Below are 117006 nucleotides of genomic sequence, written 5' to 3'. Positions count from 1 at the left end.
GCACCTTATGCATGCAAGATGCAAGGCAAGCACTCTACCAGCTGAGCTATATTCCCAGCCCCACAATAGATGGTTAATTAATATTTTCTTATTTATTGGACCATTCCACTCTTCTTGCTTTTTTGCTACTCTTGCGTGGAGACAGGAGAGGTCAGAATTCCCTATACTGAAGGTTCCTGGATATATTTTTTTCCTTATATGTTTTCAAGAAGTGGACCATTTAGGAAATACACAGCATCTTAAAACCTGATGGACCTACCTACCAGCCACACTTCTCTTCTTCACTCAGTTGAGATGGAAAAATGTATCATTTCAGAACACAAGCTACAGCTATTGACCAAGCTCAGTTGGGTGGGAGGCAGAAAGGCAACAGGAATCTTAAGTATACTCACATAATCAGACTTTTCAGATTGGAAGAGATGTTGGCTCATCCAGAGATAAACAGTTTGCCCAAAGTCACACAGTAAATTGTGGCTGAGTCAAACCTATATCCCAGCCCAGTGTCCCTTGCCATATCTCTGCACTACCTTCTCTGGCCATAAGAGGGCACTTGTGATGGGTCTTGGGACACCACAGCCCCAAGGATGGACATTCAAGCCAGATGGACAGGTGGAGGAGGAAGGCTGGCATCAGGTCATAAAAACAAAATAATTTTTCTTGATAAGGTTTTCTTGCTGGAGCCTGGTTGAGCCTGAATCAGCAAACATGGTCCTAAGCCCAAGCAGCCCCTGCCAAGCTGGGAGAAAGGAAAAGGGAGGGAGGAAACTACTCCAGACCTGTTTTCTGCCCTTATTAGTTCAGAGTTTATGACCCACTGCAGGGAACATTTTTGTGTATAATTCAAACAAACTCTGTTTTCCTATTCCCTGGGGTACCCTGCTGGGACAAGCCTAGGCTGATGACAGCCAGTCCTAGGTGATGACTTCAGAGAAGGGCAACAACAAAGTGGGGAAGCCCTGGCCTCCAGGCTGCAGGGCCAGGCCATCAGGGAGTGGGGATGGACTAGCAGCTGGCCCAGGCTACTACTTGCCCCAGAAGTGACACTTCTAAGCACCAGGGAGAAAAGGGTTCTCTGGAGTCAGGGAAGGTTACATGAAGTCTTCTGTTGCAAGCAGCCCTATTTCTCACAGTGGTGCACTGCCTGGTGAGATTTCGCCTCCCTGGGTCAGCCAGATGTCCTGCTTTCCCCTGACCCAGCATCACTTTTCCCACCAAGGCTATAGGGTGGGCCAAAGGAGGAGGAAAGCCCTGGAGTAACCTACTGGGATGACAAGGCACCCCTCAGGCTTTCCCAATTCTGGGGCCCAAGCCAGCGATTCCCCTCCTCTCTACAGGATTTTAATCTGGCTCCATCCTACATCTAGGCCCACTCCTCAGCCCTGTCTTCCACTACTGCCTGTCTCAGGGCTCCAGTCAGCCAAGCCCAGCCAGTTGTGTGGGGGCAACCACATCCACAGTCTTGGCTGCCCTGAGGGTGAAGATGGACAGGAGGGTGAGCTCTTCAGAACTGTCTGGAAGCCATGGAAAGATAAGCAGAGCTGATGTTGGAGGTATAAAGGTTTGGCGTGAAGGTCCAGTGTGCTGGGTTGTAGGAACGTCATTCATGGCCCAAGGCCCACTGAGCTTAACTGGCCCTGATACATGGAGCAGGGATCAGACCCACCTTCTGGGCCCAAGGAGGAAAGCCTATTCCTAGTTTCTGCTGACTGGAAGGAACTTTGTGTCTTCAGAGACTGGCCTCCAAGTTTCCAGGTCCTGGCTGAGTCCCAACTTGCAGAGCCTGTACAACCTTCAATCCAGGCCTCCCAGGCTACCTTCTATACCAGCACCCTTCAAAGCAGCTGGAAGCCCTGTTCCTGGGTTGAGAAAAGGTTCACTGAAGGCTCAGATGCTGGTCACACATGTGACCCTTGAAGCTCAGACACTGGTCACATACATGACCTCAGAACACAGATGCTTCTTGGGATCGTCCTTGTCTTCCAGGGTTGGATCCTTTACTGGGGTGGCCTCTGAAATGGCTCCTTTGGCCTTGGCTTCCCTGCCCCGCCACTCCTTCTTCTGCAGGGTATAGAAGCTGCCACCCATAAAGAGGGCAGCTGAGATGAGGAAGAAGCTTGACATGAAGAAAACATAGCTGAAGTTGTTGCTGGTGTCCAGGAGGAACCCTGGGGAGCAGAGAGCAAGTTAGGCCACTGTCTGGGGCTACCACAACCCACCCCTACACTGTAACTGTTCCTTAGTGATAGGAGGGATTTTATTTCTGAGTCTTCTAGATAAGAAATTATTGCTGGCCCCCACCAGGGACTCATTAGATTACTGAATGGAAGGAAGGGAGGAAGCAGTAGGCCTACCCTGGCCTGGTCAGGAGTCCTCAGACCGGAAGAGAGATTTCAGGCATGATTCCCTTACCCTTGGTGTCAGGGAGCAAGGAGTCAAGGCTAGCAGAGTCTGAGATGTCTTCTGAGCCTCCTCCTAGTCCCATCCTTATCCCCTCCTGGAGAGCTTCCTTCTCTTACTTGCTTGGGGAACCCCCTTGGAAATCGGGACATCTAATACACACTGTCAGAGGACTGGACAAATCTTCCCCCGTTTACTATCAAAGTCACTCTCAGCTGCCCAGCAAGCTGTCCCCCGTGGGTCTCTCCTTCCAAATCATGTTTTCCTTCCCACATAAGTCACCACTGTGGTCATAACTGTCTCTTTGCTTCTACTCTCGACTCCTCCATCGGGAGGTAAGCCCCATGAGGATGGTTTTGGCCATGTGCACTCAGTGACTGGCCTGGGTGAATGAATGGTCAGAGCAGGTGCTCTCTTCTGCATTTTTGCAGTCTTCATTGTGGCTCAGAGAAGGAAAGTGACTTGCTTGGGTCCCACAGGTAGGGAGTAGGGGAACCAGGATGCTAATAATAGTAAGTGTGGGCCCAGCCCTTATGCACTTGGCTCTCTACTAAGTTCTTTACTGGGCGCCTCACAGCAAGCCCATGAGGCAGATCCTATTATCATTCCCACATCTCTGAAAAGAAAACAGAGAGGAAGGTGGAGTCAGGTCTAAGTCTGGTGTGCAAATCCATATTTTCAACTCTTTGTACCCTGTGTGCTAGGTGGGGAACAGGCTATAGCACAGTTCCTGGGTACCTGGGATAACCACGAATCCCAAATCCCTGCCCTTGGAAATGAGAGTGGACTAGGCCCACATCTGTCTGGACTGTTCCCCTTTGCCCCGACTCCGTACCCTGCCCACCCAGCCCCCATCTGGGCACACCTGGCTGCTCTCCCTCCCAGGGCTTACCAGCCAGCGGCGGGGAGATGAGGGAAGCGATGCCACTTAGGATGGTGAAGAGGCCCAGGGCACTGGGGAACCGATCCATGGGGACAATGTCCATGAGGACCTGGAAGATGAGGATGCCAATGCCACACATGGACACGCTGTACACCAGGCAGTAGCCCACCAGCACGCGGAAGTCAGCGGACACTGTGCACACCAGGTTGGTGAGCCCGTTGAGCAGCACTGCCAGGCTGAACAGGTACTTTCGGTAGCTGGCAAATCTCTTCCGGCCTACCACCAGCCCCGCTGTGGGCCGCAGGAAGATGTTGCAAAAACCGAAGATTGAAACAAGCAGGGCCGCCCTGTCCTCTTCTACCCCATGCCACCTGGCATATGGGACCAGGAAGACATGTGGCAGCAAGAAACCTAAGCTCATCCACGTCACGCCCAGGGTATACACGCAGTAGCCCGTGTTGTGCCACAGGATGTCAAAGGCCAGGTGGTGCCGGATGATCAAACCACACGTTGCCAGGCAGCCACGGGCAGTTGTCTTAAAAGGTGGAGCGGGAGTTGCTGTGGTCTCAGGGGCTGTGTTGGTGGCCACGGGCCTCATGATGGCTCCACAGACACAGCAATGGAGAAGGACCCCGCCGATGACAAGGAAGGTGCCCCTCCAGCCCAGGTCTTCCAGGAGGTAGTTGGCAAATGGTGGCCAGAGGGTGACACCCACAGAGACACCCATGGAGGCCAGTGCATTGGCCAGCACCCGCCGGCGGACGAAATAAAAGCCCAGCATAGTGATGCTTGACTGGAAGCTGAAGCACATGCCCAGGCCTGCAGGGTGAGAGAGGCGACAACTCAGGGGTGTTCCGGGGCCTTCCACCTGCATCCAGAGTGGCCACGTCCCACATCTGCCTCCTCACTTTTAGCCCAGACTGACTTCCAAGTTCCCATGCACTGAAGATGGGGTCTGCCTGTCTCTCCACCTCCCTGTAAGCACCCCACCCCTCAGGTCTGCCCTCCCTGGGCTTCAGTGGCACCCCACTTAACACCTTCCAAACACTTCCCGTCACACTTGGAAAACATCCAAAGTATTTACTACGCCCTGGCAAGCTCTGTGCAGTTTGGCTCTGGCTCACCTCTGGGATGCCATCTCAGGCCACTCCCTGTCGCTCACCAGGATCAAGCCACATCAGCTTCTTTCTCTTCCTCTGGATACCAAGCTGCTCCTACCTTAGAGAATTTGCAGTTGCCATCTCCTCTGCCTGGAATGTTCTCTACTCAGACATTCCACTTGCATCCCAGCTCATAAACTACTCCCCAAAGGCCCTCCTGCCTCCTCACCTGCTCTGTTCCTGTTTAGCTGTGCTGCTAGAGACAAAGTTCAAGATGATGCATGACTACTGGCACCTAATGGGCCCTTGGGCAGCTCCTAACAACTCTATGGGCTTCCTTGGTCATTCACTCATCTGCGCCCCCTAGGTGACCATTTGGGCCTCTTCTTCCTCTGTGTGTTCCAACACCTCTTCCTCAGCCTCACACTCAGTCGCTCATCTGGGATTATGACCCACCAAAGCAGTTAGAGGCCAATCCTCTACTTCTCCCTGCAGCTTGTCCACTCAGACACATGTCCAGCAATTCCCCTCTCTTCTGCAATAGCCTTTCCTCCCATCTTTACTAGATCATTCTCCTTTTTTGTATTTTTCCCTATTATTAAAAAACCAAACCCTTTTGATGCCACAACTCCTTTTGGGTTCTAGCCCATTTCTTTGGTCCCTTAACATAGAAATGCTGGAGAAGGAGTTGGGGATGTAGCTCAGTGTTAAAGTGTGTGCTTAGCATGTGCAAAACCCTGGGTTTGATTCCCAGTACCACACACACAAAAAGGAGTTGTGTTCATTCAGTGTTGCATGCCTATAATCCCAGCTAATTAGGAGGCTGAGGCAGAAGGATCATAATATTGAGGCCAGCCTAAGCAGTTTAGCAAGACACCATCTGAAAACAAGAATTAAAAAGGTTAGGCCAGGGGGGCTGAGGATATAGCTCAGTTGAGCTTGCCTCATATGTGCAAGGTTCAATCCCCAGCACCACACACACACACACACACAAAAGGTTGGGCAGGGTGCCATGGCACATGTCTGTAATCCCAGCAGCTCAGGAGGCTGAGACAGAGGATCACAGGTTCAAAACCAGCCTCAGCAAAAGCGAGGTGCTAAGCAACTCGGTGAGACTCTGTCTCTAATTAAAATACAAAATAGGGCTGGGGATGTGGACTCAGTTGTGGAGTGCCCCTGGGTTCAATTCCCAGGACCAAAAAAAAAAAAAAAAAGATGGACTGTAGCTCAGTGGTAGAGTGCTTGCCTAGCATGAGTGAGGCCCTCAATACCACACACACACCAAAAAAAAAAAAAGAAAGAAAGAAAGAAAAGAAAAGAAAGAAAGAAGGAAAGAAAGAAAGAAAGAAAAGAAAAAAAGAAATGCTGTAGAAAGTTTTTTGGTTTTTTGGTGGTGCTGTGGATGACCCCAGGGACTCACACGTGCTCGGTGTATATCTGTTATCTTTACTCCCCTCCTGTATGCTCTGGTTTTTTTTTTTTTTTTCTTTCTGTTTTTGGCGATGCTGAGGTCCAGGTATGCTAGGCCAGCACTCTCCCACTAAGCTTCACCACTACCGCCATCACTCCCGGCCACTGGCTGTTTTCTTTTGGACCTGATTGGTCAGACTTGACCCTCACCTCGGCCCCAGACTAGCTCTTGTCAAGGTGTCCAAGGCCTCATTGCAGCAGGGCTCCTCTGGCTCTCATCTCATCTGACCCATCAGCAGCCTGGCACACCTCAGCACTCATTTTTTATTTTTTATTTATTTTTTTGGTGCTGGGGATTGAGCCCAGGGCTATTTGACCACTGAGCCACATCCCTAGCCATTTTTTTTTTTTTAATTTTAAATTTTGAGACAGGGTCTCACTCCGTTGTGGTGGCTGGCCTTAAACTTGCAAACCTCCTGCCTCTGCCTGTCGAGTTGCGGGGATTCCAGGTGTGCAGCACTGTGCCAGGAATTTTGTCACCCTGGAGAAATTCTCCTGACTCTTCTGCCTCCCAGGTCACTTCTTCCTGTCCAGACCTTTGAGCTGGGGATAGCCTGGGCTCAAGCCTTTTCAGCCACCAACTTCACTCCCTCTCTGACAGGAGGGCGATGTCTCAACTCAAGACTTTGCGCCCACTGTGTGGGGACTCCTGAACTGCCTGCCCCAGCTCAGGTCTCTCTCTGGAGCTCCAAACTGGACCTGTCCAAACCTGAGCGACCCATCGCGTTTCCCCGCTATAGCTAATGACTGCTCCCTGGTGTCACCTTTTTGACTCTTGGAACGTGGGGTCACCTTTGGCTCTTCTCTCTGCCCGTCACAAGCATCCAGAGACTGACTTCTCCCCATCACTTCCATCTGCTTGGAATGCTCTTACTCAGAGAGCCTCAAACTAGATTCCCTCACGCCTCTTCAATCTCTGCTCTTTCTGTTTTGGTTTAGTGTCCCCCAGAGGCCAATGTTGAAGGTTCAGTCCCCAGCATGGTGCTATTGGGAGGCGGTAGAAACATAAGGGAGTGGGGCCTAGTGGGAAGTCTTTGGGTCATTGGAGGTATGACCTAAAAGGGGACAGTGGGACCCCAGCCCCTTCCTTTCTTTCTCTTGCTTCCTGACCATTAGGTGAGTGGTTTTGCTCTGCCATGCTGCCTCACCACATGCCCCAAAGTAACAGGGTCAACTTGATCATGACCCTGAAACTGTGAGCCAAAAGAAACCTTTCTTCTTTATAAGTTGATTATCTCAGGTATTTGTTATAGTAACAGAAAGCTGACTCAAATGTCACCTTCTTTTTGAGGCCCTCCCTGACTATGACTAGCAAACTCCCCCTGCCTGGTTGTATTTCCTGCACTGGCTGTGCTAGATATTATTCTCTTGTTTCACATTTGCCCATGCCCACCCAGGGCCATGATGCCTTCACATCCTCCATCCTATCTTCTCATGCACCATTAAGATTAGGAACATCTAAGCCTTCTTATATATCTGTCCATTGTCCATCTTCCAGTGGACTGAAAGCAGTTTCAGAGAATTAAGAGGCTTGTCCACCCTATCCACACCTGCCTGCCCCTTCAGAGAAGGCCAGTTACCTGTGATTATTCCTGCTGTAAGGTACAGCTGGCTGAGGGAACGGGAGAAGGAGCTGGCCACCATGCCCAGGCTGGCCAGCAGCCCACCCAGCATCATGGTCACTCTGCAGCCAAAGCGTCCCACCAGGATGCCACACAGAGGTCCTGTGGGGAGGAGACAGTCAATAAGCGGCAGTGGATGAGAAGGCCTGCAGTCCGGGGGAGAGGGTTTCAGTAGGAACTACCCAGGTGGTTTAAAGTGCACCCTCCTGGCATCTCCTACCCTGCTACAGCCTGGCAGTGTGGCCCAGGCAGATCTTGGTCCTGCCCTGTGCTTCAGTTTCCTTCCCCAACAGAGGGAGGGGTTGGGCTGGATGATGCTGACCTCGATAAACATCCCCAGAGGGGCAGACCCAGGCCCTGCACTGTGCCCCTGAGACCAGTCCTGTCCAGATGAAACTGGACTGGTTCATGGCCATATCCAGGGACGTCTAAACCATGGTGGGCACTTCCAGTCCCACTTCTATGCTGCCCCCAATCCTCTGGAAGTCTGGCCATCCTCCCTTGACTTTCGATTATGTAGTTGGGTGGGGCCCTGGACCACCCAGTACCTCCTTGCTCTGGTCTCTGGAGTGTTCTGGAGAAAATCAGGCTAGGTACCTTCTCCTCTCTCCCATAATCTCCAGCCACCATCAAAATCCACTGCTAGGGCTGGGGTGAAGATCAGGAGCAGAGTGTGCTTAGCATACACAATGCCCTTGGTTCAATCAAAAACAAAAAATGCCCCTAACCCCCACCTAGGCTCTACGTAGCTCTGTGTGGAGAGGGCCTGCCAGTCTATCCCAGTGGGCTTTTTTTTTTTTTGGCAGTATTGGAGATTGAACCAGAGGGCTCTACCACACTCTTAGCCCTTTTTATTTTTAAAAATTTTGAAACAGGTTCTCATGGAGTTGCTGAGGCTGGCCTTGAAGTTGCAATCCTCCTGTCTCAGTCTCCCAAATTGCTAGGATTACAGGTGTAAATCACCACACTAGGGCCCCAGTGACTTTTTTTTTTAAACCAGCCACACCCTGCCAGGTAGAAAGCAGCTAGTCCAGCCTGCCGATCCTGGGGAAGGATTTGGTTGCCTACGGGTCCTCCCGCCCACCTACACTTTCCCCAGGACCTGGCTCCTCTGCTAAGGCCCTATAAAAGCCAAACCCTCTTGGGGGCCAGATGCCATTTGCCCTCATGACCTGGCTCTGCCAAGGCCCTATGAAAGCCAAACCGTTGTGGGGGCCAGATGCCATCTCCCTCAAAAAATGTTCCCCTCCGGTGCTGAATAGAGCATCACTGGTCCATGAGGTGTTCCTCCTTTCCTTTTCTTTTCTTTTCTTTTCTTTTCTTTTCTTTTCTTTTCTTTTCTTTTCTTTTCTTTTCTTTTCTCTCTCTCTCTCTCTCTCTCTCTCTCTCTCTCTCTCTCTCTCTCTCTCTCTCTTCTTTTCTTTCTGTATTCTCTTTCGTGCGCTTTCACTGGGCACGTTGCAGGGGCCACATTCACACAGTGCCCTGCCCCCAAGCACACATAATGGATCTTTTCCAAGTTACTCTCCCAGAGTACAGCCAGAGGGACAGAGAGAGCGTGTGTGTGCATGGAGTGGTGGCGAGGGGGCATGTGGTGTGAAACAGTGAGGCATAAGAGCAACGGTGAGCCAGCAGCCCGACCTCCAGGGGGTCAGGAGGAAGCTGTGACCCGCCATCCACCCGCTGCGCTGTGCAGGGAAAGGGCCGGTGGGTGTGACCGCTGGTCCTTGCTTCCTTCCTGCCAAGAAGACTTTGGCCTGACAGGGAAAGGTGACTTTGGGAAAAGCCCTGAGTCACTGACTAGGGGGTGGGGCTGGGGTGGGGACCTGGAGGCAGGTGTGTCCCTGCAGGGGCCACTGCTGTTTCCCCACTCCCGCTGCACTCCACCGCAGGGAAAGCCTTGCACTTGGTACTTACTGCTTTCCTCACGTGTGGGGCAGGTGAGCGAAAGGATGATGATGCTTTCGTTCAAGTTTAAGGTTTCTACACGACTCGGACTGAGTATGGGCTAAAGATGTGTGTGTGTGTGTGTGTGTGTGTGTGTGTGTGTGAGAGAGAGAGAGACAGAGAGACAGAGAGAGGGACAGAGAGAGGGACAGACAAACAGAAATCTCACACTGATGGAGATATTGGTGCTCTGGGCTGCAAGGCCTAAAGCTGGCTGGGAAGTGGCAGTCCTCACAGGATGCCTGATCCCCAGCCTCTGGCCCAGGCCCTTCTCTACCTGCATGAAAAAGAAAGATTCCCACTACCCACCCCAAACTTGGGTCATGCTGAGTGGGCCAAGCATGGCCTGTCCCCTTGCCCTGAGTCCAAGCTTGGGGCAGCAGATTCAGGGGTCATTTTGGAGGGTGCTGATTCCTCCTGGTCTCCTCACTCCCAGTGCCAGGAAGGGAAGGACCTGGAATAGCAAGCAGGCTGCTGGTGCCAGGTAGAGGGAGTGGCAGAGAGGGACGCAGGAGCCAGGGCTGCTAAGGTAAGCAAACAGGCACCCAGGAGAGCTCTGTGGGTGGTCAGGTCTGGATCCTGTTGACCAGTCACCCTCCCACTGGGGTCGCCATCTGTGGAGTATCCCTGGAGAGCTCCCAGGAGTCCAGGGCAGGACCTGCACCCAGGGCTCCCGCTGCTGGGACTTCCTGCCCTGCCTCCATCACTGGGGTCAGAGTGAGGCGGGCACATTTCTGGAGCTGCCAACTGGGCTCCGGGGCCTCTGAGCAAGGAGCAGGGAAAGTGGGGACGGCCTTCCCTCCAGGCTCCAGCCCTTGCAGCCTCCTCTCTGCAAGGGTCCCTGGGGAGAGGGGCCCTTGGCCTGCCCAGTCTTGCTCCTGGCATTGTCCTTAGGTCCCTCTTCCCATCCTGAAGCCCTGAAGAAGGTCTATAAAATACTAATGATCCGCAGCTCCGTATGTTTCCCCGGAGCCCCCGTGGTCTTCCCTATCATCCCATGCAGCAGTGGGAAGGATGCGGGGTGTTACCTCCTTGTAGCAGAGGGAGAAAAGATGTTCCGAGAGATAGTCCAGCCGCAACATGGTGGAGCCATGTCTGCTGGCCCCAGTCTGGTGCTGAGCGCCCCTGCATACCTACAGTCTGGCTCAATCCTCCAAGGGCCACCAAGAGGACTCTCTAGGCTCTTGGCTGGCTTTGCACCTCAGGTGCCTTCCCATTCTCCCCATCCCCAGTCCAATCTCCTGGGGACACTACTCAGTCCCACCGAATTCCAGTCAGCAGGGGCCAGCCTGCTGAAATTAGATGAAATTTTAAGAAGGTACCCAGGAGAGAAAGCTTCTGTGACTTCCCCCCCATCCCAGGCCCCTTTTGTCTCTACCTCACCCCATCCCCAGGCTGCTCACCCCCAGCGTGGAGCATAGCCATCATGATGGAGGGGAACCAGGAGGTCTCACTGTTGCTGGCCTGGAAGTCTCGCTGCAGGTCGTTGAAGAACACGCCTATGCAGGTAGGGAAGGCCAAGGTGAGAGCCTGGGTCACCAGGGAGGCCAGCAGTACCACCCAGGCCCAGCTGCCGTCCGCGTGCTCCAGAGCCTGGGGCATCCTCTTCTACCAATACGGCCACAGTCCTGTTCCGCCTAGTGACCACTGCCTGGAGAGGGGACAGATGGAGCCTGGTGGTGGGCAGGCTGCCAGCCCTCCCTCAACCCACTGCCGTCTTCCCCGGGTGGCTGAATCTATCTCTTCCTCATGCTGCAGCACCAGGTATCACAGAGGGGCACCACCCCCTGGGAGGTGGCTAGAGGCCATACCTTGGCCTTGGCATCTCCTTTCACCCACTTCCCAGAGACAGCCTGGCAGGAGGAGGCAGGAAGTGCTGCAGGGGTGGGGCAGGCAGTGACCAATGGCACCAGGCTGCTAGGTGGAATTCTTTCCAGTAGTTATGTCACCTGGCGGTCAGCAGGTAGAACCTCCTGAGACCACTCAATAAATACTTATGAGCAGGATTGAGCAGGATGCAGGTGGTGCCTTGGTAATCCCAGTGACTTGGGAGGTTGAGGCAGGAGGATCACAATGCTAGGCCAATCTGGGCAACTTAGGGAGACCCCATCTCAAAACAAAACAAAACAAAAAAAAAATATATATATATATATATATTGTACCAGGGTTACTTAACCACTGACCCACATCCCCAGCCCTTTTCATTTTTATTTTATTTTTTAAATTTTGAGACAGGGCCTCACTGAGACTGGCCTCAAATGTGTGATCCTCCTGCCTTGGCCTCCCAAATTGCTGAGATTATAGGTATGCACCACCATGTCCAGCCAAAATTTTAAATGTGGCCTAATGGTACAGCACCTCTGGGTTCAATCCCCAGAAACAGAAAAAAGACAAAAAAGCACTGATAAAGTACACTTCTAGGGCCAGTGAAATCCTAAGGTCCCCATAGGTGCACACAGATACATTTTCAAGCATTCTTCACCAGGCTTCCTAAATATTGACATAGATTTTCACAGTGCTGCACGAATTGCCTAATTTCATTGTCAACGCTGCTGGGAAGGCCAGGGTGAATGGGCAGGCACTGAGTGTATGCATGGAGTACACAGTTTGGCTTGACAAGGGCATGTGACCCGGTGCTGACCTGCAGCTTTTAAAGATAAGGCAGGAGGTTCACTCCAAGGCTACAAAGAGCTCAAGGTCAAGAGTCAAGTTCTATGATCTGTTCAGTAATGATCTGCCACCTGCAAAGGCTCCTCTGTCACCCCTACCACCCCTACACACAGAGCCACACAGGCATGGATACACACAGTCACACACAGACACACACAGGTACACAAACTCATATGAAGACACACACTCACATAGACACACACAGAGAATTCCAGACACACAGGCACATACGTCACTGACTTGTAGACACACACTGTCACACACACTATGCGCCATATGTACTCATCCAGAGGCACACAAGTAGGTACACAAACACATTGGCAGTCACACACACAGTTACACACAGAGATAAACACACACGTGTGCACACACACTCACATCTTTGCTCTGAAAGCGCGAAGCCGGGCATACCTCGTTCAGCACCACTGCCCAGCTCACTGCTCCCCATCAGAGGAGCCTCTGCAGTTCCAAGGCCAAGCTCAGAGAGCTTTCCCGTCCGCTCCAGTCCTGACTCACTTCCTGCTCCCTGCCTCGGCCTCCGGATCTCACCTACGCTCAGGCCTCTGGGCTGCGACAGGTAGTGAGGGAGCAGCCCCTGCCTCAGGTAGGACCTCAACCTGCTGGTCCTACGCCCTCCTCCCTTTGGCTCCAGGCCTTAGGAGGATCCTGGAAACTCCAGAAACTTCCAGGGAAGTTCTTCTGCCTAGCCCGGCACACTATACCATCCCTCCAAGCCCCAGAGAGATATTTTTCTTTCTTTCTTTCTTTTTTTTTTTTTAAGAGAGAGTGAGAGGAGGGAGGGAGGGAGAGAGAGAGAGAGAGAATTTTTAATATTTATTTTTTTAGTTCTCGGCAGACACAACATCTTTGTTTGTATGTGGTGCTGAGGATCGAACCTGGGCCGCACGCATGCCAGGCGAGCGCGCTACCACTTGAGCCACATCCCCAGCCCCGAGATATTTTTCTTTTCTTTTCTTTTCTTTTTGAGGTGGTGTCTTAAACTCCTCAAGTCATCCACCCACTCAGCACCCCCAGGTTTAAATTTAAAAATAAATGTATATTTATTTTTAAAAATATTGTTTTAGTTACAGTTGGACACAATACTTTTATTTTATTTATTAATTTTTATGTGGTGAGCATCAAACCCAGTACCTCTCACGTGCCAGGCGAGTGCTCTACCGCTGAGCCCCAGCCCCAGCCCTGGCCCCTGGGTTTTAAAACAGCATCAAAGCTGCTCACACCAAGCTGTCTTCTTCAAGGTTCCAAACCTCTTCCCTCTCAGAGGGCCCCAGAATACCTGCCCAGGTAGGAAGCACCTTACCACAGTCTCAGGGTGTGAGCTGAGCGTGTGTGAGCCTCAGGGGGGCAGGGCGTCTCCTGCTCCCCTGGGCCTGCGTGGCGCACTCAGCTCTAGAGACATCCCAGCCCTGTCTTCCTCTGGTGGTCCAGGTCGGCAGCGGACGAGGTGCCTCACGTGGGGCTCCTCCAGGAAACTGGTTCTTACCTCTCCCAAGAGCTCAGTTCCGCCAGCAAATGGTAAGACCCCAGGTGCTGCTGGATTCCCTGGTGCAGCCCCAGTGCCACGTTCCACAGCCTCTCCTCAGGTAGGACCTCGACCTGCCTCCCCTACCGCCTACCTACTGCCTACCTACCGCCTACCTACCGCCCCTCTGCCCTGCCTTCACACCCAGCACCCACCAGCCTCGGGCTCCTCCTGCCCCTCCCAGCTTTCTCTCCTCACCGACCTGCTCTGGTCCTTCTTGTTCTTTCTTGTCTTGTTCCCTTGGGGGAGAAGGCTTATGAAACTGTCACTTTCCTAAGCAGCCTTTTTGGGGACTTTGCCCATGCCGCTGGGATCTTTTCTCTGTTACCTTCCCCCATACCTGTCTGTGGGTGGGGCTGGCTCCTTCCTGGTGTCTCCTCTCCCTAGGTCTCTGGAGGCCCGATCCTGGGGTGCATCCTACGCAGCTAGGACACCAGAGTCAGGGGACCCTTTGCACTTGACTCAGTTTGTACCCACAGGGAGCTGTGTCCCAGCTCTGAGGCCCCAGTCTCCCTCTGGGACCCCCTGCACACTCCACCTTCCACTGGGAATGTCCCTTCCCGCATTGCCAGAATTCCCTGGTCACAAGCATAGCATTTACGTCCAGTTGGCCCTCCAGTCCCCTCCCTCGGCCAGATGGTTCCTCCTTGGCTGCCAGAGAGAATCTGGTTGTCCTTCAGGATTCAGCCCTTGCAGCACCCCTAGGAGCCTTCCCTGACCCCACCGCAGGGCCAGCCCCTTCCTGTTTGCCATTCTGAATAGTGGCCTTCACGTCACGCTGGGGGGAGTCATCCCTTGTTCCTTTCCCTAACATCCCTCCTACCCTCTTCTCACTGGGAGCAGGGCCTCCTGCTGAGCACAGGAGATCATGCCCACGTGACCCACTGTGTTTCTGGGGGCAGACAAGCCCAGGACCAGGGGTGACCTGGCTTCCTGGAGGTGCATTCCAGAAGACTTAAGTGGGACAGAGAAGAGCGGAGCCTGGGGGCTGCTCTCGCCTCTGCCCTGGCAGGAAAGTGGTCTTTCCTTCGCACTGGGAACCATGAGTCATGGGCATTGATGGGGCAGGATTGGAACAAGGAGGGAGACAGAGCCAACACAAGGTCCGCGCTTGGCTTCTAGACGGCCATCTTCAGTGACAGCCGCCATTTTAAGGAAAAAGTTTGGCTTTCCTGCCCACGGGCCTTGCTGAGAACGGCTCACCACTCCCTCATCACAACCCCACCCTTAGCCACCCACATTAGGACCTGCCTGGCCCTGACTCCTGAGCCTGCCCCATAGAAGTCCCAGAACCCAAGTCTGTCCTGCCTCTCTCTCCCATTGAGAGACGGCCTTAGTTTGTCAGCTCTGACAAATAAACTCTCTAGTGTACCTCTGCCTGGTCTCCGTTTTTCGTTTCTCACTCGCTGGTGTCTCTGGGCCACAGGAGCTGCCGGCCTCAGCTCTCAGGGACACCCCACCCAGTGAGTCCAGCTCCATAGACAAGTGCCTTGAAGCTGGGTTTGTGGGCAAGACAAAAGCTCAGATGTTTCTGGTCCCTCATGTCATGTCACAGTCTAGTCTGTGTCTTCATCAGATGGCGGAGCCCTAAAGACATAGATGAGCAGGGTCATCAGAGAACCTGATCTCCAAGGCCTTCATAATCTTTTCCCTGCCTCCTTGAAGCTTGGAAGCTTCGTCACCAGGGTGAGCTGATGCTCTCAGACAGGGCCTTGGGGCCACCTATTGTCCAGAGGGGAGGGCAGCCTCTTTCCAGCCACGGTGGACAGCCCCAAGGGCAGGCAATGTGGAACCACCCTCCTGGGAAGCACAAAAGGCTGGGCGGCCTGGCGAGCCCCGGGACCCTTCCCTCCCGAGATCTCATATTGAGCAGGCTCTGATGCCTGGAGTCCAGGACACAGTGAGGAACAGAAGGGTTCCCACCCAGCAAGAGAGCTTGGGACTGTCAACTCCCTGAGCCTGGTCTGGGAATGGAAGGGAGAGAAGTGGTCAGAGGACGGGGAGCTGGGCAAGTCACCGCTCTCCTCCTCCTGCCCCCAAAGCATACCTCCTGCTGTTCCCTGGCAATGGGAACTCCAGGACCTCCTCTGACTCTGATCCCAGCCTCGCTGTCCCACTGGGGATCTCCTTCCTTCCTTCCTTCCTTCCTGCCTTCCTTCCTGTGCTGGGGATGGAACCTAAGACTTCATGCATGCTAGGCAAACTGCCACTGAACTACACCCCAGCCTAGGGATCTGGTTCCTGCCCTCTCTAGAACAGATCTTCTCTGGGCTGGGGCTCTGGGATACCCTGGGAAAAGCCTGCCTGAACCCACCTTGAACCCAAGGTCTTGGAGGTCAGGGATGGTTCCGAAGAGCGCCCTCCTCAGGTGAGAGAGTTTCTAGTCACCCCAGGTGTGAGGCTGTGCAGAACCTGAAGAAGAGGAAGACCAAGTCATAGAGCCAGGAACCCTAGAGGCACTCACCTGTCAGCAGGCCTAGACTGGGATGTTTGCATGTCATTCGCATGTGGTTTGCATAACCCAGAAGCACACTTTCTGGTTTCCCCACTCTAGGCTTTAGGGCGCCAGGAGTTCCCACTGAGAAGTCTTATTCTCCTTCTCCTCTTCCTCTTTCTCCTTCTTCTCCTCCTCCTCCTCTTTCTCCTCCTTCTCCTCCTCCTCTTTCTTCTTTTGTTTTGTACTGAGGATTGAACCCAAGAGTTGGCACACACTAAGTGAGTGGTCTGCCACGAAGCTACATCCCCAGCACTTTTTATTTTTTATTTTGAGACAGGATCTTACTAGCTGCCAAGACTGGCCTTGATCTTGTGATCCTCCTGCCTTAGCCTCCTGAGTCAGTCTCTGAGATTCCAGATGTGCACCTTTTCCTGCCCCTGTTTGGCTTGAGAAGGACCTTCAAGAAACTACATGGCTGGGTAGAGCACTTGCTTACTGGGCGTAAGGCCCTAGTGCGTACCAACACCACACACACACACACACACACACACACACACACACACACACACACCAGACTTCACTTCTCAGCGTCTTGGGTTACACACTAATCAGTTCCTAGATGAAGACTGTTCATAAAGTGTGATCCTGAATGAAACTGAAAGGGGAAACTAGCTACCTCCCTTATCTCCTGCCTTTAGGTGCAAAGGAGCATGCTCATAACATCTGCGGAACTCCACCTGTCAGGCGGCAGTGACCTAGCCCATGCATCCCCCTGCTGGTAGGCATGGGGCAGCCCTCCATTTTGTCCTAGCTCTGCTGCCACGAGAAGCACTTGAGTAATAAAGCTTCCACTACCTCTCAGTTGAGTCCTCCAAATTCTCTGGGATCGATAAACAGTCCGCTGGAGCATTTGCAATCTTGGGGCAGAACACAGCTGGGGTGGGGTGTGGTGGGGACAGAGGCCAAGGTGGCGGATTCCCTTCTTGCTGACTTCAGCTGCCCAGGAGTCCTTCCAATGAAAACCTAGAGCTTGGAGGCCCGTACCCACTGGCATGCAGGCAGACAGCAGTGGGGAGCAGGGCAGGCTTGTCAGGACACTGTCACTTCCACTTGGGCCCCTCTGAACTCCAGGACCTCCTGGAGCTTCTCTCCCACCCAGCCAACCCTTGATGTGCATTATTTAAAACGTCTCCGATCACTGCAAAGTTAAAATAATCAAGACAGCGTGGTGCTGGGGATACCGTGACTGGAACTTCTGCCCTAGTGACAACAGGTTTACCTCTAGGAGAGGGGGGACAGCCCAGAGGGAGACCAGTCTGCTCCCTGAAAAGGGACAACCCTTTCCCTGGTGGCTGGGGTGGGCAGGGTCTGGCGGATGCTACCTCTGTCCTGTTCCACCAGGTGGCTCTGGAGGGGTCCTTATCACTCCAGTGGGCAGCATCCATTTGTTTTGTGGGGTGTTATCTATTAGACCTGTGCTCCTGGAGGGGGATTCCACTCCCATGCAGTGACCGATCCCGCTTCGGGGGGCCAGTCTTGTGGAGGGCTGTAGGCCTGCGAGGCTGCGCTGTTCCCGGAACGTACAGGGCAGTGAGTGGACACCTCTGGGTGCCCCTCAAGGGGTCTGGAACAGGACGTTGTAGAAACTGGAAGTGGAGTGTCCCTGCAAGTGTTGAAAATACCTTGGTGACTCTTTCCTTGCTGTCTCCAGCCTCGAAACGGGAGGAGAGACGAGGGTAAATTTAGGGCCAACAAACCTTGTTTCACCAGTTTTTAGATGAACGTTCCTTAAGTGATGAATGTGTGCAGAGCTGAGCAGGAGCCTGATCCACAGGTTAAGTAATAAAGGAGACAGGTGCAAAAAGAAGACAAGGTGCCAAGCTTTATCCTGGCTTTAGTCACCGGTGGGGCATCGGCAGGCCCGAGTGAAGAGCAGGTGCTTTTTAGTAAAGGCAGCCCCTCTAAGGCTCTGTTATAATCGGGGGTTGGGGCTCAGTTTTCTTTTTGTGATGCTGAGGATTGAACCCAGGGATGCTCTACCACACAGCCCACATCCCCAGCCTTTTTTATTTTGAGACAGCGTCTCCCTAACTTGCCAAGACTGGCCTCCTGTTTGTGATTCTCCTGCCTGAGCTTCCTGGGTTGCTGGGATTACAGGGGTGAGTGTGTGCCACAGCTCTGGGCGTGGATTCTTGGATACCACACCAAAAGTACAAATGAAAAAGGGAAAACACATCAACTAGACTCCTTCAAAATCATCACGCTTCACCAGGTGCAGTGGTACACGCCTATCATCCAATGACTCAGCAAGCTGAGGCAGGAGAATGGCAAGTTCAAGGACAGCTTCAACAGCTGAGTGAGGCCCTAAGAAACTTAGGGAGACTGTGTTTCAAAATTTAAAACAAAATAAAAATAAAAAGATCTGGGGATGTAGGTCAGTGGCAAAGTATACCTGGGTTTAATCACCCATACCAAAAAAAAAAAAAAAAAAAAATCAGGCTTATGGTCTTCAAAAGATATCATCCTGAAAGTAATGGCTACCTCACAGAATGGGGGCAAATATCTGCAAATCACATTTCTGATAAGAAACTTGTATCAAGAATATAATAGAGAACTCTAACAACAACAAAAAAATAGCCCCATTTAAAGATGGTCCAAGGACTCAAATAGACATTTCTCCCAAGAAGCTACACAAATGCTTCAGGTGCACGTGACAAGGCTCAACCTCGTGAGGCAACAAGGAAATGCAAATGAAAGCCACAAAAAGCTGGCACTTCACACCAGTGGGATGGCTTGAAGGAACATTTTATTTTTATTTTTTAAATATGGAATGCCTTGTGAATTTGTGCGTTGTCCTTGTGCAAGGACCATGATGATCTTCTCCGGATCCTTCCAATTTGTTCTATATGCTGCCAGAACAGCTTATTAGACAGAGGTCACTGTGTTCTTGGGGTTCATCTTCTAGCTGACAATCTAAGGGGTGGTGTTGGTTGTTGGCACCCTCCTCCTCCTCCTCCTCCTCCTCCTCCTCCTCCTCCTCCTCCTCCTCCTTCTCCTCCTCCTGGGATCAAACTCAGGGCCTCAAACATGCTAGACTATACCACTGAGCTACATCCTCAGTCCTTTTTAAAATTTTTATTTTGAGACAGGGTCTCAGTAAGTTACTGAGGCTGGCCTCAAACTTGTGATCCTTTTGCCTCAGCCTCCCAAGCTGCTGAATTACAGGTGTGTGTCACTGGGCCTGACTCACTCTGATCTTTAATTGCCAAAGAAGAGTTGCTTTTATATGAGGGATATTCAGCTTAGTTCTAAGTCCCCTGGAGGAGGTGGGACCCTGTAAGATTTGCCTCATCATCCTAAAGAGATGGTCCCTGGTTCCCATATGGGGAACAGTGGGTCACACAGTGGTACCACGGCACCACCCCTGTGCCAGCCTCGCCCAGTCCTGTGAGAAAACCTTCAGAACAGGCTGGATCCAGCCTCCTCCCTCCTGATCCCTGGCTGCTCTGGCACACTCAGGGACTTACCCTAAAGACTCCTTCCCCTCCATGAAAAACATCAGACACGGGGCGGGGGTGGGGTGGGGGGGTGGCTTAGAGGTAAAACACTGGCCAGGCATGTGCGAGGCACTGGGTTCCATTCTCAGCACCACAAGAAAATAAATAAATAAAGTCTATAATCTGATTTTTTTTGTTTAATATGAAACAGGGGAGTTTTCATGGGTCTGTGCTCTGCGAGCCCCACCCTGAACTTTGACCTCTGCTTCATCAAGATGAAGTTGATAGAGCTCTGGGGGCCCCTCCCTCACCATCCTGGACTCTGGTGCCTCTCTAGGGTGAAGTTCCCACGGGGCTGGGCATGGTCACTGTGGCTTCAGGGTTCAGGACAGGGTCCCTCCAGCCTTCCCTGGGCCTCCCTCCTCTGTGCCCTGACGCAGGGCTGAACACAGCCTATTTCATAAAGGAGTTATCCTAAGTCCAAGTCAAAAGCAGAGCCTGAATGGTTACATCATACAAGCTGTGAGGGTTTGAAACTTGTGAAATTCTACTCTTTGCAAGGAAATCCTCACTTCTGCTGCAGTGAGCCACAGGCACTTGGAGCCCATGAGCCTTCGGCTCATCTTCCCCGGCCAGTCCAGTCTATCAGGACCTGGCACCGTGTGTTCTCGTGCTGGTCACCCTGGGCTGAATTCCTTCTCCATGTTCTGCATGCTCAGGACCATTGCAGGGAATTTCTTCTTAAAGGCCTCCTGTTGGTTTCTTTTTAGTGTGATCTTCAGCGATCCCCTGGACAGTGGGAAGGGTCTTCCTGCCCCCTTTGTTGATTTCTTATATGCATATAATCCTCAGAGCCAGCAGGAAGCAGGTCATCACGCTTACCTGCATCAGCAAAGGGGTCAAAAGAGTGGAGGTTCTGGAGGGCGGACATGCCGTATGCCTGTGGAAGGCAGCTGCAGGAGGCGGCGGGCCAGGGGACATAGTGTCCACAAAGCAAAGGTCCTGCCTGTGGGCGAGGTGGCACACATCTGTAATCCCAGCAGCTTGGGAGGCTGAGGCAGGGGGATCGTGAGTTCAAAGCCAGCCTCAGTCATTTAGGCAGGCCCTCAGCAACTCAGTGAGACCCTGTCTCCAAATAAAATATAAAAAAGGGCTGGGGATGTGGCTCAGTGGTCAAGTGCCCCCCTGAGTTCAATCCCCGGCACATAAATAAATAAATAAATAAATAGGTGATCTGGTGGGTGGCTGCTGAGTCCTGGTGTCAGCTCAGTGACTGGGGTCCCCAAATAATAAATCCTTAGGATTAATAATAAGCAAATAACTAGTGATTAACAGCAGAAAATTCAGTAAGAGTAAGAGCAACACCACCCAATTGTTGCTCTGCCCTTGAGATTGGTTGTTCCCTTCTCCTGGGACAATCAGTCCTGATAATCCTTCAGGTTGGCCTTCAGGTGTCTGCTTTGAGGCCTCTTCCTCCAGGAAGGCCTCCCGGACCTCAGGTTGAGGCCCCACCCTGCTCACTGTGGCCTCACACACCCACCGAGCTCCCGAGACTCAGCAGCTTCCCTTTCCCGCACTAGGCACATCCAGTAACCAGGGTGATCCCAGCCATGGTAACGAGGCCAGCAGGATGGAGCTCGGATCTGAGTGCTGTCCAGGTACTGGTTCCTGGGCTGGGTGAAGGAGCCGAGTCCTGTCACCGAGTCACTCGCCTGTGACTGTATCTTAACACCCCAAGCCCAGGGCCTGGGGTCCTTGAGGGTTACTTTAACTACTTGAGTGTTCCAGTTGGGCTCCTCCTCCCTCTGGCCTCCTCCCCACCTCTTGGCGTCTGGTATGACATCCCTGGCATGACCAGAGTGCCCTCTGCTGGGGCGTTGGGGCCACATCTGCCTGGGTTTGGATGCTGCTGAGTGGCTGGAGCCCCCTCAGTGCCTTCTTGTCTCTAGGTCCCTCCTTCTGCCCCTGCTGCAGGGACACCTTCTCTGTCCTCTCTCCATGGAGTCCTGATGAGGCTGCTCCACTCGGCTTCTCTGCTGCACTTTCAGATTCATCTCCCACTTTCCAGGTCTTCCCCAGGAAGCTGCCCTGGCGTGGAGCCCCCAGACCGCTCTGCCCCCGCCCTGGCAGAGCTCCTGTTCTGTTGCCCTTTCCCAGCCCACCCAGGCCACCCACCCATCAGTTCCTCCTCACCTGCCGAACGCACCACACTGCCCCTACCCGGCTGCCCGTGCCCTCGCCTCACCTCCAGCGCCCTCCTCCCCCAGCCTGGCTGGCTCCCAGCTCACACACTGTGTCCCCACTCCAGTCACCTCTCTGATGTCCCCACAACTGTCCTAGGACAAACCGGACATGCTGCTCCCCGAGGGCCTCCTGTGAGCTCAGGATGCTCCAGAATCAAGTCCAGGTTTCTCCTGGCCCCTGCCTCCTGCCGGTCCTCTCCTTGGCTGCTGTCACCTGGTGCTACTCCAGGGCTCTGGGCAATACCCACTGTCTGCTGTGACCACCTCCCTGGGGACCCCTCCCTGGCGGCCGCTGCTGTCACAGTTTCCCAAGGGCTGGGACCCCTGGGGCTATCTGCTCTGGCACCTCCAGCCCTGGCGGAGCACACCGTGAGTGACACACAGGGCTCGCTGGTTTCTGGTGCCTCCCTACCACAGTACCTTGCCCTCGGTGACTTACAGCAGCAGAAGTGTATTATCTCGTGGTCCTGGAAGTCATGAGGTCACGATGGCAGAAGTCACCAGGCTAGAACCCAGGTGTTGGCAGGGTTGGTTGCTCCTTGAATCTCTGAGAATGACGCCATGCCAGGCCTTTCAGCTCCAGTGGTGACCAGTAGTCCTTGGTGCTCCCTGGACAGCGCACACGCCTTCCTAGTCTCGGCCGGCGTCTTCCCTCTGTGCCTATTTTATCTTATAAAGAATGATCCTAAATCCTGTTCTAAAGAAGGTCACATTCCAGGTGGACATGAGTTTTGGGAGGACACTGTACAATACCATACAGGTGTCCAGTGAGCGCTTGCGGCTCTATGGCTGCCCACCTTCCCTGAGGGCCTTCCCCGTGTCCCTGGCCTTGCTCTCTCCTTCTTCTTCCCTGTGGGGGGGGGGGTGCAGCATTTTCTTTCTTTTTTGGGGAGGGGCACCAGGGATTGAACTCAGGGGCACTCGACCACTGAGCCACACCCCAGCTCTATTTTGTATTTTATTTAGAGACAGAGTCTCACTGAGTTGCTTAGCACCTCACTTTTGCTGAGGCTGGCTTTGAACTCGTGATCCTCCTGCCTCAGCCTCCCGAGCTGCTGGGATTACAGGCATGAGCTACCGAGCCTGGCATTTTCTGACACCACAGACTCCTTCCCCTCCACTTCCTCCTCCTCCTCCTCCTCCTCCTCCTCCTCCTCCTCCTCCTCCCCTCCTCCCCCTCCTCCTCCCCCTCCACTTCCTCCTCCTCCTCCTCCTCCCCCTCCTCCTCCTCCCCCTCCTCCTCCCCCTCCACTTCCTCCTCCTCCTCCTCCTCCCCCTCCTCCTCCTCCCCCTCCTCCTCCTCCTCCTCCCCCTCCTCCCCCTCCTCCTCCTCCTCCTCCTCCCCCCTCCTCCTCCCCCTCCTCCTCCTCCTCCCCCTCCTCCCCCTCCTCCTCCTCCCCCTCCTCCTCCTTCTTTATACTAGGGACTGAAACCAGGGCACTTTACCCCCTGAGCCACATCCCCAGGCCTTGTTTTCTATTCTCCCTCCAGGGGAGTGCTGGGTCACCAGGGCCTTGCACATGCCAGGCAAGTGCTTTACCCCTGAGCCCCAGACACAGCCCTTCCTTTGTTTGACAAATTGTGGAGGCTGGCCTTGAACTTGCCACCCTCCTGCCTCAGTCTCTTGAGTCACTGGGATTACAGGCCTAGTTCCCCATGCTGCCCTCCTCCTCCTTCAAACGCACTCTCCTTGACCTGCGTGGGGTGACTCTCTTCCGGGTTTCCTCTCCGTCGTCTGGTCACTGGTCATTGCCCTGCTCTTGTTTACTCTTATTTTTTTTGGGAGGGGTGATACTGGAGATTGAATCCAGTGGGGCTTTTACCACTAGCCACATCCCAGCCCTTATTTATCGATTGATTGATACAAGGTCTCACTAAGTTGCTGAGGCAGGACTTGAATTTGTGATTGTCCTTCCTCAGCCCTTGATTTTTGAAAGGCGAACCTGCAGCTGACCTTCACCCTCCCTGTCTCAGCCCATCCACCACCCCTCTCCCACCACCCCCCTCCCACCTGCACACTGACAGTTCCACATCTAATAAGTCTGGTCCTGACAGCCAATCTGCACCTGTACTTGTATGCCTGGGAGGCTTTTATTTATTTTTTTTTAATTCTATTCCTTGAAGGACAGCAGACTGACTTTTTTTTACATAACTTTGTTTTATTTACTTATTTTTTATGTGGTGCTGAGGATTGAACCAGGGCCTTGCCCGTGCAAGGAGAGCGCTCTTCCGCTGAGCCACAACCCCAGCCCCGCCTCAGAGGCTCTTAAAACCCAACATTGACCAGAACTTGTGTGGACATTGCCCTTCTCTGCCATAGCTTCTCTGTCTCTCTTTGTCTCTGTCTCTCTCCCTCGATAGTTTTTTTGGTGTGTATGTGTGTGTGTGTGTGTGTGTGTGTGTGGTGCTGGGAAATGGTAACAGACCAGAAGCTCTGCCAGGGCGTGAGCAGAGCGGTCTGGGGGCTCCACGCCAGGGCAGCTTCCTGGGGAAGACCTGGAAAGTGGGAGATGAATCTGAAAGTGCAACAGCGAAGCCGAGAGGAGCAGCCTCATCAGGACTCCATGGAGAGAGGACAGAGAAGGTGTCCCTGCAGCAGGGGCAGAAGGAGGGACCTAGAGACAAGAAGGCACTGAGGGGGCTCCAGCCACTCAGCAGCATCCAGACCCAGGCAGATGTGGCCCCACCTGGGGCTGTGTGCACACAGGCAAGTGCTCTACCACTGAGCTTCATCCCAGTCCTTTTAATTTTTTGAGACAGGCTCTCAGGAAGTTGCTGAGGCTGACCTCTAGCCTGCAATCCTCCTACCTCAGTCTCCCTGTTACTGGCCCAGCTCCTGGCTCCCGGCTCCCTCTATTTCTCATGTTTCACAAAATATCCTGCTTTTGGTTTTTCATCCAACTGATAAAAAAAAAAATAGAAAAACCATTATTAACTCACAAGTCACACAAAAACAAGTGGTGGTCTATAATTTGCTGATCCCTGATTTAAAGAATTCCATGATTATTCTCTGCATCGCTTGATCACAAGCTCTGTGAGGGTAGGGAGTAGTCTCTTAGCTCACCAGTGGGTCCCTACGGCCTGACACATGGTATGAAAGAATTGTCCCCTCCTCAGTCTTATTTGTTGAATGAGGAAGTCCAGTCAGTACACAGGTCGACTTACTAAATCTGCTGTGAGGTGGATACTGTCATTATCCCTCCCCCCCAAGAGAGGCACAGAGAAGTTAAACTAGTCTGCTTAAGGTCACACAGTGGCAAGTGGCAGAGCCATGATTTGAACCAGGCTGCCTGGTTTTGGTCCACGTGCTTTCCAAATATCTCCCCTCCCATCCAGCAGGGACCTCCTCCCTACCCCAGGTCACCCTCAGCCCTGACACTTCCAGTTGGATGGCTCCATGGCCACCTCTTCATCCTCGGTGTGTAGCTCAGTGGGGTCACCACTGTGACTGGTGTCCAGTGTGCCCCCCACCCTTGAAGCTATCCCGGGGCAGGGATTGGGTCTATCTTGCTTCCTGCCATACCCTCTGTGCCAAGCTTCATGTCACCCAGGGGACACGGAGCCAGGAGCTACTCAGCGTACTTGTATGGAACACTGGAGCAGAAATCTAGCTGTCAGTGTCATCTCCAGGGGTTGCTGGGTGAGAAGCAAAAGCAACAAAGACACTTGTCGTCCAAGTAGGAAAAGCCTTTAGCCGCTTCATGAGGCAGATGCCGCCTCCAGAAGCACTTGGCAGGACACCAGAAGCTGTTAAAACTGTGCCCTTGGGCTTCTGGCGCTTGGATTGCTATTTATTTTGGCAAACGGGAACTGCAGACTATGTTATTTGAACTTCACTGCAGCAGTGCACGTGCGCGTTAGTAACACCAGGGTTGCCCTCAGCATTTAGGTTGTTGTTTTTGCTTTTGTTTTTCGATGCTGGGGAGGACACCCAGGGCTCCACGCGTGCTAGGCAAGTGCCGTGCCACTGAGCTGCATCCCTAGCCCTGGGGCGGGACCTCTTTCCCCCGCAGGACAGCTCCCCATCATCCAGCCACTCAATTCTGTGAGCATCTTCCAGAACTGTGTCACCTCCAGCTAGGGTGAACGGGCCAAGCCACTTGCCTGGGGCTCAATATGTAAGGGGGACACCAAAAAGCTCAGTGATCAAGGTGGAAAAATTAATGCAAACCATGGCCCAGGAAGTGGTGACCTGGTTTTGTGAATAAATTTTGTTGGTACCAGGGCTGAGATTAGCGTCAGTGGGTGAGGCATGGTGTCCCAGCGCCAGCTCAGGCCTGGTCTTTATTTACAATTTTAATATTTTGTCTGCTGTGGGGTTTTGCGTTGTTTAGAGAAATGTTACATTAAAATATTACTTAGGTTGAATGTTGAGTTCACACCTTCCCTGGCCTCACCCGTGGTCCCTGCCTTGCCCAAAGCGCCGCTTGTTTCCCAACTGCCAGGTCTGAGAAGCCCCGGGAGTCAACCGTCCTCAACAGGTATGAATGGGTCCCGATATGTACTTTTTTGTTGTTGTTCTAGGGATTGAACCCAGGGGTGCTTAACCACTGAGCCCCAGCCCATTTTTGTATTTTGAGACAGGTTCTCAGTTGCTTAGGGCCTCCCTAAATTGCTGAGGCTGGCCTGGAACTTGCCATCCTCCTACCTCAGCCTTCTGAGACGTGAGGATTACGGGCACTCGCCCTCATGCCCAGCCTCTACGCATGCCATTTTGCAGGTCAGGAAACAGGTTGGTAGAGATGGGTGTCTCTCCCCTCCCACACCTGTCCTGGAGAACCTTTAGGCTCTAGGGGAGGTGGAAATGGGGACAGACACAGGCAGGTCCTTTGCCCCCACCTAGCTCAGCCGGCACAGTGTCTTAGCTTCATGAGGAGGAAAGGGGTAGTGAAAGAGAAGGAAGTAGGGAGCTCTGTGTTTGGGCCACCTACACCTGGCCTCACCTGACCCAGGAAAGGATCCAAGTGGTCCCTCCCTCCCACTGGAGGGAGGGGGATTCCTTCAGTCCTGGTATCAACTCCTATTAAGCACCAGCTGTGTCCGGCAGCCATTAATGGGGAATTCTTATTCAAAACACCATGCAATGTGGGTGCCAGGAGGGGCACACGCAGAGTGCATTATGGGCACAGAAAGGAGGGAAACAATCTGCCTTCCTCCCAGGAAGAGTGCAGAGGTGAGTCTAAGCCGTCTTGGAGACCTCCCACTATGCCTGGCAGGGCCTCTGCGGGGCTCCCACGGACTCCTCCCCCCACGCTCAGCCCTAAGCATCCCACCCTTGGGTGGAGAGAAGACCAGAGCTTCCTGCCCAGGCTCTTGTCATCTGGTCCTGCTTCCCACCCTGTCCACCTGTGGGAACGGATGATGACATACTGCCACCATCCTTTGGCCCTGCTAGCACCCTCCGGTGTGGGGGTGGGTGGAACTTGGAGTAACATGGCTTTGGCTGGGTTGCCTCTTGCCACCACCTTTAGTGGGGACCAGGAAGAGAGATAAAACAAAGCCATAGGACTCATTTGTAGCTTGTAACATTATGCATTCTATAATGAACAAATTATTTTTGCATTTTGAAGGTAACTTAGGAAAACATGAGTTTCCTGGTCTTCTACATCTCCAGCTGACCCACAGCTCTGTCTTGACCCACAGCTCTGTTTGCTCAAGACTGTAGGAAACACTCCAGGAGAGTCTTGAGGGGGCAGAACATGGGTGGTTTTATTTTCATATCGTGTGAGAGTTCTCCACAATGAACACATTATACAAGAGGCTGTGTAGCATAGTGGTTAAAAACAGACTGTTCCCTGGTGTGATGGCACATGCCTGTCATCCCAGAGACTTGGGAGGCTGAAACAGAAGGATTGCAAGTTTGAGACCAGCCTAGGCAACCTAGCAAGACCCTCAGCAATTTAGTAAGACCCTGTTTTAGGGCTGGTGTTGTGGCTCAATGGTACAGTGCCTGAGTAACATCTAGCATGTGTGAGGCCTGGGTTCAATTCTCAGCACCACATATAAAAGTCCATCAAAAAAAAAAAAAAAGCCCTAGGGTTTGAGAAAGCCAGTAAACCACACACCCCTTTGGAGGTGCACTCCAGGGGCCCTGACTGCTTACATAGCACCCTGCTGAATCCTTGCAGCCCAGAGGAGAAGGGGCTCTCCTTTGCAGCCCCCTGTTGGGGGAGGACTGGGAGATCCATGTGGCCCTACTGTGTTCATTAGCCTGGGCATCCCTCCTCTGGTTTCCCCTTTGAGTCAGGAAGAAGGAAGGTGGGGTGTGTTATGGGGGCACACACAAAATCTCTTTAATAAGGGGAAAGGCTTTCATCTCACTACTTGCTATATGCAGGGACAGCAGCCTCTGGAGAATAAGTCACTAGAGGGGCTGGGGCTGTAGCTCAGAGGTAGAGCACTTGCCTAGCACATGTGAGGCACGGGGTTCGATCCTCAGCACCACATAAAAGTACATGAAATAAAGGTGTTGTGCCCATCTACAACTAAAAAACTGAAAAGGAAAAAAAAAAGTCACTAGAGCTGGAGCTTAGTGAAAACTCCAGGGAGAAAGGTCACCATGAGGTCACAGCTAGGGCTTGCTCAGAGGAGCCAAAGGGACTGCACCTCCAAGAGACCTTCAGAGCACACCCTATGTCCCCGTTCTCTTCCTGCTCTGCCTGCTCCAAAATAAGTTCCCCAAGGGGAAAACTGGGTCACTTATTCCTTAGAAACCAGCGAACCCGGGTGGAATTCCGGAACACCTTGTGGGGTGCCTTGTAGGGTTTCCTTTTAGGAGTCAAACATTAACTCAACTGAGAGAGCCCTCACTGTGGAACCTACAGGAACCGGGGCTGGTTGAAGCTGGAAATACCAAGGTGGTTTCCTGCTGGACAGAATCCTTAGCTTCCCCAGGGGGGCTGAGACCCCAGTCTTGGCCCTGCCAGGGTCTGGAGGCAGAGAACTGTCCTGGGTCCAGCCTGTCCTTAGACCTCCATCCATCCCATTGGGCAGGTCCCATGGCAGAGGCCCCCATGCTGTTGGAGCCCTGAGCCAAGTGGGCTCATGGCTTAGGGGGCAGGGAGCTTCTCTTAGGAGCCTTAGGGGCGGGTGGAGGATGGTCTAAGTTTACCCATCCAGCATGGCATCTCCAGGCTTGAAGACACCAGCGGTCAGAGAAGCCTGTGATGGGCAATGGGGTCAGCAGCCTGGGCCTCTGCTTGACCCTTGGTCTTCAGCCTATCAATCAGTTTTGAATCCGAGAAAGATAGTCCTGGGTTCCTCCATCTTAACCTCCTAGCTCCCAGCTAAGCCAGGGCTCAGACCACCCCCTCCCAACTCTGTCCCTTGACACTTCTACCTTTGGCCACCCAGGAAGGTGAAGCCAGAGAGAAGCCAGGTGGCCCAGTCTCAGGCAGCAAGGCATTCGGGGACAGGCCCCAGTGCTGAGTGACCAGGATCAGCCTGAGAACCAAGGCAGGAGCCTCGGCTGGGGTGGGAGATGAGTGTGGGGCCCAGCCTCGGGCGCAGAAGTGTCCTCTTCGAAGGCTCCAGGACTTGTCCCCATCCCCAGGGGAACTCCAGCCTGGTTCTTGTGGCCATTGCCCATTTGCAGTTCCTGGGACTGCCTGGCCGGTGCTGCAGCGGGAGGCAGGCGGGTCACCCACCCTCCACCCTGGACGCAGGGGACCTATGCGGGGCCGGCCACCCTCCCTTTGCGGCTCTGCCCAGCCAGCGCTCAGAGTCCAGCTTTATTGGCCGTCACCCTGAGCCGGCCGGGTGCCGCCTACGCGTCGGGGCGCTGCTTGAGCGTGACCGAGGCGCCGCTGCTGACCATGACCGCGGGGAAGAGCGGCTCGAGGAAGGTGGCGAGGAAGCGGTAGAGCAGGCTCACGCCGCCCGCCACGCCGTAGAAGGAGAGGCAGCCGGCGGCGCAGTCGAGCGCCACGCCCAGCGTGCGGTGGTAGGCGCCGTGCAGCACCGTCTGCGTGTTGTTGTGCCACACGGAGAACTTGAGCGAGTCCCACTCGAGGCACCACGAGTAGGGGTTGCGGCCCAGCAGGTAGACGATGTTGCGGCGCGGGACGCCGTTGAGCTGTGGGCTGCGGCGGTAGGTGACGCCCAGGCACATCCACGAGTTGGACACCTCCGCCTCCCAGTAGTAGCGGCCCTCGGACAGGCCCCGGGAGCACAGCACCTGCGGCCACTGCTTGAAGCCCGGGACCGGGCCGCCCGTGGCCGAGGGCTCCAGGAGGATGCCCAGGTTCAGCACCGAGTGGGTCTCCTTGAACAGGAACAGCTCCTCGCTGGCGGTGGAGGGGTCGAAGTTCAGGTTGCAGTAACCTGGCGGTGGGGGGAGTGGAGCCTGGGTCAGCGCCCTCAGGGAAGAGGGGTGCTAAATTCCATGGCTCCCAGGAGTGGCCCCTCCATCCAGCCCCGTTAACCCCCCAACTCTGGCCTGGCCACCGCAGACACTGTCCGGAGGAAGGATGACCTGGTCACTCTCCAGTGTTCCACTTTCTGGGAGGGGCCGGAGCCAGGAGTCCCCCTGCCTCTCCCACTAGATCCCCATGTAATCTCCCTCTTTATTTGTTTAGGAAACAAAGCTAAGTAAAGACTGAGGGGGAGTGACCCAGAGGGGGACAGCAAAGACAATACAACCTTTAAGCTCAGCATCTCAGAGAGGCCTTTGGGATTTGGCCCCAGGCCCACATGGGTGAGGGGCTACAGGAACAGCAAACGAATGGGGAGCTTGTGTCTGAGGAAGACGTGCACAGAGCCTATTCACTCTGGCTCAGCCTAAGCCCCAGCTGGAGGCAGATGTCCTGCCACACAGGGTCCAGGAAGCCACACCAGAGCTGGTTCTGAGGCAGGATGGGACAGAGTCTCCTCCCCTTCCTACCAGGACCTAGGGCCCAGGACAAGTCCTTTTGAGATCTCCAGTGTGGAGTGAGAGGTCAGGCCACACCCTGGAGGGCCTGGCCTGAATGCAAGTAGGACTGGGTAGTTGAGGCATCAGGGACCGTGCTCCCCTCTCCCTCAGGCTCGGCCGGTTCCAAGGACTCACATTGGAGGAGTGTTTTCCTGTCCATGGTTAGTGGCAGCACCTCGTAGGAGTTCATCCTAATGCCTGGGGAGATGGAGGAGCTTTGCTGAGGACCCTCTTATAGCCCATCCTCCTGGAAAGAGGCATGGGCTCCAGGAGACTGTGTCACCTGGGGAAGGTGCACTCGGGCAGGAAAGCTCCATAAGCACTGCCCTGCAGGGCGGTCCCACCCCCTGGAATGCAGGCCCCAGGTCACCAGAGACTGACCCTTCATCAGGAGCTGGTTGACAAAGTGGAGACCCATGTCCACCAGCTGGGTCCGGAGCTCAGCCAGGGTCTCTGGCAGCTGGAGGAAGCTCTGTGTCTCCTCACAGTTGGTGCCCATCAGGGGTTCCGCGGAGCCTGGGATATGCTTCAATTTGGGGAACTCCTGCCATGCAGGGAGGGGCAGGTGTTAACACTGTCAGCCTCTCAGGGACCACAGCAGGGGCCCAGTGACCCCCAGGACCACAGGCAGATGGAGGAGTTGTCTGTTTTCAAACCCGGACACCTCTTTCCCCTCTTCCTAGTTGTTTGGACATCTGAGGTTAGGATTCTGCCAAAGACCAGAACTCTGGTTTAGGGCACTGAGGGAACGATTGGAGGATTCCCTTTAAACCTTGACTTGCTTATTGAAAACCACTGCTAAATGTGTCCTGTTGTTTGGGGACGGGGGAGTGGGGGTCAAGGTGAACAGTATTCCTAGAAATCTGCCCAGGTATGTGGTAGCAGTTTAAGAAAGGGGGTCTAGGCTGGGGTTGTGGCTCAGGGGCGGAGTGCTTGCCTAGCATGTATGAGGCACTGGGTTTGATCCTCAGCACTGCATATAAATTAAAGAAAAAGATAAAGGTTATTGACAGCTAAAAAAATTTTAAAAAGAAAGAGAGAGAAAGAAAGAAGGAAAGAAAGAAGAAAGGAAGGTCTATGAGCAGGACTTGAGCCCCACCCACTGAGAAGACTGCTGCCACCTTCTGGCCAGCCGCATGCCTCGGTCCACCAACCCACTGCATTCTTGCAGCAGCACCACCAGGCCATGTGGCCAGGGCTGGGGAGGAAAAGGGATTTTGATCAATGGATTTTCCGAGTCTCAATCTGGCACTGGAAAATCTTAAGATACCCAGAATCCTAGGGCATACCCACCGTCCTGTGGAATTCAAGGCAGGAAAGGAAGGATAAGGCTGAGCTGTGTGGAGAAGCAAGAAGCCGAGAGTGTCGGTGTATGCTCAGGATGGTGACCTGGGGCTCCCCGGGGCAGGGGAATGGACAAAGCGATGCAGCCCCACACGCTGCTCACTTTTTCTGAGGTCTGGGCAGATCTGGTGTGTTTGAGGGTGGAGGGAGCATGGAGAGGCGGCAGGGCCGGAGCCAGGGTGGGGTCTTGCCTGCAGGAATTGCTCATCACTTCTGTTGGTGAGCAGGGTGTGGAGCCAGACACTGTCTCCCTCTAGCTTCAGAAGCCGGTTGTGGCTCTGCTGGATGGAGCTGCCCAGCTTCCCCAGGGCAGTTGCCTCCTCTTTCTCCACGAAATCCAAGACCTTTATCTGCAGCTGTTTGACCTCGTGGATGATCTCGGAGAAGCAGGTGTTCACCTCATCCCGCATCGTCTGGATGAGTTTCTGGGTGGGTGAGTTGACAGGCATCTTTGATCCCCACTCCTGTACCCTACTTTCACGGCCCTGTCTGTCCACCTGTTCTTCCTACCCCACCATCCTACACCTAGACCCCCCTTTTCAGGTCCCAAGAGGGCCCTCAGCCTGATGCAGGGTGCTGGGGCAGCCTGGGCCTGGGGTGGGGACAGCTCCACCTTACCGAGAGAAAGGTCACTCGCCCCTGGTGCTTCTGGCTGTCGGAGGCAATGATTAGCATCTCGTTCTCCACGTTGGCCTGGACTTTCCGAACCTCCATCTGGGGTAGGGGGAGAAGGAGGGGCCCTGATTCAGAGAAGGGGCCTTGGAGAAGCCCTGCTCCAAGCATCCCCTGTCCAAGCCCAGAAGAGACAGACGTATCTCTTGCATTCATCTGCTGGCCTCAAGGGGAATGAAAAAGACCAGAGCCAAAGGGTGGACGGCGCCTGGCCCACTACCCCTCTGCTCCTGGTCTCTCACCTACTGAGAGCCTGTGCCATTCATAGGAATGAGGTTCACTGCTCCTAACAGTGATGACCATGGTTTCAGGCCACAGGAAGGGGCTGTGAAGGTTTCACTGGGGCCTGGTGAGCGATAGCAGTCACACAGCCACCTGCATTCCCCAGAGCCATACTCCAGGCCCAAGTCCTTCTACATGAGCCTATCATTTCCACCTCTTCCAGCAAACTGGCATTTGCATCGTTAGATTACAGAACAGTGCTTTGGCAAGTGTCTGTCCACAGACGGTTGCTGGTCAGACTGTAAACTGATGTGGAGGCTGGGGCTGTAGCTGAGTGGCAGAGCCCCTGCCTGGTTTTGAGGCCCTGGGTTCAATCCTCAGCACCACATAAAAATAGACAAGTAAAATAAAGGCACTGTGTCCATCCATAACTACAATTTTTTTTTTAATTGACATAGTGCTTCCTTCTTTGAGACAGTCTGGCAATGGGAAAAAAGTGTTCCTCAAACTAAGTGGTGAATTCAGTGATGCATGGGTTTACATCCTGACACAGTGGCTCTGTGGGAATAGCACTGTTGTATAATATATAAGTCAGGGTATCTAAAATATGAGGATTTCTCTTAAAAACTCATCCAACTATATTCAATAAAATTCAAAAGTAGGGAAAAGGACAGATGTGTTTGTACTCTTGTATTTTTTTATTGTAATAGTAACGGAAGCTAGGGGCTCTCTACCTCTGAGCTACACCTTCAGTGCTTCGACTTTTTAAACTTGAGACAGGGTCTTGGTAAGTGGCTGAAACTTGTAATCCTCCTGTCTCAGCCTCCCAGATTGCTGGGATTATAGGCATGTGTTACCGCGCCTGGCTTTATTTGTACTTTGATAATGTTGAAATAGACTGAAAAGTTCTTGGGTCCCTCCCCAATACAATTCTGCATCCTATTAACTTAACAGTGCCCTTTTTTTTTTTTTTTAAGTTGTCAATGGACCTTTATTTTATTCATATGCAGTGCTGAGAATAGAACCCAGGCCCTGGCATGTGCTAGGCAAGCGCTCTGCCACTGACCCCAGCCCCCTCAACAGCCTTTTCCTGTCATGACACAATCCTGCTGACTATTGCTTCATCAACTGCGGGATTTTTTTGTTTGTTTTTCTTTTTGTTTTTGAGACAAGGTCTTGCTCTGTTGCCCAGGCTCTGGAACTTGTGATCCTCTGGCCTCAGCTCCCGAATAGCTGAGACTGCAGGCCCACGCCACCACCTTCAGCCTTAGCTGCATAATTTTCCTCTTAGGATGTGAGCTGAGAGCCCCCCACTCCCTGCTCCTGCCACCTCACCTCCTTGCGGGCTCGCTCCTCCTCCAGCGGGGCCGTTTCGTGGTTCTTGTGTTCCTCTAGTAGGCAGGCACCACACACGCAGCAGCCTTCCGTGCGACAGTACAGCTGCCGGAGCTTGCGGTGCTTGCGACACAAGCGGGTCTTGAGATCCTGCACAGGCTCCAGCAGCTGGTGGCTCTGGAACATCTGGTCCTCAAAGTGGCTGCGCAGGTGCTTCTCACACAGAGAGGCCACACAGTGCAGGCACGATTTGACAGACCGGAGCTTCTGGGGGGAGCAGAAGTCACAGGGCACGTCCCTGGGCCCAGCTGTGTTCCACAAGGGCCCCGTGGCCTGGTTCTTACCCTGGGTGAAGCAGGCCACCATCTCCCCTAGAATGACGTTCTTGCAGAGCCGGGGCCTGGAGGGGAAGCTCTCTCTGCACTGGGGGCAATAGTGGGTCTCCCCCGTGGCAGCCTGGTGGTCCCAGAAACTTTGGAGACAGGTCATGCAGAAGTTGTGGCCACAGGCGGTGGTGACCGGGTTATGGAACACCTCCAAGCAAATGGGACACAGGACTTGGTCCTCGAATGTGCGGAGGGTGTTATTCAGCAGGAGCTGGCCTTGGGAAGGTCTCGAGGGCAAGGCGGGGAGCTGTGGGGCTGGGACTTGGTCCTGGGCTGGCCCTGGGGAGACAGAGCAAAGCCTCACTGGAGTCACGCTTCAGGGGTACAACTGTGCTCCTCTTGGCAGCAGCTGTTTGCCGAGGGGCAACTGGACTGTGTCACTAAACCAATGGGAGGCATACACTGGGGACTGTGTTCTTGTCCCAGTCCCAACTGTGGGCAAGAGGGCAGAGGGGCGGTAGGAAGGTGTTTCACCCACTGCCTTGGTGCTCGGAGGAGGTGAGAGGCACAAGGACTCACGTGAAACTTGCTGCATGTCAGGGAGAGCCATATCCGTTGCTGCCCTGTGTTGAGAAGGGAAGTACCTTGGGCACTCGGCGTGGGCGCCTCGCCCCAGCCCCACTCACCAGGTCCCCCACCCTGAAGCAGAACAGGTACCCCCACCCAAAAGCCCCTCGCCGTAAGTAAGCCTCTCTTCTTGTCAGAAAGATTTTTATACAGGATACCAGCAAAAAAACTTCTGCAGAGGGCATTGTGATTTGTAGCTTCCTCTTTTTGTAAATGCCGGGTTTGCAGAAAAAAAAAAAAAAAACTTGTAAAACCTCTGTCTAGTCTAAAAAAGGGGAACAAAAAGCACTTTTCATGTCAACCTTCAAGCCACTCCTCTCACTGGGTATAAAGTTCAAAGAATTTCCAGACTCATTGTCCAGAGGGTTTGAGGGATGGATCCTCTGGGCCTCTGCCCCTGCTTGCTGCAAGTCCCTCGGGTGTGCAGCCTCTTCCGTCCTACAGCAACCCACGGGCCTCGCTGCTCTTGGGGCCTAGTGACCACGCTCTTACCTTTGCCTTTGGCTGCTGGTCTGTAGTCTCCCTGTCAAGGTGGCTTTCCTCCTTAAGGACTGCCCCAGCTTTGCTCCCCGATGTCACAATTAAAGTGCAGCCAGCCCCTGCATTCTGCTTGTGATGTCAGCAGAGCACGGTCCTGTGCTACCAGAGGTGCTGCAGTGCGGCCGCAGTCCGCCCCCTCACCAGCAGCAGGTTACTCCAGGACCCTCGTCCCTGGAGGCTCAGTAGCCAGTGGCACCTGGGGTCACTTACACTGGATCTAACAGCCCCTCATATTTCTCTCTACAGAAGGAAAAATGGCAAGTAAGTCACAGCAGGATGTTGGGCAGCAAGCGTGGTCTCCTTGGACCATGATCTTCTCTTGTGAGTCAGCGGGAGGATGGAGGGCATGAAGTTTCAAGGCTCCTTCTTGTCTAAAGTACGTTGGTCCAAGCATTATCTGATTAGAGATCTTAAAGACTGGGGCTTCTGATCCTGGGGGGCGGGGTAGATAGTCATTAGACAGGGGTTCAACGAGGTTCTTCCAAGGGGCAATGGAACCTCAATTTGGCCCAGGTTTCCATGGCTGCTGAAAAGAATTCCAGGATGGGTCAAAGGCAAGGCACAAGTAAAGATTAATTAAAGGCCACCAAAGGTGTACATGCCCCAAAGGCAGGTTGTGGGCGTCCCTCTCCTCTGGCATCTTGAAGAGGAGTGACACAGGATTGAGCTTTCTGACTTTGTACGTGATTGTGGGGGAGGGGTGCGGATGACTAAGGATGGAACCCAGGGCCTTGACATGCTGGGCAAGCGCTCTACCACTGATCTGCATCCGAGCCCTTTATATGATTTTCCTGCAGAGAAATGTGCAGGTTCTCAGGAAAGCTTCTCTGAAAGTCAGAAATCCCTTGTCAATCTTCTGGTATTTGTGGTTCAGAATGTTTCTTTGTGGTTCAACAGTCTATGTTAGGCAAATGCTCTACCACTGAGTAACACCCCCAGGAATGTAATTTTTAACATAACATAAAATATGCGCTTTTAACCATGTTTTGTGTATAATTCAGTGACATTAGATACATTCACAATGTTGTGCAACCATCACCACTATCTATAACTGCTGTCAACAGAATGTTTGTGCCTACTGAAAATTCCTATATTGAAATCCTGACCTTCGCTGGGTATGGTGGTGCATGCCTGTAATCGCAGGGGCCCCGAGAGGCTGAAGCGGGAGGATCGCAAGTTCAAAGCCAGCCTCGGCAACTTAGGCTCAAAGCAATCTAGTGAGACCCTGTCTCTAAATAAAATTTTAAAAGGCCTGGGGTACATAGTGGTAAAGTGCCCCTAGTGTCAAAAAAAAAAAAAAGACTCCAAAGAACGGGGAGCTTTTCCCCTTTCTACCATTAGAGGACACTGCGAGAGCCAAGAAGCGGGTCCTCACCCTGGAGTCTACTGGTGATTTGATCTTGGATTCGCCAACCTTCAGAAGCGTGAGGAAGAAGTACTTGTTTAAGCTCTCTGTCATGGGCTCTGCAGCCCCTGGGATTACAGGCCTGGGCCAACGCGCCCGGCTCCTGGCTGAATCTTAAACATGAAGCGTCCTGGTGATTCACCACGGTCCCGGTCCCTTCCGTTGGTCCTTGCTCTCTGGCCCTTTCCTCTGGACTGGGAAGTGCTATGCAGACTCGTGACTCTTCTTCAGAAAGTGGCGCTTCTTTTATGTATTTCTTTTCTTCTCAGCACTGGGGATTGAACTCAGGGGCACTCTACCACTGAGCTACATCCCCAGCCCCTCTTATTTTTATTTTTTTATTTTTGAGACAGGGTCTTGCTGAATTGCCCCCGGGGGGGGGGGCCTCCAACTTTCCATCCTCCTGCCTTAGCCTCCTGAGCTGCTGGGATTACAGGTATGCATCACCACGCCTGCCCACATGTTTCTTCTTATCCTTTTACTTCTTCATAGAGGTCTCCTCTTACCAGGAACATCTCTCCTCCTCCTCCTCCTCCTCCCACTTTGATTTTAATCTTGGCTCTTGACTTTCTTTTCCATAACACCCTCCTCTTTACCTCCCGGTTCTGGTGAGCAGATTGGCGGTGCGACTAGTGGCAAGGTAATGGTTCTTCACTCTTCTGTGTGGGTTTCTGGTTTCACTAACGCCTTTTCTGTTCCCCGTGTTCTTTTCTCTGTATCCTCCAAGGTCCTCAGTGTTGACCGTCCTCAGCTCCCACACAGGACAGGCGTCCCCACCAAAACCATCACGATGGAAGCCAAGACACTTAGGCCTCCAGCTTTTAGGGAAGCTCCCCTCGTGTCTGGGACTCGGGCGGGCCGCGAGTGAGGCCTGACACCGAAGGCCACCCTCCGGGAGTCTGTCCAGGTCTGAGGGCTCCGATGGCCGCCGCCTCTTGAGCTACGGTTTGGTGGAATTCCAGGGAGAACCTGTCTCTGTGCTCCGACCATTTGCCCAACCCTGACTGTGCCACTGGGTGCCGGGGCCCACATCCACTTTGGCAGAGAGTCATCAAGCTGCTTCTGTATTCTGTGATCATCGGAGAGCAACTGTATTTTTAGTTTTAGAAAAATTTCTGCTTCGTTTTGACAGTTTTTAGTTTTCTGTTAAATTCCCCATCTTGTGTTTTATTTTTTTATTTTTGGATATTGTGCATACTTATTTTTAAATCCATGCTTAATGATTCCATTATTTGTATCCTCTATGGATCTTTATTTTCCATTTTTTTCTTCCTAGTTTTCACCCAGATTGTCTTTTGTCCTCATATGCCTGTAGTTTCTCTTCATAATTAAAAAAAATTTTTTTTGTAGTTGTAGATGGACACAATGTGTTATTTATTTTTAAAAAATTTTCATGTGGTGCTGAGGATCAAACCCAGGGCCTCACACATGCTGGGCAAGTGCTCTACCACTGAGCCACAACCCCAGCCCTCTCTTCATGTATTTGTGGTTTTATTATAAAAATTATAAGTATACTTAAAAAGAGAGAGAGAGAGGAGTAAAACAAATCCCCATGTGTCCGTCACTCGTTTTTATCAGTTATTAACTTGAACATATTTGGTTTCACTTAGAGCCCCTCTCATTTCTCTCTCATCCACTAGATCATTATTATTATTATTATTATTATTATTATTATTAGTAGTAGTAGTAGTAGTAGTATAGTAGTAGTAGTACTAGTAGTAGTAGTAATAGTAGTACTGGAGATGGAACCCAGGGGTTGCTTAACTACTAAGCCACATCCCCAGCAATTGCTATTTTTTGAGACAGGGTTTCTCTAAGTTGCTTAGGGCCTCACTAAATTGCTGAGGCTGGCTTTGAACTTGTGAATCCTCCTGCCTCAGCCTCCTGAGCCACTGAGACTACAGGTGTGTACCACTACACCTGGCCTCCACTGGATTATTTAAAGCAAATGGAAACATGTATTAACTTCTACAAATAGTTACTTACTTTCTTTTAAGAGAGAAGAACATTCTCCTCACACACCTCAGTGCTGGGAATCCACCCCAGGGCCCATGCATGCTAGGTAAGTGCTCAACCTCTAAGCCACCCCCCAACCCCTTTCTCCTTGGCAAACCATGGCAGTCTCTTCCTCTGCAGATGGTCTGCTTTCTCCCTTGAATTGTGGTTCTTTGCTTTACCTCCCAAGTGTCTCATCTCAAGATAGCCCACATTCTCCCTTGAAGAGCCTCTGCTTCCCTAAATAAACTTCCACATCTCTGAAAAAAGGAAAAAAAAAAAAAACATGAAACCAAACCACAAGTCAGGCACAGTGGTGTGTGGCTGTGGTCCCAGCTGCTCAGGACACGGAGGCCGCAGGATCATTTGAGCGTAGGAGTTAAGACCAGCCTGGGCAACACAGTGAGATCTTGTCACAAAACAAATAAATAGTAAAATAAAACCAAACCATGGGGGCTGGGGTTGTGGCTCAGAGGTAGAGCGCTCGCCTAGCATGTGCCGAGGCACTGAGTTTGTTCCTCAGCAGCACGTACAAATAAAATAAAATAAAGGTATTGTGTCCAACTACAACCAAAAAACAAACAAACAGAAAAAACAACAACAACAACAACAAAAAACTTCTCTCTCACACACGTTCCTTTTTATCAGGCAAGATTTAAATGTCCCCAGTTGTCACATCCATGTCTTTTTACTGTTGTTGGTTAGAATCAGGATCCAAATAAGGTCCTCATGTTGTGTTTGGTTGATATTCTTCTAAAGGCTCTTTAAGTTCAAAACACTCCTTCTCCCACTCTCCTCTGCCACTTTCTTTTTAAATCTTTTTTTGTTGTTCTTCCTAGTTACACGTGACAGTAGGGTGTGTTTGACATACCTCACATACACGGAGTAGAGCTTCCCGTTCTTGTGGCCGTACGTGACGTGGAGTTTCTCTGGTCGTGTATTGATTCATACATGAACATGGGCAAGTGACGTCTGATTCCTTCTCCTGACTGTCCCCCTCCCTTCCCCCTCCCTTCCCTTCATTCCCCTTGGTCTAACCCACTGAACTTCTATCCCCCTCCCCACTTTCTTGTTGAAGAAGCCGAGGTGTCTGTCCTCTACAGTTTCCACGTCCAGGATCTCGCTGAGCATGCTCCTCTATTCCTTGTGTTTCTTGTAAGCTGTTAGGATTCAGGTTGAGTGGTAGGGTGCTTGCCTCGCCTGTACAGGCCTGGGCTTGTGTGGTGTGGTGCAGCTCCTGTTGCTTCCCGTGGGGTGTACCCAGTGTCCGGCGGCCTTTCCTGTGCGTCCATTGTGTTCTGAACATGGTGCGTGAGAACTTGGAGTGGTTTGAGGCTGGATGATGTTCCATTCCTTCAGAGTGGACTTCTGGCTGCTTCTGGCAGGCCAGGGCCTTAGCCCAGCCAGGGATGGAGATGCCCGCAGCCATGCTCCAGTGGCCTTAGAGGTCTGATCTGTTTCTGGCTCATCCCCTGCTAGGATGTGCTCCCTGGGGGGACCCGACCTGCAGCCCAGGGCTTTTATCTGGGGCCCTTGCTTGGCATGCCCTGATCTCCTGTATCCATCTCTGCATCCCTGTGAGCCAGGGAAGCGCGTCAGCTTGCTCTCAGGTGCCTCTCCCTAAATTAGTCACTACCACCAGGAAAAGCGGCTCAAGACACTAGGTTCACTTCTCTGGGTTTCCTTCTTCCTCTGGATCTTGGCCTTGTCATTCCCTGCTAGAATGCCTGGGTGTGTGTGTGCACATGTATGCGCGTGTGTGTTCATGTGCATGTGTGCATATGTGCATCTGTGTGCATGTGCGTGTGTGTTCCATTCCCTGCCAGAATGCCCGTGCAGGTGTGTGTGTATGCGAGTGTATGTGTTCTCTGTTTTTCATGTTATTTTCAAGAGAGAACGTTGGTCAGGATTATCCGGCTCATGATCGGAGTGTCTAATTCTGCGCTCCCTCTACCTCTGTTTATTCCAGGCACTTGCATCTTTCAAGAGCTGACTGAGCACCCCTCCTGCTGATGTGCTGTGACTCTGTATTGGAAGCAGGAGGCCCTTCTCCACTGGGAGCCAGGCTGACTCTCAAGGAGGATTTGCTTAACTTTTTTTTTTGGTGGTGGGGATTGAACCCAGGGGCACTTTACCACTGAGCTACATCTATAGTCCTTTCTGGTTTTTTTTATTTTTTATTTTTTAATTTTGACACATGGTTTCCTTAAGTTGCTGAGGTTGGCCTTGAACTTGTGATCCTCCTGTCTCAGGCTCCAAAGTAGCTGGGATTATAGATGTGTGCCACTGGGCTTGATTTTTCTTTCTTTTTTTTTTTTTTTGTATTGAGGATTAAACCCTCTAAGTCACACCCCAATCCTTTTTTTATTTTTGTTTTGATATAGGGTCTTGCTCAGTTCATATAATTTTTTTTAATTTATTTTTTTAGATGTGGTTGGACACAATACCTTTATTTTACGTATTTTTTTTTTTTTTTTTGTGGTGCTGAGGCTCGAATTCAGGGCCTTTTTTTGGTGGGGTTCTTTTTTTTGTCTTTTTTGGAACTGGGGGTCGAACCCAGGGCTTTGCGAATGCAAGGCAGACGCTTTGCCACTGAGCTACATCCCAGCCCGAATTCAGGGCCTTGTACGTGTTAGGCGAGCGCTCTACAGCTGAGCCACAACCTCAGCCTAGTTCATATAATTTTTGAATGTATCTTTTGGCTCTTATGTTTTTTTCTATCGCCTTGACACGTTTCTGCACTGAGTTCTGTCCTAGGAGAGTTTCTTTAAACTTGAATACTTTCCATTATAGCTTCTACCCCAACAATGTTAAGTCTTTGTTATGTTATTGGTATGATGTAGCAGCTGAAGATTTCAAACTTTACCCACAACCACAGTGAGTGAGAAGGAGTGTTACAGCCGACCCAGGACCCCTTACATGAACCCAGCCTAATTCCATTTTAAGATTGGGAGCCTCAGGGCTGGGGCTGGGGCTCAGCGGTACGCACTTGCCTGGCACGTGTGAGGCCCTGGGTTTGATTCTCAGCACCGCACATAAATAAATAGAAATAAAGATCTATCAACAACAGCAACAAAAAAGATTGGGAGCCTGGGTCTGAGATTGTGTCTCAGTGGTAGAGCACTTGCCTAATAAGCGTGAGGCACTGGGTTCGATCCTCAGCACCACATAAAAGTAAATAAACAAAGGTTTGTATACATCTACAACTAAAAAAAAAAAAAAAAAAAAAAAAAAAGATTGGGAGCTGTCTCATCATAAAGTCATGAAAAGTTAATTTCTATTTTACTATAAAATACTGCATTTTCTAAACTTGTTTGGAATTCCTGTCCGTGCCTTGAACTCACCCAAGCCTGGCTTTCCCTGACCAGATAACAACCCTCTCTAACACCTTAGTGGCGCCTCATAAATCCTGGCTCCCCCGACCAGATAACAACCTTCTCTGAAATCTCAGTGGTACCTCATAAACTCTGATGTTGGGATCTGAATTTATTATCTACCTGGAAATACCATATAGATCATTAACCTACTATCTGCCTTTGTATTATGCTTGTCAAAATCCTGTTAGCTGTAAGTTCTCTTTGCAACTTTTTGTGCTATAAAACCTTGTTCCTGGAGAGCTGGGGGTGCTGATCTCTAGCTCGTGTTGGGATGCTGATCAGCTCTTTGTGCACATTAAAGCTTGCTTTAATTTGATTTAAAATTGGAGTTGGTGGTCTTTTCTTTGTGTCAGGGTTCAACAACATGCTCACTTAAACTGTGTAGGCTGGTGACCCTCTAGTGCCCATTTTTCCATATCCCTTTAATAATAAGACACCAAAAATTCAGGAAGGCACATATGCTACCAAACTTAAGACTGTGTGACTTTTAATCAATGGGATCAGAGCAGAATTGTATGTGATGCCCTCCCTATTTCCTTCCCCCTTTCTTGATGCAATGAAGACCAGGAGGAAGGAAGGATCTGCCATCTTAGATCACGGGGCGGATGCCATGTTTGAGAGTGGCAGAGAGATAAGAGAGGAGAGAGGGTCCCATGATTGGATTATTATGAGTAAAACAGACTTCTATTATATTTACATCATTGCTACTTTAGCTTTTGTGAAGGTAGTCGAACTGATATCTCAGCTCAATAACAAATAATGATTTAATAAATTATTGTACTATGGGCACACAATACACTGCAATATTTTCTAATCTGTTATATTTTTAAAATGCCAAAAAGTAGGACTGTTTAAAGAACTGCAGCAGAGATATCAAATTGAAATGCCATGTGTGAATCTTGATAGGATTTTGGCTGGAAAAGAAAAAAAGAACACCAAAACTTTGGGATAATTGGGGGAAATTTGAATGTGAACTTGATATTTATATATTATTGTGGAATTATTATTGATTTTCTTAGATGTGACATTGGTCATTACAGTCGTGGGGAAGATTGTCCTCATTTTCAGGAAATACCTGCAGATGTATTTAATGGTGAAGTGTTGCAATGTTTAAAAAGTACTCTCAAATGGTTCAGCAAAACTTTTGTAATACAATTATAAAGCAAATATGAAAAAACGTCTATAATGGTTGAATCAAAGTTGATGGTGTACAGGTATTCATTATATTATTTTTTCAGCTTTTCTATGTGTGTGGGAATTTTCATAATGTTGGGGGGTACAATATGAGTTTTGTTCTGATCCGCTGAGTTTCAGCCACTAAACCTAGAACACTGGTGTTGTAGTTGAAGAGTGTGTGCTCTGGGGCCAGACTACTGGATCTATCTCAGGGCCAGTCCCCTTTGCCTTTGAACCTCATTTCCCCAGTCCAGGTGCTCGGTAGGATTTGGGTATGGTTTGAGTGTGTCTCCCAAGGTTTCATGTGTTGGAAGTTTGTTCCTCAGTGTGGAGGCGTGAGATCTGCAGAGACCTTTAAGAGGTGGGGCCTCCTGGGAGGTTATTAAGTTTGGGGGCGTGCCCTTGGAAAGGGATTGAGATTCTTCTCAAGGGAGACTGAATTTGAGCTGGGGTTGTAGCTTAGTGGTAGAGCCCTTGCTTAGCATGTGTTGAGGCCCTGGGTATGATTCTCAGCACCACATATAAATAAATAAAATAAAGGTCCATCAACAACTAAAAAAAAAAAAAAAGAGAGAGAGAGAGTAAATGTTATAAAAGAGTGAGCTTAGCCTCTCCTCCTGGTTTCCTGTCTCACCATGTGCTCTCTCCCTTTTATGTACCATGAAGGCATCTGCCATTATGTGATGATTTAACCAGTATTTTTGCCATGTTGTCTGGACTAGCAGCCTCCAACACTGTGTGTAATCTAAATAAACCTCTTTTCTCTATAAGCTACCCAATCTTAGGTATTTTGTTATAGTTACAGAACACAGACTAATATGCAAATTCAAGAGCTATGGGACCTGGGCCAAACTACCTAGCACTTATGCCCAGGATTTCTCATCAAAAACATGGGAATGCAAATAACTCACGTGGTTATATGAATGCACTCAGAGCAGTGTAGCTCAGAACTCAGAACTTGAGTACAGCTTTCTTCTATCAGGCAGGTGGTCATGGGGTTAAGTGAGAATGTTAGTTGAAACGCCTACAGAACCTAGCTCCAAGTCCACAGTGATGGTGATCACCATCCACCCTTTAAGAGCCCGCCTTGTGGAGACTTTCACCTCTGTCCATTGTCTTGAACTTCTTATCTCATACCAAGTTAGCTCCACCTCATTTCCAGTCCTCATCTGCCCATGAGTCTAGGCTTCTCTGACACCCTGATCTTCCTCTTTAAATCCTATAGTCTGCCTTCTAAGTTTGGGGATGGGGCTTAATCAGGATCTGCATTGCCACGCCACTGTACCTCTGCCCAGGTTCTGCGGCTTTCTCCTGGTTGCGACAGCAGCTTCCTGGCTGCCTGCCTCCTACCCCTGTCCCCAGCATCCCCTCCCCTCTGGTATTCTGCAGTCTTGGGCACTCAGACTTGAGACTTAGGTGTCTAGAGCATCTGGCTGGGTGTGTGTGGCACCTTCCAATTAGGTGCTTCTTGGCTATTTATCCCAATTGAGTACAGCAGGCATATCTTGAGATTTTTTTTTTTTTTTTGTATTGGGGATTGAGCCCAGGGGCTCTTAACCACTGATCTCGTTGAATCTCAGATTCCCCAGTCCACATGCTAGGACTTGGGTTTGTTTTGAGTGTCTTCCAAGTCACATTTCCAGCCCTTTTCTGTATTTTATTTAGATGTAGGGTGTCACTGAATTGCTTAGTGCCCACTGTTGCTGAGGCTAGCTTTCAACTCTCATCCTCCTGTCTTCTCCTGAGCCGCTGGGATGACAGGTGTGTGCCACCTCGCCCGTCTCACATTTCTCCTTTTCCAGCTTGCTTTGGACAGCTCTGCAAACGGGGTGTCAAGGTGAGGGGAAAAAGAAGGGCTGTGCTCTTTCCTGTCTGCTTCCTGTTACCAGCAGAACCATGGGGATCAATGGCAGCAGCTGGCTTGGCAACGGCTTTGGTTTCTTGCAGTTCTCAGTCCCAGCAGCACCTGCCTGCATCTCCTCCGCGGGTCCCTCCTGTCAGTCTGCACTCAGCTCCAGCTCTCTCCACTGCTCTGTCCTGGGAGTAGACTGCACTCTGCAGTCCCCACGGCTGAAGCACCTCAGTGCTCCTGGTCCTCAGCTGCCAGGTCTATTTCCCAAATGGACCCAAATGGAGGCACCTGCCTCCTGCAATCCCTAGTCTGCAAGCATCTCCCTACTTGCAGGCTCTGTGTGGGAAAGGGTTCCTCCAACTGTGCCAAAATACTCAATAGTAAGCTTTATATTCCTAAACCCCCAAAGTAAATAAAGGACCCCCATATGACCTCAGTGACAGACTTCCCACCATGCTGACTCATCTTCTTCCTGTGGAGAAATGGGCCCTGGTCACTTCTCTTCCAGGGGCACATTTCCCTTAAAAACCTTCGCATACTCCTCCCATGTCCTTCCAGCTCTCTGGTAGGCAGCCCATCTGTCCCCACCTTCTGTTCCTCAGCACTCTCCTGGGCTTTTCAGATTCAGCGAAAGGACAGGGAGGAGGAAGAAGGCCCAGAGCCCCTCAGGCAGTTTTAACAGCAGGAGAAATGAGGACAGGGACAGTGAGCCATCTTCTGAGACCAGCTTGACAATTGGGGGAACAGGCAGGGAAGCCGGAGTGGCAATGACTGAGAACATGGCCAAGGGCCAAGGCAGGGCATTTGTTTCATATCTTTATTGACAAAAAAAAAAAAAAGTCACAGCATTTCAAACACGTGAGTAGTAACAAAGGGCACCCACAAGTGACAGGCATGGTCTGAAAGGTCCAGACGTCCAGACTAAAGGCCATGCTGGAGGGTGTGGGTGTCCCTTGGGCCCTATTCCCTCTCAGCCTCTCTACTGCTTCCCAGTCTTGCTGACACCCAAGCACAGTGTGACTATGCAGAAATGAAGTCACTTCCCGGGAGGCTGGGTGCCTTGCGGCCCAACACGTGGGGAGGGTGGCGCTCCTGGGCCCAGCCAGCAGCATCTCAGCGGAGACCCAGGGCAGAGATAAAGGCAGAGATGCTCCCCACCTGGCAGTCTTGGCACAGCAGAAAGTGTGGGTCTCTGGTCAGGTGACACCACCAAACCTACAGGCTGGCTGCTCTCCGCAGGGACCAGCAAGACTTCCAGGGAGAAGGCTTACAAGCAAGAACAGTGGCAGGGTTCATAAAGGGTTTGGGAAAATACTTCCCAGGAGCCATGAGAAATGAGCCATCTTCAGATTCCTGGAGCACGGGAACAGTTAAACTGACCGGGTTGCGGTAAGGAAGGAAAAGTTTAATACCAGCCCCCAAGAGAGCAGAAATGCCACTTGTCTGTGGCCCAGAGCACTGGGCCTAACACTCAAAAGCAGCTGTGGTACTCTACAAGGTTAAATGAAGATATCAGAGCACTCACTAGGTACCTGCTCAAAATCTGCCCTCCAGCCTTCTGGCTGACAAAGCTGGGGTGGGGCCAGAGGCACTGGGACCTACCCCCAAGTATAAGCAACATAGTCCCAAACACTGCTGCTCCTCCCAGGCGGTCTGACATCACTTAACTCCATTTGGCCGAAGGCTTCTCTTCTGGGGTCTTCTGTCCTACGCTGAACAGAACATCTCTACTTGTCTTTGACTACTCCCAAATATTTTTGTTTTCCTGAAAGGTGTGATAGGGTGGGTGCCTGTGGCCCTTTGGAAGAAGGGGTGTCTACTCCTCCTGTAGGAAGTTCACCTAACACATTACAGCTATGAGAACACCAAGCACAGACAGACTTCTGAGGCGCCAACATGTACATTTACACTGTGTTGACGCAGGTGCAGAAGGAGCCCTGTACGCACATTTCTACACTATTCTACAGAGAAGGAAAAAGTGAGACTCCTGAAAAAAGCTAAACCATCTGGGCATGGTCAGGCCACAAGGTCAATAGGCACTGGACTAGAGTCTAGTCCCTCCAGAAATCACTAACCTTGAGCCCCTGGCAAGGAGCTGAACTGTGGAGCAGAGAGAACCTCAATGGTACACCCTCCTCTTCAACCATGTGCCTGCTGAAAGCTGTCTAGGGAAAATAAAGGCTTCCCCAGCCCCTCTGCCTCCCCGACTACTCATGGACACTTGAATTACAAGTTGCAATTACAAGTTCTGTGGTCACAGCCTAAAGAGGCCTCTGTGGCATGCTGGTCAGAAAAGTACTCTATTCTCACCAATGTGGCAGTCCCCAGGAAGGAGCAGTGGTGGGGACAGAGACACAGGAAGTCTGCAGACTGCCCACCAAAGTGCACACACTGCTGGGGTTGGTGTGGAGTCACTACAGTGCTGTGGGGCAGGTTTGCCAAGGTTAGACGACACCAAGGAGAGACAAAATATCGCACGTTTGGTCAGGGCATTTTCAAGACACAAATCACAGAAGCAACACTTTTAGGTACGACATGACACATTTGGCAACTTCAAAACAGATAGTCTTCCCCACCCCAAGCCATCAAAGGATCCTCAAAGTCCTTTATCTTTGGTCCAGATTAAAAAGCCAGGGAAGATGGGGTCAATGGGTCTAAGAGGAGGCTGCAGAAGCAGCCATACCAACCACTGGCACTCCGCTGACTTGGTGCAGGATGCCACCTGCCTCAAACCTCTTCCTGAGAGGCTGGTCACACTGAGCCCAGCTGCTGGAGACTAATCAGACAAAGCCACTTGTGGGAAAGCAGGAACCGCCACCCTCCCAAGGCAGAGGACACCCCAGCGTCTCCTGCCTGAGAGGCTTTGCTCACGAGAATGTGGGTCCTCTGGTGATTCCATCCTGTGTCAGAACCTCAATTTCACACACTGAAGCTAGAACCCTCTGCATCTGCTACAAATCTTGGAGGGTGCCCAGCAGGGGGAAAGAGTGGCACACGCAGGTGAGACCAGGGCACAGCTTGGGACAGTCCTCCTTTGTCTGCTCCAGCTTCCCTGATGGCTAGGCTGTTTCCAAGGAGCTAGGCCTTCCTCCTTCTTCCTTCCCCCAGATCCCCAAAGGCTCCATTTGGAGACCCAGCATGCTGCTGTTGTAAAGATCTGTCACAACACTGGCTATAAGAACAAAAGCAGGTTCTGAAAAGGGGATCTGCAGCCAGAGGTGCGTCTGTCTGGAGTCCCAAGGGTGGGTGGGGTTCCTTTGGTTTTAACCAGGACACTTCTTCACTGGGGCAGGCTCAGCTTTGCTTTGCAGTAGCTCAGTTATCATACAGGTGTAGACTTAACTGCATGGAGCTATTTTGCTGAATTGCCCTCTTGCCTTTCCGGATTCTGAAATTTTGGATTCTCAGCTTACATTCGAGATCCTCTCTCCTGAAGAATCTGAAAGTGGAAAATGGGGGAAAAGGTTGAGGTGCTGAGGAGATGACAAAGGGAAGGAAAGACCTACAGAAGCCTGGGTGTGTAGCTCAGTAGTCAAGCATGTGCTTATTAGTACGCACAGGCCCTGGGTTCAAACCCCAGCACTAAAAATAAATAATAAAAAATTTAAACCAGTGTATATGATCTGATTACAGTGAAATTAAGTTATAATTTACAATAAAAATGATTTAAAAAAGAAAAAAGGAAAGACCCAGACTGCATCCACTGGACCCTGTGGGCAGACATGGTGGTAAGGCAGACACTAAGCCTTGAGTACCCTGGGACACTTGCTGAACACAGTTGGTCCTGAGTTTCTGTGCCACTGGACCAGTCTTCCCAAGCTAAGAAAATGGTTCAAGCTCCTCTTACCCTGTAGTTTAGAAGTGCGTGTGTGTGTGTGTGTGTGTGTGTGTGTGTGTGTGGTGTGTGCATGCATGTTTGTGGAGCACAGTGGAAGCAAAGAAGGAAGCAGTGTACAACAGATTTCTAGGAATGTAAGGGAGGAAAAGGTATGAAGAGACTTTTGTCCTTGAGGTGGGGGAAGAAGGACTGATACTGAGTTCTGAGATCTCTCCACAGAGTAATCAGTGCAATAAAACGTTGCTTTTTCACTGACTTGTCAAAGGCCAAAGAAACCTCTTCAGGTTCACATTTTCTAACTGAAAACCCCTGCCGTGGCTCCCTAAACTGTGATTAAAATTCAGCAGGCAAAAGAGCCCAAAGAGGGAAGCGCAAAGCTGCTGCAGGAGAGGGAGGCAGGGAGGAGCAGCAGCCAGGCTGTGGCAGAGGGCTAGGCCAAACCTGCACACAACCTGGACAAGCCACTTCTTACCTTCGCCTTTTCACTTGGCTCTATGACGATGCCATTGGTAGAATTATTTAGTTCTCTGGAGACAACACAGAGGAATTCTGCCTGGTCCTCATTTCCATAGTTATAGGAAGATCCAATGCTGATCAGCTGGCAAAAGAAGATGGTGACCAAACAGGCAGTGATGTGAAGATAGTCAAGTGCACCTGTCATACCCTTCCCCGACTGGATTTTGTGGTTTTATTTCTCAAGGACAAAAAACCCTCTGACACTACTGACGACCTGGGGGTTAACTGCACCAGGACATCATCAAGTAGGCTTCCCCAGAAGAGAAGTCTGAATTCTGTCACTGTTCCCTCACCCTAGCACTTGAAATCCTCCTAAAGGCAAACACAATCACTGTCAAACATGAGGTGAAGAAGAACGTTTCTGTGAATGAAAACGAACACTTGCTTCAGTCAAAACACAGACCGTCGATTTGTAAGCGGTAGTCCTAGACAGGAGGTGGAGGTGCAGAATCACTGAACAGCTCCCCAAAGGTGCACATTGCTGATACTTTAACCCTTTGGAGAAATGAATTCAGTGCCTATTCCTAAATCAGAAATACACATGCAGAGGGAGGAGCTGAGCCCAGGGTGAGGTCATCCTCACAAGTACACACGGCCACAAGATGGGAACTCCTTGCTGTCTGTCTGGGGTGGGGGCACTTCAGTTCCATGTTCAGCTTCCTCTCTAGATCATAGAAGCAAGAACAGATCGTCCCTCCACAGGGCATTAACAAGATGAGGAAGCAACATAAATTATCTATTGGTTTCACAAAAAAACACTCATTTATAATTTAAAAAAAAATACATGGGCTGGGGATATAGCTCAGTTGGTAGAGTGCCCTGTATGCACAGGCCCTGGGTTCAATCCCCAGTACCTCAAACAAAAAAACATCAGCTTGGCTTAAGACTCTGTATCAGAGCAAATATAGAGAGGGTGGAGGGATAGTCAACCATGCACAGCATTTCATCCACACCTGAGCAAAAGCCAGGCCCACTGGTCCTGCAGGGGGAGACAAGGGTGAGGAGCGTCCCAGCACTGGGTCTGAAGCCAGAGGCAGCTCTGAGTTTGATCTAGAACTGGGTAAGTTAACACAGATTCTAACTTTTATTTTACAAGGTGAGCTTACAGTGACAGCTCAGGTGGCTTCTTCAACTCTACAAAAAAATATATTCCCTCTATTCACCCTCAGCCTTCCTGTGTTTTGAAGAGGATCGAAGAATTAAACAATTCTGCCATCTAATGGAAGAAAACAGTAAAACTTGACTCAGTAGTTTTGCTCTGATACTCAGACCTGAGCACAAAGCTGAAAGAAACAGCAGAGAGAAGCATGGGCCACAACTAAGCCACACTGGTCAGTGTATCTGATCCCCTCACGGCACCTGCTCACCAAGCACTTATGGGAGAAGATAGACTTGCTGTTGAACCACCTTCTTTAGGGACCATTACAGAGCACTTTATTTTTTAAACACTTATTTTTTAGTTGTAGTTGAACAATATCTTTATTTTAACATGGTGCTGAGGATCGAACCCAGGGCCTCACACATGGTAGGCAAGCACTCTACTGCTGAGCCACAACCCCAGCCCAACAGAGCACATTTGAAAGGAATCTCTCTGAGGGAAGAAAAAACCAAAGGGAATCTCTTTGAAGCCTAGAATAGCTTGCTGGCTCTGTTGGAAATTGTCAAATTCAAACTCTGGATATGAAGCTGGGAGATGTGGCTCTCTCTTCTCCACCCTCCCCAACCCATCACATTATAAGCAAGTAATGGGCACCAAGTAACTCTCTCTTCCCACATTTTGCAATGGATCTCATCGGGCCTTACCCATTTCCCAGGGATAGCAATTGGTTGGACAGCAATTGAGGAGTTTGGCCCACTGGGTTGAGGTACCAGGATAGCTGTTCTTTGAGAAACATACCTGTTCAAATTTCCAGCCATCAGACATGGTGGAGACCATCTGTGTGAGCTCTTCCTCTTGGCACTGCAGGACCCTGTACACATGCTTCACGGGGCCCTGCAACAAGCAGGCAGACTGAGCACGGCAGCATAAGGGGCAGCTGCTTGGTGAGGCCTGCAGAGGCTCTTGACCACCCTCATCCCACGATCACAGCATTGGGTTCTCAATGAAAACTCACCCAAGGAAAGAAGGGAAAAAGGGACCAAGAACATCAATCAGTGGGTGAACTAGTTCTAACTTGGGAGGGTGAATTATGAGAACAACCATGTTAACAAACTTAAGATTGCATCCATTTCCACAATAACTCTGCATGAGAAAGTCATACTTTTTTTTTTCCCCCTGAAGTGGCTTAAACTGATGTGTATGCTACAAATATAACAGCATATTTTAGTTTATTCAGACCGATGTAAGTGATTATAAGAGTAATATATTAATATAAATATTTGGGGCTGGGGATGTGGCTGGGCTGGGGATGTGGCTCAAACGGTAGCGCGCTCGCCTGGCATGCGTGCGGCCCGGGTTTGATCCTCAGCACCACATACCAACAAAGATGTTGTGTCCGCCGAGAACTAAAAAATAAATATTAAAAAAAAATTCTCTCTGTCTCTCTCTCTCTCACCTCTCTCTTTAAAAGAAAAAAAAAAGAAAAAAAAGAAATATTTGATTTTTTGTCTTAAATTTCTGGCAGAGCTCCCCAAACCCTTGGAACCTCCTATATAGTAAGAGTCTTTGGGGGTTAGGGGTGTGGTTCAGTGTAGAGCTCCTGCTTAGCATGCCTGAGGTCCTGGATTCCAACCCCAGCACTATATAACAAAAACAAAAATGAAACACTACAAAGAGTATTGCATAACTATCATTGACCAAGGTATTAAAAATTTCCTCCCATATAAAGTATATGACAAATCTGCTAAGGATTTCAATTGGCTCTATCCATATACCTGGAAACAATCAGGTATGTGTGTATGCATTTGTGTGCATGCTGGGAATTGAACCCAGGGCCTTACACATGCTAGGCAATTGCTCTACCACTGAGCTATACTCCCAGCCCTTTTTATATTTTGAGACAAACTTTAAGATCAAGCTAAATTGCTCAGGTTGTCCTTGAACTTGCGATTCTCCTGTCTCAGCCTCCAGAGACGTAGAGATTACAGGCATGTACCACCATGCCCAGCCATTCCCCAGTACTTTATATTTTTTTGGTTTTGAGATAGGATCTTACTAAATTGCTGAAGCTGGCCTCAAACTTTTGATCCTCCTATCTCAGCCTCTCAAGCTGCTGGAATTATAGGAGTGTGCCATTGCACCCAACTGGCCAGATGATTTGTATTACAAAAATGTTGAGCATTACCAAAGATCTGTGATACTAGCACAATTACCCAAGTCCCAAATATTTAATATGGCATTATAGTGCCTCTGTTTTTCCTCCTCCAAAGTAAACCACAGGTGCTCCAAAAAGTACCAAGATTAATAACCTACAAAAATAACACTAATGACAGAAAAGCAGTTAGAATGGTAGCAGCCGCTAAACAAGCTAAGAAGCCACAAGAGAAAAGGTGGGTTAGAATCCCCACATCTTGGACTTGGCTGAATGCCTGCCATGTGTGAGGTGAGGGACTGCAGACAAATTAAAGGAGGTAATGTTTAGAAATCCATACACAGCCAACTTCATCTGAGAACCATGTGCACAAAGGCAAAAGAGGGCGTCTTTGAACAACATCAAATCCATTTCTCAGAGAAGAGATGGAAAGACTAACATCAAAAAGGTCTTGACAGTCCCAGAACAAAAAAGCTTCCAACTAGGTATAAATCTACAAGCCTTTAGGATCTAGGGGACTAATTAACTTAGTTGCTGTCATCAAACAGAAATCTTATAATGCTCCCAAGGAATTAGTTTATGGTAAAGAACAGAGAATGTTCAGATACCATGATTTGAAAACATTCAATATGTAGTCCATATGGTACCATCAACATTTCTACTAAGAAATCAAGTATTTTTTAGAATGTGGAAAAATAAGGATAAAACTAATTTCCAAAAATGTCTAAGCTATTAAATATCTATGGTAGTAAAAGATACCAGACGTGTACAATGGCAAAGGGACTGGTGACACCAGATTGTGTCTCACATGAACATCTGCAAACCAACTACGAATTCACCTTTGAACATTAACAAGGAACCTTTTAGCAGTCGACCAGATGAGTCTTCTTTCTACCTTTGCAAATAGCCAGAGATAAAGGGGATGAGAGATTTATTTCATTTCTGGGTCACTCCTGCCAGCTTTCATCCAGATATTCCATTTAGAGCCAGAAAATGTTGATACATGAAATCTGACGCAGAAAGAGCAGAGTGCTATTAAAGAGAAACCGACTGCCTTCTTTTTTTAACAGCAGACAAGTCCTAGGCTGCAACAGATTAAATAAAACATCCACCACCAGTAGCTGGTGGGATAAGAGGCAATCGTGCTACAAAGCAGATGGCTGTGGTGGGAAAAAACTCAGCCCCGTTTCTGCAACTCTGCAGTTGTTCTTTCTTAAACAAAAGAAAGGGAGGGTCTGTTTCTCTTGCTAGACTTGGGGTCAAGGACCTTCTGTTACACACAGAATCCAAAAGTCCTAATAGATCCTGAGTGGCCATACAGACATATGATGAATGACATGAGAAATAACAAGTTAAGTATGCTCTATTATCTCCCCTTCCCTCAAACTTGTGGGAAATTCTGCTTCATTTGTTACCATATATACTGAGTAAATACAAAGATCCAGACATCTTAATAAAAAGAGAGGCTTGAGGGCTGGGATTGTGGCTCAGTGGTAGAGCACTTGCCTAGCATGTGAGAGGCACTGGGTTCAATCCTCAGCACCACATAAGAATAAATAAATAAAATAAATGTCTATCAATAAAACATTAAAAAATAAGAGAGAGAGAAGCTTGAGTATCATTTTCTTGGAAGCATGAGTCATAGCTGATTTCAAGGGACTTGCAGGGGCTAGATGTGACATGCTTACAGGCCAGCAGGTAGAAGCAAGAGCTTGTTTAGGCTTTATGTTGAAAGTGATGGATCTTAGGTCAGAGAGAGCAGGCTTTGGACCTAAAATGGCCTTGGCCATATGGCGAGCAGTGACATTTTCTTCTCAAGGGACATGGCTGTTCTGTTTTATTATTCATTCTTTTTGTGCTGAACAACCCTGGCCAAGTAGGCACCATCTGCATAGCAGACGGACAGTGTTCTATACAGACTCTAGCTCTGAGGGAAAAGCCATCCTTTTCAAGTCATAGCCAGACACTCAGACACAGAGAGCCACTGGGGACACTTTCCCCTTAACAGTTCAAAACACCTTACTTGTGAAGTTCTGTTCTCGTTGTCTCGTATCCTTTCCTTAACCAGCCGCACGAGAGAGGCAATGTTGTAAAACTCTGCTTCCTCCAGCACACCTAGAACAAGGACCAGACTGGTCAGGAATATTTGAGCTCACCAGGAAAACAGCAACTAGAGGCTTGCCAAAAACTGCATTTGTCATATATAAATTCAGTCTCTCTCCTTCAGCTTTGGAAATGTCTCTTTGATGTTTAGGGTATACCCACAAACTTTTCCCCAACCAAGTCAAGTACCAGGGACTGCTTTGCTCACTGTTTCACCCCCACTGTTTATGTTTGGCCCCTGCCCATTAGCTACAGGACACCTTCCATATGTCACTTAATTCCTGGAACTAGTCACATTGGCCACCTCCTGAGCTTGCAATTTTTACCCAGTTTTCCCTTAAAAGGACTGGCAGATAGGTGTGTATAACCCTATGTGTATTGAATTTAATGGGATGCTTATTATTTTGAATAATATAAAAGGCAATCATTGGAAAACTCTCATGCGAAACAAAATCAAAGGCCTTAGAAAGGAAAACTATCAGATGTGTGATCCCGTACCAGGAAAAAAAATTTGCTATAGTGGCCATTATTAGAACAGTTGGTAAAAATGAAATATAAACTGCAGATAGAAGTATTTATCTACATTAAATTTCCTAAGTTGGGGCTGGGGAGGTGGCTCAAGCGGTAGCGTGCTCGCCTGGCATGCGTGCGGCCCGGGTTCGATCCTCCAGCACCACATACAAACAAAGATGTTGTGTCCGCCAATAACTAAAAAATTAAAAAAAAAAAAAAAATTTCCTAAGTTTCAAAGTAGGGTTATGTGAGAATATCCCTTGTTCTTGGGAAAAACGCACAGAAATATTCAGGGGTAAAGTTTGCAATCAGAAATTTAGAATTATGGGAGGAGAGGAGAAAGAAGAGAAGATGAAAAGAAGAGAGGGGGAGAATGAATGTTAGCATAAATATAATAGGAAATGTTAAAAATCAGTGAATGTAGCCAACATTGGTGGTGCAGCCTATAAACTCAGAGACCCAGGAGGCTAAGGCAGGGGGATTGCAAATTCCAGATCAGCCTGGGCAACTTAATGAGACCCTGTCTTAAAATCAAAAATAAAAAGGGCTGGGCTGGGATTGTGGCTCAGGGGTAGAGCACTTGCCTAGCATGGGTGGGACCCAGGTTTGATTCTCAGCACCACATAAAAAAATAAAGGCATTGTGTTGTGTCCATCTACAAAAAAGATTCATATTTTTTCTCTCTCTCTCAAAAAAAGAATTATAAAAAAATAATATAAATAAATAAAAAGGGCTGGGGATATAGCTCAGTGGTAGAGTGCCCCTGGGTTCAATCTCCAGCACAGGGGGTATAGGGGGTACGGATTGGTGAACCTGGGTAAAGAGAGTTTTTTGTACTATTCTTGCCCTTTTTGTAAGTTCAAAATTATTTCAAAAGAGTGTTGTGTTTTTTTTCTTTTTTTAATGAAAGGCATTAGAAAATGTTAATTAGGAGTTGGTAATTGTTGAAGTTGGATGGCGGGTACATGGAATTTAATGTTATTTATTTATTTATTTTGTTTTTAAAGAGAGAGTGAGAGAGGAGAGGACAGAGAGAGAGAAAGAATTTTTTTTTTTAATATTTATTTTTAGTTCTCGGCGGACACAACATCTTTGTTTGTATGTGGTGCTGAGGATTGAACCCGGGCCGCACGCATGCCAGGCGAACGCGCTACCGCTTGAGCCACATCCCCAGCCCCTAATGTTATTTTTTAAATTTTTTTTTTTAGTTATAAATGGACACAATACCTTTATTTATTTATTTTTACGTGGTGCTAAGGATTGAACCCAGTGCTTCACATATGCCAGATGAGCTATCTACCACTAAGCCACAACCCCAGCCCAATATACTATTCTACTTCTTCTTATTATTATTGTTTGTTTTTTTGGTACCTGGGGTTGAACCCAGAGGTGCTTTTTATTTTATTTTTTAAATTGTATGACATGGTTTCGCCAAATAGCTTAGAGCCTTGCTAAATTGCTGAGACTGGCCTTGAATTTGGATCCTTCTGCCTCACCTGGAATTCCTGGGATTACAGGCTTATGCCACCAAGCCCAGCCTCATTATTTTTGTATGAATTTGAAATGTTTTTCAAAGAAGGACACTTAAAAAAAAAACCCCAAAACCCCAGAATGTTTCCAAATCTCCCCCTACAAGAGAGCAACTCCTCTTTTTATTGCCTGAAATAAAGAACTGTTTTGCCATCACCTCATTAATGAATATAGCCATTACAAGCTTTCTTACTCAGAGCTCAAGCTCCGACATCAGAGTGCCCTGGATTTAGAAAAGGAACCCAAACTTCAGTTGAATGCCTCCAGTGAGACCAAGCCAAGCCTTTGAGAAAGAGAGCTAGACCCACTTACAGTCTAAATGCTCTACAAATCAAAAAGATGAGGCAACCAATAACATACCTAACAATGAACTGGAGAATGAATTAGGTCAGCCTCAAAAATTTACAGGGAAGCATGAGACCAGAGTTTGAAAAAAAAAAAAAAATGAGGCCAAGCCTTTATTATTTTTTTACAGCTGCAAGTTCAAACTAAAATTGAAAATATGAATAATTGAATGTTAGAGATGTGGTGCTTCAGGCTATGGACATTCACTTCTAGCTCATAAGTAAATGTAAAAAAGGATTGTGACAATTCTGCAGGCTCAAAAAAAAATTCCTGAAGCTATCTGCAAAGCTGAGCTACCTACCTTCCTTCTGACTGAAAGGCTGAACAAAGCCCTATGGGGCTTCCTTCAACAAGATTCTCTCAAACAAGACTAGGCAACTGGAGGCTTCCTGCTCATTTCATAAACCTGTACACCTGTATATGAGCCCCACAAAAACCTCAAACAAAACTCAAGTCTCTAACAGCCTTAACTGACCTGAATTTTGAAAAATTCAGTGTAAACAGAGCTCTTACCTTCTTCTGCCAACTCCTTGGTAATGATGAGTTTCCCATGGCGGAGGTAGTTTAGGATAGGACCAAAGTAAGTGGGGTCTCTGTCAATCAGATAGGCTCCTGTTTCATCCTGCCAACCAAACACAAGGGTATCACTGGAACTTTCAGTAACATTTTTAAATTGAGAGGGCTCCTTCTCTTTGCCAGTGCCCTAAGACAATTCAGTTCTTCAGCTAAAAAAAAAAAAAAAAAAAAATGTAGCAAGGAGCTGGGGTTGTGGGTTCAGCAGTAGAGCTCTTGCCTAGCACATGACAGGCCCTGGGTTGGATCCTTAGCACCACATAAAAATAAATAAAATAAAGGTATTGTGTCATACAACTACTAAAAAATAAATATAAAAAAAATTAATGAGGACAAATTTTGCTAGACATTTGCTTATTACAAACTATTGGCAAGTAGGCTGGCTTCATGCATTTTGTGTTTTAAGATCATTTCAGGTCAGATGTCAGAGATGCACAGTCATAGCCATCATCTAGGTGTTTATTTACTGGTTTGAACTTCTACAATCTTTGCTTGGACAATTACCAACATTCTTCAGTGGCATATTATTTAAAAAGGAGGAAGAAAATGCTACGGCTGCATGATTTAAATCTTTATTTGAGATGGACAGTCTTATTCTCCATTGCCCCCAATTCACATTCCTGATTCTAAGAAAACCTCTGCTCAGCTGGCCGCACTCCTGAGCTCCAGGCCAACACCAGTGGGAGTCTCTGCATTGCCAGCTGTAATCTCACACACCCAGAGATCTGTGCTCAGAGGAAGCGTGGTATTGCCAGGACTTGGCTCCAAGCAGCTTTAATCCTACTCATCTTTACAGTAAAAGGAACAAGATGAAACTGGTTTATACAGCCATAAGGAAGATTCAGGGTATATAAAAATAATTCCACATAAACAAGAGTTTTGGAATCTTTTTTAAAGTTAGGGCAGGATGGGTTTCCATCAACCTGAGATTTATTAGGAAATGAAATGAAAAATGAAACAAATGAACGTTTACGCAATCCCAATTCTGTTACAAGTTAACTGGCTGAGTGCTGTGTAGGATATAAAGTGGTGTAAGTTATTGTCAGTGGCTCTAAGTTGGGAATTAAAGACGAATCTGTAAAAGTTAAAAACATTGATTCAAACAGTTCAAACTGGAAAAGGAAGTGTCTCATAACCTCTCAACCCTTTGGTTAGCAGTCATGCATCTTGTCTAGCAGTATTTCTGGGTCTTCATTTTTACTGTCTTAACCGAGTCAACCTAGATTTGCACCGGATCTCAGGGACCTAAACAGCAACAGTAACCAGGTACAAGTTCTAGGACCAGGACTTTAGGAAAACAGAGTAATATAACAAGAGGGACTTCCTGGAGCGATGGAAGCCACTGTCAGACCCAGGCTTTAACCCGGCTTGGCACGGGGGTCCCGCACGAAGTGTGAGAGAGCTACAGAGCTCCCTTCGCTTGCCCTGACCCAATTCTGGACGTATTTGGCATCAGCAGTGAGGGGCGGAAAGGCAGCCAGGGAAAAACTCGAGAGGCTGGGAGGACAGGGAGCCGGCTCTCGGGTGCGGGTGGGCAGCGTGGGGAAGCGCTTTTGAGAACCACGGGCGGGGTCGCAGAGAACCGGGGTGTGCCTGAGGATGCGGGAAAGGCGCTTCCTCCTGAGGCCTCAGGTGGCCCAGGGGGCGGGAAGGGGGAAGGGGCCCCGGTCTGAGCGCCCTGCCAGTGAGGAGCCTGCCCGGGCAGGACTCGGGAGACCGACTGGAAGCCAGGGAGTCCACAGGCCCGGGGGCGCGCCCGAGGGCGGGGCGCACCTTGTCCGAGTCCAGCTCCGGGTCCTCCTGGCAGCAGAGGCGGCAGAGGAAAGACTTGGGCTCCCGGCCTAGAGTCTGCCTGGTGGTCACGAAGTAGGTGCCGCCCACGTTCAGCCGGACCCAGCGGGCCGCGCCGCCGCCCCCAGCCCGCTCGGGCGGTCCAGGACCTGGGTCCAGCGGCTGCGCGACGGCAGCGGGCAGGCGGGCGTGTCCGCGGGGCGTGGGGCCAGCCGGGCGAGGACTGGGGGGCCCACGGCCCGGGCCGCCGCCGTCGCCCGCCCCGCTCCCGCCACCCCCTCCCAGCCCTGCCATCGCCGGGTCCAGCTGCAGCTCCGCCATCTTGGGCCGCCACCGCCGCCGCCGCTGCCCGCGCGCCACCGGACCGGCCCATTTCTCGGCAGGGAGAGCTGGGCCGGCCCATCGGCGGGGGTGGGGCAGGGGGAGAGGGACGGGAGTGCCCCTAACTAGCGGGGGACCCTGGCGGCGCAGGCGCCGCGCCCGCCCCCGGAGGCGGGACTTCCTAAACCAGCTCCGTCTCTATTGGCTGACATGTGAAGTGAGGACCGCCCCCTTTGTCTTTGGGATTGGATGAGGGGAGGTCTTCCGGTGACCCACTTCCGTTACTTGCTGCTGAGGACTACGTTCTCCTGGGGTCGGTGAAGGTGAGTGGGGTTCGGGGCGTTGAGTGCGAACCCCGCAGAGTTCTTCTGCTTTGCGTCTTCCCGACCTCGCGTTTTCCTTGTTGCACCCCGCCGAGGACGCCGAGCTCTCGGGGTGTCCCGCTGGCAGAGTGCCCGGGGTGTAGCTGCGCTTTGCCCCGCATTCACTTCTTCACTCCACCCCGCGCGCGAGGTCGCGGGCCCTAGCTGTCACCCGGCCGCCGCTAGTGTAGGCGCTGCCACAAACTGTCTGGCACAGTCTTCTGCTCCCAGCGCGGCGATCTCGGTCTTGTGGTTGTGAGGCAGGGACACACACTACAGAGTTAATGCTGAGGGACATTTAGCAGGCTGCGGGGCTGCGCCTTCCCCTGCATCTGGAGCGTTCCAGGATTCCAGTTTGTGCCGCGCTCAGGACTTCTAAGCTCCAGGGTTCATTCACCCGTTGAACGAGTATACATTGAGCACTTCCTATACTTGTGACCTGTTCTAGGCGCTGGGGAATAAGCTATAAACGAAAGGGGAAAAGCCCTTTTCATTTAACTATCTTCAGGTGCTTGGAAGAACCTCTGAAAAAACATTGATTGTCTGGCATCTTAGTTTCCTAACAGTCTTAACCCTAACGCTTACGGGAGGGGAAGGAAGAGAGGTGTTGTTTGTTTGTTTTGGTACCAGGTATTGGACCCGGTGGTACTTAGCTACAAGCCATCTCCCCAACCCTTTTTATATTTTGAGACAGGGTCTCTCTGATTTGCCTAGGGCCTCCTTAAATTGCTGAGGCTGTGAACTTCTGATCCTTCTCCCTCAGCCTCCCAAGCCAATGTGAATACAGGCATGCACCACCATGCCTGGAGAGTCAGGTGTTTTAACAACTTTCTTTTTAAGATCCTGAGGAAGCTTTCTTCACCTTTTTCGAATCCACTCCATAGCTTGTAGAGAACTTTGACTTTACAGACTTCTAATTTCTGACCCTGATCTTAATTTAAATGAATTAAGTTTTCCTGTATGGCCTTGGTGTAAGACAGCTGCAGCCAATTTTTATTTTCTCTCATATTCATCTCTGTATGGAATGCCTCTTAAAATGCAGGGCATGTAAGAGTGCAGTGGTGGATAATTAGATATTAATCAGAAGGGTGCAGGTCTATGACCAATCTGGTAGGGCATAAGATCATACTGCAAGATGATGTGCATCTTGATTGTTTTTTTGTTGGCAGTGGGGATTGAACTCAGGTTATGTGCAGGCTAAGTAAGTGTTCTACCACTGAGCTACATCCTTAGTGTCTTTAATTTTATTCTGAGACAGGGTCTCCTAAGTTGCCCAGGCTGATCTGGAACTTGTGGTCCTCCTGCCTCAGCCTCCTGAGTGACTGGGATTACAGGTGTGCACCCCTACTCCTGACTGGGAGCTGGGCTTTTAAGGATGAATAAGAGTTGGGGGAATACAGAAGGACAATCTAGTGGAAGAGAACACATTTATATGCTGGGTTGTATGGTTAATTTGAAAAAGTAAACCGCCCTTTCTTGATTTTATTAAAACCCATTCCTCTAATTGATAAAATAAACCCACCAAGCACTAAAAGGATGCTGATCTATTTTAAAAACTTGCTTGTTTCTAAAATGCCCTTCTTCAGAGGATTCACTCCAGGATCACTGTTTTGATCTAACTTATCTTCCAGGATCCCAAGATGGCTGGACGCAAACTTGCTCTAAAAACCATTGACTGGGTAGCTTTTGGGGAGATCATTCCCCGAAACCAGAAGGCTATTGCTAACTCCTTGAAGTCCTGGAATGAGACCCTCTCCTCCAGGTCAGTATGTTCCTGAGAGGGAACTCCCTACTTTCCACTGAATCTAGAAACAATGTTTTGGGATTGCATATGAATTTTTGATACTCTTCAAACAAAAGAAATCCATACATTTTCTAAATGAAAGTATTTTGGGGCATCATTGTGATGACAAAAGAGAAAAGTTGATGACACCCTATACCACAGGAGTAAAGAATAGGGAAATTATTGTGTGAATATTCTGTTTCTCATGGAACAAACCTGACTTTTGCATTTGCATGTGAGCAGGTTGGCTACTCTGCCTGAGAAACCACCAGCTATCGACTGGGCTTACTACAAGGCAAATGTTGCCAAGGCGGGCTTGGTGGATGACTTTGAAAAGAAGGTGAGACTTCAGATAACTAAAGCACTGATCTTGTTAAGTGGCTTGTGAATGGGAGTAGGAGGGTACATATACATACGGAAGATGACAGGGTAGATAAGGTAGATATGCCATATGACGGTAGGGGAAGAAGGGTGATGTTAGCACTCAGATCCCAAAGGAGTTTTAGTAAAGATGGATGTGGCCAAAGCCCTTGCAGTGGTAGGATTTGAGAATTCAGGGTCTGTTCAGTCAAAGGAACTCTATGGCCTTGCTGCCTGGAGCCAGACAACTGTTAGAGTTTCTTTCTAACTCTGCCTAAGTTCCATTTTAGTTTCCCGCTGTCTCCTTTTGATACAGACCAACATCTTTTCTGCCCTTTTACTGTTTCCCTCCTTTTTCTCTGCTCTTTTTTGTTATCCCTTAGAGCTATAATTTCTTATTTATCTGTCCTCTCGTGATATTTACACATTAAATCTCAATATCCAAAGTTCATTTGCTTCTCCACTTGAGGGTAGTGTTAAGTGCTAGGCTATAACATCAAGCAGTCTTCTAAAGACCATTTTTATCTCCATCATATATCATTACTTTTGCTGATAAGATCTCTGGGGTTTCGTGTCAAAAGACAATTCAGGACTTCTTCAGAATGTGAGGTTATTTTTCTTGTTAAGTACAGCTGTCCTTTCCAGATGAGGAAACTGAAGTTCATTGTTATAAAGAAATATCCAAGGTCTTCAGTCAGTCAGTGATGGAGCTGAGAAGATCCTTGAGCTCCTCTTCCCTGTAAAATATTCTCTCTACTACAACATCTGAAATGCATATTGGTTTCTTCTTGGGGTGGAGAATATGCTTTAATATGATCTTTAAGGAATAACTTTGAGCCCTTTCTTTGGGCTTCTGGGTATATTGCTGCCAACTCACTGTCCCTGTTTATAGTTTAATGCCCTGAAAGTTCCTTTGCCAGAGGATAAATATACTGCACAGGTGGATGCTGAAGAAAAGGAAGATGTGAGTAATCGATGTTCTTTATTCTAAGTTTCTTTTTTTTTTCATATATATATTTATATATATATATATATATATATATATATATAGTAGTTGGACACAATACCTTTATTTATTCATTTTTATGTAGTGCTGAGGATCAAATCCAGGGCCTCACACATGCTAGGCGAGTGCTTTACCACTGAGTCACAACCCCAGCCCTATTCTAAGTTTCTTAACCCATTGTGCCCCAGCATCTCCTGTATAGGACACATGTAAAAATTTTGAGCTGGATTACTAGGACAGCTATATATTACTTAGCAGCTAGTAAAAGGTAGAACAAATTAAATTGAAAATTAAGGTGTTGCTGGGCATGGTGGTGCACACCTGTAATCCCAGTGGCTCTGGAGGCTGAGACAGGAGGATCATGAGTTCAAAGCCAGCCTCACCAAAAGCAAGGCACTAAACAACTCAGACCCTGTCTCTAAATAAAATACAGAAAATAGGTCTGGGGATGTGGCTCAGTGGTCGAGTGCCCCTGAGTTCAATCTTTGATTCCAAAAAAAAAAAAAAAAAAGTGTTAACAGTAATAAAAAAATAAAAAGGAATGAACTGTTAATAAATACTACAACATGGATTAATATCAAAATAATTATGCCGAAAGGCAAGGGTGGTGGCACGTGCCTGTAATCCCAGTGACTGGGGAGGCTAGGACAGGAGGGCTACAAGTTCAAGGGCAGCCTCAGCAACTTACTGAGGCCCTGTCTCAAAATACAAAAAGGACTGGCAATGAAGCGTAGTGGTAGAGTGCCCCTAACTAAGTTCAGTTCCTAATGTCAAATAATAATAATTACTATGCTCAGTTAAAAAAGCAGCAAGAAAAAAATGCAAATACCATATGATTCTATTTGTGTAAATCTCTACTAATCTATAGTGACAGAAGGTACATCAATGATTGCCTAGGGATGGGAGGGAGAGGGTAATACATATGCTCACTGTTTCGAGCATGGTGATGATTTCACAGGTAGATACCTACATCAAATGGTGCTCTTTAAATATGTGCACCTTATTATATGTCATTTATACCTCAACAGAGCTGTCAAAGGCAAGGTATTGAAATTAGGTAGAAAAATTATACAGGTGTTCAGATACATAACTGAAACATTGAGACGTGATGACTCCCCCAAAGAGAAGTCTGGCTTGGTGGTCAGGTGTCTTGTCCTGGCTGTTCAGTGCCCAGCCCTTATGAAACAGGCCATACTAACCTGTTTTTGTACCTGGGCTGCTTTGTGGGTGTTAGCAAAAGCTGTGGTTTAGCTCTCAGTAGGCAGGCAGCTACATCTCCACAGGGCAGGAGAGCAAGAGCAGCCTGGGGACTTCCCATACCTTGGGAGCTTCAGGGTCAGGTTACAACCTGGTTTCACAATAGAATCTGTTGGTTCTTTTAAAGGTAAAAAGTTGTGCTGAGTTTGTCTCTCTCTCAAAGGCCAGGATTGAAGAATATGAGAAACAGGTAAGGATGAACCACAGGCTTTGCCTTTGGTATATTTTATATCTTTCTTAAATTCTTGTTTTGCATTTTGTAGCCCTATTTCCCCTAACACATTTCTGCTCTTTCCAGCTGGAGAAAATAAAGAACATTATTCCATTTGATCAGATGACCATTGAGGACTTAAACGAAGTCTTCCCAGAAACCAAATTAGACAAGAAGAAGTATCCCTATTGGCCTCACCAGCCCATTGAGAATTTATAAAACTTGAATCCAGGAGGAATCTCTGCCCTTGTATTACAAACTCTGCACATTAAAAATATTAATTATATAGTTCTGAGTGTGTCATCTTCTCTGTGTTTGAGATATTTAAACCTCCCTCTTGGGTGTGGAAAGGTGAGCCCAAATGTGTCAGGCCAGTCATCTAAATTCAAACTGTGTAGAAGTCAATTACTGAGGCCTTAGGGCTGCTAAAATTTTAACAAAGTGTGTTTCCCTGGGATATGATAGGGAGGAATTGTCCATTGAGGCTCTGGAACTTCATCTTTGCTTTCAAACCACAAGAAGTGCCACCTTTGGCTTGTCCTCAGTAAATCAACAGCAGGTCCAAATTGCAGGTGTAACTGCAGGGACTGACTTCTGTGGCAACTTTTAGGCACAGAAGTGGTAGAAAAGTAAACTTTGTTACAACGTTAACTTGCAATTTTTGGTATTTGAAGTTAACTTTGAAAATTGTATTAACTGATAGAGATCCTCAGGGGGGAAAAAAAATCCTATGAGGCTGAGGCAGGAGGACTCTTGAACACAGGTAGAAGCCAACATGGTGAGACCCTGTTGCAAAATAGATGAGGTAATGGAAAGAGTTGCCCTTGTTGTCAAAGGACCTGTTATGCCTGCCACTTAATTGCTGATTGTAGACTTATTGTTTACTGTCCTGGGACTTTAGTTTTCTTATTTACAAACATCAGAATTAAATGACAGAACCTGGGAAATGTTTAAATAAATCCTGTAGGAAAAGTGTGCATATGGAAAGGTAGGATACACGTATCAGAAACCTTGTGACATTCTTGCAGATGCTGCAGATGGACTTCATTAGAGAAGAGCACCAACAGCTGACAGCTCTTAGGAAGTTAATGTCCAGTGTATGTGAGCAGAGGAGTCTGGTGCCACTCTCCTGATTTGTAGGGGTATTTGGGCAGAGTCTAGTCCACCTAGAGTTGCTTGTGTCATAGTCACACCCCTGCCCCCAGGCCTTTGAATCGCTCAGCTGGCACCCAGGCATCCAGCTGAAGATTTAGGGATTCAGACAACAGCCAAGTGAAAATATGGAGAAGTTGAAGAAAGAAAAAATTTAGGGCATAGTTAAAAACTTGGTAATTAGAGAAAACACCCACGTTGAGTGCTGTTGAGTATTGTAACATGAAGGGAGATAAGCTGCTTTGAGGGAGCCCTTTGGAGGATTTCCTGTAACAGTGAACAACAGTGTTCAGGCCCTCAAAGGCATCTGGGTGGGTAGGAGTCACTTTCATTTTTTCTCTTATGCCCTCTTAGGCTGACAGTTTTGCATTGCATAAGCATTAATATTTTTTTGGGGGGTACTGGGGATTGATCCACGGTCTTGTGCATGCAAGGCAAGCACTCTACCAACTGCACTATATCCCGAGCCCCTAATTTTTTATGTTTTTGTTGCTGGGGATCAAACCTAAGACCCCATATATGGTATACTCATGCTCTGCCACTGAGCAATATTGCCAGCCCCTAATCTTACATTTGAAAAATAAGTCACTAGCAGAATAGGATTTGCTTTGCAAATCACTAGGGGAGGAAGTTTATATAGATAGAAAGACAGATACACACACACATATATACTATATATATAGCAAAATTATATAGTTAAAAATGCATAATTATGACAACGAAAAATCATCAAAGACAGGGCTGAGGTTGTGGCTCAGTGGTAGAACACTTGCCTAGCATGAGTGAGGCACTGGGTTCAATCCCCAGCACCACATAAAAATAAAAACAAAGATATTGTGTCCATCTACAACTAAAAAATATTTTTTAAAAAAAGTCATCAAAGACACCCCACCCCCATGGGAAGCAAAATTTGAGTTAGAGCAACCCAAAATGCAAGTACAAACTGTCCATCTTTGGGTAGGTTGAGTAGTTATTGGGGAAACTGATTCACTACTCTTAAAACTGGCGTTGAAGCTGGGCATAATGGTGCACGCCTGTTATCCCAACGATTTGGGAGGGTGAGATAGGAGAGTTGAAAGTTCAAAGCCAGTCTCAGCAACTTAGCAGGCCCTAAGCAACTCAGTGAGACCCTGTTTCTAAGTAAAATACAAAATAGGGCTAGGGATGTGGCTCAGTGGTTGAGTACTCATGAGTTCAATCCCCAATATCCAAAAACAAACTGGCATTGAAGGGAAAAAAAAATTAAGCCTTTATCCTTCCTCAAGCAACTGTATTTCAGGGTATACAAATAGCTCAAAGTGATGAAGAAAAGCTCTTTACAAAGTATTCTAGCCAATAAATGTGGAAAAAGATTATATTGGAAAAAGATTATTTTGAAATCACTAATGTAATAGGTTATTCAGGCAGATTCTATCAGTGGATGAAACCACTATGTGAAAGGTTGATTGGTAACTTGGCAATGACAGATCAGGTTGTCACCTCCTAAGACCAAAAAGATGAACAGGCATTGTGTGTCTTTCCCACAAGCTGTTAAATACACAGCATCCTTTGAAAAAAAATTTGCCAAAAATTGCATTTGAATTTATTGAAGTCTTTAAAACTAACTTCCAGTTTAGAAATAGCTGAGAGTGAAACAGATAAATAACACCATGGAGATATGAAGACAGCTGGGCATAGTGGTGCACGCCTGCAATCCCAGTGGCTCAGGAGGCTGAGGCAGGAGGATGGTGAGTTCAAAGTCAGCCTCAGCAACTTATCGAGGCCCTAAACAACTCAGTGAAACCCTGTCTCTCAATAAAACACAGAAAAAAAGGGGGGGGGCTGGGGATTTGGCTCAGTGGTTAAGCACCCCTGGAACAACAACAACAACAAAAAAGTAAATCTAAAATGGGAGGCATTCTGTAGGAACCCTTTTGTTTTCCATAAGTCGGTGGTGTCTGGAAGGGAAGGCAGCATTAGGTTAAAAGAATTGAGAAGACTAATGTCAAAATGCTGTCAGCCTCACTTGGACCCTCATTTGTACCAATTAACTGTGAGAAGGCATCTTTGAGACAATGGGAGCCATTTGAATACGGCCTGGGTATTAAAGCATACCAAGGAATCACAATTATTTTTGTGAGTACAATAACGGCATTGTGGTGGTGGAGGAGTAGAATGTTTGCCAGGCACGCAAAAGGCCCTGGGTTCCATCTCCAGCACTGCAAAAATAAACACATGCTCACACTGTGGTTTTCCAAGGGAACACCCATGTTGGCATATGTGGGGATGAACTGAAATGATGTCTGGAGTTTGCTTTAAAATACTCTAGAAAAAGAACAGAAAAGAGAGAGAAAAGGGAATAAGTGCAAGATAATCTTGATAACGGATGAGTCCGGGTGATGGGGATGGGAAGATTCATTTACTGTTCTACTTTTGTGTATATCTGAATACTTTTACAATAAGCAGTTTGTAAAGGAGGGACAAAAATGTGGAGTCATCACTATCTAGCAAAGTTGAATTCTAGACAAAAACATGTGAGACCCTTTCTCAAAATAATAATAATAATAATAATAATAATAATAAAAGGAATGAGGATATAGTATATATGCTGGTAGAGCACTCCTGGGTTCAGAAACTGGAAAGCCCCAGAACTGGAAAGCAAATTTAATTTTTCAAATGGTATTCAATAATAAAGGCAGGCATTTACTGAAAGAAACTTAGAAACTTTTAAGTAGTGAAAAAATAGCATTAAATATATATAAAGCTGAAAAGAGTTAAAAAGAAATTGCTGAAGCATCTGTTGTAATGATTTTAGCATGACATATTTGCAAAACAAACGAAATTATAGCAGACTGTTATAAAAGGGAGAATCTAAGAGCTCATTTACTAGACTTTATATCATTCAAACAGAACAACTATGGGAATTGATAATATGAGATGAAGAAGCCTCAAGTTTTGAAAAAAATCACAAACTATAGGTAATATTGACTGATCCCAGTGCAAATAGTACAGAAAATCAATAATTAATAGCCACAGTATGAAAGACAGTAACAAAACAATTTTAAAAACTCTGGCTCTTAGAAATTAAACTTTTCTCTCCTAAACCATGAATCAATGAGAAATCAAGTTTGTAACTACAGAATGCTTATAAAATAAAAATACAAACATTTCATATCAAAACAATGAACAAATTCATGATATGTCATTAAATAAAAACTTTATTTTGATTATAGAAAAATGCTTAAAACTTATCTGTTTAAAACCACCCACTGGCTTCCTACTGTCACAGGACTAAGTATGGTCCCCGCTACCATCTCTGCCCAGGGAAGATTCTTGGGCCTCTTCTGTGCTACTGTTGTCCACCAGCCAGGGCAGGTTGTAATCACACCTCCCACTCCCCCTATAACATCAGGCATTGGTAATTCCTGCTAATGCTGAATATTAGAAAGAACTTGAGAGTTCCAGAACATTCCTTGTGAGTACTAGTACTATGATTTGTATTTCCCAGGGCCTAGCACTATGCTCTGCTTTTAGAAGAACCTTAATATTTGCCATAGCTCAGTGGCACACTGCTTGCCCAGCTTGTGCTAGGTGCTGGGTTCCATTCCCTAATTCAGCACCCCCCTCCCTCAAAAAAACTCATGACAGGGCTGGGGATGTGGCTCAAGTGGTAGCGCGCTCGCCTGGCATGCGTGCGGCCCGGGTTCGATCCTCAGCACCACATACCAATAAAGATGTTGTGTCCACCGAGAACTAAAAAATAAATATTAAAAAATTTCTCTCTCTCTCTCCTCTCTCACTCTTTCTTTAAAAAAAAAAAAAACTCATGACTTATCTTATGAAGCATCATTTACTATGAGAAAATGGGGTTTCAGCCCCTGAAGGGGTCATCTGAAGGTGTCAGGGTTATGACACTTTCGCTGTCCTCTGCACAGCAAGCCTCTCCTTTTCATGTGCCTAATTCCTCCCCATAATTTAGAGCTGGACAAAATGGGCTCTCTACCTCTGAGCTACATCCACAGCCCCTTTTATTTATTTTATTGGTTTTCAGTTTTTTCCTGTGTTTGTTTTTGGTGCATTTTAATTATACATAATGCCAGGGATTCATTGTCCTTTTTATTTGATTTAGTTTTGGTACTGGGGATTGTCACTAAGTTGCTGAGGCTGGTCTGGAACCTCTGATTTTCCTGCCTCAGCCACTGAAGTCGCTGAGATTACAAGCTTATGCCACAGAGACTGGCTTTAATGCTCTGAAAGAGGGCTCACTTAGTTGCCCAGGCTGGCTCACACTTGTGATCCTCCAGCCTCAAGTTCTTTGGTAGCTGGGATCACAAACCTGTGCTACCATGACCATCACCTCTTTACTTTGAAATTATCTGGTTTAAAGGAGGAGGAGAAGGAGGAAGAGGAAGAGATGATGATGAAGGTGATGATGTACCAGGGATGAACCCAGGATCGCTTAACCACGGAACCACATTCCTATTCCTTTAAAACATTTTTTTTTCTTTTTAATTTTGAAACGGGGTCTCGCTAAGTTAATTACTTTGCTAAACTGCTGAGGCTGGCTTTGGACTTGGGATCCTCCTCCAGAGCCCCTGGGATTACAGGCGTGCAACACCACGCCCAGCCTGGAAGACGGTTTGGGGGCAACTACATCCAAAACTCAGCCAAGAAGTGGTGGCTACCCTAGTCAAGGATAGGACGCGCTGCTGTCATCAAATGGCAGGCTTGGAAGCCACAGGTAGTTTAAACCGACATCCACCGAACTTTGGTGACCCCTTTGGGGTGGAGAGAACAGGAAGAATTCCGGATGGCCCTGGTGAAGGGAGCACAGAGTGTGAAGTGTCCCACCTGGAAAGGGCACATCCCTGGCCTTTCACAAGGGGAACGCACCTGTTCAGATAACAAGCAGACCTTCTGTGCACAGCCAGAGACATGAAAAGTCGTGCTCTATGTGTGCACTACGTGAAATGCATCTGCTGCCAGGCATAACTGATTAGATTTAAAAAACAAAGCCCACCTCTGCCGGCTCCCTGACCCCCTGGGCCGAAGCGACGTGCAGGAAACGCCATTTGGCCTTCTGACAGATTGGTCTCTCCTACTCCGCCCCCAACGCCTTCCTCCCCTCCGTCGCGTCGCTCGTCCCGTGGCCGCGTCGCCGGGGTGCTGTCGGGGCTCCGGGTGTCGCAGGCACCGACCCTGCGCCACCCCCGCTCGGCGCCGGGGCCCCGGCTGCTCAGGTCTCCGCGGCCCCCGCGCTCCGCCCCGCGCGGGCAGAGGTAAGGCGGCGAGGTCGGCCTCCACCCCTGACTCCCTCCCTCCGCGCGAGACCGGGGTCGCGGCGGGCTCTCCGCACCTCTGGGCCCAACCCGGCCCGGTTCCAGGCCTCTTCCTCCCTGCCCCTTCCCCTGGGGCCCGCCGTGCACTGGCTCCGCCCGGGCGTCCCGGCGCCGAGTGTCCCCGGCTCTAGCAGCGTGCAGGCTTTTCCCGGGGACGCGCTCCGCCGGTGCCTTGCGCACGCCTGGGTCCTCGCAGCCCGGGCGTCGGGGCGCAGCGGGCGACGGGCGTCCGACCTGCCCCTCGGGCTGGAGCGCTGCCCGCTGCTGAGTTTTACGGTGACGGGCTAGGACACCTCGCTCAGCGACGTTTGCTGGGGCTTGCAGTCTGCGGGGCGCTTTCGCGAGACGTTGACATTGAGCTCGTGCTGGTGCCACTTGCGCTCCCGCTGACTCACATCTCCTAGTGGGGCCTTGTCAAGAAGAAAAGGAAAATGAGTTGCAACACAGAAATGAAAAAACAGCTAAGTACCTTTTTAACAAAAAGTATGTGTTAGAATATTAAATTTAATTGGATTCCTTTAAAAATCCGAAGGACTCCAACCCAGATGGGACTCGAACCCACAATCCCTGGCTTAGGAGGCCAGTGCCTTATCCATTAGGCCACTGGGGCTTCACGTAAGCGGCGCCCGGTCACATGCCTCTTAAACTGTGACGCTGCGGGCTGCGTCATGACGTCAAACCCAGAAGATTCCAAACGCAAAAGCTCAGGGAGAATGGTTCAGAGGAGCCCAGAGGCCTTTCTTACCTAAAATGAGGGTTAAAACCACCGGGTTTAAAACGTTTCGACCACGAAGGGACTCGAACCCTCAATCTTCTGATCCGAAGTCAGACGCCTTATCCATTAGGCCACGCGGTCTCCTTCCGCTAAGTGTTCCGCTAGAAAATATATTTGGTGACAATGAGACGCAGCGCTAACGGCGCACCTGTGGATTCATGGTGCCTGCAATTCTCGCTGTGACAACTACGTCGGTTCCTGCAGGAATCACTGCACTACCACCTCCTAGGGGCGGCACCTGAACCTGCCTCCCCGCCTTAGGCGTCCGGACCACGTGGCCTAATGGATAAGGCGTCTGACTTCGGATCAGAAGATTGAGGGTTCGAGTCCCTTCGTGGTCAGCTTCGCTTTTGGGCGAGCGCCGCGGGTTGCTCACTGCCCTACGGACTGCTGCGAACCTGACAGCGGTCCCCTTGAGTCAGCCTTCCGTTTGCCCGGGCGGAGGTCGTTCTGCTAGTGCTGCTGTCCGGCACTCAGTCTGGGCACGTGCGCCTGGAGGCGCTGTGGCGCCCTTTTGTCCTGCCCCAGTGGCCGAATGTATAAGGCACCGGCCGCCTAAGCCAGGGCTTGGGGTTCGAGGCCCTCGTGGGTGGCATCGGGGATCCCTCTCAGGAACCTCTAAGTGCCAGGTCCGTGCCCGCCTCCGCGCGGCGCCCGACTCCTCTCCCGCAGCCCGCGGCCCGCAGTAGGAGTGCATTATTCATTTCTAGCTGCCCCGGGTCGGGAGCGTCCTGTCACCTCAACACTCCACGGCCTCCATCTGGGGACTTTTCTACCCGGGAAGAAGCTGTGCGGCCAACTCGCTCGGCCACCCCTCGCCGGTGTGGAGGAACAGAGCCCCTCTTGCCCAGTGGAACCTACCTGGAGGCCGGGCTCCATTCGGAGCTCGGGGAAAGCTAAAAATAAAGGGTGCTACCCCAGGTGGGACTCGAACCCACAATCCCTGGCTTAGGAGGCCAGTGCCTTATCCATTAGGCCACTGGGGCCTGCGGCACGTGCCGTCTGCCTCTCCTCTGATGTGCGGTGCGACCCTGCCTGGCGGGGCAGGTCGCAGTCGGGCCGGCCCGGAGCTGCGGGAGGCAAAGGGACCGCACGGGGCTGGGCCAGCGCCACGCTCCAGCCCAGCCGCGGGCGCTCCTCGGAGCCTGGGGGCCGCCTCGAGGTCGCCTGGAAAACCTGACCGTAGATGCGTGAAGACCTAGGGCGGTGGCGTTTCCTGACCATTTTTGTGTACCTCTAAAGAACTGATGTAAAAATCAAGAATTTTAGGAGAAGGTAGTGCGGGAAGTGAAAGAGAACAGACACCAGGCACGGACACGGAGCCCGTGGTGAGAACGCACCGATCCAGCCACAACAGGATCCTGTGTACTGTGCACACCTATGACGTCACCAACAGGGTGCGTGGAGGGCAGCCGGGCAGAGTTTTCACTCTAGTGTTTTCTTTAAAACTGTTAGTCTAATATTCCTTAACAAGCGCACACGCACGCACACGCACACACGCACGGTGGGGCAAGGTGCACAGCTGTAATCCCAGGGACTCGGGAGGCTGAAGCAGGAGCACGGCAAGTTCGAGGCCAACCTGGGTAAATTAGGGAGACCCTGTCTCCCAAGGAAATTAAGGATTGGGATGTAGTTTAATGAACCCAGAGACACTCTGAACCAGGGATGGGGGAGGACAAAACAAAAACCTTCAGCCAAGGACAAATGTGTAGTCCCATTGTGCCTACTTCCAGACTTTGCAGGGTAAACAGGACGAGGGCATATTCCTCTTTGCTTCTCTCTAAAACAGAGTCTGCCGAAGCAGGTCTCCTTCCTCCCCTTACTAGAGCAAGAAGGAAGAATTTCGTCCTAGTGGCTCCAGTCCACTGCCTCGAGGACTTCTGTCTGTGACTGCTGAGGTTTAAAGGCAGGCAGTAATCACAGGTCCTTAGGACGAGCTTCTCCGCCTGCCTGAATTATGAACCTGTCACTTCCATCAAGACACAGAACCTCCTGGCACCTGCAAGGCACCCTGTGCCTCCCCCAGTCAATGATCTCCTCCCTCATGCAAATCCTTCTCTGACTTTTATCACCACAAATGATTTTACTAGTTTTCAACTTCATATAAATGAAATAACTGTAGTCTATAATTTTATAAAGTCTGGCCTCCTTCACTCAACATTGTCTTTGAAATTTTGTTTTTATGAATAGGCTCTGCTCTCTGTCCCCAGTCCATTTGCTTCGCTTTTAAAAAAAAAATCTTTTTTAGAGATTGATGGACCTTTATTTATTTGTATGCGGTGCTGAGAATCAAACCCAGTGTGTCACACATGCTAGACAAGCGCTACCACTGAGCCACAATCCCAGCCCTTGCTTGGCTTCTTTACCTTTCCCTTCCCTCCTGTATATCCCAGGGTGTTTCTGGGTATCTTCACCTCCCACCAATGTCTTCTGAAGGCCTCTGGCTCTGCGCCATGCCCCAGGGTCTCTGCTTTCCCTCTGCTCCACCTAGCCAAGCATTCCCCAGGCTCTGCCTTGCCTCACTCTCAGCGGCTCTTGTCCATTCCCAAGACACTACCTGTCTGTGTGGACCTTGGATCTCCCCACAGCAACTTCACTCCCAGCTCCAGGGCTCCATTCCCTCCCAGTTCTGCTTGCATACAGCCCCCTTTGACTGTTGTCTCAGTGCACAGCATGACCCCACCACACTCCTACTCCCATACCACCCAGGCAAACTTTCTGTCCCCCTAATGCTCCAGCATCTGGTACTTCTCTCCAACCCGCTGTCACTGCCCCGTGTGAGGATGGATCATTACCTGCTGCCCCAGGTCCACTGGCCAACCCTTGCCCACTCCCCCGCAGTCCTTCTTTGTCCTTTCACGAGCAGGTCAGTCATCTCCTGACAGCCTCTGGAGGGGTGAAGTCTAAGTGTGTTGGCTGTCCCATTGAAATCTGACTTCCATTTGGTGTGGCAGACTCATCTTTCACAGCAACTTGTGCCCTGGGTTCCTGAAGAACTGGGCCAGAAGTCACAGCTGTCCTTCCCTGAGTGCTTGCTCAGTGCACTGAGCACTGGTCACTCATCTAGATGCCCTTCCCTTGCTTGCCTGAGCAGCTCCTGCCCTCCTTAGGGTCCATCTCAAGCACCTCAAGTACATCTTCTCTGACCCACCAGCCAGCTCTGCTCTCTGTCCCCAGTCCATTTGCTTTGCTTGTGTCATTGACTATGCTTTAGGTCATGTGACTGTTACAGGAATCCATCTTTCCTTCTGTTTTGTCATCATCTGACAGATGCCAATTCTCTGGAATGATGGACTTTAGTTCACTGCTGACTCCTCACCTCACGTGGCACCTGGCATTCAGTTCTATTAAATTACTGAATGAATGTTGTATGTCCTGCATACAGACTCAGCCCCGAGGCTCTGAGTCCTATCTTCCACATCTTCTGTAGTTTTTTAAAAATATTTTTTAGTTATAGTTGGACACAATACCTCCACTTCACTTAATTTACTTTTATGTGGTGCTGAGGATCAAACCCAGGGTCTCACAAGTACGAGGCAAGCGCTCTACTGCTGAGCCACAACCCCAGCTCCACATCTTCTGTATTTTGCCAGTCACTTGTAAATGACTTACCCCCTGGTCTGGACTTACCTATATGAACGATGAGGTACCTACTCAAGTGTATATACTACTATAGTTCATTACCTTACACTTGGATCATCATGATCTGGTATTTATCAAATGAGAGAACTGCATCAAAATAATATAGAGCATTTGAAGAACTTCATACATACCAGAATAATCCACCACTATTATATTAGCCTAGGTCCCTAGCCTGGGTGCTTGTTCCCACAACCACAGGACTGCAAAAGTCTCTTTTCAATTTCAGTGTACTCTTCCTGCCTCTAAAGCCTACTGCCATATTTAATATACACCTAATACGCAATACTCACTCAAAATCTTAGTGGCTTCCTGCTACCTAATGTTTCACGAAATCCAAATCCTACCATGGTCAGGCATGGTGGTGCACACCTGTAATCCCAGCAACTCAGGAAGCTGAGGCAGGAGATCTCAAGTTTGAGACCAGCCTAGGCAATTTAATGAGACCCTGTTTCAAAAAAAGGTTGGGGTGGCTGGAGATGTAGCTCAGAGTAAAATGCCCTTGGTTCAAACACTAGTACTGCCCCAAATTAACTCTTTACCTTGAGTTCCAGGATCTCTAATAGAGCCTCTGCCTTTCTAGATGGACTTCCGACAAGCCCCTGCAGGAATCTGCCATTCAGTACCAATGGCTTCCTTGTCACATCCTGCACCCTAGCTCTTCTGTCTCCTGGATTTACACTTTTCCTTTCAAATAGCATATTATACTCCCTCTCTACTGATTGAAATCCTATACCTTTTTCAAGTCCTAGCTCAAATGCCCTTCTTCCTAGTTGTGTGTTCCTTGATGGAAGATCCAGAGCCCTCTGTTCTCTAGCAGTAAGCTGTGAAATCATCAGCGCTGAGGCAGTGACAGTGGGGTAGATTTCAGGTGAGAGAAAAGGTCAGTCAGTGTCTTGTCTTGAAGCATTCTGACAGGCAAGGCCCACTGAGCTTAACAAATTTACTGCAAGCCAGGTGCACACCTGTAATCCCAGTGGCTCGGGAGGCTGAGGCAGAAAGATTGAGAGTTCAAAGCCAGCCTCAATAATTTAGCAAGGCCCTAAGCAATGCAGAGAGTTCCTGTCTCTAATAAAATACAAAAAGGGGCTGGAGATGTGGTTCAGTGGTTAAGTGTCCCCAGGTTCAATTTCCGGTATCAAAAAAACAAATTTTATTGCAGTTAATAATATAGTCAATGGGTAACTATGGTTTAACAACATGGTGATGGTATATGAAGACCTGCAACCAGTGCCTGAAGCCCTCATTCCCAATGAATACTCTCTTAATGGTTCCAATGTTAACAGCAAAAAAGATAAAGAAAACGAATATCCTCATGGCGTTACAGGTCTCTCAGCTGCAGCTGCTCCAATGCCCTGAAGAGTGGATGCTGGGGGGATTTCAGTCCATGTCTACCCTCCTGCTTGTCTTTACGGCAGAATTTATTCTCTTTTGTCTCAGCCTTTCCCGATTCATGTTTTCTATCCTGAAAACAAAAAGACCACAATGAGACCCAAATGCCCAATCAGTGCCTTTCAAAGTGGTGGGAATGGTGGGAAGCTGAGTGGGAGGCAGAACAGCCTGGTCACCAGGCAAAGATGCACACCCCGTCCAGGGTGGGTCCCTGCCCCTCCTGCAGATCCTCCATGCCTGCTTGGGCCTCTTGGACTTCATCCTGCCTCCTTTCTTTCCTGTCCAGCTCTTGCCCACATGAATCAGTCTACACAACCTAGGACATCTTCTGGTACCTGATTCTCTGAAGTTGAGCATCTTCTTTGGATGGCTCCTTGGGCATCTGGCTGGCCTCTGCAATCATATCTCGAATTTTCTGTAGGCAATCTGCCAGATTCCGGAACTGATAGCGGCTGCTTTCGGAGGTGAGTATCAACTCTCCTTCCCTGTTGATCTTATTTTTATGCTGAAAGAACAAAAATAAAAAGTGAAGTTCTGCAGAGTAAAGGTTTAGAAGCCGCTGAGGAATCTGCAGGGAAATAAAGGGAGAGTGGCTACCTTGAGCGCAATCTTCTGCCTCACAGGCTCTGCAATCCAGTCAGCTGTGGCCAAATGGAACCTGACTTCAGCCTTGGAATTCACTGTGGATGAAAGAAAGGAGTAGTGGTCACTGAGACTTGGGAAGATGAAGCACCCAGGAGACCAGTGACTATCCTGGAACCAAGGGAAGTCAGATACTCAGCCATGCATGTGCTGGCCTTTGTCGAAGTTGGCCATGGAACGAGCCCGCAAAGGCAGTGAGGCTCTTCAGGACAAAAAACCTTCTGGTAACTACCCATGCAATGCTTCTCTTCCAGTTTTACTGGCTTCTGTAAAGAATGGGGGGAATGGGTTCCACAAGAATGAAGGAAACCTGTTCTTGGAGCTGGCTGCCAGCTCACACTGTGAGTTCTCTTTGTTTAGCTTCACAAGCCAATCCTACTCCTAGCAAGCCATAGCTGAGAGCCTGAGAATCAGACCACATTCAAAAGGATAAAGAGGATTATTATAAGCTGGTGGTATTTAAGCTTTGGCTGAAAAAATCCCTTTATTCCACATGAATGTAAAAACAGCTCCCTCTTCAATCCCCTCTCCCAGCTAAGTTTTAAAGCAACAGAAAACACCAAGGTGCCTTTACCTTTGTTTACATTCTGTCCGCCGGGACCACTACTCCGACAGTAAGATATCGTCAAGCGATCTATAAAATGAAAGGATGCACACCCAAAGGGTTATCCCATGGCCAAATGTACAGACTGCTAACTATCAACGTAACTGTCCTTATTACACATCTCTTTCAATCACACAAGGCACACACAAATGTAGCATTCAGGCCAGTAAAGCTGTAGAGTATTTATAGATGTCAAAACTGAAATAAAGGGCAAGTACTTCCCCAAGGTCATAGAGACAGCAGAGAAATAAAATTATGACTGGGTTCTGGACTGTCCTCTTCTGGTCTAGCACATTCCACCAGATCCTTCTGCCTTATTTATTTGCTGTTTGTTTAAAGTTTGAACTTTCGAAAGTTCAAACTTACAGACAAGTTCAAGTATCTCAAAGTGTGGGGGACAAGGAATCCCCATGAACTGTAAGCTTCAGGAGGGCAGGACTGTGTCTGAGAATCATTGTGCGTTCCCAGAGCCTAGGTCATGGTCAGTGCTAAAAACATTTGCGGGATGAATGAGGACTTGGTCTGGAGATGGGAGCCCTCACTTTGAACACTTACGCAGCCACTGTGTGATGTTAGCAAAGTCCCACTGCTTCTCTGGGTTTTGGTTTTGTTTACTTTTAGTCTATAAGTTTTTTCCTTCCACTTTTATAATTAATGAAAACAGCCTAGCAGTAGCTAGGTAGTGAAGGAATGGTGGTGGGAAGGTTTCAGAAGACAAGCTGTGAACCGAAAGAGGTCTGGTGGTGAAGCACTGTGGCATCGTGGGGGCAGGTGCAGTGCTCTGTGGGCAGTGATGTCCCATCTCAGAACTGCTGCTGAGGGGCCTTCCTCTTTTGAAAAAAAAAAAAGAATTAAATCCTTGTTCTGATCAGGTAACAAATGGTCAAGGGAAGGATTCTACCATGGGGCTCTGCAACCTAGCATGTAAACACACCAGCCACCTGGGCCAGGACGAGAGCAGCAGTCTGCCTTTGCAGGAACAGAATGTGGTGAGGTCCTCCCAGAACAAGAGAGTATGGGAGGCCAGGAAGGAGTTGCTCAAGGCCACTGCCCACTGGGAAGCTGTCTATCTTCCTGGGAAGGCTGCACGAGACACTTCTCTGCCTCCAGTTCTGTTGATACATGGCTTTCCACTCCCTCCCCTCCATGCACTCTAGGGCTGAGCTGTGAGCTGTAAACCACTTTGCTGTGGCTCCTCAGCCACAGGTGTCCTATCCCATGTGTTGCAGTCTCCGGCCTCTCTGCTTTAGTGTCAGAGGAACCCCAAACCTTTGGCTACTCTCCCTTTCACTGTTTGTGGGAGGCATAGCTCTCTGACTCTAAAGGCTCACTGCTTCTTGCCAGGCCCTATGCTGACAGGTAGAGAATTCTGAAGTTATGCAAATACTCTACCACTGAGCCACTTCTCTAGCCTGGTATCCAGGTCTTTGAGATATACACACACATGCACACTCAGATAAACAGATACAAATACACAAATGTAAATACATATGTGAAAGAAAACTGGCAGCTTTTAAGCTCCCCTGTACCTTCTTATTCCCACAAAAATCAACTCATTTACTGTAAAAACTTCTATATCATGAGCACATCAGGAGGTCTGCATCTGCGGGCATACTGGGTGGTACTCCACGAGTGGTTGCACTGTTGCTCATATGCTGTTTTAAACAATGCTAGAGACTTCACTTTTACATGCCGGGAATTTTTTTTTTTTTTTACTCTTCATTTCTTGAGATTTTTTTTATTTATTTTTATTAGTTACAACACATGACAGTACAATGATCTTGACATTTCATATATTTGAATGAAATGGGGTATAATTTCTCATTTTTCTGATTGTACAGGTTGCAGAATCACATTGGTCATATAGTCACATATATACATACAGCAATAATAATGTCTATTTTATTTTTTTTTTAATAAACTTAAATTGGGCTGGTGAGATCTGGAATGAACATGAGGGGTGGGAAATGTCTTTTTGTTGTTGTTGTTCTTATTGTGCTGGGGATCAAACCTGGGGCCTCACACAGGCTAGGCTGACACTCTACAACTAAGCTACACCACCAGCCTGAAATGACTGGTTTGGTATTTTTTTTGGGGGGGTCAGGGCAGTATTGGAGATTAAACCCAGGGCTTCATACATGGTAAGCAAGCACTGAACTATATCCCCAGCCCTTTTATTTTATTTAATTTCAAGTTAGGGTTTCAAAATAAAAGGGCTTGAACTTGCAATCCTCCTGCCTCACTCAGCCTCCCAAGTAATGAGATTACAGTCATAAGTTACTGAGTTTGGCTTAAAATGGCTGATTTTTACTAAAACAAAACCACTTACCTAGTGGGATGTCATTGCTGGCTTGCTTTGCATCATCCTGTAATGTAATATACACAGGTCACATGGCTATCACCTGCTGGGTGACTCTTAGCTGGTCCAGAGCAATAAAAGAAATGATAGAAATCCACAGTGCAAATGTAATATGTCACTATTTTCATTTCCCCAGCAAAATCATCGCATCAGAGTAACAGAAAAAGGATCCCCCAGTCTCCAGAGGCACTAACTCAGAAACACCCCTCAGCGAAAACAGAACTGGTGTCTCTAAGCTATTCCTAGAGCTAGTTCCTTAGATAGTACAGGCACCATCAAGGGCCTGGCTCCTGCAGTGTGTGGAGGAAGCCTCCGAGTACATGTTTCAGGAGATTTCCAAGGCAATACTCTCTGCCAACCCAGAGAACAACCCTGGCGGGCTACTCTGTTCTCCATATGAGACTCACATGTGAGTGGGCCCACCTTGAACGGGACTTAAGGGTTCAGGTCAGACTGAACTACTCTGCCCCAGGCCTTCTCACCTGCCTCTCCTGAAGCTCTTCCTCTGGAAGCAATACCCTTCAGCCTTCAATCTTTGGGTCTCCAAGGCTCAGCATAAATACCACCAGCTCTGAGGCTTTTCTGACCCTCTAAGACAAAAGTATCCTTACCTGTAACCCCTGCTGACTGCCTTTATTCCCTTTATCTTAGAATTATTTGGAGATGAAACCCTTAGCCTGCTTACCTCTCCCCAGACCTGAAAACCATGGGCCACACCTTCTTTCCTAAAGCTTGCGCTTCCTCTTTCTCCTAAGATATCCTCTCCAGGTTTTCCTCTAGCTTCCCTGAGCCTCTTTCTCACTCTTCTTTGCTAGGTTTTTGCAACTTTTAAACACTGATATGACCCTGAAACACTTCTTCCTCTTTCTTCATCCCATAATGTGTTGCTGATTCCCAACTTTCTGGTTCAAACCCACCTCTTTGCTTAACTCTAGTCCCATGTCCCAGCAGCTACTCTGATGCCTAATGGTTGCCTCAAACCTCAGGCCTCCTCCCAGGGGACTTCCCTCTAACAATCTGAAGTAGTCCGTAATTTTTTCTACTATAGTACACTGGCCAATGCATTTTTTTATCTTCTGATATTTTCCTGATTTGCTAACTGTCTACTGCTTTTACTAGAACACAGGCTCCATCAGGCAGGGATCTTGTCTATCATGGCTGTATCTGCTATGCTTGAAACAGTAAGTACACGATAAACTTTTTGTTGAATGAAAGGACAAATGAATGTTTTTGTACTCTCTCATGCTAATAGCAAGTCAATGCTTCCATTGCCCCAGGCTTTAGACTTCAATTTCACTTATTACTTCTCATATCCAATCCATTAGCAAATCCTATGGCTTTCCCTTCAAAATATATTTAGGATCTGACCAATTCTCAAGATTCCTATTGCTTCCACATTGCTTATCCTCTTGTCTATATTAGTGCCATCTTCTAGTCTACTCTCTGTAAGGCTCTACAAGTGATCCTGGTAAAATTAAGGTGCATCATTCCAATCTTCTGCTTCAAACTCTCCAACAGGTCTCTATTACATTCAGCGGAAAATTGAGGCCAATAAGCCCTAATCACAGGCCTTTCCCCAACCATCCTTCTCCTCTTTAGCTTTACTTCCTCTGAATGTCCTGTTCAGCTACACCGCTCCAACATACTACTGCCTTAAATGGGTTGCACTTACTGTTCCCTCTGGCTGGGATGTTTGCCTCCCCAGTATTCTCATGGCTCATTGTCTTGTTTCTTCGAGGTCTTTACTCGAATGTCACCTCTTCACTGAGGCCTTTCCAGACCACCCTAATTAAAACTGCAACTTCTGGTGCTCTCTCTTCCTTTGGGCTTTACTTTCTCCAGATACCATATTATACATTCTATATTACTTATTTTTTTTTTTGCCTGTCTCCCTCCAGTAGACTATAAACACCACAGCATTCGGATTTTTTTTGTTGTTGTTTACTACTTTGTGCCCTGGTCTAGCCAGTGCAGCACAGCACCTTCCCAATAAGTTTGCTGGATAAGTGAGTGAATGAAAGAAAGAAAGAAACTGCATTATCTTGCAGTGCTGTAGGTGCTAGCTCAACAGAACCAGGTGGGTTCCATCGTTCTGGCATGTGCAGTACCTGCAAACAATGAGCTAAATAAATAAATCCTGAAGGACCAAACGGGAAACGCTGTTTCCTCAGACGTGTTGGGGTTACTAGAGGCAATGGGCCATGCAACGTTCCAAATTGGTAGTAAAGAACTTGCCAGAATCGGTCTTTACTGTCCACTTGAGAGGGCCAGAATGCCCACATTTCCCTTGGGACAAGAATTTGAGCCCGAGGACTGGAAAACGAACGCGGAAAAGCTGGTGGTCTCAAAGCAGTGAGTCTAGCCTGCTACCCCTGAGCCCGCGCAGCCGGGGTCACACCCGGCGCCACTGCACCTCTGCAGTCCCGGGCCCCGGTGATCGGCCAACCAGCCTCCATCCGCAGCGACCCTTCGCAGCCCCGCGGCCGGCCAATGGGCTCCCGGCCTCCTGACGTCACCCAGCTGCGGGAGGAAACGCCCCTTCCGTCCGGCCCTTCCCGGCTCACCGGGACCCTCCAAGCGGTGTCCGAACCCTTGGAGTCAGGGTAGAGCTTGTCCAAGCTGTAGATGCTCTGGAACTCGGTGCCGTCTACCTGCTTGTGTAGAGTCCGGCACAGGAAGCGCGCGGGCGGCGGGAGCAGCCAGGCTCCAGTTCGGCTCAGGGCCCAGCGCAGGACCCAGGCGGTCGCCATGTTCGGCCTCTGGGCAGCTTCCGGCGTGCGCGCTCTCCTCGCGGTCCGCAAGATTGCGCTGCTCTTCGGATTTAAGGTTCCGCGCAGCCTCGAGGACCCGCCTCCCGGAGGCGACGAACTGTGTACCCGGCTGTGCTTCTGAGGAGGCCTGGTTGACACGGAGCAGATGTCGGCCAGACCCCGCAAACAGACCAAAAAAAAAAAAAATACCCACAACCGGATTCGTGTGGTTCCCCAGAAACCACTTGTCTCCCTTTCTGTGTCGGTATCTTGAGGTCGAATGAAACGCACCAGTGAGGTTTCCCCGCACCGCCTGGGTCACCGCCCACCGCCGGCCGCGCGCCCCGCATCCCTCTATTCTGCTCTGACTTATCTTTTTTTTTTTTTTTTTAATCACCAAGTCTTATTTTTCTAATTTAACTGCCTGTCTGTTGCCAGAAGGTAAGCTCCAGGAGGGTGCTGGCTCCCTGCTGTATTCCCAGCACCCAGAACATGGCACAGGGGGGGCACTCCACCGAGGAGGATCAAGTGAATTCTGTAGGAATGTGTGTGTTTGTTTTAAATATTTTATTAGTTGTTGATGGACCTTTATTTATTTATATGCGGTACTGAGGATTGAACCCAGTGCCTCACACATCTACCACTGAGCCACAACCCCAGCCCCAAGGGAATGTGTGTTTGAAGTTGAGTTTAGGTAGAGCTGAGCTTTAGGACTTCAGGTCTTCCCACAAGGCAGCCAATAAGTCATCCTCCCCGAGCCTACGTGTGTGCATAGTACTGGCTTATCCCAGGAATGGGAGGCAGGTCATGGAACAAATATTCCCAAAACGTGGACTGGTCCACACCCTCCAGCTTTACGGAGAATAATGGGGGTTTCTTCCAGTTAGAAGATAAGGGGATGGTAGAAGAGTAGAGGGAGATGGCAGGCCAAGCAGAGTCCTGTTGACACAGGACTCCGGAACTCAGAGATTCTGATTCTGAAACAGGTTGGAAATAGAGACAGCAGTATTTGAAAACAGCTAACCCTTACTTAAGTGACTTAGTGGAGAGGCAGTGTGTAAAGGAAAACAGAGCTCCATAAATGTAATTATTAGTAGTACTTGTGGCGGTTTCTTAATGAAGAGTTCTATTTTTAGGAAAAAGCATAATCACCTAGAAAAATATGCCTCTGGGATATTTTAAATATCTCCTGGGGATGTTGACCATTGAAACAGGAGACTGTCTTCTAATCAAGCCAGTACCATCTCAGCATCATCAGAATACACCATTTTCCAACCCTGGCTTTGTATATTCCGACTAGGAAGGGTTGGCAATTGACTGCTCCTCTTGGGCACGAGGTAGGAAGGAGAGTCTCCTGGGTCCCTCCTTGTCTGACTTAGTCCCAAGACCCCAGAAGGAACATAAATGTCTCCATGGTAACTAGAATAAGCTGCTTGGGGGAGCAGAGCCAGGCGCTCAGGTCTAGGTAGAGGATGGTGAGTAATAAAGCTGGAGCTGTTTCAAGACAGCCTTTGTTCTCAGGCTGGACTCCAGCCTCTACCTGACTCAGAGCCATAGGAAAAGGAAACTGCAGGTTTCCATGACCCCAAATAAACACAGCCTGCTCAGGCCATCTGGTGGCCTGGATTCTAGGAGAAGTGAAGGGAGAGAGAAGAATGAAACAAGCTGCCCTGGGGCTCAGAGGAAGCAGCTGGCAAGCTCCTTTCACCTGCTGCCACAGGGAACCATCCAGAATGAGGCCCTTTTGGAGAAAATGAGCCAAGAATGAGGAAGAAGAAATAAGGATAGGTAGAAAGGAGACCATCAGAAAAGGGGGGGAAAATCCCCACCTGGGTGTGGTTGCAAATGTCGGTAACCTCAGCTATTGGGAGGCTCAGGCAGGAGGATAAGGCAGTTTGAAGCCAGCCTCCGAAACTTAGACCATGTGTCCAAACTTTAAAGGCAGTTGGTGGTATAGCTCAGTGGCAGAGTGTCCCTCGGTTTTCAATCCTTAGTACCACAGAAAAAAAGAAAAGAAACTGTAACTTTAAGAAACTCCATGAACACCCTCATCTTTGCTCCCCAGGCCGGTTTTCCTCCAGACCTAAATTCCTAAAAGGCCCCTGGATCTTAAGAGTACTGTGAGTCCAGTTAATTAATGCCAATATACATTGCTTGCTTACACAACATTTTCTTTAGCCAAGGGAGAAATAATGGGTATGTTTCAAATGTTATCTATTAACTAGATAATGTCAACCTAGAGATCCTGAAAAGAACCTGATCACCAGGACCTACCCTGTGCTCTCACCAGACATACCTCTTCTCTTTACTCTTTACAAAATTCCCTTTAAAAAAAAAAGTGGGGCTGGGGTTGTAGCTCAGTGGTAGAGAGCTTGCCTAGCATGTATGAGGCCCTGAGTTTGATCCTCAGCACCACATAAAGATAAATAAATAAAATAAAGGTATTGTGTCCATCTACAACTTCACAAAATATTTTTTAAAAGAGTGCTGCAGAGTGCAGTGGCACACACCTGTAATCCCAGTGACTCAGAAGAATCACAAGTTCAAAGCCAGCCTCAGCAACTTATTGAGACCCTGTCTTACAATAAAAAATAAAAAGGGCTGGGGAGGTGGTAAAGCACCCCTGAGTTTAATCCCCAGTACCACACTCTGTGCCTTTGAGTGTGCTTTCCTGAATAAATTTGTGATTGTGCCTTTTCTAATGTATCCTGAATTTTTTTTCTGCAAAGTATGTCAAGAGCCTGCAGGGACCAAGTTGAGGTCTCCTCTCTTCTGGGCGAACTTCTCAGACTTCTATTTGGTGACAAGAGGGAACACCGGTTTCCCAAGAAAAGCAGGTGCTGAAAGCTGAGATCCGTGTTCTTCCCCTTCTTGATCCTCCATGGGTTGGGATGGCGCTTCAGGAAGTGGGCATTCACGGGGGAGAAAGGAAAAAGCCTCCTCACCAAGCTATTCCTGGCAGCTGAGGAGCTTGCACATACCAGCCCTACTTCATGGCAGGGTACATTCTCACGCAAGGAGTCTGCGAGATTTTCCTTTCTTCTCTGGAGTGCCCTGGGTCAGATGGCCTCTTAGATTTATCTCATCATTGTGTGGACCCAGGGACATGCAGCGAAGCACGGTGGAATCGGTCAGGCCTGAGATGGATTATTTCTCTGTGACTTTGAATAGCTACCTTAACCTCTAAGCCTCCATATCCACATCAGTAAATTAGAGGTTTTATAGCTGCCTCCTAAAGGTCCTGATGATATTAAACACATGCAAAGCACTTCATACCACGCCTGTCCCAAAGCCAGTATGTATCTAATTAGCGGCTACTCAGGGATACTAGTGCCCATGGCAGAGACCTGATGACTGTTAGCTTTTTTCCTCTGCAGCCCTGGGGTAGAAAATCCAGCTCCACTGGACCCTTTTTCTTTCTTCCCTGAGGGGATGGACAGCACACAGCACGAGTGAGTGGGCAGAACTGCTGCCTTCTTTCTGGAAGCTACTTCCTTTGCCACCACCACTTGGCTCCCTGGTCCCTGAAAACAGCCGGGATTTGCAGGCAGGGCTGAGGCAGGGCTGGCTGGCTGATTTCCTCACCGCAGTGGTTCAGTGCATTTGGGTTGGCAGTGGGAAGATTGCCCGTTCAGGGAAGAAGAGAGCCTGAGAAACGTGACACGGGGTCATGATGGTGAAAAGGCCACCATGAGATTTTTTTTTTTTTTTGTACTGGGGTTGAACTCAGGCAATGCAGGCCCCCAGGTGGGGAAAGAGGGGAAAAGACAGGTTAAAAGCCAAGGAGAGAAGATAGCTGGATACAGGCCTTGAACAGCTTCTTTTGCTTCCCACATGTGTGAGCTATAATGTGCCCTCATGCCATTGAAGACAGGTGACAACAGGATGGGAAATCCTAGAGCCCCTGCAGGCTGCCTATGTAAACCATCCATGCTGTTCAACTGATGTAGGCACCAGTTGGGGACCCAGCTCTGGGCTCCCTTACCATACCTTCCTCCCTCCTTAAGGGCAGGGAGCAAAAGCTTGCTCTTTACCCACGGCCCCTGCTGGTCCCTGTGTCTACTCCCAAAGAAGACTTTGGAAGCTTTTCCACAGATGCAGGTCATGGGCCACAGAGCTGCATTTTTTCTCTATTTGAAAATGGGAGAGTGGAGAAGATGGCAAGAAAATGAACCCTAAAATGCCCAGTACATTTTCTTCTCCAATTCTGGAGTCACCCAGGCCACAGACAGTACTGGATTGCAAGAGGGACCAGCAGGATCTGCAGGGCAGGAGGCAATCTACCGTGTGTGGGGGTGCAAGGTGGCTGGGTGGCGTACATAGCATGAGGTGACAGCAGATTTCCCAAGGTGCTCCTCTTACCCAAACCTACAGGTATGTTTCCAGGCCTCAGATATCTGAGTTTGGGCAGCAATTCTCAAGTTCTAGGAGGTCATTACCAGATTTGAAGAGGACAGTGTGGGCATGGGAACTTCTAAAAAGGACACGTGCTATCACTGTGCATCGAGGAAAGAGAAACCCATGGACTGTGGACTGACTACACTTTCCACACTGGAGCACATCGGTTGAGTGTGAGTCCCCTGGGTGACCAACTCTCCTGCCTACTGTCCTCCCCTCTCCAAAACATGGTGAAGAGACAGGTCTTTGGGAATAGCTGGAATCTGTGAGGTATTTCTGTGTACATGGAAGAGAGTGAGTGGTTGATAGGTTTGGAAATACCTAGAGAGGGTCCTGTTGTAATTCTTGCAACTCTCCTCTATTTCAAGTGGCTCCCCCAGGGCTGGTCTGTTTATTCCTCTTTCATGGTCCCTTGGGGCTCAGCCTCTGTCCTGGGCTCCTTCACTCTTCCTCTCTATCATTCGACTTCCATGCAGTGGAAGCCTTAAAACTACAGATGACACCCGTCAACCTTGCAATCACTTTTCCTTGCACTTAGGAGGTGCAAGCCTCCTAAGCCTGCTCCCTGGGGGGCCTGGCCTCCACTCTCATCCCCTGCCTGGTCGTGCCCTACTGTTTCCACTGGTGCCTCCCCAGTCTTGAGTCTCAGCTAATCATCACACCAGCCGGTGCGCCCCGGCCAGGCTCATCAAGCGTTTCCCAATCTTCTTTCCCCATTATCAGTCTTCTTTTCCCCCTCGGGAGGGGGACACTTTCCCCCTAATTGTTCCTTTGTAAAAAAAATTATTGTGATTCTTTGCCAACAGAATTAAGATCATTCTGTTGACAACATCCAAAGAATCACTATCAGGAGCCAGGTGAACATAGGCCTTCTTTCCATCAGGCCTGATCAGGGTGCTGACCTTGGCCACATCAACCTCACAAAGCTTCTTCATAGCCTGTGTGATCTGCTGCTTGCTGGCCTCAGCATCCACAGGGAACAGTCTTCTGTCTTCCCCATGGCCGACTCTGGTTGGGGAACCTGATGGCATGCAGGTCGAGCCTCTTGCCTCTGGGAGGGGAGTGCTCTTCCACAGCTATTTGGGCAGCTGGAAGGCAGAGGGCATGCAGATCTTTTTGTAGCTGTGGCCGCCTTTCAGTACTGCCTTCTTAAGAGTCCAAACCTTTGCTTTGGCTTCAGTTTTGGGACCGTGAGGAGCTTCCTTCTTTGCCCTCAGTGTCATGATGGTGAAAAGGCCACCATGGGGTTTCTCTAAGGCCACCATGAGGTTTCTCCAAGGCCACTATGAGGTTTCTCTTTTATTTTTTTTGTACCGGGGATTGAATGAACTCAGGGACACTTGATCACTGAGTCACACCCCCAGCCCTTGTTTGTATTTGATTTAGAGTTAGGGTCTCACTGAGTTGCTTAGCATTTCACTTTTGTTGAGGCTGGCTTTGAACTCAGGATCCTTCTGCCTCAGTCTCCCAAACCACTGGGATTACATGCGCTGGCCACTGCACCCGGCTCCCCCATGAGATTTTTTTTTTTTAATATTTTTTGTGTCAATGGGTCTTTATTTTATTTATTTTTATGTGGTGCTGAGGATTGAATCCAGTGCCTCACACATGCTAGGCAAGCTCTCTACCACTGAGCCACAGCCACAGCCCCCCACCATGAGATTTTAACACCATAAATATACTGTATATCTCTTCATATACTGTATGCATATATCCACACAGAAGTGTTGTTTTTTTTTAAGTTTACTCCCATTGAGTACATGTGTCCTAGCTAACATGACACCAAGCCTCCTGCCCCCAGTTTTCCATCACCCTTTCTTTGGTTTATTTTAGCTGACTTTGGGGAAATTTGCCCACACTAGAATGTGAACTGCAAGGCAAGACAAGCCCTGTCTCTTTTGTTCATTATTGTCTCCCCAGCAATACTGGTGACACTGGCTCTCGATGAACATGGAGATGCTATTTAGAGATGTTTGGATGCTGATCACAGAGAGGTGAGCAGTGAGAGGCTGAGGGCTCAGAACCTGAGGGGCTTCAGAGGAAAGGTAGAGGGTCACAGTGGAGGGGAGCTCAGGCACCTTCCTGGCCTTCAGTGGAGTGTGACAGGAGGAAAGCCTGTGAGATACACAGAGATGGGACCCTGGCTCTAGGGCCATTTCTGCTTTTTAGAATACTGGTGCATTTTTTATTAAAGAAGAGAATAAAGCATTTGTAAATATATTTCTCTCACGTATACTTCAAAGGAGACGCTGGTCGGCGGCTACAGAGCTGGGGAGCAAACAGGCCAGAGCTTACCCCTTCCCCCAGATGACAGAGACATACAGAGGGCTAGGAACTGCCCAGCCCCAAAAGACAAAAGGTTCCAAGTTGCACAAACAGAAGACCCAGCCGCCAGCTCACATCACAGTGCCGCCCAGAGCAAGGTGGCATCCCGAGGGATGTCAGGTATGCTTGTTAAGAAACCCCTTTACCCATTAGAAATAAATAAGGCATGAAGGTTCCCGCTGGGCTCCCAGCACAGAAGCCAGAGCCACGGCCTTCCACTGGATTGTATGGCTCCTTCAATTTCTAGGGTCTCAGGAGGATGACTAAAGAACAAGAAACCCTGAAGGACTGCCGAGGACAAGCTGGGGACCTGGGCATCTCTTAGCTGAAACTTGACTAAGACTCTGAAGTCTTAAACCAAAAGATGGAACCTCTGACCCAGCTGGGGCTTCAAACACCCTCCACAAAGTTGGGAGGTAAAGAGCAGGCATTTTGCAGGTGGGAGGGCGGGAAATCATTCCTCATCCCCGACCCAATTCAGTACTACTTCATGTGCAGTGAGAGTCTCGGGTGAAGGGGAATAGGGATGGACACTGGGGCCACTGGTGGCCCGTGTCCAGGACATTCTGAGGGCAGCAGGTATGACCTGTGCCAGGCTGGCCTGTGGGGAGCGTGGAGTGAATGAGACGTCATGGTCCCTGAGATGGGGCAGGTGCAGAGAAGGGAGGCAGAGGCGATATACAGACATGGGCTCTCCACCATCCGGCCCCTGGAAGGCTGAATGCCCAGAAGGCATTTCTGGGGCTAGAGCTCAAGGAGGCTGGCTGAGGGAAACAGGGTACCACTCATGTATGGCTGTCGAGGGGCTCCCTCTTCCCCTCTTCTGATTGGCTACAGTTCTGCGATGGGCAAGGGGTCCCTGCCAGGGTTGGAGTGGGGGACACTCAGGACCTGGCTGAGCCTTTCTGCTCTGCAAGGCAGGGGCTATCTGTGACCTGTTCAGGACTCTGGGGGTAGGGACAGCTGGTGCTAAGGGAATGACAGCAAGTCACGGCTGGCAAGAAGCAGTGGGTGGTCCAGGAGACCCCAGGAACCATCAATAGCTGGCTCTGGGGGTCCCCTTTCAAGTGTTTCCAGTTGTGGCAAGGGGTCAAGGCGACCTTGCATTGCAAATCTCTCAGAAAAACTGAACTTTGGGGGTGGGGAAACCAACTGATCCGGAATGGCTTTCAGAAACTGGGCCATAGATCTAAGAGTGAGGCCCAGGGTCTGGAAGCCAGGGCCAGTGGAGCTGGGGAAACCCCAGTGGAGGGGGGAATGTTTGGCTTTGAAACTGAGTTCAGGCTGAAGCTGGTGGCCAAGAACTCGCAGGAGGTGGGACGAGTTGGCTGTTCCATCAACGGGGAACATGCAGTGTTCCCAGATCAGAGGGGCCCCCTTCCTCGGGCCCTCTGGAGTGGCCACCTGCTGTGATATATTGCTGCTAAAGGGCTCTCTTACTCACTGTAGGCTATGTAGTCCAGGCATGAGGGACCCCATGGCCTGGAGCCCAGGGGAAGCGGCAGACCAGAGAAGGGTCACTTGCTGCTGTGTGTCTTAACTTTGGTGGAGTTGATGTCGGCCTTGGTCTTCTGGATCCTGGCGAAGATCTCTTTGAAGAGTGCCTTGTACTCGGGCTGGCTCTGCTCCAGCCGCTTGTCCACGGCCTCCACATGCTGGCTCAGGCTCTTCTCACCTGCCTTGGCCTCCCCCTGGCCCTCCTCGCCCCCCCGCAGGTCCCTCCATGAGCTGTCCCGGGAGATGGGCCGCGAGGTCTGCACGCCCGTGTGCCGCACACCAGCCCCGTGCTGCCGGCACTTGCTCAGCAGCTCCTCGTACTTCTCCAGCAGCGCGTGGTACTGCTCATCCACCTCCCGCAGGATGGACATGCCCCGCCGGCGCACGCTGTTGGCGTGCAGCGTGAGGTTGCCTGCGTGCCTGCTGGCTGGGTCTTTGGCCACAATGGCATTGAGAGCCGTGTCGCTGCAGCTCTTACGCACCGCGTGGCCGGGGGAGGCAGCAGGTGAGGAGACACCGTCCTGGGCACCAGAGTCATCTCCGATGCCCGGCTGGGGATCGTCAGATTCAGGGGCCTGGGTGAGGGGTGCCAGCAGGGCCTCAGCCAGGTGGTCATCCCGGCCCAGCAGGTAGGTCTTGGCTTGCTTCATCTGCTGCAGCTCCAGCAGCTCGGCCTCCAGCTCCTGCACGCGCAGGCGGCAGCCCTCCATCTCACACAGCTGCCGCTCCAGCTCCGTGTACTCCTGCAGCACCGCAGTGTACTCGCGCTCTGCCCGCTCCTTGCGCTGCCGCTCCTGGCTCACCTGGGAACGCAGCACTCCCACCAAGGTCTGCAGCCTCTCATTCTCCTGCTCCAGGGGCCGAGGGCCCAGCTCCAGGGAGGAGCTGTGCAGGCGAAAGGCATCCTCGCACCTGCGAGAGGAGTGAAGGTAGGTGGTCATCTCCAAAGCTCCCAAGCCCAGGCTCAGACACTTACACCTTGCTTCTGCCTGGGCTGTCTCTGCTGTCTACTGCTCTCCACCCTACTCTACCATCCCCCCCCCCGGGGGGGGGCACCACTATGGACAGCCTCAGCAGGGCCCCTGCTCTCCTAAGCCCAGCAAAGGGAGGCACCCAGCAAGATGCAAAGTGTGTGGCCAGGGGCCTCCTCAGGCTTTTTCCTTTGTTGGTGCCAGCCAGGTAGTAATCCATCTCCCTTCCCCTGGCCCCTCAGCCGCTCTGTTGCAACCCTGGGGTGCTGCGGTTTTCATAACCTTGCTCTTCTTTATTAAACCCCTTCCATTACTCTGTGCAAAGACCATTACTGAAACACACACTAAACACGCAGTCTGTTCCCTGCCCCACCTCTGGCGCTGGGGATGGAACCCAGGGCATTTCCAGTGGTAGGCAAGTAAGTGCTCCACCACTGAGCTACACACCAGCCCTGTGTTCTTCTTCTTCTTTTTTTTTTTTTGGCACAGGGGAGTGAACTCCGGGGCGCTGGTCCACTGAGCTATATCCCCAGCCCTATTTTTGTATTTTTTTTAGAGGCAGGGTCTCACTGAGTTGCTTAGCACCTTGCCCTTACTCAGGCTGGCTTTGAATGCGTGATTCTCCTGCCTCAACCTTCCAAGCTTCTGGGATAACAGGGAAGTGCTACCACACCTGGCCAACTCTCTATTCTTATATTAACCCATTTGGTCCCATCATCCCAGAAGTAGAATGTCTATAAAAACTTAAATATAGTATACAATAATAATACAATTACTTTATACTGTAATAATTAATATATTAATTAAGGTCAATCAAATAATAATATACATAGGCTCTAGATTATTATTTCCAACCTATTTTAATACACCTGCATCAATTTCACTGAAATATTCACAGAATTAAAAACTTGGGACTTACTGGGTTAAATGATCATTGATCTTAGATTTAATGAGATCTGAAAGGTACGGTGTTTAACCCATATTGGGTTAGAAACCTGACCATGCCTATTAATAAATACGAGACCTTGGATAAGATATGTAACCTCTGAGCTTCAATTTTCTAGTCTAAATAATAGGTATAATAAAATAATACGCTTCAGAGTAGACAATGAGAATTAAACCAATAGTGTAGTGGTACACAGCCAGTGCTCCATAAATGCAGCTGCTGTGATTGTCGCAGCAGTCTCTCCCATGGCCTGGACAAGGCACCAGCCTTCCTTCCCACCTGCCTCTTGTCCCAGCTACCTACCGCGGGCTGGTGCACAGCTCCTTGAGGCAGGGGAAGGTGTGGATGGTGCGCCTGCGTTCCCGCTTCTCCCGGCGCACGCGCAGCTGCTCCAGGTCGCGCAGCTGTTCTACCTGGGCCTGCAGCTCCTCCACCTGGGCCTGCAGGCGCTCGATGGTCTCAGTCAACCTGGCGTGGGGTGGACACATACATAGGAAAAGTTTTAAAGGGATGGGGTGGCCCTCACTGCAGCTCTGGATCCCTGCAGATGGAGGGACATGGGGTTGGGCACTGACAGGTCACTTTGAACCTTGCTCCCTGGTGCTGAGGTCAGATGGAGAACTGTCTGCATCCCAGAGGAGACACCCTTTCTCACACCTCCCAGGCCAAGCTGATCACTCTGAGCTACCCCAGTTCCTATACAGGCCTCTGTCACTTATCATCCTACTCTGCAGTATGATATTTACACATCTGCTTTCCCCCCCAGCTGAGGACTCCAAGAGGCAAGACAGTGTACCCCACAACCTGTGTACCCCGCCATGGTATCCCCAGAGTCTAAAACCCAGCCTGGTGCCTACTTGATGCTTAAAGAAGGGTTGCAGGCCAAATGTTAAACCACGCAAGATGGACTCGGACAAACTCACTACCATCTGGGGCTCCTCGGCCTGGGCCTCTAGCCGCACCAGCCCCTGTGCCCTCCTGCTCCCAGCCCTGGGCCTCTCCCTCGCCCGCAGCCTCAGCCCAGCCCTCACCCATGGATCTTCTGCTGGGCGGCCTTACTATCCAGCACCAGCCTCTGGTTGGTCAGCTCCAGGTCCCGGGCTGTCAGGTCCAGCTGCTCATACACTTTGGCGTGCTGTTCGTTCACATGCCGCAGTGTGTCCAGCTGCTTGGTCAGGTACTAGGGGAGAAGGGGAAGTTGGAGCTGACTTTTAGAGCGGGGCAGGGGGAAGTGTATGTCTTTGCATTCCTCCCAATCCTAGGTACAGTTTTGTTTGGAGGTATTTGTCTTCAGTTGAGTAGGGATAGAGTCAGTGGAGCAATGGAGCTGCGTGGAATCGTTGTGCAGGTTGTGAACTGCCCAAGGCTGTTGAACCAAGGCTGTGTCTGTTAAGAGGGTTGCTTTGGCAAAATTGCACAAAGACATACCCTTGATGGTGGAGGAAAGCATGTCCAGGGCCCGAGGCCCCTTACCTCGATCTCCTGCACTTGCTCCTCGTTGGTGGAGTACATCTGCTGCAGGGACTCCTCCAGTTCCTTGTTCCTCTCCAGCAGGGTCTTCCCCAGCTCTGCAGCCAGGTGCAAGTCTGGGGAGGTGGAGGGCAGGGAACACAGCAGTATGAGAGAGGGCCGCCATTCCCCTTCTCTCACTCATTCTGGGCTGGGTCCCAAGACTCCAAGGCCACCACAACACAGACTGCCCTAAGGGAGTCTCGTGGAGGCCAGGAGCTAAGTCTTGCATTGCTGCCACTTACATCTTAAATGTCCATTCCTCAGACATACCCTGTGTCCTCCTTCAAGTCTGTGCTTAGTCACTTTCTGGGGGGGGGGGGTCTTTCCGCAAACATGTGATTTCAAGTCACAGCCTGCCTTGCCCCACAATCTCTCCTCCACTTAATTTTTCTCTTTAGCATCATCTAACTTACCAAACAAGATGCTCATTGATCTAGTTCATTTCTGCTACTGATTGTGAACTCATGAGACAGGAATTTTTAAAAATGACTATCTCCAGACAATACCTGGTACAGAGCAAGTGCACAACAAATCCTTTTCAAAAAGAACGAGTAATTGAAATATGCTAAGTGCATTTCTTTTCCTTTTTTTTTTTTTTTTTTGGGTGCTAGGAATTTAAACCCAGGGGTGCTTTACCACTGAGTTACATCCTCAGGCCTTTTTCTTTCTTTCTTTCTTTCTTTTTTTTTTTTTTTTTGTTTTGAGACAGAGTGTTACTATGCTGTTGAGGTTCTTGCTAAGTTTCTGAGGCTGGCCTAGACTTGCAATCCTCCAGTCTCAACCTCTTGAGTAGGTGAGACTACAGGCATGCACCACCATGCCTGTACCAAATGCATAGATAAACATAGGGGCAAAGTGCCCTGGGACAACAGGTAAGAGAGCTTCACTGTTCCTGGGGATGGCAGGAGGCTCAGACAAATGGGCCACTTTCAGGTTTTTCTGTTTTGTTTGATTCTGGGGTTTGAATCCAGGGCCTTATGCATGTTAGGCAAGTCAGTTGGGTTTTGAAGGGTGAGTAGGAACTTCCTGAGATACAGAGAGGACAGGCTACTGGATTTGGGTGAAGATTCAGAATTTCTTTTTACTTTTGGTACTTAACCAGGGGTGCTTAACCACTGATCAACATCCTCAGCCCTTTTTTACATTTTACTTAGAGACAGGTCTCATTGAGTTGCTTATGGCCTTGCTAAGTTGCGGAGGCTAGCTTTGAACTCATGATCCATCTGCCTCTGCCTCTGCCTCCTGAGCCACTAGGATTACAGGTGTGCACCACCACACCTGGTGTAAGATTCAGAATTCTTTGGTCTAACTTTTTCATTTTATGGATGACAGGTAGGAGAGGGAAGAGTGACTTGCTCAAGGTCATGAGCTGATTTCAAGTGTCCTTACCCTAATTGGGTACCATGTGCTAGTGGCACATGCCCCTCTCTTAAACCTTTTCCTCTTTCCCTGGGCAGCAAAAATATCCTCTTTCCCCAGCAGCCCTGGTTCTTGAACCTCGCTGGTAGAAATAACCTCCCCTCTTCTTGCCCAGGTAAATGAGCGCTATCAGAGAGGCTGGAGGGCTGGGGATGTGGCTCAAGCGGTAGTGCGCTTGCCTAGCATGCGTGCGGCCCGGGTTCGATCCTCAGCACCACATACCAACAAAGATGTTGTGTCTGCCGAAAAAACTAAAAAATAAATATTAAAATTCTCTTAAAAAAAAACCAGAGAGGCTGGAGAAGTTTGTCTTCTTTTTACAGGGATGTGTATAAGGTGAATAAAAGAAAGTGGCAGTTACAGAAATCCCTAAAAATGGAGTGTTTACCATCCTAGATATTTGGAGTGTATACCATCCTGCCCCCACAAATAAATATACTAAATATATTTATCATTTTCATTTCTAGAAAAAGACAGAAGGATGAAACTATTCTAAAATGGATTGCGGTAATAGATGCACAAATCTTTGAATAGACTAAAAGTCACTGAATTGTATGCTTTCAATGAGTGGATTGTATGGTGTATTATGCAATAAAGCTGTTTAAAAAAAATTTTTTTAGGCAGCTTAATCAGGGGACCAAGATTGATGGAAGAGAGTAAATCATTAAAGAGGTCCTTAAAGCAAGCTCAGGTTGTTTCAAATGACTGTTTTCTTTCTAAAATAGTTTCAATGTTTTTCTTTCTTTCTTTTTTCCAGTGTTTTTCTTAAGGCATGCTTGCTGCAAAATAAATAAATAAATAGAACAGTACAGAAAGGTAAAAAACGGTGATTAAAAAAATTATGGGGCTGGGGATGTGGCTCAAGCGGTAGTGCGCTCGCCTGGCATGCGTGCGGCCCGGGTTTGATCCTCAGCACCACATACCAACAAAGATGTTGTGTCCGCCGAGAACTAAAAAATAATATTAAAAATTCTTTCTCTCTCTCTCTCTCCTCTCTCACTCTCTCTTTAAAAAAAAATTACCTGAAAATATACTTCATTTGTATGCTCTTAGATCTATGCCTTGGAATACCACAAACAAATGGATGACCCAAGATGGTTATGAAAGAAGAATGTCATTTGCTAGTAATTAAAATTACACTTTGTGTGCATGAGGTGGAAGGAGAAGAAGAATGGAGTGGGAGAAAACAAGAATGTACCAGATAAAAGTGCTCTCACCATCCTCCCAAATAGTTCTCTGTGCTTAAAATATGTATAGATACAGTTTTATGTAAACAGAGTCATATTTTTTCTGTTCCTGCCTTTCTCATTTAACCATAGGGCAGGGGAGCTTTCCAAGTCAATATAGACTAACACGAGCATTTAAAGAAGATATGGAATATTTTATTGTATATATGCTCCTAAGCGGCTGTCCCTAAATAGTCCTTATTGTTGGACCTTTAGGATGTCTTCAATTTTTTCTCTATTTAAAGTGAAATGAGCCAGCTGTGGTAGTGCATGCCTGTAATCCCAGAAGCTTGGGAGGCTGAGGTAGGAGGATCACAAGTTCAAGGCCAGCCTTACAGAGATCCTGTTTTGAGAAAAAAACAATATTAAAGGTCTGGGTTTAATCCCTGCTACCAAAACAAAAGACAAAAAAAAAAAAAAAAAGAAAAAAGAAATGGGTGTTAACTTTTCATATAAAACCTTTGTGCAAATCACTGCCTGTTTCTTTAGGACACTTTCCTGGAAACAGAATTGCTGGGACAAAATGGAGGCCTTTTTGATTTATTCGGCCTAAAGCAGGAAAGCTTTAGTCTTTTTTACATTATGATGTTTCTGGAAACAGTCCTCAATCTAGGCTGATGGCATAGATCTGGATCAAAATGCGTAAGGCAGCTCCACTGGGGCTGAGATGGTGTGGTTTGGGGACTCAGCTCATTAATGCTTCCCTTCTTAGGCACAGTGATAGCTCTGGGGTCCCTAGAGGGTGGAGGGGCTTTTATTCCCTGCTGGCAGGTTTCCACTGAGCCCTGTGGTATGCAGTGGACAGGCCTGGCCTGGTGGCCTCCTCCTGGATAAGCCTGGAGAGCAGAAACAAGGGCTGGGAAGCTGAGAGCAGAGTCTGCGACTCACTTCCCACCAATCTGGGTTTGCCCTGTAAAAGCCAGAGGGGCCCGACCAGCCAGTGGCCTGCATGAAAGGCCAAGCTGCCCTTCAGGAACAAGTCTGGAGGAGAGGTTTTGAAACAGCCAGAGTGGAGCCCCCGTGGCAGGCCTAAGCCTGGAGGAGGGCCCCACCTGAAGCAGAGAACAGCTTCAGGTGTCTAATGGCATAGTCCAGAGAAAGAAAGCAGCTTTCCCTAAGAAAACAAAGCTAAATTATATAAATCATAGATAAGAGCATTTAGCCTTGAGCAATTAACTTGCTTCTGAGGATGCCAAGAAGAGCTGGTTACCTAATATAAACTGGTAAGGGAACAAGAACACGTGCTGTAGTAATTGATAAACTGTAACTTGAGCAAAAGTCTGGAGGTGTTTACAAGGCGTGAAGTTTGATGTAGTGATTGGAGAACTACTGCCTTGTGTTAAGTCATGTGCTTGGTAGGAGGTGGGATCCCAGCAAGACCGCCCCAAGGTGGGGTGACAGTGAGCATTCAGCTCACCCCTGCGTGGTAGCAAGTAATTCGGGTATAAATGCAATAGAACAGAAGGCCTTCCTCCTAAATGTCTCCCCGCTTGGAACCATCTAGCGGTCTGTGAACAGGCCATTGCTCTTAATACCAGCTCTGCATGGAGCTGCTGCAGCTGAACCAGAATCCACAACATCAGAAGGGGGGTGAAGAAGAAAGGCCATGTGCAGGTGAGCACCATGCTCCTCCCTCCAGGTGAGCTCCTACCACTGCGGGCTGGGGCACTGTTCCCCGTGTGGTGTGTACAGGGCAGTATACACCATACTGGGGATAGCACAGATGGCCCTGCAAAGGCAGGGAATGTGACCTGGGCCACCTAGCAGTTCAAGAATAGGGAGGAAAGGAAACATAATGGAAGCTTTGGGAGTGGGAGAGGAGAATCTCCGACTGATTCAGGGAAACTGGATCGCAGTGCAAGCTAAGTACTCAAAGCTGCCAGAGGGATCACAGGAGTCTGGAAGCTGCAGAGCAGGGGACTGAGTGGAGCCAAGTGGTGGGAAAGGACACCAGCTTGCTGAGGACTGCTGTTGGCTCCAGGCTCTGGGGAGGGTGGCCTGAGAGCAGGAGACTGTGGGAGCTGGCTAAGCAGGATCTAGGAGCCCAGGGACCAACAGACTATCACAGCCAGATCAGTGGGCCACACTGGACCAAGCTGGGGAAGGTCCTGAGTTTGGGTTGACACCTCCTGACCAGAATCTGTTTTTTTTTTTTTTCCTGGGGTCTCTTTCAGAGGACTTCAGTGGTTTTCTTTTTTTTTTTTTTAATATTTATTTATTAGTTATTGGCGGACACAACATCTTTGTTTGTATGTGGTGCTGGAGGACCAAACCTGGGCCGCACGCATGCCAGGTGAGCGCGCTACCGCTTGAGCCACATCCCCAGCCCCATTCAGTGGTTTTCTATGAGGCAATACCCGGAGGCCTGAGTGGGAATGGCTGGGGGGACCCAGGAGATATTTTTTTGGAAAGAAATCTGGAAATTCTGTGCTCCTTCTGGCTGTGTCGGATGGGGCATGTCTGACTCCAGGACAGAGAGGTGGGAAAGGGAGAGGGAACGGGCACAGAGAAGAGGAGACGGAGGAAAAGGGTGTGGGCCCAGAGTGGAGGACACCTGATATATATAACCCAGCATGATTGTGGGGTCCTGCTACAGCCCTCGGGGCACAAATGTCAGCAACTCAGGGTCCACACTATTGGAATCTGGTCACCTTTAGGGCAAACAGGGTAGAGGAGGGACATCCCTCCCCTTGCCATCTCAGATCCCTCCCCAGAGGCCGAAGACTCAAGGACAGGCTGGGCAGGAGAGGAGAGGGTCATTGCCTGTCTGGGACTTCAAATCTGTGACTCAGCAGCCATCTCTCAGCCTGGACAGAGATGTCCACAGGGCCTGCCATACTGGTCCAAGGTGGGGGAGGGAGGTGGGCAGAGAGAGCCTGTGCTTAATAATTAATGGCTTTTTTCTATTTTTACAGGTGCTTGAGGCAGTGGGCAGAGGGAACACGGTGAATCTAAAGACCTCGCCTGTCCCAATCACCTCCTTCCACCGGGACAGAGAGCATCAAAGTCAAACAGGATCTCTGTGGTCACTTTGCTGGAGAGTGAAGTCAGGACTTGCCCTGGGGCATGGGAAACGGGCATGGAAGGAGAGGTGGCTGATGAGAAAACTATTCCCAGGCCACTGCAGGCCAACAGGGAGCAATTCGGAAGAAGAGTGTTCAGGTACTGGGAGGAGGGAAGGAGGAAAGGGCCCCTGACCCCCATGTGGCTGCTCTCTGGCTGGCCACCCTGCTCCACATTCAGCTCTCTGTGTGCCCTTAGGGGGCAGGGAGGGGGCTATCGCCCCAGCAGCTGCACCCAGGACTTCCTCTGTCCCCCACTCCACTTGCCTGTCTTTTTACAAGCCTCTAAGCCTGATACTAGCATCCCTTCTCCCTAGAATGCCTTCCCCTTCCTTCCTTCACTTCCTGGCTCAAAGGAGCTTTGGCATAAACCTTTTTGAGTCTCTGCTCTCACTCTCTCTGGGCCAAGGGGTTACAGGACTCCTTGCACTGTGATGGTCATTAATTTGATCCCACTGGTCTCCTTGGCTGGAGCGTGGGGTCCCCTAAGGGCAGAGACTATATCCCTAGGTTCAACATGGCACCTGGCCCATGGCAAACAGACATCTTGTTTGGGGTGAAAAGCTCCAGTTTCTTCTGAGACTATCTCATTGCTGGTTCCCCTCATTCCTGGGCTCCAGCTCCCACTGAGGGTGCTGACCTAGCCACAAGCCAGCAGGGAGAGAAGCTGGGCCTGCAGTGCCCATCCCCCACCCAGCCCCAGAGCAGAGCTGCTCAGCCCTGCTGGAATCTCAATACCTCTCCCTTCCTCAGAAGCTGCACAACTCCCAAGCTCCTTCCTCTCACATCTGGGACGGGCATGGTGCCAAATCTTGGTTAAGGGTGCAGGAACTTAATGATACTGCATTAGTATCAGCATCTGCCTTCCAGAGAGGCCATCTTCCCCAGAACTCCAGTTTCCAACCTTTCCTTCTAAGCCTGCTTCTTCCAGGAAGTCATCCCATAATGCTGTACTACCTATTTTCTTAGTTACAAGTAGGCCTCCTCCACTCACCAAGAATACTGAGAGGGTCAGGGCTGTGATTGTTGCCAGCTCCTAGGATGGTGTCTGGCACTTAAGTGAGACCCATAGGTGTTTGTGCCTAGGATGGGGAAGAAGGGCATCACAGTCAATGTAGGCCATCTCACTGGGAGGCCGAGGCTGGAGTCCCGGGTACTGAGCATGGCAGGGTATATAGCCCAGAGCCCGCCATCCCACATGGTCCGCTGAGAACCTGATTAGCCCATAGTCTAAGCATAAGGACAACACTTCATCTGCCTGTGAATCTTGGCAGCGTAGGAAGTGGGTCAGGCCCAGGACACAAAGCTTCTAGGACTTGGGTGGATGCTTCCCTTCCAGGCAAAGCAGGAGCGCAAGTGCCCAGGGATGGAGACCAGGGTGTGACGGCACACATTGCACGGCTTGTGTCCATATCCTTTAGGCATGCCTGTGGCCATGGGAAGGTCATTTCTCCCTGGACATACTTCCTGGCCCCCTCCAGATCTCATCACCCAAGAATGAGGCACCTTGGGGGAGGACAGCATGGATTTGACTCCACTCCAGCAAACCTTGGCGCTGACCCTCTCAGGCCTCCTCCTTCCTGTCCCAACAGCCCTGCTCCTCCCTCCTCCTCGCAGTGATGTCACTTTGGCCACCTCATCACCAGCTCCTAACCCCCTTCCTGTGGCCCCCTCTTCCTCAGATGAGAGGCTGGTGGATGTGGCTCTCCTTATTCAGGCTCTAACTCGGCACTGGGAATTACCTAAAGGGGCCCCCTCCAAACCCTGAGCCACTGGGAGGGGCCCCAGGGAAAGGAAGCATTGGGAGACTCTTTCCTCATGAAGGCAGATAGAAGACTCCACTTTCCCCTTCTCCACCGGCATGGTCCCTGCACCATCCCCTCCCTGGGTAAAAGGGAAGCGAGTTGGGGAAACTTTCTGTGAGTCTCAGAGTTTAGATATCCTGGAGGGACAGGTGCTGCTAGATTTGGAACGAGACGACTCCCCTCTACATACAGCACCCTCCGAGCAAAACATACCATTAGCTCCCTGCCACCTTCCAAAGACCTTCAGCCAGTACCCAGGCCTCTAACAACACCAGGGGCATCTGGGCAGTAGCTGACCGCAAGATGAGGTGGGCGAGCTGGATGATGGATGCTCAGTCAGCTGGTGAAATAGAAAGACCACCTCCATCCCCTTTTGCTGCTCCATCAGGCGACTAGTCTGGGTCTCTCGGGCAGCGCCCCTCTTTCCACGTCCCCATTCTCCAGACGCATCACTGCTCAGAGTCGGGCTCACTAGGTCCAGCCCAGCCTTTCTTGGGGTGATGCCGCCCGACAATGGAGTAACGGACCCCCGCTTCCCCGCTTCCCTCCCCGCCGCGCTCACCCTGCTCCAGATCCTGCTGGTCGTACCAGGGCTCCTCTTCCTCTGCGAAGTCCTCCATCCTGGTGGCTCTCCGCATGGCCCCGCCGGCGGCAGTGGGCGGGCGCTGCGGTGGCGCGGCTCAGGGCCGGGGCGCGGGGTCCGGGACAATGCAGCGGAGGCGGGACGAGCCTCCCGCGACGTGGACTCGGGCTGCAGCGCCCCCGCCCGCGCCGCGCCCCCTAGCCATCGGCTGCGAGCCGGGAGCCCACGCGGGGCCTGGAGCACCGCCGCGGTCCCGCCCGGCCGGGGTCCCGCGGAGCCCCGGGGCGCCGGGCTGCTGCGGCACAAAGGGTGGAGGGGTGGAGACGACGGCGGGGATGGCGGCAGGGAGGGCCCGGGGCCGCCGTCAGGTCTGGGGCGCTAGGAGCGTGCGGGTGTCGCAGCGGGCACCCCGTGTTCGGCTCTGGCCTGAGCTGTCCCCGGCCCGCCCGGCGACACCCAGAGCCGCGGCTGCATCTTGGCCCTGCAGCTTCCCGAGCTGCCAGCTCCGTGGGGCGGTGCCTGCCGCCGTTGGCCAATCAGGAGGTGTATGCAAAGCTAGAGGCGGGGCCAAGGGTGGGACCTTCCTTGTGTCCCGGCCTGGGAGTTGCTGGATCAACCCCCTTCCTTCTTCCCTCCATGTCCGACTTCATCAGTTCACTGCTCTCTGGAATTATTTTGTTTACCTGTTGTTGTCTCTTCTTCTAGATCTCCTGGAAACAAGGATCTTGTTTACTGCGGGTCCTCAGCGCGTAGAACCGGCGGGCCCACTGATATCTTCCATGGACATTCTTTGAATAGTGTTAATTTACAATTACCTTTAAGAACTTGAGTGCTTAAAAGACCAAAGCCAAAAACTGAAGGCTGGGAGTGACAAATTTTGAGGATGTGTTACTTGCATTCTGTGCTTTTCTCTTTAAATTTCTATTTCCCTTCCTGCGGACCCATACCTATATCCGATTATGATAAAGCCACATTGTTTCACCTATCCAAGCATTCTTTCCTTTAAAGGAATTTTCAAACTCAAACATCCATGTAATCCATTTTTATTGCGGCCCAGCATGGGCTAGCATTGTTGAGGCACTGAGTTTCTCCAACTCAGAATTTATGTTGCGAAATATCCAGCAAAGGATTTGTGTCCAAAATAGATGAACATTTCAAATCCTTAGGAGAAAACTGTGAAAGACATCTGCTCATTGGCGGAAACCTCCAAAACTGGGCCAAAATAAACCTTTATAAGTTGATGTGTTCATCAGTTTTCTTTATTTCTTTTTTGATTGTTTGTTTTATTTATTTTATTTTATTTTATTGACCCAGGGGCACTTAACTACTGAGATATATACCAGCCCATTTTACTTTTTATTTTGAGATAGAGTTTCCTAAGTTACTCATTAAGTTGCTAAGGCTGGCTTTGAACTTGTGATCCTCCTACCTCGGCTTCCTGAGCTGCTGGATTTACAGGAGTTCGCCACCATGCTTAGCCCTTTTTTGTTTTATTTTATAGTATTTCTATCTTGTTTTCAGTATGTGAACACTGGGATGTTTTACCACTGTGTTTTATCCCTGGCCCTTTTTTATTTTGAGACGAGGTCTCACTAAGTTGCCCAGGCTGGCCTTGAACTTGTGATCCTCCTGCCTCAGCCTCTCAAATCACTGGGTAGAAGTCAGCTTCCCAGCATTATGACAAAATAACCTGAGATAAATAAGCTTATAAGGAGAAAAGTTTTCTTTTGGCTCCTAGTTTCTGTTCATGGTTTCCTTTGAGCCAATGGTGAGGCAGTAGATCATGGTGGAAGTACACAGCAGAGAAAACTGCTGCCCTCATGGCCATCAGGATGCAGAGAGACAGGAAGGCCTAAGGCCTAGCAGCCTCTTCACTGGAAGGGCACACCTCCAATGAACTTCCTTCCACCAGGCCCCACCTCTCCCAAAAGCACCACAGGATGGTGTTCCACCTTTAGCACATGAGCCTTTGGGGACATTTCCAAACCACAGCAGTATTTAGTGACAGAAAGCTGAGTAACTCATACTACCCACCCACAGTGGCAAAATATCATATGTGTGTGTGTGTGTGTGTGTGTGTGTGTGTTTTAAATAAAATACTAGTGCTGACAAGAATATTGAGCAACTGAAACTCTCTCAGGCTGTTGGTGGTATCCCAGAATGACCACCTTAGAACATTTTTGATAATATCCATGAAAGTGGAAAGAAGATATTGCAGATTGGATGCCCCAGAAACTGATCTGAGATGGAGATGAGCATGCAGGAGTGCTCTCCGGGGAAGGGGAGGAAGCAGGGTTGGGCAGAGGGAGAAGCTGGGTTGGGATGTAGCCTCAACAGAAGCCTCCCCTGATCCCTGAAGAACTCTGAATCTGGGGTGACCCTTTAAAAATATTACAAGTGGCAATGGAAAAGGAGCCTTCACATCCCCCTACTGTATGTATCAACCAGTCATCAAGTGGATGCAGGGTAACTCTGGGAATCATATGTACCCCTGACCAAAGGAGTCCTTTCCAGCTGGGGCACATACACAGAGAGGATTGGCAGCTCAGAGTGGTCAGCTAGCAGCCCTTCCAGCAGCTGGGGAATAGGTCCCGAAGCTGTGATGCAGAATGCATCACCGTGTCCACTGTATATGCAAGTTCTATAATGCAGCAATTCTATTCCTATATATGTGCAACAGAAATATGCTCTTATGTTAGCATGTAGAAGAAATGTATAAGAATGTTCCTAGCAGCATTATGCATATTAGTGCACACCGGAAATACCCATATCGGCAATTGATGAGTAAAATGTGGTATATTCATGGAATGAAACGGAATATTATAAGGTACAACTCACATATTGGGCAAAGATGCCAGGAACAAATACCTACCTGCATTCATTTCCTGTTGCTCTGTAAGAAGCTGCCTCAACTATGGTGCCTTGAAACACATATTTTCTTATGTTTTCATAGAATAGAAGGCTGACATGGATCCCACTGGCTCAGGTCAAAGTGTGGGCAGAGCTGTGTCCCTTTAAGCTCCAAGGGTGAATCTGTTTCTTTGCCTTTTCTAGCTTCTAGAAGCCACCAACCTTCTTTGACTATTGCCCTTCCACCATCTTTAAAGACAGCAACAAACAGGTGGAATCCTTTTCATGTTGCATTGCTTGGACCTCTTTTGCCACCCTCTTATAAAGACCTTTGTAATGATATTGAAAGACCTTTGATTGGTATAGGTCCTGAAAAACTCAAGGACCTATCTCAAAGTCCTTAATTTAATCACATCTGCAAAGTTCCTTATGCTGGGCAAGGTAACACATTCAGAGATTCTGGGGATGAGGATGTGGACCTCTTTGGGGATCATGGTTCTGCCTATCACAATTGTGTTGGTTGCTTTTCATTGCAGTGACAAAATACTTGAACTGGGTGTGGTGGCACATGCCTTTAATCCCAGCAGCTCAGGCTCCTGGAGGCTGAGGCAAGAGGATTGCAAGTCCAAAGCCAGTGTTGGCAACTTAGTGAGTGAGGCCCTAAGAAACTTAGTAAGACCCCGTCTCAAAATAAAATTGTCTCAAAGTAAAATATACAAAGGGCTGGGGATGTGGCTCAGTGGTTAAGCACTCCTGGGTTCAATCCCCATACCCCCCAAAATTGAGAAAAACAACTTAAAGGAGAAAAGCTTTTTTTTTTTTTTCTGGTGGGGGGCTCAGGGGTTCAGTCGGCAGTCTCCACTATTTGGGGCCTTTGGCAAGACAGAGCATCATGAGAGAAAAGGGAGAAAAGCAGAGAAGAAAGGTTTTGGGACAAACTATGGTCCCCAAGGGCATGCGCCTAATACCCACTACCCACCCTCTTCAACTAAGTCCACTTCCTACATTTTCCACTACCTTCCAATCGTCTATTCAATTATGAATCCATTAATGGATTCATTCACTGGTAAGGTCAGGCCCTCATGATCCAGTCACTTCCCGAGAGCCCCACCTCTGAACATAGCTGCACTGGGGACTAAGCCTTCAACACTGAGCCTCTGGGGGGGCATTCCAGGCCCAAACCATAACAACAATCCTATTTGATACAATTTATATAAAGCACAAAACTCATTAGGAGGGTGTTTGTCCCCGGGAAGACATGGAAAATTCCAAGGAGTTGGGAGTGCTTTTTACATTATTTTTTAATTTGAAAATGTTTTTTTATCCCAATAAAATATACATGGCATAAAATGTACCATCTTAACTTGGTAAGCGTGCAGCTCAGTGGTATTAAATACATTGCTGCCATCCATCTCCTGGATTCTTTTCAGCTTGTAAAACTGAAACTGCTCCATTAAATACTAACTCCCTATTTGGGAGTGTTTTGTTTCGTGACCTGGAGATGGTTGCACAAGTGTGCTCACTTGGTGAAAATTCATCCACCTGTACTCTTAAGACGTGTGCACTTTTCTGAATATATCCTATACAACCAAATAGTTTGCTCAAGAAGAAAAAATAAATTCTATAAGTGAGACACAGGCAGTGCCTGACCTCGTGTAACCTCCATTCTCGTGGGGAGACAGACGGTCCATAAGTGTCCGTAAGTGATTATAACCTGCGACGTTGTGGGCCACGAAGGAAATTAATGGGGCTCTGGGGGAGAGAACTTGGGGGGTGGTGTTGTAGTCAGCTTTTGCATCAGTGTGATCAAAATACCTGACAAGAACAACTTGGAGGGGGGAAGTTTATTTGGGGCTCATGGTTTCAGAGGTCTCAGTCCACAGACTGCCATTATTCTGGACCGACCCAAGATGAGGAGGCACCTCATGGGGAAGAACCCAGTAGAGGAAAGCCACTCAGCTCGAGGTTGGCAGGAGGCGGAGGGTGAGTGGAAGGGAGAAGGGGCCACAGGAAGATGAACACTTCCAGGGCAAGCCCCCAGTGATCCACCTCTTCCATCATGCCCCACCTGCCATCCTGTCTGTCCAGGTTATAGCTCTCACAATCCAATCATTTCACCTCTGAACATTTCTGCCTCAACAGGAGCTTTGGGGGGGACACCTCATATTCAAACTACAACAGATGGCTTCTAACCAGTATTCCAGAGAGGCCTCTCTTAGAAGGTGACATCTAAGTTGATACACAAAGGATGGGATGGCACCAGCCATGCCAAGCTCTGGGGGGGGAGAATGTCCCGGGCACAGGCAACCACAGGTCAAAGGCCCTGGGGCAGGAAAAAGCTTAACATTCAATAGGAAAGGAGGAAAAGCCAGTGTGGCTGGACTGGAGGGGGTAGAGGAGGGATGAGCTAGGAGTTAGGGTCATGGGGAGGAGTCAGGATGGATTATTTATTTATTTATGTGGTATGGAGGACAGAACCCAGGGCCTCACATATGCTAGGCAAGCACTCTACCAATGAACCTTAACCCCAGCCCAAGGATTTTTTTTCCTAAGTGAAAACCAATAAAAGGCCCCTGATTTTCATTTGTAAAGTATCATTCTGGTAATTTTGGAGTCTGGAATTGCTAGGAAGCAAGAAAATAAGCGTGGAAGCTCTTGTAATAGTCTAGAAGGGAGAAAATGGTGAGATGGACAAGGCTGTGTCATAGATGTAGAGAGACGTAAGAAATATTTGGGGTAGCACTGATAAGATGTGCAGACAGATTGAATTACAAATTAAATTGCAATTCAATCAAAGCATCAGAGCGACGTCTTAGATTTCCATCTCCAGTCACTGGGCGATGGTGATGCCATTATCAAGATGGGGACAAAACGAGTCTAAGGGACAAGCAGATTGAGGGACTGAGTTCCAGAAGGATCTGGTTAGGACCTCAAGCTCACTAAGTATTCACAGATTCAGCTTCTGCCCTGCCCCCAGTTGTCCAGCTGTCTGTCATTTTCTTCACTCTGAAGCTCTGTGGGAAGGAACTCACGGGAGCCAGGACTACCTTAGGGAGCTTCAGAAGTCCCCAGAGGCAAGCCAGGGCAGACCAGCAAAGGGCTGAGGCCAGGCCTGGGAGAGCTGCCTCAGTTTACCCGGCCTGGGCACTAAGGATGCTAGCAAGGTCTCCCTCTTGCTGCAGCAGTTAAAGGCAGTCTCCTAGCACGAAGATTCACCTCGAACCCCTGGAGCTAAGGATGCTTTCAGGGACCACTTAGGTAACCCCGTGCTTGAAAACCATCCAGCTCCTGGGTCATCTCTCAGCCTTTAGCTTTGCCTACACAGGTCAAGCCCTCAGCATAATTAACCCAAACATACCCTTTCTGTAGCCACCCTCCTCCTGCCCCAGCCACAGGCAGGGATGGACAGGCAGTCAACGGGGACTGAGGATGTGCTGGGATCTGTTTTTCCAGAGCTCAAACTGCTGGTGCAAATTTGGATTCTCAGTGTTGGGTCCCATGAGGTTGGGCCAGGGGTGGGTGTAGGGCTGAAGCTGGATGACCAACTGACCCAGGTGGTGGAGCCTCCCAGTCCCCCTCTGCAGGGCACGAGAGTGAAAGTCTGAGTGACCCTGGAGTAGTGGACTGGCTGGGGCTGAGGGGGTGCCTGCTATGTGCCAGGCCTGTGCAGGCCCTTGGATCTGGCTCAGCAGAATGCCTGGCCCTTGGTGGGGTGGGGCCACTCCCTGTGCTTTGGGGCGCACAGAACATTCTAAACTATTCCATGAGAAGGGACAGCAGACCTGCCTTCCAAGAAGGAAATTCCTTAGCCTTCCGGAGCTATCAGCCAACAAGCTCTGGGATCCATTTCAGGCTTTTCTCTGTCAGTCAAAGCTGAGTAGAGGGCAGTGCCCAGGGGTGGGACATAATAGACCACCTGACCTTGGTAATCCTGGATGGATTCATGGATTCGATGACCTCCCAAGGTTTGGACAGTATGATTCCCCACGGGTCTGCTTGACATCCCCTACCGGGAAGCCAAGGGCGCTTCCCGGCGCCCACCAGAGCCATTCAGAGACCTGGAGATGCAAGCCCAGATCCTGGCTTTGGAGCTGGGTGCAGACTCGGAACCCAAACCCGAACCTGGAGCTCACAGCTGCTGCGGAGACGAAGACGGAGACGGAGACGCCCTGCCCGCGAGCGCCACTTTGGCGCGGGTTGGGCTGGAACGCACAGACGCCTCTGCCCACCTCCTGGCCTCGATCCTCCACCTCCGCGCCCAGCCAGGCTCAGCCGCCGGAAATGACGCCGAGCGCGCGGGCAGCGCTGACGTTGGCGGGTCCCTGCAGCTGGCGGTCACCCCAGCCGCTCTGGAGGAGGGGACGGCCGTCCAGCCTGTTCATGTGAGCCCTCAGGGTGTCAGCGGACCCCACGCGCTGTGCATCTTGGGTGGTGGTCGAAGGATCAAGTGATACCAGCAATCCTTCCTCGGGTCAGCACTTCCCTGCCTATCCCCAAACCTTGTGTCCAGTGAATGCACGGTGCACTGAATGATTTTGCTGGCCCCATCTGTCCCTTTCACCAGTCTGAGGTCAGAGCCTGGCGGGGTAAGGCGCTCAGTATAGCCGAGTGAGTGAGGTCATCTGGTGTCCCTTCCCTCTCCCTGCCACACCATCTGAGTTGGTCCCAGACAACTGTCTGCTCTGAAAGAGAAAGTATTGCAGATTCTCACAGTCCTTGTGGGCAGGAAGTGCCTCCATATGTTTACCTCAAATCCTTGCTGCTTTACCCCTCTAGGCCTATCTGGGATACTTTTGCCCAAAGCGTCCATTCTTCCTCCTTTATACCTCCTCAGGACTTGTTGGAGGATTGCAAGAGTAAAGCAAGCCAAAGGCATAGGAGAGTACCAGGGCCCAGCCAGCAAACAGCACTATCCAGTGTTTGCTGTTAGGATGGAGATACGCACACACACATACACACACACACACACACACACACACACACACACACTTGTGTGCGGTGTGTATGTGTATGTTTACTTTCCTGGCTGGGGGGTAGGTGAAGTCCCTGGCCTGGGGCATCCAGAGGAGAGATTTGTGGGGAAGCCCCGGACCCATTTGCCCACTGTGACTGCTTGGGCTCCCACTGCATCTTGCACAGTAGCATCTCTTCTCCTAGCCCCACTGCCTGTGGCAGGTCTCCCTCCCAGGGAGCAAGGACTGCCTGAGCACAGAGAAGCTGGCTGGCACACAGCAGGTGCACGATGCATGAACAAACAGGATCTCAAACCAGTTGCAGAACCAAATTCCTTGGCCTCCTTCTTCACCCCTATCCCCCTGAGATCACATTCCACAGTTCCCCTTTTCCCTTTGTCCCCGAGCCAGATCAACCTGCCCTACCTGAAAAGCTCATGCGAAATCTGAAAGATGAATTCTGGAAACAGTTGGCCCAAATATGTCACTCCTACCACTGAGGCAAATGGTTACCAAAGTAGCGCCACCCAAGCCAGAAACCCAGGAGTTTCCTCCATTCTTCTATCCAATAAATACTTGCAGTGTGCTGACATGGCCCTAAGAGTTGGGGATACAGAGAACAAGCAGGCTCAGTCCTTGTTTATGCAAAGCTTGAATTTCAGTAGGAGAGAGAGACATAAAACAAATAAGGATGAAAAAATATTGAAATGGTGGTAAATATTTTAGGAAACACACTGGGGGCTGATTAGCTAGGATTGGAAAATCTCTCAGGGAAGGAGACTTTTAAGACAAGGCCCTGAAGGATAAGAGGGAGACAGCTCTATGAAGAGTGGGAGGAGGGATGTCCCAGGCCAAAGGAACAATGTGTACAAAGCCCAGGGAGGAAGAGCGGAGAGAGCGGTGCTTAAACTGGAGAAACTGGGTGGAACCCAGGGGCTGATGGGGGCAGGAACAGGGCAGCTCAAACCCTGCCCGGCCTGAGGGGGGCCCTGCCAAGACTGTTTCATGAAAGGGTAAAGAGTTTTTTCAGTGGGGGTGAGGAAGGTGTTTTGAGATGCATTTTCAAAGTCCGAGGGTTGTTGTACTGGAAACAGATGTGAGGGGCCCACTGTAGAGAGAGGCAACTGGGCCCTGGCAAAGGTGGGGGCAGTGGAGATGGAGGCAGAAAGATACAATATATGTTTGGGGGACAACATTATCAGGACTTACCAGTGGACTGATGTAGGGGTGAGGAGAGAAGAGACATTAAAGGCGACTTGTGCACCTGGGAGATGCCATTTTTTTCTGGGAGGAGAAGACTTGGAGCCAAGGATCAGAATCAAGGAGGGTGAGGTTAAGGGGAAGGAGTATGGAGAACAGAATCACCCACAATGTGGAGTTTTAAATGTGATGCCAAATTCTTTGATCTTCCTTCCAAAGAGAAGGGGCTTCCCTTAAATCTGTGGAATTGAGAATATTCTAACCAATAGAGTACGGCAGAAGGGACTTGGGATGTTGCTCCCCAGGCTAGGTACTAACAGGCCACGTAAGAGCTTCCCTCTTGTTCTCTGGGAGCAGCCTCTTTTCATATGCATTTTTTTTTTTTTTTGCACCAGGGATTGAACCCAGAGGCACTTATCCACTGAGCCACACCCTCAGCCCTTGTTTATATTTTATTTAGAGACAGAGTCTCATTGAGTTGCTCAGAGCCTCACTAAGTTGCTGAGGCTGCCTTTGAACCTTCTGCCTCACCCTCCTGAGCCACTGGGATTACAGGCGTGCACCACTGTGCCCCGCTATATATATCCTTGAGATGCTCCCTCTTAGAAGTCTTGGTGCTTTGTCTTCGGACTCAGCTGAGCCCAGCCTTTGGGCTTTTGCAGTGTAAGCATCAGAAACAAGAGTGAAGAGCCTTCAGATGACTCCAGCTCCCTAAGCCCCGCCCCAGTCACCCTAGTCTTCCCAGCCAAGACTCCAGACACAAAACATTAAAACATTAAAAAACATTAATGCAAAAACATTAAAAAATGGTTATTGTTTTATACCAAGTTTGGAGGGGAGGTTGCTTATACCGCAGCTGTACCTAGAACACACATCAGAGGAACCACTAAGTTCCAGGGTTCTTTTTGCTTTTTCTTTTCTACCCACGTTATTGCTTTGGTTCAGCCCTTATCAACTCTCATTCCAGCTGTGTTCTCTGTCTTCCATCACTTTGTCCCTCCTGCCCCAGCTAGGATGGTTCACTAAGACCCAATGAGGACATATTTCTCTACTTCAAAGGCTTTTTATTGCTCATAGAATAAAATTCAAGCTTCTTATCAGGTTGTGTGTAGGCTCAAACTTTCACTAGTCAAAAGCCCTACATTTGGGCCAGATATTCCTGCTCTCTGGGAGGGCCAGGCTCGCTAACACTTCTGGGCCTTCCTTCCACTCGCTCTAAGAACTGGATGCTGGCCCTTGCCCATTTTCCCTTGGAAATCTCTTCCCATTTCCTGCACTTGCCTCCATGCCCCACAGGCTGAGCTTTTATGGGGTACATCAGTGGGCTCCCTTGCCCTCTTGCTTTCTGTGGGTTCACTGATGGGCAGGAAATTGGAGGCAGGAGAGGGGTGGAGGTGGGGTATCTATTGCACATCTCCCTCCCTTCCAGGCCCTGAGACACCACCGCTCCTGTGGCAGGCTCGCTCCCTCTCTCTTTGAATTCTGGATATCACTCGTTCCCTTGTCCCCTCCAGCATGTGAATGGTTGAGGCAGATCACCACTTCTAGCCCCAGAGTGAGAGAGGGGGGAGAGAGAGAGAGAGAGAGAGAGAGTGAGAGAGGGGGGAGAGAGAGAGAGAGAGAGAGAGAGAGAGAGAGGGAGAGAATTTTTTTTAATATTTATTTTTTAGTTCTCGGCAGACACAACATCTTTGTTGGTATGTGGTGCTGAGGATCGAACCCGGGCCGCACGCATGCCACGCGAGCGCGCTACAGCTTGAGCCACATCCCCAGCCCCAGAACATGACCTTTTGAGTAACTCTTTGATTACTCTGTCTGAATGTTCCATCCATGTCCAGCTGGGACCCTGACTGATAAATTCCGTCATCCTCCATGCCTCAGCCCCGCCTCCCCAATCTGTCTAGTCTTTCTTTACCTGCTTCCACCAGGGCCCTGGACAGATGTCCAATCTTAACCGCAAAACTCTAGTTTTTACTGTTGCCTGGTGCGTCTTGGCAGTAGGAGCTTACCTTTGTGCTTAGACCCCAGTATCTTGAATGGTACTCGGCACTTTGCAGGTGCTGAGTAAAAATGCTTGTTGGATGATGGTTGAACTCAGAAAAAGGGCTCCAGGGAGGGCCACAGGAGCCACAGGCCAGAAAGCTTTCCTTTGAAGCGGGGTGTAATGGGAGGGTGTGATGTGGTTTCATTATGGAGAAATCATAGCAAGAACCTTCTTGGGGGCTGGGGTTGTAGCTCATTGGTAGCACGCTTGCCTACTATGTGTGAGGCCCTGGGTTCAATCTCAGCACTGCATATAAATAAATAAAATAAGGGTCCATTGACAACTTAAAAAAAAAAAGAACTTCTAGGGAATCCTCAAATCCATAAGGGATAGGTAATTTCTTTAAACGTTCAAAAGCTCTGTTTTATTTCCTCCTAATATTTTCATGCATAAAACTACACTTTTTTTCTATTTACTATACACTCTTGGTTCTTTTTCTTTCATTATAAAATCAGCTTTCTCAGGGCTGGGATTGTGGCTCAGTGGTAGAGCAATCGCCTAGCATGGGCGGGACCGGGGTTCTATCCTCAGCACCACATAAAAATTAAAAAAAAAATGCATTGTGTTGTGTCCATCTCCACCAAAAAATAAATATTTAAAAAAATAAACTTTCTCGAGGTCCAGTTTATGTACAGTAAAATTTACCTTTTTGGGACATTTAGTTACAGGAACGTTGACAACTCTGTACAGGCATGGGGCCACCACAGCACGGAGTTTCCTCATTCCCTGTCTCAGTCCCGCATTCCACTCCCAGCCTATGGCAACCACAGTTCTCTTTTCTGTGGCCCTCGTTTCTCCTTTTCCAGAATGTCGTGTAAATGATAATGTCGTACATTTTACTTTATGCCACATTCACTTAGCACAAAGCTTTTGAGATCCAGGCACACTGTTGCTATGTCAGTGGTTCCTTTTCATTGCTGAGTACTAGTCCCATTATGAATGAACTAAATGGTTTATTCACCAGTTGATGGGAAATTGGTAGTTTCCAGTTTGTGGTAATTATGAATGAAATTGCAGCAGCATCTGCCTATAGTTTTTTAAAAAATATTTTTTAGTGTTGATGGACCTTTATTTTATTCATTTATTTATATGTGGTGCTGAGAATTGAACCCAGTGCCTCACACATGTGAGGCAAGCACTCTACCACTGAGCCACAACCCCAGCCCCTGCCTATAGGTTTTTAAGTAGATCTATGTCTTCATTTTTCCTGGGTAAATACCTAAGTCGCATTATTGATTTTTTTTTTAAGTATTGGGGATTGAACCCAGGGATGTTTTACCTCTGTGCTACATTCCCTGTCCTTTTTTTATATTTTCTTTTGAGACAGGGTCTTTGCTAATTTGCCAAGGGCTTCACTAAGTTGCTGAGGCTGGCCTCCAATTTGTGATCTTCCTTCCTCAGCCTCCTGCTTCACTGGGATTACAAGCGTGCAGCATCACACCCAACTGTTGAGTTGCATAATAAATATATATTTAATTTTTTAAGAAACCACCAGACTATTTTCCAAATAAGTATTTCCATTTTGCATTCCCACCAGCAATGTATGAGAGAGTTCCAGTTGCTCCTTATCCCTGTCAGCATTTGATATTGTCAGTGTCCTTTTAAATCATTCCATTCAGTAATGTAGCATTATCTTATTATGGTTTCTATTCGCTTATTCCTAACAATGGTGATTCAGAGTTTTTAATGTAACTCTGACCTGAACTGGGGTTGAGCAATTTGTAGAATGGATTATATATTTTTTAAGGCCCAATAAAAGAACTATTCATTCATTTTCTTGGAGTGATTAGAAAAGCCATTGGACCTGCCAAGAATTTTGTCTCAAACAAGGACAGCACACTGTGGAGGAAAGATAGAGTTACCCTGTGATTGTTCCCTGTCGAGCCTGCTTTTTTTGGTGAACCCGCAACACCCCTGCCCCCTCCTCCCCACCTCCCCACCTGCTCCACCCTGCATTCACACCCCAGATGCTGACTTGATGGTACATTCCTTTTCACTGTGGGATTCCAGTTTAAGATAAATGTCACCTCCTTATGAAGCATCCAGGACCTTCAGAGGCTTCCAGGCATAGCATTTAAGACAATGTTGTGGGAAAAGTGCAGCTTCTTTTGGAGCTGGGCTCTATTTGCTTTTTTGGATTTATTCCTTATTAGCTCTGTGGCTTTGGGAAAACGACTGAACTGCTTTTAGCCTAGTTTTCCCAAGTGTAAAAGGAGGATGACAGTACCTACCTC

General features: G+C 49.3%; 6 protein-coding genes and 5 non-coding genes across 14 annotated transcripts; 2 read left to right on the top strand and 9 right to left on the bottom strand.

Moving 5' to 3' along the window:
- Positions 1 to 1917: 1917 nt before the first annotated feature.
- On the bottom strand, positions 1918 to 11021 carry Slc16a5 (solute carrier family 16 member 5). 3 transcript variants are annotated; one of them, XM_026404887.2, is made up of 4 exons: positions 10823 to 11021; positions 7431 to 7574; positions 3290 to 4099; positions 1918 to 2165 (listed from the first exon to the last, which is right to left on the bottom strand). In XM_026404887.2, exons 1-4 carry the CDS (start codon positions 11019 to 11021, stop codon positions 1918 to 1920), a joined length of 1401 nt encoding a protein of 466 aa, XP_026260672.1. The 3 variants fall into 3 exon arrangements, with proteins under 3 accessions (XP_026260672.1, XP_026260673.1, XP_026260674.1); XM_026404888.1 differs by lacking the exons at positions 3290 to 4099; positions 7431 to 7574; XM_026404889.1 differs by lacking the exons at positions 3290 to 4099; positions 10823 to 11021 and having other exon boundaries at positions 7431 to 7527.
- A 7867-nt stretch (positions 11022 to 18888) lies between these two features.
- On the bottom strand, positions 18889 to 18992 carry LOC113194004 (U6 spliceosomal RNA). The gene has a single exon (XR_003302217.2). It is a non-coding gene; the product is annotated as a U6 spliceosomal RNA (small nuclear RNA).
- Positions 18993 to 29574: 10582 nt separating this feature from the next.
- On the bottom strand, positions 29575 to 35229 carry LOC113193932 (tripartite motif-containing protein 16-like). The gene is made up of 7 exons (XM_026404773.2): positions 35199 to 35229; positions 34294 to 34958; positions 32683 to 32778; positions 32256 to 32489; positions 31102 to 31264; positions 30856 to 30918; positions 29575 to 30131 (listed from the first exon to the last, which is right to left on the bottom strand). Exons 1-7 carry the CDS (start codon positions 35227 to 35229, stop codon positions 29575 to 29577), a joined length of 1809 nt encoding a protein of 602 aa, XP_026260558.2.
- Positions 35230 to 46438: 11209 nt separating this feature from the next.
- Kctd2 (potassium channel tetramerization domain containing 2) lies at positions 46439 to 60518 on the bottom strand. The gene is made up of 6 exons (XM_026404864.2): positions 60034 to 60518; positions 58201 to 58309; positions 55220 to 55311; positions 51843 to 51938; positions 49902 to 50027; positions 46439 to 49030 (listed from the first exon to the last, which is right to left on the bottom strand). Exons 1-6 carry the CDS (start codon positions 60370 to 60372, stop codon positions 49001 to 49003), a joined length of 792 nt encoding a protein of 263 aa, XP_026260649.1. The 5' UTR covers positions 60373 to 60518; the 3' UTR covers positions 46439 to 49000.
- A 113-nt stretch (positions 60519 to 60631) lies between these two features.
- On the top strand, positions 60632 to 65639 carry Atp5pd (ATP synthase peripheral stalk subunit d). Its single transcript, XM_026404824.2, has 6 exons — positions 60632 to 60695; positions 62366 to 62496; positions 62761 to 62857; positions 63770 to 63841; positions 65268 to 65330; positions 65439 to 65639. The coding sequence occupies exons 2-6, from the start codon at positions 62375 to 62377 to the stop codon at positions 65568 to 65570; spliced, it is 486 nt and encodes a 161-aa protein (XP_026260609.1). The 5' UTR covers positions 60632 to 60695; positions 62366 to 62374; the 3' UTR covers positions 65571 to 65639.
- A 6719-nt stretch (positions 65640 to 72358) lies between these two features.
- Positions 72359 to 72432, bottom strand: Trnar-ccu (transfer RNA arginine (anticodon CCU)). Its single transcript has one exon. It is a non-coding gene; the product is annotated as a tRNA-Arg (tRNA).
- A 172-nt stretch (positions 72433 to 72604) lies between these two features.
- On the bottom strand, positions 72605 to 72677 carry Trnar-ucg (transfer RNA arginine (anticodon UCG)). Its single transcript has one exon. It is a non-coding gene; the product is annotated as a tRNA-Arg (tRNA).
- Positions 72678 to 72864: 187 nt separating this feature from the next.
- Trnar-ucg (transfer RNA arginine (anticodon UCG)) lies at positions 72865 to 72937 on the top strand. Its single transcript has one exon. It is a non-coding gene; the product is annotated as a tRNA-Arg (tRNA).
- Positions 72938 to 73509: 572 nt separating this feature from the next.
- Positions 73510 to 73582, bottom strand: Trnar-ccu (transfer RNA arginine (anticodon CCU)). The gene has a single exon. It is a non-coding gene; the product is annotated as a tRNA-Arg (tRNA).
- A 1329-nt stretch (positions 73583 to 74911) lies between these two features.
- On the bottom strand, positions 74912 to 84008 carry Mrpl58 (mitochondrial ribosomal protein L58). Of its 2 annotated transcripts, none has more exons than XM_026404884.2 (6): positions 83797 to 84008; positions 81203 to 81239; positions 78844 to 78903; positions 78225 to 78307; positions 77963 to 78132; positions 74912 to 77700 (listed from the first exon to the last, which is right to left on the bottom strand). In XM_026404884.2, the coding sequence occupies exons 1-6, from the start codon at positions 83980 to 83982 to the stop codon at positions 77616 to 77618; spliced, it is 621 nt and encodes a 206-aa protein (XP_026260669.2). In that variant the 5' UTR covers positions 83983 to 84008; the 3' UTR covers positions 74912 to 77615. The 2 variants fall into 2 exon arrangements, with proteins under 2 accessions (XP_026260669.2, XP_026260670.2); XM_026404885.2 differs by having other exon boundaries at positions 83884 to 84008.
- Positions 84009 to 90597: 6589 nt separating this feature from the next.
- Cdr2l (cerebellar degeneration related protein 2 like) lies at positions 90598 to 104172 on the bottom strand. The gene is made up of 5 exons (XM_026404859.2): positions 103706 to 104172; positions 95593 to 95705; positions 95151 to 95299; positions 94423 to 94587; positions 90598 to 93114 (listed from the first exon to the last, which is right to left on the bottom strand). The coding sequence occupies exons 1-5, from the start codon at positions 103779 to 103781 to the stop codon at positions 92223 to 92225; spliced, it is 1395 nt and encodes a 464-aa protein (XP_026260644.1). The 5' UTR covers positions 103782 to 104172; the 3' UTR covers positions 90598 to 92222.
- Between the last annotated feature and the right edge of the window lie 12834 nt (positions 104173 to 117006).

This window comes from Urocitellus parryii, chromosome 7, assembly GCF_045843805.1.
Source record: "Urocitellus parryii isolate mUroPar1 chromosome 7, mUroPar1.hap1, whole genome shotgun sequence".
Classification (NCBI taxonomy): Eukaryota; Metazoa; Chordata; class Mammalia; order Rodentia; family Sciuridae; genus Urocitellus; species Urocitellus parryii.
Note: the sequence above shows the minus strand (reverse complement) of the source record. Positions and strands in the feature narration are given on the sequence as shown.

Coding starts and splice junctions, on each gene's coding strand:
- Cdr2l (XM_026404859.2), bottom strand. CDS start 103,781: ATGCGGAGAGCCACCAGGATGGAGGACTTCGCAGAGGAAGAGGAGCCC. Junction 95,706..103,705: donor CCAGCAGGATCTGGAGCAGG/GTGAGCGCGGCG, acceptor CCACCTCCCCAG/ACTTGCACCTGGCTGCAGAG. Junction 94,588..95,150: donor GCCCAGCAGAAGATCCATGG/GTGAGGGCTGGG, acceptor ACCCCACGCCAG/GTTGACTGAGACCATCGAGC.
- Kctd2 (XM_026404864.2), bottom strand. CDS start 60,372: ATGGCGGAGCTGCAGCTGGACCCGGCGATGGCAGGGCTGGGAGGGGGT. Junction 58,310..60,033: donor CGGAGCTGGACTCGGACAAG/GTGCGCCCCGCC, acceptor TTTGGTTGGCAG/GATGAAACAGGAGCCTATCT. Junction 55,312..58,200: donor CAAGGAGTTGGCAGAAGAAG/GTAAGAGCTCTG, acceptor TCCTTGTTCTAG/GTGTGCTGGAGGAAGCAGAG.
- Mrpl58 (XM_026404884.2), bottom strand. CDS start 83,982: ATGGCGACCGCCTGGGTCCTGCGCTGGGCCCTGAGCCGAACTGGAGCC. Junction 81,240..83,796: donor ACACCGCTTGGAGGGTCCCG/GTGAGCCGGGAA, acceptor ATTACATTACAG/GATGATGCAAAGCAAGCCAG. Junction 78,904..81,202: donor CAGCAATGACATCCCACTAG/GTAAGTGGTTTT, acceptor TTCATTTTATAG/ATCGCTTGACGATATCTTAC.
- LOC113193932 (XM_026404773.2), bottom strand. CDS start 35,229: ATGGCTCTCCCTGACATGCAGCAAGTTTCAC. Junction 32,779..34,293: donor AGGAGCGAGCCCGCAAGGAG/GTGAGGTGGCAG, acceptor CCCCTACCCCAG/ATGGAGGTTCGGAAAGTCCA. Junction 31,265..32,255: donor GTGATGAGCAATTCCTGCAG/GCAAGACCCCAC, acceptor CCTGCATGGCAG/GAGTTCCCCAAATTGAAGCA.
- Atp5pd (XM_026404824.2), top strand. CDS start 62,375: ATGGCTGGACGCAAACTTGCTCTAAAAACCATTGACTGGGTAGCTTTT. Junction 62,858..63,769: donor TGGATGACTTTGAAAAGAAG/GTGAGACTTCAG, acceptor CCCTGTTTATAG/TTTAATGCCCTGAAAGTTCC. Junction 63,842..65,267: donor ATGCTGAAGAAAAGGAAGAT/GTGAGTAATCGA, acceptor GTTCTTTTAAAG/GTAAAAAGTTGTGCTGAGTT.
- Slc16a5 (XM_026404887.2), bottom strand. CDS start 11,021: ATGCCCCAGGCTCTGGAGCACGCGGACGGCAGCTGGGCCTGGGTGGTA. Junction 4,100..7,430: donor TACAGCAGGAATAATCACAG/GTAACTGGCCTT, acceptor CTCACCCTGCAG/GCCTGGGCATGTGCTTCAGC. Junction 2,166..3,289: donor CATCTCCCCGCCGCTGGCTG/GTAAGCCCTGGG, acceptor TCTGCTCCCCAG/GGTTCCTCCTGGACACCAGC.